The following is a 124,726-nucleotide window of genomic DNA, read 5'->3' on the forward strand; positions in this document are numbered from 1 at the left end:
TAATTTGAATCATTTATTTTATGCTCAATGATCCTATTTTATCCCTGCTATTTTAAAAAACCCCAAATTACCTTCATTAGGGAAAAGTGTCATACATTAAGCTAAGATTTACAATGGGAATTGATAGGCAACGGAGAGGCCAGATGCAGTGACCCACACTTGTAATTCCAGCAGTAAGGGTGCTGAGGCAGGAGAGTAATGAACATGAAGCAGGTGTCGAGAGCATGAGGAACTGGTTAACAATCCTAGACAACTCTAGGTAAGAATTTTAAAAAACATAGCAATGCTAGGAAGTGTAGTGGCTGCTATCAATGTCACCACAGGTCTACTTCAGCAATTCTTTAGAGAGGCATGACAGTCTGGCAACCACATGTAGAAAACTGTACTAGGAGATTATTAGAAATACAAGAAAAACTAAAGTATAAAGAAAAATAAAACAAATAAAAAACGAGGCTATTAACTTGAACACTCTCCCCCAATAAATGGCAGGAAACAAAAATAATCAATCTAAAAACCAAATATAATCGAATAATTGAGAGCACTGTTTGTTACCAAGCAGCAAAAGGAAATACAGTAGGCGCCTACATGTTTGGGGTGAGAGGTGGGCTGACACAAAACACTGGACTGCTTCAGAGCAGGGGAAGAGGGAGCACCTAACTGCTTCAGAGCAGGGGAAGAGGGAGCACCTAACTGCTTCAGAGCAGGGGAAGAGGGAGCACCTACCTGCTTCAGAGCAGGGGAGCATGGGATCAGTTCTCCTATTCTGTTTATCCCAGCATTGATTTTCTTCTTTCTGTGCCTCTCCACTAGAAACAGGAAAAACACATTATCAACTCTTATACTACTTGGCCAAACTTTACCTGGGCAAAGCAACTGTCAGTAAAGAAATCACATGTGGAAGCTGCTGGGGAGCTATAGCTCAGTGGCAGAGCACCTGCCTAGTATGGACACTGGAAAAGAAACTGAATTCTAAGCCAATAATCATTATTTACCAATGACTGTAACTAAGGTTGTAGTAAGTTTTACAATGCAGTATTTTAAGTCAAATGTTATGAAAATAAATGTATTTATCACTTTTATAAGCATTGTAAAGAAAATCAGAAATAATAACTACATTAAAATGATAAAAAGGGGGACTGGAAAGATAGCTTAGTGGCTCAGAACACTGGCTGCTCTTCCAGAGGACCAGGTTTGCTTCCCAGCACCCATGGCAGCTCACAACCACCTGTCACTTCAGCCCAAAGGGATTCAACCAACTCTTCTAGCTTCCCAGGATACTAGGCACACACAGTACACATTAAAAAAATGATAAAAAGAAACTGTTAACAATACATTATTATTAGTCAATCTTTTCATTATAATTCAAATAAGCAGTAAAGATTTATTGATAAACAAATTTATTTTTTAAATTCATTGTTTACATGTATTTGAGTGTGTGTGTGTGTGTGTGTGTGTGTGTGTGTGTGTACACAGCATACACATGGAGGTCAGATGATGACTTGCTAAAATCAGTTCTTTCTTTCCAACATTTCTGCTCTAGTTATCAAATTCAGGTTACCCTGTGTGGTGGCAAACCACTTCACCTGTTGAGCCATCACAACATCACAATGACCAAATTAAAAAAAAAAAAAAAAACAAACCACTAAATTACCAAAGAGCTGCCTCTGTTTTAGCAATGCCTACTGTTCGGTGACTAGACCTTTATGGAATATCAGCAGCTACTGGTTACTTCTTAGATAAGAAAATGCACTGGCTTTGTTCTCTCATTTCTGGGATATCCACTCTGACCATCTTTTCTAACAGGGAGTAGCAGCTAGCTTTTTTAACAATCAACTTAACACAGCCTATGATTGTAGCTGGTCTTTGCTATTTTGTGGGCTCTTCTTTTACACACCCTCTATTCTCCCTCTGCCCCCAGCTTCATACACTAACACTATACACGAGAGAAACAAGGATAGAGGGGAGAGGTGAATTAGGAAGATCTTTCTTTTGTTTCCTCTTTGGGCATGACTACTAACAAACTGCAACCAGCCTCCTTAAATGACCAAGAGCCACTATCGCCTATGGGGCTTTAACAGTTACACACCCTCTGAAAAGCTCTCAAAATTCCAAATGTTACACAACTGCAAAAACTATCTGCAGCTGGCAAAACCATGCTTCTGCTAGAACACGAGGCAAGTCATAGTCAGCTGCTGTGGACAGTCTCAAGCTGCCCCACATCCCTACACCTGGGATTAAATTGAAAATACATTCTTACAATATTTCTGTATTTTTAAAGAAACCGAAATTCCAAAATTGTCACTACATAAAATCGCTTAGGAAGAGAGAATTTTAATGAGGAATTATCTAGGTCAGGTTGTCCTGTGGTCATATTTGTGGGGAATTGTCTTAGCTGCAAATCAATGTAGTAAGACCTAGTCCATTGTGGGCGACTCCATTCCCTAGGCAGAGAGCCCGAATGGTATAAGAATAGAGAAAGGTAGCTGAAAACAAGCAAGAATGTATTTATTGTTTCTCGCTTTGGCTATGAATATGATGTGACTAGCTGCTTGAGTCCCTGCCTTGAGTTTCCTTCAATGATGAACAGCAAGTTGGAACTGTAAGCCAAATAAATCTGTTCCTTCCTATGTTGCTTTTGGTCAGGATATTTTATCATGGCAACAAAAATGAAAACTAGAGTACGGGGCAACCGACAACTTGTTAATTAACTGCCAGAATGTTCCAGACTGACACACTAAAACTCTAAAACAAGTAAGAATACAAAAGAGTTCATTTAAATAATTTCTGTAAGATGCTGAAATTAAAAACATGCCTCTTGGGCTGGAGAGAAGACTGAGTGGTCGGGAGCATGCTTTGCTCTCCCAGAGAACCTGATTCAATCCCTAGCACACACATTAGGTGACTTATAACCAACTGTAACTCCAACTCCTAGGGGTATAAATCTCTGTGAGCATCTACATACACCAAAAAACACACATAATTAAAAATAATAAAAATTTAACATATACATATAGTAATAAATTACTCTTGGCTATCTTTTAAAGGCTTCCTTTCTATTAATTGATTGCCAGTCTTAATTCTCTAACAATGTTGCTCATTATTATCTGAGTGGATTTCTATGGTGATAAGCTCATCTCACCAGCATTCAATGTACCTTTGTAGATAAACTCTCCCCAGAGATCCTCTCTGTTTGCATAGCTATAGCCACAGGTGTAGAGTAATAGAAAGTAAAATTTTTTTGAGTGCAGAAAGTAATGTCTGACTCAAAATGTTATATAATATGCCAAAGTGAAAATGGATACACAGCTGGAACCCTGGTGCACTGAAGCTCCCGGAAGGGGCGGCACAGGTCTTCCTGGTTGCTGCCGCTGCAGAGAGCCCCTGGGCAGCACCCCACGAGCGAACCTGAGCCTCGGGACCACAGGTAAGACCAAATTTTCTGCTGCAAGAAAGCTGCCTGGTGAGCTTGGGACACGGAAGCAGAATTTCTCTAGGAGGCACGGTCTGTGTTTACCGGAAGTCCCACACCCGCGGATCCCGGCCCGCAGCAGCTCTCTGCTCCCAGACCCGGTGAGAGAGAGACCCAACGGCCTGGTCAGGTGGGCACTCCTGAGGCTGCAGAGCGGAAGAGACCACCAACACTGCTCACCCCTGCCCACATCCCTGGCCCAAGAGGAAACTGTATAAGGCCTCTGGGCTCCCGTGGGGAAGGGCCCAGGAGCGGCAGGACCCCTGTGCCTGAGACACCACCGGACCCTGAAGGAAACAGACCGGATAAACAGTTCTCTGCACCCAAATCCCGTGGGAGGGAGAGCTAAACCTTCAGAGAGGCAGACAAGCCTGGGAAACCAGAAGAGACTGCTCCCTGCACACACATCTCGGATGCCAGAGGAAAAAGCCAAAGACCATCTGGAACCCTGGTGCACTGAAGCTCCCGGAAGGGGCGGCACAGGTCTTCCTGGTTGCTGCCGCTGCAGAGAGCCCCTGGGCAGCACCCCACGAGCGAACCTGAGCCTCGGGACCACAGGTAAGACCAAATTTTCTGCTGCAAGAAAGCTGCCTGGTGAACTCAAGACACAGGCCCACAGGAACAGCTGAAGACCTGTAGAGAGGAAAAACTACACGCCGGAAAGCAGAACACACTGTCCCCATAACTGACTGAAAGAGAGGAAAACAGGTCTACAGCACTCCTGACACACAGGCTTATAGGTCAGTCTAGCCACTGTCAGAAATAGCAGAACAAAGTAACACTAGAGATAATCTGATGGCGAGAGGCAAGCGCAGGAACCCAAGCAACAGAAACCAAGACTACATGCCATCATCGGAGCCCAATTCTCCCGCCAAAACAAACATGGAATATCCAAACACACCAGAAAAGCAAGATCTAGTTTCAAAATCATATTTGATCATGATGCTGGAGGACTTCAAGAAAGACATGAACACACTTAGGGAAACACAGGAAATCATTAATAAACAAGTAGAGGCCTACAGAGAGGAATGGCAAAAATCCCTGAAAGAATTCCAGGAAAACACAATCAAACAGATGAAGGAATTAAAAATGGAAATAGAAGCAATCAAGAAAGAACACATGGAAACAACCCTGGATATAGAAAACCAAAAGAAGAGACAAGGAGCTGTAGATACAAGCTTCACCAACAGAATACAAGAGATGGAAGAGAGAATCTCAGGAGCAGAAGATTCCATAGAAATCATTGACTCAACTGTCAAAGATAATGTAAAGCGGAAAAAGCTACTGGTCCAAAACATACAGGAAATCCAGGACTCAATGAGAAGATCAAACCTAAGGATAATAGGTATAGAAGAGAGTGAAGACTCCCAGCTCAAAGGACCAGTAAATATCTTCAACAAAATCATAGAAGAAAACTTCCCTAACCTAAAAAAAGAGATACCCATAGGCATACAAGAAGCCTACAGAACTCCAAATAGATTGGACCAGAAAAGAAACACCTCCCGTCACATAATTGTCAAAACACCAAACGCACAAAATAAAGAAAGAATATTAAAAGCAGTAAGGGAAAAAGGTCAAGTAACATATAAAGGGAGACCTATCAGAATCACACCAGACTTCTCGCCAGAAACTATGAAGGCCAGAAGATCCTGGACTGATGTCATACAGACCCTAAGAGAACACAAATGCCAGCCCAGGTTACTGTATCCAGCAAAACTCTCAATTAACATTGATGGAGAAACCAAGATATTCCATGACAAAACCAAATTTACACAATATCTTTCTACAAATCCAGCACTACAAAGGATAATAAATGGTAAAGCCCAACATAAGGAGGCAAGCTATACCCTAGAAGAAGCAAGAAACTAATCGTCTTGGCAATAAAACAAAGAGAATGAAAGCACACAAACATAACCTCACATCCAAATATGAATATAAAGGGAAACAATAATCACTATTCCTTAATATCTCTCAATATCAATGGCCTCAACTCCCCAATAAAAAGACATAGATTAACAAACTGGATACGCAACGAGGACCCTGCATTCTGCTGCCTACAGGAAACACACCTCAGAGACAAAGACAGACACTACCTCAGAGTGAAAGGCTGGAAAACAACTTTCCAAGCAAATGGTCAGAAGAAGCAAGCTGGAGTAGCCATTCTAATATCAAATAAAATCAATTTCCAACTAAAAGTCATCAAAAAAGATAAGGAAGGACACTTCATATTCATCAAAGGAAAAATCCACCAAGATGAACTCTCAATCCTAAATATCTATGCCCCAAATACAAGGGCACCTACATACGTAAAAGAAACCTTACTAAAGCTCAAAACACACATTGCACCTCACACAATAATAGTGGGAGATTTCAACACCCCACTCTCATCAATGGACAGATCATGGAAACAGAAATTAAACAGTGATGTCGACAGACTAAGAGAAGTCATGAGCCAAATGGACTTAACGGATATTTATAGAACATTCTATCCTAAAGCAAAAGGATATACCTTCTTCTCAGCTCCTCATGGTACTTTCTCCAAAATTGACCATATAATTGGTCAAAAAACGGGCCTCAACAGGTACAGAAAGATAGAAATAATCCCATGCGTGCTATCGGACCACCACGGCCTAAAACTGGTCTTCAATAACAATAAGGGAAGAATGCCCACATATACGTGGAAATTGAACAATGCTCTACTCAATGATAACCTGGTCAAGGAAGAAATAAAGAAAGAAATTAAAAACTTTTTAGAATTTAATGAAAATGAAGATACAACATACTCAAACTTATGGGACACAATGAAAGCTGTGCTAAGAGGAAAACTCATAGCGCTGAGTGCCTGCAGAAAGAAACAGGAAAGAGCATATGTCAGCAGCTTGACAGCACACCTAAAAGCTCTAGAACAAAAAGAAGCAAATACACCCAGGAGGAGTAGAAGGCAGGAAATAATCAAACTCAGAGCTGAAATCAACCAAGTAGAAACAAAAAGGACCATAGAAAGAATCAACAGGACCAAAAGTTGGTTCTTTGAGAAAATCAACAAGATAGATAAACCCTTAGCCAGACTAACGAGAGGACACAGAGAGTGCGTCCAAATTAACAAAATCAGAAATGAAAAGGGAGACATAAATACAGATTCAGAGGAAATTCAAAAAATCATCAGATCTTACTATAAAAACCTATATTCAACAAAATTTGAAAATCTTCAGGAAATGGACAATTTCCTAGACAGATACCAGGTATCAAAGTTAAATCAGGAACAGATAAACCAGTTAAACAACCCCATAACTCCTAAGGAAATAGAAGCGGTCATTAAAGGTCTCCCAACCAAAAAGAGCCCAGGTCCAGATGGGTTTAGTGCAGAATTCTATCAAACCTTCATAGAAGACCTCATACCAATATTATCCAAACTATTCCACAAAATTGAAACAGATGGAGCCCTACCGAATTCCTTCTACGAATCTACAATTACTCTTATACCTAAACCACACAAAGACACAACAAAGAAAGAGAACTTCAGACCAATTTCCCTTATGAATATCGACGCAAAAATACTCAATAAAACTCTGGCAAACCGAATTCAAGAGCACATCAAAACAATCATCCACCATGATCAAGTAGGCTTCATCCCAGGCATGCAGGGATGGTTTAATATACGGAAAACCATCAACGTGATCCATTATATAAACAAACTGAAAGAACAGAACCACATGATCATTTCATTAGATGCTGAGAAAGCATTTGACAAAATTCAACACCCCTTCATGATAAAAGTCCTGGAAAGAATAGGAATTCAAGGCCCATACCTAAACATAGTAAAAGCCATATACAGCAAACCAGTTGCTAACATTAAACTAAATGGAGAGAAACTTGAAGCAATCCCACTAAAATCAGGGACTAGACAAGGCTGCCCACTCTCTCCCTACTTATTCAATATAGTTCTTGAAGTTCTAGCCAGAGCAATCAGACAACAAAAGGAGATCAAAGGGATACAGATCGGAAAAGAAGAGGTCAAAATATCACTATTTGCAGATGATATGATAGTATATTTAAGTGATCCCAAAAGTTCCACCAGAGAACTACTAAAGCTGATAAACAACTTCAGCAAAGTGGCTGGGTATAAAATTAACTCAAATAAATCAGTTGCCTTCCTCTATACAAAAGAGAAACAAGCCAAGATAGAAATTAGGGAAACGACACCCTTCATAATAGACCCAAATAATATAAAGTACCTCGGTGTGACTTTAACCAAGCAAGTAAAAGATCTGTACAATAAGAACTTCAAGACACTGAAGAAAGAAATTGAAGAAGACCTCAGAAGATGGAAAGATCTCCCATGCTCATGGATTGGCAGGATTAATATAGTAAAAATGGCCATTTTACCAAAAGCAATCTACAGATTCAATGCAATCCCCATCAAAATACCAATCCAATTCTTCAAAGAGTTAGACAGAACAATTTGCAAATTCATCTGGAATAACAAAAAACCCAGGATAGCTAAAGCTATCCTCAACAATAAAAGGACTTCAGGGGGAATCACTATCCCTGAACTCAAGCAGTATTACAGAGCAATAGTGATAAAAACTGCATGGTATTGGTACAGAGACAGACAGATAGACCAATGGAATAGAATTGAAGACCCAGAAATGAACCCACACACCTATGGTCACTTGATTTTTGACAAAGGAGCCAAAACCATCCAATGGAAAAAAGATAGCATTTTCAGCAAATGGTGCTGGTTCAACTGGAGGGCAACATGTAGAAGAATGCAGATCGATCCATGCTTATCACCCTGTACAAAGCTTAAGTCGAAGTGGATCAAGGACCTCCACATCAAACCAGACACACTCAAACTAATAGAAGAAAAACTAGGGAAGCATCTGGAACACATGGGCACTGGAAAAAATTTCCTGAACAAAACACCAATGGCTTATGCTCTAAGATCAAGAATTGACAAATGGGATCTCATAAAACTGCAAAGCTTCTGTAAGGCAAAGGACACTGTGGTTAGGACAAAACGGCAACCAACAGATTGGGAAAAGATCTTTACCAACCCTACAACAGATAGAGGCCTTATATCCAAAATATACAAAGAACTCAAGAAGTTAGACCGCAGGGAAACAAATAACCCTATTAAAAAATGGGGTTCAGAGCTAAACAAAGAATTCACAGCTGAGGAATGCCGAATGGCTGAGAAACACCTAAAGAAATGTTCAACATCTTTAGTCATAAGGGAAATGCAAATCAAAACAACCCTGAGATTTCACCTCACACCAGTGCGATTGGCTAAGATCAAAAACTCAGGTGACAGCAGATGCTGGCGAGGTTGTGGAGAAAGAGGAACACTCCTCCATTGTTGGTGGGATTGCAGACTGGTAAAACCATTCTGGAAATCAGTCTGGAGGTTCCTCAGAAAATTGGACATTGAACTGCCTGAGGATCCAGCTATACCTCTCTTGGGCATATACCCAAAAGATGCCTCAACATATAAAAGAGACACGTGCTCCACTATGTTCATCGCAGCCTTATTTATAATAGCCAGAAAATGGAAAGAACCCAGATGCCCTTCAACAGAGGAATGGATACAGAAAATGTGGTACATCTACACAATGGAATACTACTCAGCTATCAAAAACAACGAGTTTATGAAATTCGTAGGCAAATGGTTGGAACTGGAAAATATCATCCTGAGTGAACTAACCCAATCACAGAAAGACATACATGGTATGCACTCATTGATAAGTGGCTATTAGCCCAAATGCTTGAATTACCCTAGATCCCTAGAACAAACGAAACTCAAGACGGATGATCAAAATGTGAATGCTTCACTCCTTCTTTAAATGAGGAAAAAGAATACCCTTGGCAGGGAAGGGAGAGGCAAAGATTAAAACAGAGACTGAAGGAACACCCATTCAGAGCCTGTCCCACATTTGGCCCATACATATACAGCCACCCAATTGGACTAGATGGATGAAGCAAAGAAGTGCAGACCGACAGGAGCCGGATGTAGATCGCTCCTGAGAGACACAGCCAGAATACAGCAAATACAGAGGCGAATGCCAGCAGCAAACCACTGAACTGAGAATAGGTCCCCTATTGAAGGAATCAGAGAAAGAACTGGAAGAGCTTGAAGGGGCTCGAGACCCCAAAAGTACAACAATGCCAAGCAACCAGAGCTTCCAGGGACTAAGCCACTACCTAAAGACTATACATGGACTGACCCTGGACTCTGACCCCATAGGTAGCAATGAATATCCTAGTAAGAGCACCAGTGGAAGGGGAAGCCCTGGGTCCTGCTAAGACTGAACCCCCAGTGAACTAGTCTATGGGGGGAGGGCGGCAATGGTGGGAGGGTTGGGAGGGGAACACCCATAAGGAAGGGGAGGGGGGAGGGGGATGTTTGCCCGGAAACCGGGAAAGGGAATAACACTCGAAATGTATATAAGAAATACTCAAGTTAATAAAAAAAAAAAAAAAAAAAAAAAAAAAAAAGAAAATGGATACACAATTAACACTGTATACTTGGCTGGCTATGGGCTATAATCTAACATTAGAGATACGGCCTACATTTGTTTCTATGACAGAAGTCTCTATAACTTAATATTGTCCACATGCACTAGGCATAGTGGCACAAGCCTGCAATGTCAGCAGTCAGGAGGCAGAGGCAGGTGGATCTCTCTGAGTTTCCAGACCAGCCAGGGCCACACAGACTTTGTCTCAGAAGGAAGACTGACACATGCAAACAAAACAGCCCACTGCTTTTGCCTGCCTTCCTACAGGAGCTGCCCATCTGGAACCTGTGCAGACATAACCTTCATTCTCCCACTGTCCTGGGTGAAACCCCTTCCAACACTAGCTTCCAAAATATTTTAATTTCATAACAAATCTAAAATAGCTACAAATCGGATGTTATGCAGTCAGTTCCATGAGGCTCTGGGAATATTTTATGAATAAAAATAATAAAATTGCCCTTTCCGAAATATAACAAATAATTCCATGTTTACAACATAAGAACTTGTTGTAATCAACCGTGGCATAACTGATCCAGCAGAGTTCGAGTCACTGCACGCACCTGCATTGTGTGTCTCTCGGTTCTTCTTTCTGAAACAGAAAGTACAGAGACAGGTAATAGGAAGATAACAGAAAGGCATTTTTTTTTATCTTCATAACCATAAAAACAAATTTTATAAAATTGTATTTATTCCATCAATAAGGAATTACTTAGTGGATATTATGGCATGAATACCTTAATGCCAATACTTTCAAATACATTTAATAGATATAATTTTGAAAAGTAAGAACAATTCTCTACTGATACCCAGAAATCATGTTTAGAATAGAATCGATCACTGAAAACCTTCACTATTTGAAATGTGATTTCACTGCAGACTGCTGGGAGGAGCTGCTGGGAGGAGCTGCAAGCAGAGTGAGTGCAGGCAGAGTGGGGCTCCGCAATTCCTGCCAAGGCAAACGTTGTGGGAGGAGCACTTCCGGTGCTGACTGCACCCAAGCCATCTTCCCATCTGTGTACTCAGGTTATCCAACGCTTACAGTTTCTTAACATTTCTACTAAAGACACTGACTTTCCCTTTCTGCATAATTATCAAATGCATTAGCTTTCACTAATAGCTATGTGGTAAGAAAAGGGAATATAGTATTTTTAACATTATTAAAAGCAGTGGCCACACAATTCTAGATGGACATTGCCTAAATACTCAGAAGAAAGGCTATAAGAAAATAAACATAATGTTATGTATATTAGTGTTTCAGGAGCTACAAAAGGAATACAGTGTGCCAGTGAAAATGTCCTTAGAGAGCAAACATGTGACATAGGTCTGATACAATGTTTTAACTACTGATGACCATTTTTGTCAGGCTTCTGAGAAAATAAAGACAGGTGAATTTTAGCCATGTGATCCTCTTTTAGTAAATCTATTTCTGTCCATCCACACACGCTGGGAACTAATTCTGCTTCTTACCTGCCTACAGGATAGAATCTGGGGCTGTGGATACACACCTGTGCTGCTTTTTCGTAGGCGTCTCATGCTCTGTCATCTCTGGCATGGTGAGAGTGACGGGAATCTACAAAGGGATAAAAAGACACATGTACTCCAAGATGTTTAGCTGTTCTAGAGTTTAGAGAAATCAAATCACAATTCTATTTCAATACCAAACAAAACCAAACAACCAAAAACCCCACAGAAACATTCTTTACTGGGTGTCGTAGATGAAAAGAGGACTAAGGTAATAGAACTCGAGCTGGAAATCCCAACACTAGGAAGGTTGAGACAGGAGGATCGTGAGCTAGGGTTAGCCTGGTGGCACGTGCAAACCAGCTTCAGGGTACGATGCTGCTGGTACAGCTGGTAAAGTGCTTGACCAGGGTGAATGACAACACACTGCCCAATCCCGCTCCAGAAACAACAAAGGACAAACACTATTCTAAGTAGCTCATGCAACCATAGTTAGGCTTCCTTCAACCCCCAAGTACACGAGTCTCATGTTATCCATGAAGACTCTAAAATGTGAGTGTGAAAACCATAGGAAGACAATGGATTTTCTTCTTTCTTCCTTCATTTCTTTTCCTCTTAGCCCTCTTTCTTTTGAGACAGTCTCATTATGTAGTCCAGGATGGCCTCAAACTTGTAATCCCCCTGCTTCAGCTTCCTGAATGTTGGAATTATGGGCATACACCACTACTTGGCTAGAAACCAGTGTCCTATAGGGAAATCAACACATGAATGGGAAAAGCCTAGGGGCAGAAACATTAATCATGACGTACAACTGTGCATGGTTAGGAATCCCTTCTCCTCTCTGACTTTCCAGTTTGAAAGTGAAAATGTTCTCAGGAAACAGTGAGCCTTCCAAAGAGGCCACCAAGCTAGGGTACCTGTTGGGCTACAAGGGAAAAGATATAAATGCTTTCCCTTCTGGGATGGGTTGGCGTAGTAAGTATAGAGGTAAATAAACTCAGAAAGCATGAGTTTAAAACCGGGTTGTACCACTTCCTAGCCGTTTGGTCGTGGGCAGACTCTAGGAACTTCAGTTCTACATAACTGGGCTGCTTTGAGAGGGAGTGAAATAACTCCAGGAAGGCACCACACCTTGGTGCCTGGAAGCAGTAAGGACCCAAGAAATGTTCTATTTCATAATAAGCCCCAGCCCTAGAAAGGAGGAGGGAAGGCAGACAAGAAGCTGACAGGAAATACTGACTGATACAGCCTTGGAGAATATGTAATCACAACTCGTCTCCAGGGCTAACAAGATGGCTTAGTGGGCAGATGTGTCTGCTGCCAAGCCTGACGTCCTGAGGTCCATGCTGAGACCTACACAGAAGAGGAACTGACTCTTGCAAGTGTTTTTCTGACCTCCACACAGGCCATGGGGCGTGCACAAAAAAAAAAAAAAAAAAGAAAAAGAAAAAGAAAAAGAAAAGAAAAAGGGCTTACAGTGTTTTCAACTACAACTCACTTCAGCAGCCTGTTTCTGTTCCCTCTCCTTCCAACTGGTGAAGCTGCCTAGGCCTAGAGACGCCTGCAGTGGACAAGCAGAGAGCTGTAATGTGGAGCGAGCCAGCAGCTCACAAACACCCGTCTCCTTTCTCACCCAGGCGCTTGCAGTTTCTTCACTTTAGATTCCTGGCTTCCAACGCCTCCTCTTTCTGATTCAAATCTATCATCTTCTGCCAGAAGATGGTCTCTATAGGTTATGTTTTCTTCTTACTACAAAAAAGAAAAACCAATGAGTGTTTGCGGCCACCGAGTATCCGTGAGATGAAGCTGGCAACTGATAGTATGCTAGCTTTAGAGGGAGAAGGGTGACCCTGACCACTCCCTACCACTGCAGAGCCAAGTAGTAAGTTACTTGCAAAATGCCTTTCTTTCTGCAATGGGTAAGCCATAACGGGGTCCTACAGGCAAGGGACGGCATGCCCACATGCTCTCTGCAATTCTGTATGCTCAAGGTCTCTTGGGTCCTCTCTGCCCCTGGATCTCCAAAGACCTCCATGTTATGTCTAATATTATGGCCCACCTTCAATTCTAAAATTATCTTTCCCTCCATTTCCCTTATTTGAACTTTTATTTCTTCTTCCCATGTCTATATATGGGTGTTGTGTGGTGTGTGTTCACAGTGTGTAGGCACATGTGAGTGTGTGAATGTGCATGCATGAGGAGATCCAAGATGATACAGTTATGTCTTTTCGCGCCAGTGACTCTCAGTGAGACTCAAGAGTTTCCTGTCAATATGGCTAGTCTTGTTCCAATAAAGCTGGCCTATTCTAGGGACCCGACCTGCACAGTGAGAGGCTGGAATTACAGGTGAGCCACCGTGCCCACCAGCTATGTGTAGGTTTTGGGATTCTAACGCTGGTCCTCTTGCTCATACAAACACTTTGGGTGCTCCCCAGCTCTCTGCCCACTTTTTTTTTGTAGAAGTGACTGAAACTTACTCAGCGCTAAGAAGGAAGGCTAAAGACCTATGAACAGTGAACGCAAAAGACACACTTCACAGCTCTGTGCCAGACCTACAAGTGAGGAGAGGCATCCCTTTCTCCTTTCTTCTCCTTTCTTTATGCTCAGAAAGTCTGAGAACCTTAGTTCTATTTTAGGTAATGTCTCCCAAGCATAGATAGTAAGAATTACCTCATTGCGCTGTCTGTGGGTCTCATGTCTATGGGCCCACAGAGAAGACATATGGGATGTGTTTCTGAGTCTAGGTTATCTTACTGAAAACAATGCTTTTCAGTTCCATTCATTTCCTGAACATTCCCTAACTTAATTTTTCTTTACAACTGAATAAAATTCTGTGGTGTGTGTATATGACATTATCATTTATCTGTTGATGGACATCCAGGCTGGTTTTATTCCCTTGCTATTGTGAAGAGAGCAACAACAAACATGGAGGCAACTGTCTCTACAACAGCAGATACAGCCCTTTGGGTATATGCCCAAGAGTGGTCATACATATATGGAAATTCTATTCTAGTTAGATTTTTGTCTTGTGTGTTTCTGTGTGCGCACATGCACGTTTGCACTCCTGTGTGTGTAGTTTATCTGCGTGTGTGGTGCACACACGTGAGTGTGGAGGCCACAGAACTTTCTCCACTGCTCTCCCTTTTATTGCCCACTTTCAAAGCCTTCCATCTTGTCATCTTACGCTAGCTAAGACTGTGTTAAGTGAAAGTGAAGAAAGTAGACATTCTTTGCTGTTCCTTTTTTAATAAAAATGCTATTCAAGAGAGTGTAAACTACTGTAGCCTCGAGGAAGCTTCTCAAAAAACAAAAACAAAAACAAAACAAAAAACCTTAAAACTAGAGCCTGGGGAAGTGGCTCAGTGGGCAAAGGCCCTGCTGTATAAATGTAAGGACCCCAGCTCAGATCCCCAGCCCATGGCCGGTAACCACGGCTTGATGGAGATGGGTAGATTCCAGAGGCTCACAGGTCAGCAAGCTCAGGGGAGATAACAAGCTCCACGTTCCAGGAGAGACCTTATCTTAAAAATATAAGGGTGATGGAGGAAGGCACTCAAAGCCAACCTCTCATCTTCATATGTACATGTACAGTAAGTAAACATGCTCCCACACATGCACATATACAAATCCATAATACACACACACACACATACACACACACACACACACACACACACACACACACACACACATCTGGACCTGACAAATAACTTCAGAAAAATAGGAAAATACACTATCTGTTGTGGTGGCACATGAATGTAATCCCAGCACTGAGGAAGTTGAGGCAGGAGGATTATGGATTCAAGGTAAGCTAGGGTTACATAGTGAGGTCCTGTCTGAGAGACAGAAGTGAGGACTAGGGGTTAATGGACAGACACTGAAACTTAAGGCCACTGATTTGGCTAGCTGGCTGAGTAGCAGGCCCCAGAGGTACCACTGCCTCTTCCCCTCACCACTGGAATTTCAGGTATGTGCCCCAGACCTGGCTTTTACCTGGGTGCTGGGGATGTGAACTCCAGTCCTCATGTTTGTACAGCAGGCCTCTCTCCACCCTCCAAAATCTACACTCCTTAGGTTAAAAAAATAACCAGAATAAAGACTAATTATCATAAATCCTTGTCTATTTATCAATGAAGACATGGCTTTCCTACTCCTCACTGGGGTTAAATAACTCAGGGTCTTAGACCCCAAAGTCATACATCCAGCTCACATGGCATTTTAAATACAATATTTACATGACTAAATAAACATACTTCTTAAAATAGTTAGAGTGCCATAAATTTTTAGACAGTTGTATTAAGATGTTGTATTAAAAATCTACTAGACATTATATCTGCATGGAAAGAAAAACCATGGGGAACTGAGTCAAGGCCAGGCTTGGCTCTTACACGGTCTTCAGATCTCCCGCATCAAATCACACTTTCTATGACCTTTTCTTCCTTGAGGTAAGACACACACAGACTGCAGGCATCTTAAGTACACCATTCAGTGAGCTTTGACAGTTGCATACATTTCTATGATTCAAACCTCATCAAACTATGACATCACCACCAACTATTTTTTTCTTGACTTTCCCTAGTCAATCCCTTCCTGGTTTCAGAGGTAATTACCTTCCTGTTTCTTCCACTGGACTTTATATAGATGTATTAGCTGAATTCTCTTGTGACAAGCTTACACTCGGTTTAATATAAATGTATACTTTCTTCAGGAGTCAGCTCCTCTTTATAAACACAGGTATATGAACCAAACACTGGCTGCTTATCTATTTTCCTGTTGATGACTTGCCATTTTGTCCACTAAGTGCTACTGGCACAAATTACAGACAGCACAGGATACACAGTCACTAGACGGTCAGCTGAGGATTCTGTTTCCTAAACAGCGAGTGGCATATTAATTGCATTAGGGCATTTTTTTTTTTCCTAAAGGCCCAGGTACACTCTGGTAGGTGGAAGGCTACGTTTGCACAGCTTAGTGTAGCTTAGCAGTCGAACCCATTCCTCCTGCCTGACCAGTACTGCCCAAGGCAGGTTCCTCTCTCTACATCACTAAAACATTGTACTTTGTGAAATCCTGGATCTGTTTGTGGTTTTCTTTGGTCTGTCGGCCTCAGTACCTGCTGTCTTTGGTGGCCAGTTCTCACACACCAGGTCTCCTGAAGCAAGTAATGGCTGGTGTTCCTTTTCTGGGTGATAAAAATGTTCTAAAGTTGATTGTGACGATGACTATACAACTGTGTGAACTTAAACCACTGGACTGGACACAAGGTATACAAATGCTTCTCCTTCATCTTTTTCTTTCTTCTCTCTTTCTCTCTTTTTCCCCCTCATCTAACACAAACTGGCATCAAACTTCTTATAGAGCCCAGGCTGGTAACAAAGAAAAGCTGGGGCACCTGGACATTCACACGTAAAATGAGGGCTGGAGAGTGACTCAACAGTTAGGACACTTACTGCTCTAGCAGAGGACCCTAGTTCAGTTCCTAGCACCTATCACAGGCAGTGCATGACTGTAACTCAAACTCCACCACATGATCTTCTGACTTTACTGGGTACTGCACACATACATACATGATTACACGCAAATACATACACATGTGTGTAAATAAAAAGTATTTTTAAAATGTTTAATTCATGTCATGTCTAATACCACAAGACTGTTAGAAATAACAGTGAAAACACAAGTTATAAAAAAAAAAAAGCTGAACTTCATTAAAAGTAAGAGCTTTTGTGCCTCCAATGATACCATAAAGAAAGGGAAATGGGCTGGTGAGATGGCTTAGTGGGCAAAGGCGCTTGCTTCCAAACTCGAGCATGAGTCCTATCCCAGGATCCACATGGCGGAAGAGAAAGGACTCCTGCAAGTTATTCTCAGACCTCCACATGCGTGGACTAAAAAAAATGTAACTAAGACAGACAGACAGACAAACTTCTAGGTATGCTGGTGCATACCTGTCACTGCAACATCAGGGAGGTAGAAGTAGGGGGATCAAGAGTTAGAGGCCAAATGGGTAGGTCTAGCTTGTCCACAACTGAAAAGAGAAAGAGAGGAGAGGGAGAGACAGCTTAGCAGGTGAAAGTGCACAGCACTAAGTTGACCACTTGTGTTCTCTGAGTTTGATCTCCAGGATCAAACAGTGGACTGAGGGACCCGTCTTCCACAAGTTGTCCTTTGACCCAATGGCAGTAGGATATGCCTCCCCAAAGGAAAAAATGTAAATAAATAAATAATAGAGGGAAAGGAAAGGGGAGGGGGAGAAGAGGGAGAATGAGCCTAATGTGGTCACAGGTGCTTGTTAGCCAACATGAGAGGGTGTGAGACAAGAGGAGTGCTACGTCTGAGGCCAGCCTGGCTAGCAAACTAAGGTTGAGTTAAGATAAGCAGTCTCAGCAGAACAAAAACAACAGCTCTAGGGCATCCAATGCCCTTCTCTGGTCTCTATGAATAACATACACACACTCTTACACACGCACACACACACACACCACACACACACTCTCACACACACTCACACATGCACACACACTCTTACACAGGCACACACACTCTCACACACCACACACACACACCACACACACACTCTCACACACACACACATACACACATACACGCTCTCACACAGCACACACACTGTCACACACACAGCACACACACACTCTTACACATACACACACATACACAAACACTCTCACACACCACACACACACACTCTCACACACCACACACACACACTCTTACACACCACACACACACTCTCACACACCACACACACACACACTCTCACATACCACACACACACACTCACACACCACACACATACACACACACACACACACACACATACACACACATAAACACGGTACATATTTAGGCAAAACATTCATACACAGAGAATAAAAATAAATCTTTAGAATAAATTAATAAGCTGGGTGTGGTAGTACACACCTTTAATCCCAGCACTTGGAAGGCAAAGGTAAATGGATCTCTGTGAGTTCGATGTCAGCCTGGTCTACATGGCAAGTTCTAGAACAGCCAGGACTACATAGAGAGACCATGACTCGAAAGAAAGAAAGAAAGAAAGAAAGAAAGAAAGAAAGAAAGAAAGAAAGAAAGAAAGAAAGAAAGAAAGAAAGAAAGAGAGAGAGAGAGAAAGAGAAAGAAAGAAAGAAAGAAAGAGAGAAAGAAGGAAGTTAAGAAAGAAGTTATGATATCTTACTTAAAGACAATATTTTCAGCCTTTAATTCTGGCATGCTATTACTTATGCATAAGTTTTACATTTACTTTAAATGTTTTATGGAATGATTACACAGATAGATATACATTCTATTATCTCTTTAGGATTTTATTAGTATATCTTGACCGTATGAAGTAATAGATTTCATTATGACATTTCGCACATGCACATAATTTACTTTAGTCATATTAATTCCCCAGTACCCTCTCCTGTGCCTTCTTAAACCTCCTTAGTCAAAATGACTACCCTACTAGACAAGAGTGTGACTCATGGAGATCATGCCACAACTAAACTTAAACCTCTGGTTTGGATCAGGTTTTCCGCTCAACACCAACATGAGCTATACTTACTTTGATCACCTTGATCTACTAGTTTTTTCATATGTATATATGCCTAGGAAACAAAGAAATTCATAAACATTCAACTATTCTCTACTGCATCTCTCAACAACAGTCACTGTGGATTCTCCTGGAAGCTTTCTTCTTCATGTATCTACCTTTTCCAAAATGGTGGTCTCTAAGCAACTCTGCATCCTCATTATAGTGACCACAAGCATGTCTCCTTCATTTCAGCACACACTCAAAGCTGTGAGAGCACAGCGGCAGCACTTCAGACACACACACTCTCACTCACCATCCTGCTTTGCCCTCTGTGCTCATTTGCAGCCGTCTAGCATTTTGGGTTAGAAAACTCTTTCCCCGGAATGTGCTCTTACTATGTCCACATGGTTTAACGTCTTCAACCTAGAAATCTCTAGACATAGACTCTTGTATTGCTTAATGGGACACACTCTGGCCCTAAAATGCTTAAATGACTGTCATGGGGCAAACACCATCTCAAGTATTTGTGGAAACTAATGGCTCTACCTTCACTGGGTAATAGCTCTGGCCAAATTCTGTTATGTAGAGCACAGCCTTTATGTCCTGCAGGTACAGAACAATAGAAGAATCCTTGTCTGTATGGGTTCCAGCAGCTGCTGTCCACATCCCAGAGGGAATAAACGGACCTGGAGATGTGTCGGTTGTTTTCTTCTTCATGTAACTGCTGTCTGTTGGCTCCTTTCTGTCAATCCCATCACCATCCTGTTTGGTGCTAATGTCAGGGTTGAGCTGCTATGTCACTTGTTAAAGGAATGTGAAATAATGAACTCCTGCCCTCAGACTAAACTGCCTTTCATGGTAAATCTCAGCTAACCTGTATTTGGGAAGGGGGAGGGGGATAAGCCAAAAGCATAATTTCCTCAATACAATTTTGAATTTTATTTTTAAACCACACAAGCAAGCCCTGAGCATGAAACATCAACAACAACAATAACAACAACAACAACAACAACATCAACAACAACAACGACGAAACCACCCTACTTTAAAAGCATAAAGAAATATATGGAGTTAAAGAGAAAATTTGTTACACTCTTCACGGATAACCACGGTAAATAGTATGACATACTATAGCCTGTCCTCATCACTGTGAACTACAGATACTCTTCTTCAGGTCTGGATGCAATTCCCTTGATGTGGTACTAGTCAGTTCCTCGCACTTTCTCCCACTCCACCTCTGGTCTCATAGTACAGGTCCGTTCTGCTGACACAGCCTTGTCCATGCCAGGAAAGCTTGCAGACCAAGCCCCAGGTCAGCTCCCTCTTGACCAGCTCACACATTCTCTCCCCTTCGCTGCAGTAACCCCAAGAATTTTACCCTACAGGTATACTCATATATGTACAAAACCACATTTCTTCAAGGATATTTACTACAGTGTCATTTGAATTGTTTTGAGAAGAAAAAACATGAAAGACTCATCAAAAGGACATTAATTAAATGCCATAGTATTATGTTGAACCATCTGAAACTTTTTTCTAGCGTGCTGGTAATCAAACCCAGGGCCTTCCACATGCGAGGTAAGGGATCTACCACTGAACTACATCACTAAGCCCTGTTTCTGCTTTTTCACTGTAGCTTCAGATAGTTCATCCTAGTATTTCCACCGTATGACACAGAGACTCTATGCAATAGAGCCCATTATAAAATCTCCTCCTGGAACTGTCAGCTAAAATAAACTGTCTTCTTTAAGTTGCTTTTGGCCATGATATCATATCATATAAACAAAAAAGTAACTAATACACGCCTTTAAAATGTTTATCAATCAAACTGCAATAAAATGTATTTTAGATTGTGTTTAGTGACTAGTAAGACTGAAAATACATTTCCTGGGGCCAACAAGATCTCTCAGTAGGTTAAAGCGTTTCCCAACAAACCTCATACCTGAGTTCAATGCCTGGGTATGGTAGGAAAAAATTAATCCCCAAAAGTTGTCCTTTGACTCAGATGTGTGTGCATGCAGGGTCGTGGGGTCGCAGGGTCGTGGAGGCATGGGGTGTGCATGCATGCGCATACATATACACACAGAGAGACAAAATAATTTAAAAAATATATTCAAATGGTTTTTTTTTAAGATTTATTTTATTCATATGAGTACACTATAGTTGTCTTCAAATACACTAACTAGAAGAGGGCATCAAATCCCATTACAGATGGTGTGAGCCACCATGTGGATGCTGGGAATTGATCTCAGGCCTCAAGAAGAGCAGTCAGTGCTCTTAACCACTGAGCCATCTCTCCAGCCCTACATTCAAATGTTATGAATCATTTATATTTATAGGGCTGGGTGTGATGGCATAAGCCTTTAATTGACGTATGCTGGAGGCAGAAGCAGGAAAATCTCTGTGAGTTCAAGGCCAGCCAGAGCTATACAACAGAGCAATGCTGTTTCAATAAACAAACAACAAATGAAGAAAAACAAATAAAACATTTATATTTCTTCTGTAATTTTTCTTTATGACTTCAGTGTTTTCTTTCTTTTAAAAGATTTACTTATGCTGGGTTGTGTGCAAGTCTTTAATCCCAGCACTACAGAGACATGGGCAGGTCTATCTCTGTAATTTAAGGTCAGCCTATCCCACAGAGTTCCAAGACAGTCAGGGCTACAAGGAAAAACCCTGTCTTGAAAAAACAAAAACGTCTTACTATTTTTATTTTATTTTATTTTATTTTATTTTATTTTATTTTATTTTATTTTATTTATATGAGTGTTTTACCTTCGTGCACCACACATATGCAGTGCCTGTAGAGGCCAGAAGAGAGTACCAGATTTCTGAAACCGGTTACAGATGATTGTGAGCAGTCATGGATATGCTGGGAACTGACCAAATCTTTTACAAGAGCAACTAGTGCCCTAACCATCTGGTAATCTCTCTGCACTCCCTACAACAGGAGCTAAAATAAAACACTTTCTGTGTGAAAACACTTTACATACTTCATTTTTGGTTCCTTTTTGTTACTTTTGTTAACCTTTTGAACTATGAGGGGGAAATATGTCTTTTGGAATTTGTCATTTCTTGTAGCCACCGTAAATATTTTTGTTACATATGCAATGAGTATCTATTATTAGCCCCCTAGGAACGAAGTCACAGTAAATGCTTTAGATATAAAACGTCTGTAGTCTGCCTGGCATGTGTATACGTGTATTTCATTTCTCACCTTCCAGCATAGCTTTCTGTCTAACCAAGCTAGAGATGTGTTTCTCTACAATGGAAACAAGAATCTACCAGTCACACTTACTGTACCTGCTGTTCCCTCACAGACCGTTCCCTCTCCCATCCCACCCCATTTTAATGGTATGTATCTAATAAAGTTTTCCTCTTTATTTTTCTCCACATAGCTTTCTTTTTTATTACAAAAAAAAAAAGTCCTTAATGCTAGGTGTGGTAGCACACACCTTTAATCCCAGCACTCAGGAGACAGAGGCAGGGAGAGCAGAGTGCCCAGGGCTCTATTGCACAGAAAAACCCTGTCTCTAAATAAATAAATAATAAAAGCCAACCCAATAAAAAGTCCTTAATAATGAAAAGACATATCAATTTGAGACCCACTAGCTCTTTCTTTTCCTCTCTATTTCATAAAATCCTCCAATTCTCACTTGGGCATGTATATAGCCTGGTATTTGAGTTCTTTGTAGTAGGCTTGGGAGACACAGATAGAGCAATAGGGTCTCAGAACTAGAAGTGCTGTATCAATACATAACTGTCTTGTGATGTTGGAGACTAATGCCAAAGGTAAGAATCATATTTAATACAGATGAAAACTGTTTTTCAGAGTATTTTCAATCAGTGGGTGGTCAAATGTGCAGATGCAGAATACACAGACATGGAGACCAATTCTGAAATCTAAACACATTTTCCTCCTATTAAAAACTATCACCCAGGGGCTGGAGAGATGGCTCAGCGGTTAAGAACACTGACTGCTCTTCCAGAAGTTCTCAGTTCAATTCTCAGCAACCCCATGGTGGCTCACAACCATCTGTACTGGGATCCGATGCCCTCTTTGGATGTGTCCAAAGAGAGTGACAGTGTACTCACAGACACAAAGTAAATAACTCTTTAAAATAAGCCCATCAGCCACTCATAGTAGTGTACCCCTTAAATCTCAGAACGCAGTAAGCTGAGACAGAAGGACTGTGAGCCAAAGTATAGCCTGAGTTACAAAAAACTTCCAAGGTAACCCATAACAGACAACAGGAACCTGTCTCAAGAGGCTGGAGGCTGGCTTGGGAGTAAGCGAACTGCTGCTCTTCCAGAGGACTTTTAATCCCCAGCACCCATATGGTGGCTCACACACAACCTTAAAACTCTAGTTCCAGAGGATCTGAAACTCTCTTCTGGGCTCTCTGGGCACTAGGACACATACATACATGATTGATATATATATGTCACACACACAAACAAAACACCCATGCACACAAAATAAATAAAATCTTAATAAAAAAAAAAACTTGTCTCAAAAACAAATTGGTATAAAGAAGACTTATCCATTAAGGGCATGCACTACTCTTGCAGTACAATTTGGTTCCCAGAACCATAGAACTGCAGCTCCAGATCTGACACCTCAGGCCTTTGTAGGCACCGGAACTCACACGCATATACCCACACAAGAAACACACATATAAATCACATAATTAAAATGAGTCTTAAATAAGTAAACATATATGCAATCAAAACCTACCAAACAAACAAACTGTATCTGTGATCTCCTCCCCTCCCATAATTAAGGTTTTAACACTCTGTACTGCCCTTCAGGTAACTGTCCAATGACTTCGGCTAGAGGCTCACTAAAATTATCTGGCATTGTAGCAGTAAATGTGACATCTCTCCTAGGTCTGTAGTCCATGCCTTAACATCACATAATTTTTCTTTGTCGTATGAATGGGATTTTGGAAGAATCCCCTGCCCTGGTGAGTTAATGTTTAAGCCAGCTGCTGTGTGTACTACCGCTAAAGTTTATTTCAGAAATTGTGTTTTAAAGTCCTAAAAATTTTCTTGTTCTTATAGCAATCCATTGTTAATTTATAGCAATAGCAGTTTCTCAAATATTTGAGGGTATTTTGGGACAAAAAAAACCCCACATATTTTTATGTTATACTCAACTTAATTTCTCTAAGATTAATTTATCTCTTTGGCTAGGTCTTTCTTATCTATACGGTTGCTGCTCCTTAAATATACAATAATTCTTGGTTAAGCAAACCAGTGTCTGGTGCTTCCCAGCACAGCTGTTGTCAATGGCAGCTGTGCTGTAAAAAGCATACTTCCCCTGGATACGGTGGAATAGACCTGTAATCTCTAGACTTGGGAGACGGAGCCAAGAAAACAATTTCCAAGCCGCCTGGAGCACATAGTGAAACCGTATCTTTAAAAGCTCCCTAGCCAGTGCACCTTGGCTAAGAACCACTTTTTCAAAGATTTTGTATTGTGTATGTATGCTTGTGTATACAGGTGCCACAAGTGTGAAAGGGCCCGCAGAGCTAGGAGACGGGGTTGAATCCCCTGGATCTGCAGTTACAGGCAGCTATGAGCTCTCTGGTGTGGGTGATGGGAACCAGACGCAGGTCCTCTGGAAGAACAGCAAGCACTCTTACCCACTAAGCCGTCTCTCTAACCCCACGAACCAGTTTTAATATATGTGAAAATCACTCCTCCTTGCCATGGATGTGCTTGCTGAATACAGACATTTGAGCTATTAAAAGTATCTGTGAGCAGAAGTCAGTAGCCGGGTGTGCCTCTGCAGGAAAGAGGCCTAGAGTCACAGTGGAATTATAATTCCCTACATGAGAATGATGGGCTGCAGAGCCCAAGCTGGAAAATGCCTCTAATTTATGCAGGTTTGCTACAGTAGGTGCTCCATTTCTGTTGTGATAAAACACCCTGACAATAGGAAACAAAGCTTTAATGGGCTTCCAGTTCTTACCGTCTACCACTGAGGGTAACAAGGCAGAAACTTGAAGCAGGTCACATCATCTCTATGACCAAACAACTATAGCCTTGCTTGGATGCTTGCTCTCTTAGCTAGCTTCCCCTCTGACTATTCAGGACCCTCTGCCTGGAGGATGATGTAGCCCACAATGGCCTCAATCTCTCTTTGTCAATTAAGAAGGAGATAGTCTTCCACAGACAGGCCCACAGTACAGCATGATCTAAATAATTTATATATTGGGTCTCTTCCTGGGAATTCTAGTTTGTGTCAAGTTGACAAAACCAACCAGCATAGTATCCTACCAGGGACCAGGACTGCTGTTTTCATGTCTGGTAACCCATGGTACCTAGGTACTTTCTTACCACTCTGAATTCACTCTGAATTTTAATCCGGGTTTTTCCAGAACTGATTGAGAAAACTTAGCATGAAGCAAGCATGAATGAGATTTACAAATCTCTCTGCAGGATTCGGCATTAATTTGAATCCACAGCTGTCATAATGTTCAGAAATTCCAAACGTTTCCTTCCTTCCTTCCTTCCTTCCTTCCTTCCTTCCTTCCTTCCTTCCTTCCTTCCTTCCCTCCCTCCCTCCCTCCCTCCCTCCCTCCTTCCTTCTTTCCTTCCTTCCTTCCTTCCTTCCTTCCTCCCTTCCTTCCAGATTTATTTTTATTTATATAAGCACACTGCAGCCGTCTTCAGACACACCGGAAGAGCGCACCAGATCTCATTACAGATGGTTGTGAGCCACCATGGTGTTGCTGGGACTTGAACTCAGGACCTCTGGAAGAGCAGTCAGTGCTCTTAACCGCTGAGCCATCTCTCCAGCCCCTTCGAACATTTTCAGTCTCGAAAAATCACCTTCCCAGGCTCTTCCCAGGTTTGAGCTCTAAGTTGTATCCCTATTGCCTCATTTTCTGTTTGTTATCTAACTACCACTTTTTTCATTATACAAATAAAATATATAATAAACTATTAATACCATCTTCATTGATTTTCCCCTCAAAATTCCAAAAACACTTAAAATAATGCTGTATTTTTGCTCTCTATGTCCTGCTTAAACAGTGACTGCCAGGCCAGTCCATGCCAGAGGAATTAATTTTTTTTCTCAGAGAAAAAGATTATCTGTCTTAGTTATAATTTTATTGCTATGAAGAGACACCATGACCAAAGCAAGTCTTATAAATAAGGCAAATCTTTAATTGGGGCTGGCTTACAGTTTCAGAGGTTTGGTCCATTATCAGCATGGTGGGAAACATGGTAGCAATCAGGCAGACATGGTGCTGGAGGAGCCAAGAATTCAACATCGAGATCCAAAAGGCAGCAAGGAGGAGACTGGGATTCCGTGCTGGGTGGAGCTTAAGAACTTGATGCTTCCTCCAACAAAGTCACACTTACCCAAACAAGGCTACACCCCCTAATAGTGCCACTCACATGGGCCAAGCTTTCACACATGAGTACAGGGGGAAAACCTATTCGACCACCACACTAGCTAAATACCTTTTCTATAATTCTGTAAGAAATGTATTCAACCATTAGTTTATATCAATATTGACTCGCAGGTACCTTATTTGCTGAGTCACAATTCGATGCTAAATTATTTTATTGTATGGCTCAAACTGTTCAAGCCTTAGCTATCCCACTCTACACACAGAGACTCACAGACATACACAGGGTTGGGAGGAGAGAGACACACATAGACACACAAACACACATAAATACACACATGCACAACTTCCATTTGGACACTATAAGATGCTTGAGGTGCATCTTGATTTCTCTGCTCCTGCTGTAAGGAAAGTTTATTTTTTTAAATAAAGAATGCAATTTAGAAAGCATAATCTTGGTGCCAGGTGTGCTCATTTCTACTGATGATATTTTCTAGAATTCTATAAGAAATGTAGTCAATTATTAATTTATATCAATATGGGCTTCTGGAACCTGTCAGCTCACCAGCCCATGTAGACACACATACCAACATTTACTTCTATTAATATTTATAATAATTTCAATTAATAATATATCATTATTTATATTACAATAACTTATACATTATAATATAATAAATGATTAATGTATCAATATTTATGTTGAGACAAACAAGATTCTACCTATATTGTTAATTCTTACCTAGCGTTACAGGGCTCAGTGCAATCTTCCTTCCTTGCTCATTCACAACGCCTTTCTCTGATGAGAACCTGGCTCCCAATATCTACTTATTTCAGATCTGTTCAATACACTGTGAAGTAACTCTAGAGCAGCTAATTTACACCACTCACGTGGTTTTTTTTTTTTTGTTGTTGTTGTTGTTGTTTTTGTTCCTTTTTTTTTTTTTTTTTAGAGCTGGGGACCGAACCCAGGGCCTTGCGCTCGATAGGCAAGCGCTCTACCACTGAGCTAAATCCCCAACCCCTTGTGGTTTTATTAGGGATCAACTGTTACCATACACGTCCAAGGCACTTTAGAATAGGAACAACTTCTTTGCATCTTCAGAGCCCCAAATGACAGGCAGTATATTACTCAACTATTTGTTGAACATAGCTAAATCTATACAAATAACAAATTATATTGTGATCATTAATAAGCATTCTTTGTGATAGACCCGACTCCAACTTATTCAAGCACAACTCAATCTCATGCAGACCTATTCAACTGCCTTGATGCAGCTTCCGTCCAGTGAAGTTCTGCTGGTGTTAGTGAGTGCCTGTGAGTGCAAGAGGAGGGAGCCCAGTGAGGAAGTCATGTTCACCAACCTACATCTGTCATCACTACTTGAGCAATGACGCTAAGGCTGGAAGAATCATCAAAATCATCAAGATCCACATCCAGAGATCAGCTACGGAGTTCCAGTACAGCGGATGGATGTGACAGGCTAGACTAGTGGGTGTTCAAAAGTACTTACTGGATGAAGGCTGGCTCAAGAGTGAAGGCTTGCTGCCAAGCCTGATGACCTGAGTTCAATCCCCAGAATCCACATGAAAGAAGGAAAGCATTGATTTCTGTAAGCTGTCCTGACTTCCCATATGTGCACCATGGTTTGCACATGTACACATACACTAACTAACATACTTGCCTGTAACTCTAGCTTCGGCAAATTTAACACCCTCTTCTGGCCTCCACAGGTAATACCTTCAAGTACACAATTATACACATAACTAAAAAAATGGTTGGGGAGATAGCTCAGCCAATAAAGTCAATGAGGACCTGAGTTCAGTTTCTAGCACCCCACCACCACCACACACACATATAACATAGCACATGTGACTTGAACCCTGGAGAGAGAGCAGCAAGAAGCTTCAGGTTTGGAGAGAGACCCTGTCTCAAAAACAAACAAACAACACTGGAGCACAACCAAGGGATGTCATTCTTGACCTTTTGGATGCACACACATATGTATGTTCATGTGTGTGCATACAAACACACACAGGAAAAAGAGGAAAAAGGTTCTGAGCCACAAGGGTTGTATACACTAATACAACTGCAACCATGTATCCTCAATGTATCTTTGACCCACATCAGTGAGTGATCCTAACAGTGATGTGAAAACAGCCTCTGATGTCAGAGAAAGTACTCATCAGACTCTCAGCATCCTCAGGCTTGAAGTCAGAGTATAGCAGCCCCCGAGAAGACTTTAGTGATCACAGTGTTTACAGCAAAGCACCCATTTCACAGCAGGAGCTCAGTAAGTTAGCTACCTTTCTCCTCCTCCCACGGGCAAGAGAAGCAGTGAGCTGGTGCCCTGGACAGTCTCCATGCCCATATATCCTTTACCCCTCTGGAACTTCCCAGAGCTAACTCTCCCCATTATCAGCTCTTCCCTCAACAGCAATTTATTGCTTCCTCCACATTTGACCTTTTGCTTCCAAAATATAAAGGGATTCTTCACAGTAACAAGAAATCTGCTTTTTCTGTGTACCTTTTCACTTCACCACTCCTTCACTGGCTAATCCTTCCTGGCCCAAACCAGTGAAAAGCCTTCCTTGGGGGTCAGGGACTAATTTTATCAAATCAAAGATGGTCCTGAAATTCCACCCCTTGTGTTGATCTTATTCTTTTCTTACTTTTTCTCCCCAATTAGGAATTCTTGCTTCTTTCTCACTTGAGGTCCCGTTTTTATTACTCATTTTCCTTTTATGTTTTTTTTTCTGGTTATCTCTCTCTCTCTCTCTCTTTCACACACACACACACACACACACACACACACACACACACACACAGCTTCCTTTTAATTTTCATGTTGCTTTACATCTGGGGATAGGCAAAGTTCTCATTAGAACATTCAGAACAAATAAAAGTTTATTTGGAACATGCTAAACTACCTCACCTTGTAAAAGATCTACTTCATCCCAAGTCTCCACTTTATCAATTAATCTGGCTCTAATCTCAAAACAAATAAACTCAGATCTCCTTACCAAATGCTATTATTTTTATCCCATTATGTTTCCCTGTTCATTACCATGTTAGCTTGGGCCCTTTTTACATGTTTGGCTCTGGACGGTTTTGCTCTCAATCCTCTTCCTGTTCTTTATGTGTTTTATACCCATCCCAACATTCCACTGATCTTTTCCTCTAATTCACCAAATCCTGTTATGTTCCTCCCGCTTTGGAGCTTACAGCAGCATTAGCCCTCTGTATACAGAGTTCCATACCCATGAATTCAGCATTTTTTTTTTTTTTTTTTTTTTTTGGTTTTGGTTTTTGGTTTTCTTGAGACAGAATTTCTTTGTGTAGCCCTGGTTGTCCTGGAACTTGCTTTATAGACCAGGCTGTCCTTGAACAGAGTCCTTGTTACAGAGTCCTGCCTGTCTCTGCCTCCCTAGTGATGGGGTTAAAGGCATGTCACTACACTGCAAATTCAACCACAAATATTGGGAGAAATGTTTAGCTATACTGACTACAGATGCTTTCCCTTGTTAGCCATACTGCGTATCTATAGCTGCTTTCCCCTTGTGACTGTTTTCTGAAGTACAACACAGTATGGGCCTCTGTGGTAATGTGCATAATTTCAGCACTTGAGACACTGAGTAGTCTAAGCTATACAGTATGGACCTGTTTACAAAATAGAACCTCAAAAGAAATACAGCATTAATAGACATATTCAATGCACTGCATAATGATATTTACTTACTCACAGCCCACGACTCCAATAGTGCTCCCTTAACACCATAACAGAGTTGAAGATTCCTATTATCTCATATTTTACTGTATCCTTTTCTATGCCTGTATATGTTTATACATATGTGTATACCTATAGCCAATGCCATATTATAACTGTCTATACAATAGCAGTAACATAGCAGATAAGTTTGTAGTCTGGAAGAACAGACTGTGGCATAAGACTTATATACATCTAGGCCTACAAGCATTCACTATATGGTAATGAAATTATGCTTTCACACTTCTCAGGCTGTATCTCATCTTTATAACATATAACTGAATTCATACAGCATTTAAACTGTATGATGTATTACAAGTAACCCATAAGCAATTTAAAGTATATAAGAGAATGTGTATAGGTTACGTAAATAATGCAAGCATTATGCCATTGTGCATTATGACATTTTGAAGAGTTAATTTTTTAAAAGTATGTGTATGTGTGGCATAGGGTATGTATACCTGACTGCAGTTGCTTCAGAAGGAATGAGGTAACAGATTTCCTAGAAGATTAGAGTTCCAAGTGGTTGTGATCCATTGCACATGGGTGCTAAGACCCAAACTTGGGTCCTCTGCAAGAACAGTGTATACTCTTAATCATGGAGTCATCTATCCAGCCCCCTGAAAGATACTTTTATATTTTAAAGTTTTTATACCTGTGGAGGGAATCTTAGAAAATAAAATCTACATACATACCAAAGGACAGTGTACCCTTGCCCAACAACTATTACATCATGTCTAAACTCTGAGACTTGGCTTTCAGTCTCACCCACCCACATCTACCTGGCACAACACACAAGAGCATGGGTAACTAGCTGGTTTGCTCTCCCTCCTATCCAACTCAGACACCCAAGCTTCTCCTGTTCTCTCAGTATAATCACTTCTCTTAAGTTCTTGCGTTCCCACTGCAATGACCTTTTACCTTTCTCTGCTTGTCCAACTCCTACCTACCCTTCAAAGTCCAAGGCAAGTCTCCAAGCTTCCCTTACAAGCTTCCTAGCATTTCTGGCTAACACAAACTCTCTTCCTATACTCTGGGCCCCACCACTCCCACTACTTGGTAACTTGTTATATCACACTCTTTCTTTCCTTGATAATTTACTCTCCCCTACCCTACTGGTGTTTTTCCATTAAAATACATCCTTATTCATCTTTCTCCATTTGAAAGACTTTAGTGATTTCTTTTCTGGGTCTATTAACTTCTCTTTCTTTGACCATAAGGCTTCCTTCTTGAAGAACTAATTTATATTTACTATTCCCTCTTCCTTATTTTCCAGTCACTCTTCAGACAGCTAATGCTGACTTTCATTCCAAAAACTGCTTACACCAAGCTCACCAAAGGCTTCCCCACTGCCAAATACAGGCCATCTGTAGAAAAGACCTGCAGCTCTGGCAGTGTGGCAGCATGAGTTTCCTTTGAAGAGCTCCTCCACCCCACTCTTAAATTCAAACAGGACTTCAAACGTGGGCTGACCTCAGAGGTGTGGCACAGAGCTAACAGCTAAGACGCCCAGCACAAGAAGGAAAGCTGTCTGGGGCTTTCCTCACCTTCTTCAGGCTTTACTGTGAACACTCTTAGTTCAGTGGTCTTGCCCAGTATACATCCATGACTCTCCATTTTCTGCTTACACTATCCCAAGTCAAATTCTGTTGCTAATAACTAATGAGAATCTGTTCCTGCATGTGGTGCAGAAATCGTAGAACTGGTACCTGTCTTGGGATGCCATCTTTTGTTTTTCTTCTCTATGGCTTCTGCTGTTTAAGAAATTACAGCAGCCAATGTGAGAATTCCTTCACCAGAGATCCCAGGATGGCTTCAGTAATTGGGAGGTAAAGATATCAGGGGTTCCTCAACCAGCCACATAATAGGCAAATGAAAATAAGGGGTCTTTCCTAGTTTTTCGTCCTCCTCTTCCTCCTCTTCTTCCTCCTCATCGCATAGGTTAATCTGGCAGCCAGTGAATGGTGTAGGGAGTCCCTTAATTACCTGCTGTGGGTGCTCCCCAGTCTTCCCCACGTTTTCTTACGAGCCGAGCTCACTATTTACTCTTTCTATATTCTCTTTAGCACCTATGGTGTTGGGCAAACGTAAGACTCAATAAATACTTGATGAACTGAATTAAAAACACAGTATTAGCACATTAATAGGGGCAACTTATCAAGCCCTACTGATCTAATTAAAAGATCTGGCCTTCTGAAGTAGCACAATTGTACCCACATGGAAAATTTAATGAGAAAAAGAAAAATTATCCAATTGAACAGTTAACAGTTTTCCTATTAGTAAGAGTTTCACAAATATTTTCTGGATAACAAGCTCAGAGAAGAAATGCCTAAGATGCACATGTACATATGGAAGATTACACATTTAAGGGATCTAACTCCGTAACTAAAGTTAAGATAATATGTAGAAGCAAAGCCAATTAATGTCAAATCAACTTTTGTTAAAGATATGTTCAATACCCTTGATATAATAAAGTACGGTGGTCACGTTTAACACGTTTTTCAGTGTACGTTAGTGACAAATTCAGTTTTAGAGGACGCAGTTCCTATGGTTGGAGTGTTCTAGCTCTGAAACACTGCAACACTATCTAGAAATACAATGAAGATCATGCCCTTGAACACAGAGGTCCTGAAGGCTAGCAGTCAGATAAACACACATACCTGTGGCTTTGTGATAAGTGCAAACATATAAGTCTAGGGACTACAAAAAAGAAAATAGTTACCCTGCTGAAAAAAAAAAAAACCAGGTAAACATATGAAAAAAGTTTGAAAGCAAGGCATGGTGGACAACTGTAAGTCCAGCACTTGGAAAAAGACACAAGTGGATCTCAAGAACTTGAGACTAGCCTGGTCTACATATGGAGTTCCGAGATATACTATCTCACACAACAATATCAACAACAACACTTTCACAAAGTAACTCAATACTAGTTCAGGGATGAGGAAAGTTCATGGTTGTAATGAGCTCAAGAGAATTCTAAACTACAAGGACAAAACACTCTTTGCCACTGACTTGAAAAAGAAAAAAAAAAGTGTATGTGTTGAATTAACTCACACTATCAATACAAAGACCCTTTTAAACAGCATGTAGTTTGAAACTTCGAAGAGAGCTTATCACAAAAACATGTCAAGGTGTAGGAGCCACTTTTCCTGGATTAGCTACCACACCTCATAAGACACCCCCCCTTTAAAGCCATGGTGGCCATTACAAAAACAAACAACAAACAAACAAAACACTATCACAATGGGACGCAACAGTTTGTGGGGAGCCTGGTACATCTACATCACAGTTCTCCCTTGTGTTTCTAGAAACATCATGGAAGAGGGGGAGGAAAGATTGAAAGTGCCAGAATACCAGTAAGTCAGCTGTGAAAGGGTCTCTCTTAGAAATGGCTCCAAACCAAGATAAGAATGGTGGCAATCTCAATGGACATGCTAATGTGGAAGGAAGAAAATGTGCCCAGTTCCTGTCCCTATACAAAAAACTTACAGTAATTCATGACTGTTGGGGGGGGGGGGGAGTCGGCCTCACCCAAGAATGAACCCTCCCCACTTACAGGTTGTCCAATTGGGAATGGTCAAACTTGAAACTAGATTAAAAACTACTAACAAAAATAGCCTCCGATTCTAGGCGGTGAGGCACCTTTAATCTCAGCACTTGGGAAGCAGAGGCAGATCCTGGATCTTTGAGATCAAGGCCAGCCTGGTCTACACATCGAGCTCCAGGACAGCCAAGGATATACAGAGAAACTCTGTCTCGAAAAACAAAACAACCCAAAGTTTGTTGTTGGCTTGGTAAGATGGCCCAGGAAGTACTTGCTGCCCTGCCTGACAAGTTGGGTCCAATCCTACAGCAAAAATTTGTCTCTCAAGTTGTCCTCTAACTCCCATATATACACTGCAAATGCAACCCCCAACTCTCTCTCAATAACAAACGTAATTGAAAAATCTAAAACTATTGGTGTGAGGTATGAGGGCACACATCTGCCATCCCAGCACTTGGGAGATAAAAGCCTGAGGATTGCTACATATTTGAGGTCAGTGCAGGAGCAGAAACCCTATATTAAAAACACACACATACACACATGCACACATGCTCAAGGTATATGTCCATTTACATACCAAAGATATCTTATTTAAGGAGTCTGTTACTACTATTACTTGATACGGAGGGGAATTACAAGGAGTGGATAACCATCTCTTGAGAACCACCCAGGTTAGCAACAGCAGGGATCTGAATTGCATTATCTGAGTGAGGGGGTTCAAAGGTTCACATGGAAGGTTGTGGGGCAAAAGTTGAATATGCAACTTAAGGCTTGCCTAGGGAAACCCTGGAATACAAGCAGAACAGTCTGGACATTGTACCAAGCTTAAGGTAATTTTCAGCCCTGTGTGCTGAGCAGAATAACCTGGAGAGTTTTACGAGATATACCAAGAGCCTACCTCCCTCCAGATCACAGGTAATATCTGGGAAGTGAAACAGGGTGAGTATAACAAACAGCCCAGTTAGGAACCACTGAGCTTGACCACCGGAAGGAACGACGTGAGATAGCGTTAAGACCTGGGTTTACTGAAATGGTTCCCAGCATGCTATCTGTGGAAGCTTCTAGCTGGTGTTAAACACACACTCACTCTCTCTCTCTCTCTCTCTCTCTCTCTCTCTCTCTCTCTCTCTCTCTGTGTGTATGTATGTATGTATGTATGTATGTGATGTAAAACTAGGTCACTGTAAAATCTTTTTAAAACTTCTGTGATGTTCTATAGACAACTAAGCTAGAAAATAACTATTCTAAGTGGCCCTTACTACACTGAATGGAAATGCTTTTGTATCAAAAATGTTCTACGTTTCACCAATGCACAGACGCCACAAATCTACTAATGTTAATCTATACAAAAGTCATACTGTTTAGACTAAGTGCCCAATCTTTTGACGTTGTGACACAATCTTATCGTTTACAAGGTTCACTCTCTAGCGCCACACAATGAAATTAAGGAAAAAAACCCTCAAGGTATGGAATAAGTTTTCAGTTTTGGGTTGTACCACTTTTTTTTTTTTTTTTTTTTTTTTTGCGATTGCTAGGCAAGCACTCTACCACTGAGCTAAATCCCCAATCCCCTTTGGGTTGGACCACTTTTATGGTCATTCTGGGTCACAAGTAGCTGGGGGGGCCTTAGGCATGCTTCTTGTTACAGCTTTCGTTTACAACTCTTGGCTTCAGAAAGTGGAATGATTACAATGAAACTTCCTTAGTTTGCAACAAATACTTTGTGTACTTCCCAAACAAGTGGAAACATAGTATCTGTACAGCAAATCAAGCTTTCTGGGGGAAAGGCAAAGATCATCAAGGAAACTGTTGGACCAGCAAAAAGCAAGTCTGACTGGTCATGGGGAAAAGCTACTAAAGGGTCCACTTACTCGTCAAAGTTTCCTTTAGAGCTCTGTCACAGTTACGTATAACGTGGGCCAGAACTATCATGTATGTTATTTCACTCTTCAGTGGTAAATTGTTATTTGAACATTAGTTGAATATGGCAGTTTGTTTTGGTCTCTTATCTATAGGTGAGGTCAATAAAAGCAAAAAAAAAAAAAAAAAAAAAAAAAAACTCTATCCCCAAAATGCCCAACCTTAACAAAAGTCCAGAAACCTCACGCTTGTTCAGGAAATTTGAAATCCGGTGAGAGTGCCATTCGCTTGGATCAGTACTATTCAGAAGCAAAAAGATGGGCTTCTTAAAAGAAAACGCCTGCCTAACTCTCCGACACAGGGGTGAAAGTTACAAAAGCAAGCAGCACGAGTTTGACGAGTAGGTCAGAAGGAAAGTCAGAAGACACGTAAATTGATGGGAGAGATGGCAAAAGGTGAAGAAGGCTAGCAAAGGCCACCCGGCAGGGACCTGGCTGCCCAGCTCTTTATGCACCCAGGACAGCATGGGGCCTCTGTCCGCCGGCGCGCACCGGGAGCAGGGAGAGCTCCCCCAGGCCTGGCACCGAGGATGCGAGCATGCCGGGGTGAAGAGACCGATCGTCCCGAGCCAGGTGGGAGCTCTGGGGACCCCAGGAACCAGGGAAACTCAGCCTACCCCTCACCTCCTGCTGCTAGGAGGGGGTGGGTGGAGCTGAGCCCGGGGCCGCCCCCCGGAGCCGCCCCCGCAGCCGCGGTCCCGGCTGTCAGCGCCCCCTCCCGCGGCCACTCACCCGCCGGTGACGCGCTCCGGGCCACGGCGGCGGCGACCCCCGCCTGGGTCATGGTCCCAGGAGCGGAAGGCAGCGGTGTCTAGCCGTCTAGGCGAGCCTCTGGGTCCGCAGCCGCCGCCTGCTTCTGCGGGGCTGGGGGAGCGCGGGCCCGGGCCCTCCTCTCCCCCCGCCCCCGCCGCCTCTCCTCGCGGCCACCGCCGCCGCAGCGAGCCCGAGCCCTCGAGGCCGGAGACCCGGCGGCAGCACGGCCTCAACTTTCCCAGCCCCCCTCCCCCCGCCCCTCCCGCCCCTCCCGCGGCCGCGGCTCTGCACGCGCACAGCCTAGCCTGGATGCGCCTCGCGTCCGCCCCAACCAATCGGCCTGCCAATCCGGTGCTGGGGAGGATGCCGCGGTAGCCAATCAGAAGCCGGAGTTTCGCTGCGCTAGGCTGGAGGGCGGGAGGAGGTGGAGGTAAAAGCTAGGAGGGAACAGGCCTCAGGCGGCCCAATGACCAAGGCCGGGGGGCGGAGGTGTGCAAGTTGGGTTGAAAGAACAGGAAATATTCTTAAAGGTAGAGTGACAGGCAGAAAGGCAAGCCAGTAGGTGGATGAGAAAGAGGTGGGCCTGGTTCCTTAAAGGGAACGCTTTGAGAATCTAGAAAAGATGTTTGAAGAAACTTCCTTGCATCCTGCTCTGTGTTATGCTTCTGGCAGCTTTCAGTGTAAGATTGGAAGAAAAAAAAATTGAAGAGGAGGAGGGCTGCAAAGGTTTTCAGAGATAGACAAGACCCTTAGCCTGGAGGATTAGAAGGTGGTAAACGGAGGTGGAGAATCCAGTCCTGTGTGACTTCCCTCAGTCCAAGATCTTTGCAGACCCGAGGCTGCTGGAATTCGTATACTGTGGACTTTCCAAGTCCTTTACTCTCACGAAGACTATTTTCAGAAGTGTTCTGCAGCCCCCAGCCAAGGGAATGAGTGCGTGGCTTTGGGGAATGGAATTAGAACACTAAATTTAGGCTACTAGACACCCTTATTTAGGACCGGGGACCTCAAGAGTCCTCTAAGGTGCGTTTGGAGCTCTTGAACCGTGGTCCCAGCTACCTTTTTCTAGTTTTCATTTCACAAGCCTACCTCCCTGAGACAGGTGTCTGATTCTCCTCCACCTAGTGGTGGTGAAAATTTTATGAGCTTTTCACAACCAGATATAGCCAATTGGACTGGAACCCAGGGCATAATGGGAACTACTTGAACATATGTACAGTGGAAACAGACCTAGCATTGAGAAAAAGGTAAACAATAACTCCATTTTATGTTTCCTCCACACTTTGAAAAACCTGTGATAAAATAGGCCGTTGCTGTTGCTTCAAACTTAGTGCTAATAAGCAGTTTGATTTCCTTTTCACTTCCTTGTCCCGTCTGAGTCAGGCCAATGAGTTTTAATTAGCTTTTGGATAGATTTGTCATTCCCTAGTCCAAGCAGCAGAGACCTTATGATCAGAGCTGTAATAGTAATACTAATAACACATCCATGAAACTATGTTATATGCCCAGCTACACGAAATCATTTCCATGTTAGTAAAAATATAAGGTTTTATGGGTAGCAAATATTAAATCCTGGCTACACATAACTTCCTGAACTATAATAAATTAATTATAATTTAAAAACCAAACATTTTGAGGTTTTGTTGTTTGAGACAGAATCTAAATGTGTAGACTAGGCTGGCTTTGAACTCGCAGAGATCCAGCTGCCTCTGTATCCTGAGTATGAGTGATGGAATTAATAGTGTGCATATCAAATCCACATGCAAAGAAAAGTTTTGATGATTCAGAAAACAGAACTTGAGAGGTTTTTGAACCATTGTTAATGTTTTGGACATAATTTAAAAATAGACGAGGTAAAAAAACAAGCCAGATAGTGATGACAAGAACTTTATTCCCAGCACTCAGCAGAGACAGAAAGATCTCTGTGGGTTTCAGATATCCAGGGCTACACAGAGGAACTGTGTCTTAAAAACAAATAATCAAACAAAACAAAACAAAAACCCAATTATTTCTTATTGATGAAGGCCAGAATATTAACTTTTAATTTTAATCTTCATTTCCTGATGGAAGTCTAAATCTCAAACTAGTGAGACAGTTGGATGGCTCAGAGTAAAGGTGTTATCTGCCAACAAGCCTGGGGACTTGAGTTTGAGCTTCAGAACCTACATGGTAGAAGGAAAGAAGAAACTCCAAGTTGTCCTCTCACCTCCATACATGGGCTGTGCATGTTAGCATGAACATATATATACACATATAAATGAAACATGAAAAAATAAAGTTCAAGTCTCAACTAGGAGTCTTGCTAGCTTTATTCAACATCACTTATTAGATTGAGATGACACTTAAGTGTAGCTGGTGTATGCTTAGTGTCTCTATTGGTAATAACATACAGTATCCACCTGAAACTAGTCATTCTACAGGTCAAGTCCCTCAGAATCTGATTTTCACCCACTTACTTGAGGCCCCTGGATGTTGCAGAAAGATTTGCATGATGCTTATTTGCACCCTTGGATTCATTTCCTGAAAGGAAACTTCTGACAAGGGTTGAAGACAATGTCAGTAGCTGCTCTGGGCAGAAGCTCCAGGCTCAGGTCCACCTATTCCCTCCTTGCTCTGACAGGCAATCATTGAAACAAAGAAATGTGTCTCTTTCCAGAGTTAGCCCTCTCTTCCACCCACCCACATCCTCTGCTACCAGGACCACTGAATGTTCACTTGTGACCATGTGTCCAACTGCTACACTGAATTGCATAGTTAGGTTTATAGATCATGGCTTTTGCCCGCAACCACACTCTCAAACTTGCCTTTGTAACCTTCACAGTTAGGCCTTCCATCTTGTTTTAGAAGCGTATCTTTGGCTTTATGAATAGGATTGGTACAAGTGTTTATTTCTATGATTCAAGAAGAAATATCTCAGTTTTTTCCAGAGCCTGTAATTTTTATTTTAGATTCTTAACAGTCTGTTAGGGGTCCAGATAAGTCCACACCATCACCAACACTAAACTGTTCAGTCTCACTATGTAGTTCAAGACATTAAACTAGTGACCTTCCTACTTAAACCTCCCTAGTGTGCTGGGATTACAGATGTTAACAGTGTATACTTTTTCTAACTAGATGCTGGGCATATTCCTACATACACTTTTAAAAGCATCTCTCACTGATGTGTAAAAGTTCTTTGTATGTTGTACTAGCGTTTTCAGCCATTGTGTGATTTGGGTTTTGCTTTTTATAAGAATCACTTATATTTACTCACCTGTTTCATCCCCATAACCACCCTGCTATATAGCTGTTGTCATCACTTAACGAAGTTGGAGACAGAGAGCAATCAGCAGCAAAGGTCACAATGGAGATGGCATGTCCCCATATCTTCATAGTCCATCTTCTCATTGATTTATTATGACCCTATCAGTCTAATTATGCAATTGCTCTATCTGTTCTCCAAAAATGGAGAGGCGAGATCTGAATCTTAGTCAGGTAAGTCCTTGATGCAACTAAAACACATCTTTTCATTTAGAAATCCACTCTTAGAATGTCAATATAAAGCTTTATTGTTCTAGAAGCCCTTTGAGCTATCTTCGAATTTGTTCATGAAATACCTGTTTGGCCAGATTGTGAGTCAAGATTTTCTGAAAAGTCCTACAATGTGAATTTCCAGCTGAAAACAAATCCACTACCCCAACCTCCTCTTTCCTCAGTCCCAAGGGTATTGAGGCTTGTTACCTTAAATGCCATTTTTATATCAGAAAAGGTCCATAGTCTTGTTTCTTAATGTCTTTAAAAGCACTGCCAGGTCCTGCACGGTGATGGTACATGGCTTCAATCTTAATACTCGGTAGAAGGCAGGGCAATCTCTGTGAGTTCAAGGCCAGCCTGGTCTACATAGTCAGTTCCAGGTCAGAAAATAATAACATTTAAGTCTATCTGATTACCTCTGGAACACACCTGTGATACTTTATCTAAAAGCATACTTTATTGTGCAAGATCACACAGACTTTTGACTTCCAGTTGTTTTTCTTTAGGTGCACAGGACATTTTAACAATTGTTTTGGAGACAGGTTCTTTCTATGTAGCTCTGGCTGTCCTGGAGTTCTACCACACCTTCTATAACACCTGTCTTTCATTCCTTCTTTAATGACTTATTCTGTTGTCCAGGTTGGTGCTGCTCAGTTTCGAGTACCTAGGTCTACAGAGGGCTGAGTCATTATGCTTTTAGTTTGTTTTTGTAAAGTGTGAAGATACTTGGATGTTGACAGATTTTCCCTACACTGTTGAAATACTTTGTGTTTTTGATGAAGTATCGTGAAGAGGTAGGTATATTTCTACACTACATTCTGTAGCAGTAGTTGGGTTGTTGACATTGACACCACTTTATCTTTATTCAACTTTGTAACTAAAACTACCAGCAGCATCTGTTTAGTCGTCTGCAAATAAAACTGTTCTACTTCTTTCCCTTTTGTCAATGGACTACGGCAGTGTATGGTAACATACAAGTGCTCAAAGCAGCTTTCATCTTCTTCCCAATCTTAGATTTAAAAAAAAAAAAAGTCTCAGGCCTAGAGATGGCAGCTCAGTGGTAACAGCACTGGCTGTTCTTCTAGAGGACCTGGTCTCAATTCACAGAACCCATGTGGCAGTGACAACTGTAACTCTAGTTCCAGGGAATCAATAGGATCCAACACCCTCCCCACACAGACACACATGCATGCAAAACTAAAGTGAGTGAATAAAAATAAATCTTTAAAAAGGACAGACCTCACCAGTAAGTATGGCAGCTGAAGGCTTTTATAGCTTTCAGGTTCTTTAATTCTGTAGCCTTCAAATTTTCTGACTAATTTGGTTAACTTTCATTGTCAACGTCATACCCTGAATGTACGTGTGAGGAGTCCCTTGAAACTTTTAACCAAAGAAGGAAGACTCACTCTGAATATGACACTACGGGGGTCCACAACAGGCTGAAGGGGGGGGGGAGAGGAAAGAAGAGAAGAGGGAGAGCTGAGTACCAGTATTCATTCCTCTCCTTCCTGACTGGAGGCATTGTGATCAGATGCCTCACTCCTGCTGCTATGCCTTCCCCATCAAACAAAATTCCAAAACAAAACCACACTATTCCAACAAATAACTTAATAGAGAAAGCTGGCAATGGTATAGAGCGGTATGTGGTACTTAGGCTTTTCATGTGTTGGAGGAACATGAATTTAGAGCCAAGGTCTAGAACTCTAGAATTAGGCACAAGTTTAAACTGGGCATTCAAGTGGGCTTTCAGATGATCATGCCTAGAGAAACACAGTGGAGACCAAACTCATTTTGAGGAACTAGGACTCTTCCCAGATTATGTTAGAGACCATTCATGATACATTCTAGAAGAGAACTTGTTACATTCAGATCAAGCCCAGAAAACTTCATGAAGCACAATTCAAAGCAGCTGAGTATTTGTTTGATGGAGAAAATTTCAAGGAGGAACAGAATTCAGGCTGTGATCTAAGTACTGCTCACTGCTCTTATTGAAATGTACAATAGGGGAGCAAAAGATATGAAAAATTATAAGCAAGTTCAAAAAGGAAAGTGGATATAATCTATAATCAAGAGATTAGTGCCATTAAGTGAAACCAGACTTCTCACTGGATCAGTAAGAAAAGTGTGCAAGAACTAACCCAGCACACGTTCCATTTTACAAAAATGCAAACTCATCCGAAGAAAACCTGAGAATGTCATTAGAGCTCCCTGCTTAAAATTGTCTAGAGGTTTTCTCAAGGTCAATAGAGGCCACCGCAACTGCGCACCAAGGAGATAACCCATGTCTTGAACCGCATTTTAGTGGGGCTAGTTTAAGTGGCAAGAAAGACTTGTCAGGGCTCATGGCAGTTCTGCAAGACCACTGAACCTAAATAATGTGTGGCAGGGTTGGGTAAAGATTCTAACTTGCAAGGAGGTCAACAAAGGTCACTGCAGGAAACTGGGAAAGTGAATCCTCCAGGGTGATGGAGATGCCAGGAAATATGAAGTACATGACTGTAAAAGCCGATAAGTGGAAATAGGCCAAGAAGCTATGTGTGCTCCAGGCAGATCTTTTCATTTATTAGGGGTGGAATATAAATTAGAAATTCTACATCACATATCTCCTGTATATTACTCAAATTAAGCTTCTAATGTTTTAAGGATTTTTCTGCCTTTATTCATGAGACAATCTATTGTCAGCATAATGCTCTCCTCATAAAATTGGTCAGGCAATACTTCTAAATATGTAAAATTGGTTCCATCTTCAAAACATTCATTTATGTGTGTGGGTGGAGGGGTAGAGGTATGGGGAAGCTAGACATGGGAGTAATCAGTTCTATCTCCAGCATGTGGCTCCAGGTATAGAATAAAGGTTGTCAGACTTGGTAACAAAAACCATTATCCATTGATCTTGTGCCTGGCCTTGTGTAAAATTACAAATAAGCCACAACCCAAATGACCACTTTCTAACCACACTGTTGGTCGTTCTGTTATTTCCTAACTCGGCTTCACTCCCATGCCGACTTCTGCTGTAATTTCCCAACTTCCTTTAGGTTTAACATTCCACCTCACACCCACTTCTCAAGATATATGCTTGATTTGAACTTCATATACAATCACCACCACATATTATACTTTTCACAATTTCTATAGCTGTATCCTGTAGTCTTTCTGATCAATACATTTCACATTTTGCTATTTATTAAGAAATGAATTTCCTACACATGCACTGAATTTCCAGGCATGTAAACTTCAAAACTATGGTATCTAGGATCATGTAAAGATTTCTCAGACAAAACGACAAAAAATTAAATAAAGCTAGAGGCTAGAGATATAGCTCAGCACTTCAGAGCATTTGCTGCTCTTGGAGGGGATCAAGGAGGTTCAGTTCCTAGAATTCACATCCAACAGTTCATAATTTCCTAAAATCTGTTTAGGTGGTGCTGAATAGGTGGAGGCAGAACTAGCAAACTTGAGGTTAGCCTGGGGGTGCTGATTATAAATCAGTCTTTGCCTAACAACGGAAGGCACCAAGTTCAACATCAGGTACTGCAAAAGTAATGCTTCGTTCCTAGGACACATCTTTTCACAATCACTTCAGTCACTGCCAGATCCCTTTTGGGTATACCACGACCAAATTTCAAGATTGAAATTTCAAATTTCAAGTCAGTGTGCTAACTTGTAAATTATAAAAGAATCATCAAGAGCTGGTGATACTACAGTAATCAAGCTCTAAATTTGGCCCTGGATACACATCATGAGACACATACAGAAACATCTAGAATTATTAAGTAGTTATGAAGTTATATTTGTAGAACTAGTCAGTGTTTAAGAGTAAATGAAACACATCACTTGACTAGGTAATACTTAATGGAAGATATGTAAAAGAAAAACACAAGTTGTCATTTCTGGGATCAACTGTCTTCCACCAATGGAAGATATTTGTAATTAAGCAGCAAAATAAAGGAGTACTGGAAAGACAGCTCAGCAGCTAAAAGCACTTACCACTCTTGTACAAAATCTGGGTTTGGTTCCCAGCATCCATGGGGCAGCCCACAACCCCCTCTAACTCCGAAGTTCCAGAAGCTCTTCTGATTTCAAGCATGAGGTGCCTGAGGAAACTTACATACAAGCTTACTTTCAAGAGTATGAAGCATTACATTTGGCCTTACATTCAAGCTTTTAATGCTTCATACTCTTCTCCCAATCCAAATGGTGAAATGCTTAAAGTCACTCCTGCTACATAATCTAGTCCCTAACTAGACAAAACCCCAAGACAAAAACAAAAACCCACCAGATTTGAGGGAATCTCTAACTTTTAAATTGTAGCTTGATTAAAGACCACAATGGGATTAAGGTACACCAGTCTAAGTAAACAGATTTGATGTAATCATAACTATAATGCATAGCTTTCTATGCAAAAATTGACTTTTCAAATTACCAGCCTTTTAAACCTCATTAATGCTTGTTTATATTTGAGGCAATGCTACTAAAGAATATTCCTCTCCATATTGCTTTATGTTAAAGCAAACTCAAGATTGATGGGAGAAACTTTTGTTTGCTTCTGTAAAGTAAACCATCAGCCAGCCAGCCAGCCGGCCAGCCATGGTGGTGGTGTGTATATATATCTCATACCAAAATAGGAGAGCCAAGACTTCAAGTCCAGCCTCAAGTACATAGCAAGTTCAAGGTGACCTTGTCAATCAACCAGCTGTGTCCCTAAAGGGTCCTTCACTTAAGACTTTCTACTTAGAATGTTACAGGCCTAGAGAGATGGCTCAGAGGTTAAGGATACCTGTTGCAATTCCAGATGACTTTTTAGTTTGATTCCCAACACCCAAGTTGGGCAAGTTCACAACTGTCCAGAACCCCGCCTCCAAGGGATCCAGCAGAAGCAGGTAATTAAAGGTCAGCTTGGCCAGGCTGGCCAGGACTACATACAAAGACCCTGTCTTATTTTTAACTTTAGAGGCCATAGACCTTCCCTCACTTGATCATCACTGTATTTGCAGAACTTAAAAAGACAAGGCTTAGTAAACTCAGAAACCATTTAGATGAGACACAAATAAAACCTGATAGTTTTCTTTAGTATGGGAGATTTCTAATGACAAGCAAAAATTCAATACTGCTCAAATCTTTAAAAATGACTTTTGATGTTGCCAATATGATTTCTCAAAGAACTAAATAAATAGGTTCCAGAAGTTTGGTTAAAAGAAACGAATACTTTGAATCAGTACCAAAGTTATAGCTATTAACATGTTTTAATCCATACTTAATTCATGTGTCTTGAATTTTGAGTTAACTGAAGGTTCATAAAATTACAAAATATCCAATACTACCTTTCCAATTGTTAGATTTAAGCTTTCATCAAAACAGAGAGACCATAACTTACTAAGACTAGGCTTTGTTAAGCAGTAGTTTATATGAATGCTTTGTTCCAAATGGTTTCTACAACAGATTCAGGATTATTGGGTTAGGCCACCCAATGGATATACTTACATACTGAGAAACTGGGACCTAAGTGAAATGAAGTAGCTGTTGTCAAACCCTCAAGAAAATGCAGTCTTGGCTGACACTTAATGTAAGATCTTTTGTCAGACTTAACAGGCTATGTCCCACATTGCTTGATTGGAAAACTATACGATACAACAAATCTGTTATTCTAAACTGCTAAATTTTGGGAGTGATATGGTAAATAAGACCATCCATTGTTTCTTGTGGAATAAACAAAATGCTAATTCAGACCATCTTGACCAGATATATTAAACACTGTTAATCCTGCTAAGACAAATATTTCAAAGTATATATTTGACATAAAAAACCCCCACTCGCTCAATTACTAAAATCCTCGCTACAAAAGGAATAGATCAGAATATGCACATTTACAGTTCATACTCACTAGAACAAAGCCTAAAGTTCTATTTATAATAATTTTATTCAAAATATGGCATAAATCATCCCTGGGGATATTTTTCTTTCACTGAGAATAAAATACGGATATATTGACCAGTGTCTTTTTCCAATTCCAAGAGGTCTGAATTAGCATACCTTGATTATTCATGAGCTTTAAACTAGGCCTTAGAAGAAATATAAAACAGTATGGATCACAGTACACAACAATGACACAGCTGCAGACTGTAAAACTCAGCACAATAATGATTTCATGACATTTACAGACAGATCACTACCAGAACATCACATAAGTTTATTTTAGATGTAACAGCAACATTAAAATTGACAAGTTTAATTCCTAACTGCACCAAGTAAACGTAGCCACTTAAGTATCTTTTAAGTTATTCCCTCCAAAAACTGAGGGAGTTTCTTTTCCACCACCACACACCATGCTTCCCATAGCTCTCTTTCTGGAGGACTCTCAGTGAATGGGTGACCTGCTGTGGAGATACTTAGTAACTTCTTTCCCCAGATGAAAATCAATCTTGACAAATTACATATTGCATAGATTTCTCTACGGACTCTTTACTTTAGAACCTAAATTCAAATAGCATACAGAATAGTTTTAACCTATTTACCCCACAAAAAAAAAAAAAAAAAAAAAAAGATCTGTCCTGAAAAATGATGAAGACAGCCCATTATCTTCCAGTTAACAGAATTAGTTTTACCTCAAAGATTATTTTTATGTTTAAAAACAAAGAAAAAACCCAAACAAATCAAAACTCAACCCACCAAGTCAACATGGGGCATTACTGTAGTACTTCCTGACTCACAGGCACATGGACCAGTCCGTTTCCACCTCTTTCCCATCTTCCCCATATGTAAGTGGATGGAATTATTTAATGTAACTTTGATACAGGACAACTGACCCTTTTACATACACTTAAATTTTAGGTTAAATCACTGACTAGTATGGAAAAGAAGCTATAGTAATTGGGAGCCTACACATTCAAATCAATCTTTATTATTTGCTCCTCCTCTTTAAATAACATGTACTTAGTTGTTGTGAGGCAGCTGTTCGGTTTTTCAATAACCACATTTAGGGATACATTCATAGGACTACTCAGATAGTCCAAGTGAAATGGTTATAGAAATAGAGGCAGTGTCATCTCAGAAAACTTTTATATATCAAAATCTATTTTGCTATCAGGAAGTTTACAAAATTGCTGACTTTGTCAAACTAAATTATGCTGTCATCTATGCCCTCTTCTCTTGGCAAGAGCATGCTGAAGCTTATCCATGAAAGTAAAGGTGCTGAACACTAAACCTCTGAGCTTAGATCTGGACTGTTTAGGAAACTGTACCCAAGAAACAAGCATGGTATTTCTACAGTTTCTACCCCATCCATCCATCCATCCATCCATCCATCCATCCATCCATCCATCCATCCATCCCACCCCTTATCTATTTTCTTGGCACTCAAGACAACTGAAGTCCACCTTACGTACTTTCACATTCTCAAATAAAAATGTAAGAGTTATAAGGTATGCATAACCATCTTGTGAGATAATTTTATCATTTAACCTATTTGGAAATGAGACTTTCATACCACAATTTACTAATATGATGTATCAAACTTCCTTTTAAAGTCAAATGAAAGATAACACACAATCTGTACTGTTTTAAAGTCTAATGAGAACATTTCTTGAGCCACTGATGACTACTAACAATTTAAGAAATTCTGTATTTGAGCCAGCACAATGTGAGGAAAATGTATCTCACATGTTTCCATATTACAGCTCTCAATCCATCAGAGCCACTCCTAGTGTGCCTGAAGATGATCTGGTCTCAACCAAACCTGTCAACTGAAGGTCACAGTGATATTTGTATTAATACTTTATACTTCTATTGTTCCAAGGATAGAAGGAATTTTTCTACTGATTCCTCTTATTCCAAATCCTCAAACTCAACATTGTAGGCACAGAGTGTAAGCAAATCTGGGATGTTCTCCAACAGATAAGCAATAACATAACAATGTGATTTTCAAAAATACTGTCTAGAAATTCTTTCATATATTATCAAATGCTCAATGGCCACACTTTTAACAATCTGTATTAGTTGACATTAAATACACTTTATGTGTTTGTTACATGTCCACCTAAGCTTTTTATGTAATGCAATTCTGTATGTCCAAGAGAAAACACTTGCTTCAGGTTTATTTAGGGGTATTGACTTATAAGGGCATAACTCCATTTATAAGGTTACACTATTATTGGGCTTACTGAAAAACAAGAGAAAACAAAATCTATTATAACAATCTTCTTTAGGTCAGTTAAAGGCCATATCTCTAGCTGGGATATTAAAACAGCTAATTTCACCAGCCCACACTCTACCAGTTAATTCCTCTAGTAACAAGATTAACAGCAGGAAAGAAGGAAAAAAAAAAAAAAAAACAAAGCAAAAAAAAAAAAAAAAAACAAAGCAAAAAAAAAAAAAAAACCCTGCTAACAAGAAACCCATTCCTCAGCCTGAGGGGGGGGGGGCGGGTGCAGGGGGTGCGGGGGGAGCAGTTTAATTGAAATTCTTTGACCAAAGTATAATACTACCTATACAAACTGTCCCACCAATCAGCAAATAGAAAAAATTGCTTTAAAAACCTAAATAAGCATGGTATCTTCTCACAAGGATAACAATGGTCCAACTCCTGAGAGTGCTCAAAGGACTAAAGGTAGAGTGAAGGCAATGCTGGGGATAGGACCCCACAGACGGTCTTGAAAACTCAAAGTACCACAAATCCACTAAGCTTGTCTATGAATTAGAGCACAAGATATTGCTGCTGCTTTGTCTTTTGAAATAAACAGTATAGTAGGCTCTGCCCTTCAATGTGAAAGCAGGATGTTGGTTTAAAAAAAAAAAAACACTTTTTTTTCAGTTAAAAATTTAAAATCATCTGACACCCAATTTTGGGGACATCTTAACTGTGAAATTATAGAGATCTATCTTCTTCTTCCTTCAACCACCTCACAAAAGTAAGAGAACTAAAACAATCCAAACATGATCATTTTTAAGAGTCCATGAAAGTATTAAAAACTGTAAGAGGAAAGAAAAAAGGAGTAACAAAGGAGGAAAGCTGAAGAAAGGGGGAAGGGAACCAGTGGGTCTGTCTTTCTTTTATTTGGCGACAAGCAAGTGCAAGAGAGTTCATTTGAGATGTGTTCAGTTGTCTGTCTTTTGTGTCTCTGCACTCTGACCGGATGGGACTCTGAGGCTTTTCTGAAGCACATGCGCGTCTGCGGGTTCTATCCTCTTATAGTAGTTCTTCTTAGTCTCGATAATCTCAAAGCCAAACTTCCTGTAGAAGTCAATCGCTGACTCATTGCTGATCTGGACATGCCTGAGACACAGGGTAACATACACACAGACACATGTGTAAGACAATTTCCATCAACTTGCAAGTCTTAACCACAGGTAGTTAAACTGGTCAGGGGTACACGATCACAGGCATTTTGCACAATTTTTTTTTTTTACAATGATCAATATTTAACAAAGGTTAGTCAATTCCTGTCAGTAAATCTTAAATTTTACACTTTTAACCCTAAGTCCTCCATTTGGAGGCAAGTGATTGAGATCAGGAGGATCAGGGTTTATTCTTACAGTTAACAAGATCATGAAGCTCAGGGGTTTAAAGAAAGCACCTATTGGTTTCCCATGGACTGGAGTTCTGCTCACCACACTGCTGTAAGGTGGCTCACAACTGCATAGAACTTCAGCTCCTTGGATATCTACTCATGTGTGCGTGCCTCTCTCCCTACACACACTAAAGCCACAACAGTCTCAAATGTCCAAATCTATCTTCCTGAGATTCCTTCATTTCTCTTTGCAATACCAATGTGAAAACCATCAGTTGTGAACTTTGTCTTGGCTTTATGTTTGTTAGTTGGTTGTTTTTTTGGAGACAGGAGTGGTTTATTTCTGTCTCTGTCCTGAAACCCATTATATGCAGACCATGCTGGCCTCAAACTCATGAGAAAATACCTGTTTCTGCTTCCTGAGTGCAGAGTCCTAGGATGAAAAACATGATCCACCACACCCAGTTGTCTTTGCTCTTAATACTGTTGCCTTCCTCATCTCAAGTACAATCTCAAGTACAAACTAAGTTACTTCTGACTTTATTAAACTCTATTATAAATGAGCATGTTGCCAATAACCTTGAATAAAATATATTAATTATCAATGGCATTAATGGTCTCAAAATTCTGACTACCTGGACTGTGATCTTGGTTTCACCTCAGGTTCCTTATATATATAATTATAACCAAATTATAACAAAAATAGTTCACCTACATTATCAGTTTCTTACACATAATTCACCAGCTCAGAATTAAAAAGTCATCCTGAATGGAACATATATGCTATTCTTCACCATTTCCTAAACAATACAGCAAAATAAAAACTTCTATAGCATGTTGTTTATTGTAGACATGCTAAGTAAATTAGGGCAGTTTAAACTGGGAGGATAGGTCATTTGTAAATAGCACGCCCTTTTCTACGGATTTGTAACATTTTAAGTGAATGAACTTATTCTTTTCTAAAATTTCTTTTATGGGTATAGGTATTTTTGTCTGCATATATGCCTGTGCACCACTTATAAATCAAAGGAAGGGGCCAGATCCCCAGGAACTGGAGATACAAATGGTTTTAAGACACTGTGTGGACGCTGGTAATGGATCTGAGGACCTCTGGACTCTCCAGCCTGCCTTTTATAGCCCTATTGTCAAGAGAAAAGCATACTTTCAAGGGGCTTTCAATCAATTAACAATGAGTGAGTAGATCCCAGTTCCTGTCAGATAGGGACTTATGCTGATAATCTATCAGACACTTGATACACACTAGGTACTTACAGATAGATGTTGTCAAAAGTGCCATCTTTCTCACAGATGTTTAGGACATGATTTAACATTTTAGTTCCTATTAATGAGACAAAGAATAAGTAATCTTACAAATCAATCTTGAAATCTGACATCTACTTGCTATCTTTACTAAGTCCCAACACAGAATGTCACTATTTCCCCAAATTTATCCTTACTGTGCAACTTACACGTTTATAACTACTAGAAAAGGGCCCATTTTAGTACAAACAATTCCACACTGATAAACAAGATGTGAACGAATCTATAGGCTTTCACATGAATACTAAGCTATAGCTGTATTTTTCACAATTCAGTACCCCCCTTCCCAGTTTGTGCTCTCCTTTTTGTTTTTTTTTTTTTTCTTTTTCAACACAGGGTTTCTCTGTGTAGCCTTGTCTGATCTTGAACCCAGAGATCCACCTGCCTCTGCCTCCTGAGTGCTGAGATTAAAGGGCTGTGGAATTGCCCGCCTGGCTTCCCAATTTCCTTAAAACAAAACAATAGAACAAAACACCCCATATTTACCTATTCCTAGTCTTCGGTAAGGTGCAAGGCATCCTAGTGTCATGATGTAAAGTCTCTTTTGATTCTGTGAATGATCCACCCTGCAGCACACTGCACCTACAGCTATATCATTGAAATACGCTGCCACAGAAAATACAAAGATGTAAATTTCAACATTTTAGTCCAGCTCCTTTTAAAAACAATTTAAAAAGTTGTTAATAAGCATCCAATTTTAACTAGTTACTCTTATATCAATGGCTTCAACACACTGTCTGAAGAAGGCTAAACTTTCTCTGTAATAGTTATTAAATTAGTGATAAACACACAGGTTCACAGTAAATAACCAAAAACACTTAGGAGCCAGAGATGGCCCAGCAGTTAAAGATGCTTGTCACCAAGCCTAGCAACCTAAGTTCAATTGTTGGAACATACCATGTGCAAGGCTAGAATCAACTCCCTTAAGCTGTTCTCTCGATGTACATGTGTGGTCACACTTTTTCAAAAAAAAATTTGCTTTTAAAAAGTATTTGACATTTAGTATTTTTTTGAAAAGTCAAATATTCAAAATTGATTTCTCAAATCTGTAACATTCAAACTTCCTATGCTTATAAAATAAGAAGCCTGTATTAGTTGCTCTAATATTAACAGATATAATTTACAAGTACAAATTTTTTTACAAATTTTTTAAAAAGAGAAAATACATACCAAGTTTTGCTAGCTCACCAACCTCTAGTACATCCTTGTAGAATTTATCATTATAGCTGACTGGAAAGATGACCTGGTTCAATCTCTTCAACTGTTTAATATTGTGGGGTGTCACATCTCCCAGCTCGATCCGGCTACTGGAACAAACCAAAATGTACTCAATAAAAGATAAATAACTTCATTTGTTAAGATAATATATTAAAAGGGTATCAGTCATTTTTTGCACATGACTGACAAATTCAATCCTTTTGTTATAGCTTACTATTCCTAAAACACCATCACTTAGAAGCAAAGTTTGCCAAACATTCAACCAAAATTCTACTCATAGCTTATTTATATAACTATATATATTTAGGGACAAATACAGCATACAATAACCAGAAAAAAAAAGTGTTTATCACTTTTAACTTGTTTAATAACAAGAAGGCCAGAAATATTATCCTTTAATAAATGCTAAAATTGTCCTTATAGCTTACAGTTTAAAACTGCAGATACAAACAGACCAACAATGTCTAATCTTAACATAAAGATAGCAAACGGTATCTTATATTCTGCAGATGAGAAATTGGTACATTACTTCTTGAAGGCAATCTAGCACTAAGTATTGAGAAACCTGCCCATCTCCTTTGTCTATGTAAGTAGGAAATAATTATAAAAAAAACCTTTCACTTATTTGTTGAGAAGAGCTACCAGTAACATCACATTTACCAAATGATATTAAGAATTAATATTCCGGGACACCCTACTCTTTCAGAATAAGAATTCTGACAACAAAATGAGAATCTGGGAAGTTTGAAAATTTACCTATGAATAATGCCAACAGTATCATTTTTAAGAGACCACTATATTCAAAGCAAATCATTTTGTGGGTGCAAAGAATTAAAAGAGAGCTTAAGATTCATTGGTAATAAAAGTGTTTTGCCTTGAAAAGTTGTCCATAATATCAACTTTTAATAGCTCAAATAAGACTTAGTACATACTGAAATGAACCTAAGGCAAACCCTCCTGGAAACCCACACAACAGTTAATTACTAGTTCACCAGAACAATTAGCAGACATTTAAAGACATCTTTCCTTGTGCTGGAGATCAAGCTCAGGGCCTCCTGAATGCCATGTAAACACTTTTTCAGGAACTACAACCACATCCTTAACTGTCCTTTTTTTTAAAAGAGTAAATTTTATTTATGTTTATAAGTATTTAGCCTACGTGTGTGTGTGTGTGTGTGTGTGTGTGTGTGTGTGTGTGTGTATAATATATTTGTGTTTAGCACCCACAGAGACCAGAAAACCGTGTCAAATTACTGGAACTAGACAGCTACCATGTGGGTGCTGGGAACCAAAAGCAGTTAGGTGTCCTTAACTACTAAGCCATCTCTTCAGGACCCTCATTTGCCTTCATAGAAACTGTTTACAGTGGATAGCAAAAACACAAAAAAAGTAAATACTAAGACAAAATAAAAACTAAGACAACCAAGAGATCAGCAAAATAAATGTAGTTCCTACACTTTCGTGGTAGTTGGAGACCACAGAGCATTATAATAAATAGTGGAGAAAGGCAATGAATGCATGCATGGATATTTGTAGCATGAAGCATTTACTGATGGAGCTGGTTAAATAAAGCACATTTCACCTGTATTAGTAAAAACATATGATGACACAGTTCATTTTATGAAGGAAAGAATGAATATAACTTTATATGTAGCAATCCAACTGCAGTAAAAATAGAAATGTTTGAAAGGATTACTTTTAAATGTATAATAAAATTGTAGACGAGTTTTAAAATCATCTCTGAAATGTTGAATAAAACTAGCAACTGAAAATTATAATCAGACCAAGGAAACATCATTTGTAAAGCTGATATACTCAGACATGAGTAAATATGATACATTACCTTATCTTAGGTTCAAATCCTTTAAGTAATTTTACTCTATAATATCAAATTTGGACATTTTGCTCACTAATGTAAAGAAACTTGTTCTACTTAAGCAATTCTCTTTTTAGTTATTTGTGTGAGTTTTGAAAAGCTTAGATTTACTTTAGCCATTTTGTTTCATTTTCTATTATGCCAGTTGTGTTTACTGCATATTATATATATATGTGTGTATATATATATATATAAATAAATATAAAATCTGAACACATGATTTATTGAGCAGCCACACTGGTATGTTTACATTTTTTCCCACTGTTAGCCACTTAAGTGAATGATCTGTTCCCAAGTGTTTAACAGCTTATAATGAATCCCCTGTGTAAGCTGTCGTGTCTTCTCTAAATAGGTCACAGTGGTCTAAGTTTTCCCTTCTTTAAGGCTGAAGTTTACTTGAAACTTTAGCTGTTGTTTTTCAGTGCTAGAGCTTGAACCTAGGTCCTCCCTCACCATACCAGGTAAATATCCTGTATCACTAGCTTTTAAAACCCATTATTAATATCTACGTTTCACTTCCAGTTTATATTCTTCACATTAAAACTAAACCAAACAATACAGGTGTTCTATCCTGTAAAACACAGAAGCACACATGTAGCTTACACCCTGCCTGTATTGCTGCTCTTTTATTCTAATGCCATAATTGGGTGCAGTAACTGTCTCAGCTTATATTAACTACACTGATTAAATCACTTAACAATAAGAGTTACCCAAGTAACAAGCATGTCACACTACTAAAATGCATGAAAGATAAATGAAAGAGGTTAAGATTTAAAAAAACAAACAAACAAACAAACAAAAAAACCAACCAACTTCTGAAGCAGGAGAAATGGCAGTGGTTAAGAACACTTAACTGCTCTTGGAAAGGATCAGAGCTTAGTTCACAGTGCCCATGTCACATAGCTAGTTCACAAGGCTTGTACTCCTGTAATTCTATTCCATGTAGCTCCAGGGAATATAATGCCCTCTTCTGGCCTCTACAGACATCCCTGCAACACGTGGCCTACATTCACACATAAAATTCATTCTTAAAAGATTATACAACAGATGATTTCATGGTAAATGCCACTCAATAGCTGTTACACTGCATGACATACCTTTCACCATTTAAAACAACAAAGACAAACCCCACACAAAACCTTAGCTTCTCTCTATCTTTAAAGTGCAGTTGGGTGTGTCTATCATACATGGCTGTTATGCTGGCTACTTGGGAAGCTGAAGCAGGAGGATTGCTTGAGCCCAGGATGCAGAGACCACCCTGAGCCACACAGGAATCTTATCTCTTGACCACAACATGTTTCTTGCAAGCAGCATGTACTCAAGTCATATTTTAAGATCGTAAATGGGATGCTGTTTCACTCAGTTTTAATGAAATCATTAACTTAAGTCAAATTCAAGTCCACCAGCTTCTAAGTTTTGGTTTGTATTATTAGTTCTTTATCTTTCCAGTTATTTAAGAGGTCAATTTTTTTTCTTGAATTTTTATTTTTATTAAAATTAACCTCATGTTTTGGGGAATAAATTTTTTGACAAGTATGTTTAACCATGTAACCAACCACCATTATTTAAAAACATCTCACCAGGAATCTATTATCACAATGAATCTCTGTAACTTGTTGTAGTTAAACTCTACCATCCTCAGGCAAGCAACCATCTCTCCTGTTTTTAATTTTGCTCATTCAATGTCACATTAATTAAAACGCACAGGACTTGTTTCACTTTGTTTTTATTTCTTGGTGACATTCTCAGTATGTAACCTTGGGTTTCCTGGCACTCTTCTATACTACCATGGCTGACCCTTAACTCCAGAGATAAACCTGCCTCCACCTCAGAGTGCAAAAGCATGTATACCAGACCGGGCTAGTTGTTCCTTTATTTATCCAAATGCAGTTGTGACTTAACATGCCGTTCTTTCAGCACATAATTCATCTCAACCTTGCTTAGTACTGAGTAGTACCATGGTTGAAGCCAGGCCTGAATAGCACAGAGCTACACTTTTATCTTTTAAAGGGCATTTGGGTTGTTTACTGGGTTTTGAAGATTTTGAAAAGAAGAGGTACAAACATTTGACACAGGTTTTTATGACAATGCATGCTTCAATTTTTTTACTAAATACCTATGAATGACAAGTGTGAATTTTAAATGAATTTTAAAGTATGTCAGAATCCCAGTTCTGTATTTCACTAATATTTGCAGTTTTAAAACTTAAGCTGTTCTAAGTGTGCTATTTATATGTAGTGATGTCTTATTGTGATGAAAGACAGTGATGACCCATCTCATTCTTTCTCTCTGTAACTTTCCAAAGATGTACTCACAGAATTCAGCTTTTAAAAGTATAAAATTTGGGGTAGAGAGATAGATTGCTTAGCAGTTGAGAACACTTGTTGCTCTTATAGAGGATCTGGGGTTTGACTCCCAGAAATCAAATGGTGGCTTATAACCAACCATAACATTAGTTCAAAAAAAACAAACAAAAAACAAAAACAAAGAACAAAAGAACAGATGCCCTCCTATCTGACCTCCACAGACACATGCATAATACTTTAAATAATAGAGAATCAATGATATTTTCAGCTATTTGCAAAGACAAACAACTATCACATAGATTCACCTTCGGAACAGTCCCATCACATTCAAAGATGTTTATAGTGTTTTTTTCCTATTTCCAGCTGTCAATACATCTATATTCTCTTTGCCTTTTCTGAACAAAAGACCATAGATTCAAAGGCTTAAAGCAAAAATATGCCCACTCATAGTTCAGGTGGTTATAAATCTGAGAATGCTTCCCACAAGCTCGTTACCTCTTTAGGAAAGAATTCTTCCTTATCTATTTTAGCTTGTGACAGACAATAGAGGCATTTCTTGGCTTGAGGCAATATAAACTTTATAATCTTTTTTTTTTATCTTTATTAACGTGAGTATTTCTTATTTACATTTCGATTGTTATTCCCCTTCCCAGTTTCCGGGCCAACATCTCCCTAACCCCTCCCCCTTAAACTTTATAATCTTAACTTTATAATCTTTCCCTCCTAATCACAGGTTTCCTGTTGCACCTGTTCTCTCGAACACCAGTCATGACTTAGGATCAACTCTAATCCAAATGACCTCTTCTTAATTTCATCTTCCAAGCCCCTATTTCTAAATAAGGAGACATGCTAAAATTCTATGTAAGCATGACTCTTTGGTGGGTACTATGTAAATTACCGTTTCTACCAAAATCTTGATTTTACTTCAATGAGAAGCATTTTTGAGTATTTGAACCTAAGAGCTATAATTGTGTTATGCTATAAAGTCTGACATCACTGTTAAATTGGTAATACAAAATTAATACTAGTTGTCTCCCAAGGTGGCCACACTATTTATACTCCCACCAATAATGCATTATGGGACTACTCCATGGTTTTCTATACCCCTGAGAACAATTTTTATTGGTTTAGGATTGATCTAACTCATTAGAGTAAGATGATTATTCAGTTGCACTGTTTTTACTGTTTAAAACATAAAGTAAAAAGAAGCAATACTATCGTGATTAGGTATACCCTGCTCTAACTATATTGTGTGAAACAGTGCTTTTCCAGGCTGCCTTGCCTGAGGAGCTCCATCAAAAGGATGACTGTAGCTCCTAGGGGAACCCACAAACTATACTACTTCCTGTCAGTCACTACCTACCTAGCACAAACTGATGAGTTGCTCCTGGGAGTAGAAAGGGAGTTTCCCTATAAATTACTGAGATTATAGGGAAATATGGATGCATGACTTAGGACCATTAGAAACACCAAAAAAGGGGTTGGGGATTTAGCTCAGTGCAAGGCCCTGGGTTCGGTCCCCAGCTCCAGGGGGAAAAAAAAAAAGAAACACCAAAAAGGGGGCTGGGGGGTAATAATTTCCTCCTCTTAGCCCCATAAAGTGATGGCCCCTCAACACTGTGATGTCACAGCCCCAATTTAACCTATCACCTTATATACCCCCCCCGTCTGTCTGTCTGTCTGTCTGTCTGTCTGTCTCTCTCTCTCTGTGTGTGTGTGTGTGTGTGTGTGTGTGTGTGTGTGTGTGTGTGAAGGACCAACAGGCAAAAGACTTCAGACTGTCACTGGAGCTTTGGCTTCCTATCCACTTTTTCACATTTCCTGTGCTCAGATCATATTCAGCTTTCCATCTTGAAGCTGAGCTCTCAAAGCTGGATCACAGAAGCAATTCTCTGGTTTGGTTTGCTCTTACCAATACAGATGCTTAGCTCCTTTCTGAACCCTGAACATTTGCTGTAGCTCCTCTAACTTGTGCTCACTGTACAAACCACATTATGTAGATATGTAAACATATTTGCTGTAGGCTATGTGGTAAGTCTATACTAATAATTTAGATGGGAATTACAGAACTTAACAGCTGTCAGATATGGTGGCACACACCTTTAATTCAAGCACTTGGGAGGCAGAGGCAAAGGGGAACTCTGTGAGGTACAGTTCAATTCCAAGACTGCCTAAGCTATATAGAAAAACCATCTCAAAATCAAACAACCAACAACAAACCTTTTGTATTCACTTCAACCACACTACTTGGAAAACTGCTGCCACTGAAATCATTAAACCATGTGAATTTAATGTTACTCAATAAATTCTGACATTGTAGAAAGACAGAAATGTGCTCACATATACATATCTCACTTTTGTAAACAAAAACCTTCAAATCTTAAAGTTCCAACTTCCAACTGTATCAATCCCTCCAATTATTAAGTCTGTTCTTGGTGTAAATCTGTACAAATACATATTACATGTTTGTATACCTGGTGTGGATATTTGTGAGAGAAATTAAGTCCAAGGTGATTCCACTGAACCTTCATCCTCTGTAACTTTCTTTGGTGGGGGGTGTACGTAGGTGGGAGGTAGGTGTGTGATGTTGCTGAGGACTAAACCTGCATCCTTAAGCAGGCCAGGCAAGTGCTCCACTACTTAGCTACATACTTCAAGCCCTGCATGCATTTAAAGCAGAAAAAAAATGAACACAGAAATTTTGCTACCAAAGACAAACATGAGAATATGAGATTCCATAATGTTTTCTTTTATTAGTGTCACTTTAAAGGAATTAATGGCCTTAAAAAAATCTTATGCACTTAAGTTCAAATATTACCAAATGTGACTTAAAGCAATGCTGATGTTTAATGAATCAAAAGAAGTTAACAGTGGTACGGAGAATGAACTTCAAGACTTTTTACATAAACTAAGCTCCTGTAACAGACTACTTTTGAGAACTGTTACTTCCAACACACTATAGAAATACTACAAGAGCCTGGCAGTGTTTCTCTCTGAGTTCCAAGGCCAGCCTGATCACAGAGCAAATTTATGAATAAAAGTTTATGTAGCTCACAGTGCTAGAGAGAATGCAAGACTAAAACCCTATCTGGATGGTAGTGCTGTTATATTAACAGTCACCACATGATTTAAGAATAGGGAGGAAAAGGCCCTGGCTCTGTGGACTCTGTAACCTTAACAAAGACTTTAATTTATTCAGAAGCACAGAGCCCCATAACCTAACCCCCTTACCATTCACATTTCTCAATACTATAAGATCGGAATTTAGTTTTTTTTTTAGGGTGAATTTTAGAACAATCAAACTGCAGAAAACACCCAAATATAATCAAGTTTTAAGATAATGTAGTTATGCTAAAAATTGTAAAACAAAGTTAGTGGCAATATTCTGAAAGACCACAAGATGGAGATATGACTCCATTAAAAAAAAAAAGAAGACCCCCCCCCCCTTTTCCCCCAAGGTCTCACTTACAACTGCAAAAAAAAAAAAAAAAAAAAAAAAAAAAAAAAGCAAAGAAACTCCCTATACCTGCTGCTTATTCGTTCAATGGCTACAACCCATCTTGGAACAAAATTGTAACTAATTAGTCAGATTTTGTTTAGTATCTTTTGTTGAAGATGCCATAGAAACCACTGAGCCCACACTACTTATCTTTACAGAGATTAAATTAAATCCAACAGAGAATGTGCTTGTAGAAAACATTTATAAATAAAGGTGGAATCAGGCATTTCTAGGAATTTTCATTATAGTGAGAGATCCATTCTATCATATCCCCTCAGAGCAATCACCTGCATTCCTTAAGGTTAAAGAGAGGGATATATGCTCCATAAGGGTGCATCGACATCAAACTTAGAGCATATTTTAGCAGAGGTCAAAGTATGACTAAGGTCAGTAAAAAATTTCAAGACATTAAAACAGATTTCCCCCCCCCTTCTGATTAGTAGGACTTAATCTAAACCCTGGCTTTCAGTAAATGACATGAAAGGTCAAAAACATGGCTTAAATACACTAACAACTCAAAAGGCTTTCTTTTTCTATTACTGAAATTTCTCCTACTATGTTTATCTGTCCTCCTCTTTCCCAATTCCTCTAAAGACAGTGTCTCCTGCAGCCCCGGCTGGCCTAGAACTTGTTTTTTTGTAGCTGAGCATGACCTTGAACCACCAAACCTCTTCCCAAGTACACCAACAAGCCTTGTCTGGCCATTAACTTTTATACTTATCTTTTCTACCAAACTCCAAAATGTAAGACAGGATCCTTAGTAAATCCAAGAATCAGTTGCTAGGTTTGGGCTTCTCATTTAGATTTTAAAGTAAGGCCTCTCACTCTTCTAACTACTGACAATTTGGACTGGATACTCCTTGGGGCTGCACATCTTAGGTTGTTTAATCGGATCCCTAGCTTTTACCCACTGGGGGCTATTTCTTTTCTCTACCTTCATGAATCGCCTCATTTATCCAATTATAGTTCAATTCATCCAATATAGAAAATTAGTTTTGAGGCATCCTTTATGTGTCCTAATTGAACATGTTCAAGAGTTTCCCCCAAGTAGTAGGTTTACTGAAAGGTAACTGGACCACAGGGAGTCTAACTTCATTAATGGATTCACAGTGACTGGGTGACTAGGAGATAGGCCTCAGTAGAAGTAGGCACTTGGAAGCCATGCCTATGAAGGGCTGATCTTGTCCCTGACTCTTTCTGTCTGGTTCCTGGTAATATGATCATAGAGATGAGTACCTCTTCTGCTAGATAGAAACCAACACTTTATGTCATATTTGAATACCTATTAAATCCATTTCTTTAATGTTATAAATGATTTTCATACTTTTCCGTTTGCAGGATAGTTCAAGTCATTGTTTCAGCTTGAATGCTGAAAGTATAATGGAAGGAGATAATATAAGCCAAGGATATAATGCCATCACACAAAAAAAAAAAAATCAGGATTTAAAATAAAGTTTGATTTCTGTTCTGTTTAAAACTCCTTCAGCAGGTTTAGAGTATAGTAGGCACATCAGTAATTCAAGCACTTAGAGGTAGAGGTACTGAAGAAGATCAAGTCCAGCCTAGGCTACAGAAATCCGAAACAACAACAAAAATCCCAGTTGTACTCAGTCTTACAAATCAAACTAAACACCTTAGCATTGCATAATATATAACAAAGCCACTCCTATTGGTGGACACTGGTCTAGCCTTAGTTCCCAACTTCTTGCTCTATAAAACTGATCTGAATGTTTCAACTTCATTTTCTCAAGAACATTATTTTTATTTTTAAAGTTTTGGCAGTTGATAAATACCACCATCTTTAAAAAAATTAAACACGTTACATGAAATATAAACGACTATTAAAAGTAGAAAATGTCCAACTTCACTAAATAAGAATTTGGTATCAAAAGAAAATGCTAATTATATAATCAGAAAAGTAAAACTAGACTGAATATGTACTCAAAATCAACTTAATAAAACTAGTATTTCTATTTTACATATAGCCATGTGTAGTCACAGCACATGCAGAAAAAAAATTTGTGTTTTCAAGACAGGATTTCTCTGTGGCCCTGGCTATACTGAAACACCACCTATAGACTAGACTGGAGCTGTATTCAGAGATCCACCTACCTCTGGCTCTGGAGGAATTAAAGGCAGGCGTTCACAACCCAAAATTTCTACCATTCTTGGCTGAAATGGTGGCCAGTGTTTTTTCAAGTTTCTTAAGGTTTTACCAAGTTTTTCTTCCTTGCAGGTTTTGCCTTTAAAGAGATCTTGAACATTGCTAACAGTAAAAACTACTTTAGGAGATTAAACAACAAGTATCTATTGGGCAGGCATGGAAGCAGGCCTTAATTCAAATACTAAATAGGCAGAATTAAGTGGATCTCTCTGAATTTGAGAACAGCTGGGCCCACCCAGCAAATTCTAGGCCATCTGATGCTATAAGAGTCCCTGTCCCTAAACAAAAACAAACAAAACCCAGAAAACTCACTGATAGGAAAATACTCCCCAAAAGATTAAGGATATATTATTAAGGATACAAACATTAAATATAATATTAACATTATATATATTAATATTTAATTACACATTTAAGAACTATGTATATAATTTATTCCTTTTGGAATATGAATACATGCACACACACTCTAACTCAAGAAGATGGATCTTAGTGAGCTCAAGGCCATCAACATATTGATCTACACATTGAATTTCAGAACAATTTCAGAGAGAAACCCTGTCTGAAAACAAAAACAAAAACAAAACAACACCATGAGGAATAATGGAAGCAAACACTGGTTGAACTAGCTCAGGAAATGCAAATACATACATTTCCCGTTATGTTTTTCAACCATAGTAGAAGTAGTAATTGGAAACGAGTTTATCATCAAAGCCCAGGCGCAGTCTCAGAATCTTCTAATACAGAGGTATAAACTGAGAAGTTAAATTCGGTCCACAAGCTGAAACATTTAGGAATACCTACCATCTGGGAATTACATTCTAAAACATTTTTTTACACAACTTTGGTCTTTAAGGCCCTGGCATAGTAATGGCCAAAGGGAATATAATAAAATTACATATATAACTCTCATCTCCTTAGTAATGGGATTACAGGCATATACTACCATGCTAGACGCACACTAAATCTTTAAAACTCCCTCACTTTACTCACAGCATACTTCAATTCAGATGCTAATATTCCTGGGAAAGTTTATATATACTAACTTTTAATAAAATTTACTGATCTATATATCCATCCAATTGGTGTAAAAAAAATGCTTTAAAATGTAAAAAAAAAAAAGTGACATTTAAATTTTAATTTAAATGATGGCTCAGCAGTTAAGACCACTCTTCCAGAGGACCTGGGTTAGATTCTTGGCAGCAACATGGTGGTTCGGAGGGGATCATCATGCTCTTCTGGCCTCTATAAACCAGGCACACATGATACAGAAATAAATGCAGGCAAAACATCCATATACATAAAAATCTTTTTATAAAAAGTCTAAACTAAACTTTAAAATTTACTTAGATGTATGTACAAGAGTACTTCATGTACAGCTCATGGCCAAATGTGGCTATCCACTACTGCACCAGAGACGACTAACACTCTGCTAGTAAGTTAGACACTGGAGGTTTATCTGGGGTTTGTTTATGGAGACAGGACTTCTCTGTGCAGCCCTGGCTGTCCTTGAATTCAGAGATCCTCCTGTCTCTGTCTCCCAAGTGCTGGTATGAACCACTGATGGCCCCAAGCACTGAGTTTTCATTAGCAGAGGGGCTGGGGGAAGGCAGGGTGATAGCGCTATTGTGTTACAATTCTGCAGCTTTAACTACAATCCAGCTTTAAAGTGAAGTCTTCTACAGGCTACTAGTAGTAGTATACTGGTTACTGCAGGGTAGGTTTAAAATAAAGATAAAGAACACTTGTGTAACTGAAAAGACATGCCTCCTCAAACCCCATGACATCGAAAGCTAAAGTTAACACCTGGAGGACAAAAATCAAGATTTCTACAAGATGAAGCAGCAAAGTAAAAGTTAAGACAGGTAATAATTAGTTTGTTCTCAAAGAGGCACTGACTTTGGAAAACAATGCTTCATAAAATATGACTTTAACTGACAAAAATTAGCATGTAATAATTGAAACTTTGGCTACAAATTTTAACAAGAACTATAAAAATATTATAAAACAGGAAAAACATGTAAGCACTTAACCTCCTGGATGATTCTTACAGGAATTTTTTTTTTCTTGAACAGTGTTGGATGTATCCCAGGCTGGCATTAAATGTACTATGTAACCTTGAACTTGATACTTTGGCCTCTGTCTACCCAGTGCTGGGAAACAGTGTGCACCACCAGTGCTGGGGTTTCATGCAAGCATATCACCAACTGAACTTAATCCTGAAACTCACAGAAACCCTTATTGATTGATTGACTACAGCTTTATTAAAAGTTATTCACCATTTTGAGAAAGAAGAAATCACAAAAGCAACACCACTCATCAATGTGCTTATCTCTTCAAGAAGATAAATCATGATTGTATTTCAGATAACATTTCAAAACTCTCAGCACAGCAAAGGCATCACAAAGTTTTGTTAAATTTTAGTATCTCAATCAACAGACCACATATTTCTGGTTTTACACAAAAAGCAAAATATGACCTATTTCTAGTCAGGTCCTACAAAAAGTTCTATTGGTATACAAAATACATTTTTATGTAGGCTTTGTAGCATAAAAACTAAGAAAACTGATGGATCTGAAAGTTAGGGGCACCTATCCGGATTGAGAAGACAGGAGACACAGATACAAATGTTTTCTATTTACTATGTAATCACACCTAGATAAAGACAGAAGACTTTCTGGGCCTGACCCCAACATATATAATAATGGTATAACCACTATTTTGTATTTGTCGACAAAGCTTCACTTATAACTATAGAATCTTATGTTCCACATTTGGCCAAGTTTCAATAGGTAACCATTTTGCTCAGTGTTTATATTATTCCTACCTACCTTTTTAGCTTTACTTTGGTCCACTTAGCATTCATATCTTATTTAAAGGCATTTTTATTAGAACTAATTTACACCTCTTTATTAATAGTTGAAAGGTAAGTGGATTTAATTTTATTTTCTATAACCCTTGACAACTAATTACACTGCCAGTCATTGTGTCTATGGCATACTGAATATCATCTTCTCAACCACAAATTCAAGCCATGATGTCCTTGGTTCATAAAAACAAGAAGCCTCATTTGAAAGAGCAAATAGTCTAATAATGTACTACTTCTCATTTTTCTCCATATGTATATAAAAATATATAGTAATTATTAATTGCAAATTTATCTATTATGGAGATAAGGATGATTTACAACATGATAACCTACTGCTGTTACTAATAAGAATACTAAAGTAAGAAATACGAAGTAAAGTATTTTTAAAAGTAAGCTTAAAAAGTTTCAATGCTCAAAATTTAAATCATAGATTAAATCAGTGTGTATTGGTGGTGGGGGTGTGTTCAATTTTCAAAACTTCAGAGTCCTCTATAAAACTGTTTGGTAAGCTCAATATACAATAGAAATTTAGCAAATAAAATTTCAAACAAAATCCATGGAATAGAGCCTTTCCAATAAAGTCAGCAGACTGAACACATAGTATTCAGTTATACAGGTTCTGTATCTCAAGGACATCAACATCTTAAAAAACAAACAAACAAACAAAACCAATACTGCCCTATACCCCGATTTCATTTCTTAAAAGGAAGAAAAATTAATAGTCCCATGCTTATTGGGAGTTAGGAAAAAATAAAAATAAAAAATCTATACCTGTAAAATCATCTTGAAATGTTTAGTCCAGAACCCAATTCTAAGCCCTCAATCCTGGGAAATAAAAAAAACTGACTTAAGGAGTCTTAATTTTGAGCCTAATTATTGGTCTAAAATATGGATTCAACAATTCCGAGTTTTCTCCAAATCTGCCCACTAATGCATTTCTAGGCCTCCATTATGTTATATATACTTAAATATCTACTCAAATAAAAAGAACCAGCTGGTAAAGGTGGTTCAAGCTCATAATACCAGCAACTCAAAAGGTTAAGGGAGGCAAGAAGATTGTTGCCAAGCTCAGTGTCAGCCTGAGTAACTTAGTGAGACTCTACCTCAAAATAAAGTGCTGAGGATATAGCTCAGTGGCAGGGTACTTGCAGAGCACTGAGTACTTTCCTTTAATTCCAAGAACTCCAGTTAGTTAATAAGGTAGAACTGCTTCAATAGTACCCTAAATAAAAGTTCAAATAAACAGCCAACACCACCACTGTGTGGCATCATTTCTATTGTCAAGTATCCTATACCTAACGAAACTGAACTAGACCCAAGATTTTTTAACCTAAACTTCCAGCATAATTTCTTAGTCTTGTTATCTTCATTGTTTTTACTATAACGGAACATGTCAAGTATGTTCTAAATGTGTAGCAATGAGTAGAAAAAAAATAAGAGTATCAAAGTGGTACTCTACTAGTAAAATAAAATTCCGAAAGATAACTGAGTCATATTTCTAAAAATTTCTAAAAGCATCCCGAATAGTGGCTCAGATGGAGCAAACATTCCCCCACCACCACCCAAAAAACAAAAAACAAAAAAACAAAAAAACCACTGAAATTAATAACTTAAAGCAAACCAGAGTTTAGAAAAAATGTCTTACATGCAGACTTAAAGTCAAAACTTTCTCAGAATCATTTCAGATATGAGGTCCCTCATTTTACAGAGAATGAGACGATTTATTTCGCTCTCCAAAAAACGATGCTGAACAATTTAACTGAAAATATTAGTAATAATTTTCAGCTGACTTAGAAAAACCCTTACGCTATCTCAAAAAGTTTAAGCTTTCTTTTTCCTCTAAAGATTGTAAAGGCAACCTCCAAAACTGGCGGTGCTAAATACTGAACAGTAATATAAATCAGTGGAAAGGAAATACTTTCAACCAAACGGGAACAGTTAAGCCAAAATAACTTCTAGCGTTACCGAAGATTTGAAAGATTAAACCTCAACTTTGCTAACGAAGAGTAAAAAAGCAGCTCCTCCTTGCACTGGGGGGCAACACACACCACTGAAGCAATAGCTCCACCTACTGATCCATGATACTTCCTTAAACATTTTGGCACCCCAAAGTCTACACCGCTGGAGTTCATTCCCCCTCCCTCCCTCCTCCACTCGCTCTGACCCAACCCAAGTCCGTTGAGTCACTAGCTCCTAGCACTCATCCTCCGTGCTCTTTATTCCAATTCCTTTTCCCTCCAGAAGGTTCTGCACGGCCCACAAGTATGAAGAAAACCGCAACGTGTCAAAGCCCGCGGCCACAGCATGGATCCCGGATTTGGATGAGCACCTGAGGCGGCTCAGTCGTGCGCTCCCGGGAAGAGGCCCCGGGCGCGTCCTAACACCTTCTCCCCGGGGTCTCATTCGGTGCACACTCGTTCTCCGGGTTGAAATCGTGGCCTCGCGCCCTTGCCTCCGCCGGCCCTTCAGCCCGCCAACAGCCGGCCTAGCCTCCGCCCCCCTCCGGGAGCCAAGGGACCGGGGAAGCCTCGCAATGTCCCTCCGCCAGGTCTTCGCGCGAGTCTCTTCCCCGCAGCGCTCCCCAAGTCCACCGACCCACGCCCCTCTCCGGTGCCCGCCGGACCCTCGCCCGCTGCCCTTCCTCACCCTTTCATCTTCTCCGTCTGCTGAGGCCGTCGTTACAGCCGCCACCAACGCCGTCGTCCTCGTCGCCCCGAGCTCTCCGCGCCCTAAGCTCAGGCCACTCAACCTCACACGCCGGCCTCTTGGCTGAGGGGACGACGAGGCCTCGAAAGCCAAGCCAGGCCCTGAAGCTCTAGAAGACGCGGGGAGATCTGCCGCCGCCGCGCTGCTGCCGCCGTCGCTTCTCCACACGTGCACTCCGGACACTCAGCTCCCGCCCGCAGCTGCCGCCAGCCAGACCCGCCGCCGCGCTGTGACCTTTCACCCCGCCCCCTCAGCGCGCCGGCGCGTCCGCCGCGTCGCGCGCAACCGCAGTGCTCGGCGCCGCCAGGACTCCACCCCCTCCTCTTTCTCCAGGGCTGGGCCTACGGTCGGCTAGCTCCACCCACCCTTTGCGACACTCCAGTGGAGCTTGCTTGGTAGGCTCCGGCGGTAAAATCCGGATTTTTCCACCCTTCCCTCTCTTTCAAACCAACAAGATCAGCCTGTCCCGCCCCCACCCACTTTCTAGACCTCCAGTGACCTTCAAATCCTCTTGTCCCCTAATAGGGTTTTACAAAATGGATTCTTCTCAATGTAAGAAAGCCTGTGGAGGCTTGCAGTAAATGTGTTTTAAATTCAAAAGGTAACGATGGGTCTGGATAATTTGGCCATCCTCCAGCAGGCAAACCTCACAGGTTTTTTTTTTTTTTGAAATCACGTGATAGGCTTATGCCTTCCAGCCAGGATTTTACTGGGGCCTTTAGAGGCGGGACTCATCGCCATTTCCGGTCCCTAGAGCGTGACTCAGCGTCACTTCCTTAGCAATGCACTTTAACCCTTGCCATCCTCGTTTTCTGTACTGTAGTTTATATAACCCAGTCATTGTGAAAAAGAAAATAACGCTTTTCCTAAATCGCGGAACCATTCACATCCAAGCAATCCGCAAAGGTTCAAGCCTGCGAGACGCAGCGTGCCTGGGGAGGGGAAGCGGGGTGGGGCTTGAGGTCACATGACTAGCTAGGGCTGACCCGCCTCCTGCAGCTGAAGACTTCCCCTCTCTCAGTGACAGAGCCTCTGGGTCCGGTCTAGGTACAGATTCTGCATTGCGAGCCCGGGCAGGTGAGGTGCGACAGGTAACTGGTGGCTGGTGGGAACGATTGACGGGGTGGGGTGAGAGTATATAGACACTGGGATGTGTGAACCGCGGCGTGCGGTGCTTGGGGCTCCTTTCGCGTTGTCCTCCTGCATGAGCGAGGAGCTCATTTTTCTAGATCTGCTGGACCCCTGACCCTTCACCTTAGTCCACGACGAGGGATTATGATGCCCACCTTTCCCTGTGTTGAGAGCGAGTGCGGCCATTATGGTTCCTTCTTTAGAGCATTTGGGGCTGATTCAGGTGGTAGAATTGTTTTAGCCATTTCTTGGGGGTCTGCAGCAAACGACGGGTCCCATTCCCCAAAGCTCCTTCCTTGGCAAAGGCCTTGGCCTGGTTGATCAGAATGGAGGAAAACCCCTGTAGGCAGAGGCGTCTCCGGTGAGACAGGCTTAGTAGGGAATGTCACTGATATGGCCCTCACTGCAGTCACACTGAAGGGCTTCCCCACAAATGTGCGTTCTCAGTGATTCTAAGGGTTTTGTCCGACATCCTTGCAGGAGAGGTTTAGTGAGTGTTTGGATGAGACTGGAAGGGTAAGAACGGGCCTTATTTCTTCGGAGAGAAGAAGGTTGTACAATCCTCAGAACAGGGTGTTGGTAATGCGACAGTCTCAGTTGAATGGGAAGGCGATGAAAGATGGTGTTACCTTTTTGGGCTGGAGACCCAGACTAGTTTACAGGAAAGTGACGAGGTTTTCCCGAAGGGGAAGTAATTCTTTGGAAACTGATCAAGCTGAAAACATAATTAATCCAAATCTATTTGCCTATAATTTAAAGGCAAGGAGAGTCTAGACATTACTGACTGTGGGTCATTCCTTTTTGACATTTCTTTTAAATCCTACAAGTTATGCCCTTCCCAATCAGTTTAAATCTGTGAAGAAATGCTTATGTTCCTAATTCACTTCTGCATTTGTTAAAGAGATTCAAGTGACCCTTCTCAGACTTGAGTGCATAATATTTTGTGAAAAGTACAGAAATTGTTTTGCTTAGGGTTGCCCAACCCTTTGTACTCCATTTTATATGCACCATAGTAGCCAATGTTTTCACCTCAAACAATGCACTTGACCAAAGGAATGTTCTTCAGTTTGGGGCTAAACTCTTTTATTTGTGCTACAAGCTTAGAAAGTTCATTGCTTTGAATCCAAAGGCCTTACAAAATCAGAGATTTGACTTTTATAACCTAAAGAATGCATTTTCTTATGTGAAATAAGATTTTTAGTTAAATCTCAGTTCTATGCAATGTAATTGAGGAATCTATTTTTTAATATCTGCTGAGGACTTGGGGATATGGTTCTTGCTTCCACTGCATGCTCGAGGCTCTTCACCCAGTCCTCATACTAGAAAGAAAAAAAAAAATAGGAAAAGGATGGAATGATTATCTTACAGTGATTGGTGCTCTTTTTTATCCCCTTCCAAATTTTCTTATCAGATTTTGTTTAAAAAGCTAAAAGCCAAAACCTTAAACTGATAACAATTTAACAAGATAGAAAGACTGGCCTATTTGCTACTTCTTACTAAAATATTGCCTTAATGATTTTGCATTGCCCAAATTACCATTGTGTGCTTGTGATCCAGACTAGACAATAGGTATGTTTCTATAACAAGCTTAAATATAGATTCTTAAATAGTTTGTTCCTTTGCATTGCTAATCATTCTGTGGTATGGATGGCACCACAGTTGGTTGAACCATTCACTTGTTGACATTTTTATTTGTGTCTGTTCCTGCACGTAGAGGCCAGAGGTGCCTTCCTTTGTTGCTCTCCCCACCTCAACCCCCCTTTTTTGAGCTAGGTTCTCTCACTGAACCTGACTCACTGATTCAGGAGCCTAGCTGGCCATTCAGCCCCAAGGATTCTTCTGTCTTTTGCCCTGAGCACCGAGGTTAAAGGCACAGTACCACACTTTACTTTTACATGGCCACCTGGGAGGCTGAACTCAGATTTTCATATGTGCAAAGCATGTGCTTTCACGACTGAGTCATCTCCTCAGCCTGAAATATAATTTTACCCATCATTTTTCCTCCAAAGTGAGAGAGAAAAAAAATTGGCACTGCTTCATGCCCATGTGACATTCCACCAAATAAACAGAATTCCTTCGTGTTTTAAAAGTCCAAACCAGTTCTGTGCAGGTGTACTGGGCTGGAGGAACCCAGTTTGAAAGCACTGAGTCCTGGTGGAGGAGAAGTTCATAAGAAAGGCTGGATGAGTCTGCAGTTTTATTTCACAGTTAATTGCTCCAGTTTTAGGGAACTCAAGAAAGCAGTACCTTAGACTTCTAATGAAATCGGGAGGATTAGCAAATCTGGAATTGGCAACCAAACAGCTAAGGAGAGTAAATATTAAAGAAGAATTTGATGCTGTATACACACAGATGGTTTGAGCGCTGGAAGGCATTTCTGATATTAATGAGATTTCTGTGTGGGTCTGGGTATAATGGCTCCCTCCTTTAATCTCTGCACTGGGTCTGGCAGAGTTCTTTGAGTTGAAGGCCAGCCTGGTCTACAAAGTGGGTTCTAGGCCAGCCAGGGCAACAAAGTAAGACCTTGTTTCATAGGTGAGAAGGCCTATGGGGGAAGGGAGAGACAGGGAAGGAGGGGGAAAGAGAGAATTTAAGGGTTGGGGCCCCAACGCCCTTTATTTCTTACTCTGAAATCTCCCTTAATTACCCTGTCTTTGCAGGGTGTCACCAGTGAACGTGTGTCCTTTCCTTTGGGCCACGGTAGCCAATTAGTCCTTTAGGCTGATATACCCAATATTCTGTATTTCTTTACTTCTCCATATAGGCTACTTTTGGTAGCTGGGGTATTCCTCAGTAAACCTCCCTGCAGTTAAAGAACAATCTGTCTCTGTTATATCTTCTGCACAAGGATGCTGAAGTGGATAGAAGAGGCCCTGTTAAAGCAAACAGAATACTGAGGGCCCTGATGGGTCGTTTATTGAATAAGCGTTGAATGATTAAAAAGGAAATTAAACTGCCTTAATTGTTACGAATTATAGTTCCCTAAAGGCTGTGCACTAAGTATTAACTTCTCAGTCCAAGTTTCCAAATCCTAAATAGAGTAGATATGAGCCTGTGTGGACTTTATTAATTCAGTAAGCACCTTGTTTCCACAGCGTGTCGCGCTTACTGATAATGGTAAGACCTATGGTTCAGCCCTAATGTTAGAGGATCTTCATTCAGTGCCTCCATTTTGGTCATGTGCCTTCTTAAGTGCAGCCGATGCTGGAAACCTCAGGCTTCCATACTAAGAAACTTTCCTCCCAAGGGTATTGTGAATGAGATAAGCCTAGATAATCAATTTGAGAGTAGTTTGAAAGCTAGATGGCAGTGAGCGTAACTTAGTATACTCAAACTTTTCCTGAATAGATTTCCCAATCACAGAGGCCTGGGATTAGGTTTTAGCCTTCCCTATCATTAACTGTCTGACCTTGGGCACTTAAAATGAAGTCTCTTTCTGTTTAAATCTAGCCCGTAGGTATTATCAAGGTAGATCATAAGTCTACAGTGGTTAGTACATACTTTATAAGTTTTTTTTAAACGGAGGTCAAGCCTAGCTTTCATCATGGTCTTCTTCCTGTCTGTTTCCTAAGTGCTGGATTACCGATATGTGCCACTCCACCAACAGAAGTTCTCACTAATTGAACGACATGCTTCAGTCATACACCCTGAACTTCTAGGAGAGATATACAGTGCCCTACAAGAGTGACAAAAAACAAAACGTTTTTGCACAAAAGGTTTCTGTTGCAGGGAATGGACTAAAATTTGAAATGAGTCTATCGTGGAAAAATAGAGCCAAAAGAACTTTTCTGGGCATGTTCTTTGAAGCTAGCCATGCTGTAACTCATATTGTTCTCAAACCACCAGACTAAGGCTAGTCAGTGTGCCTCAGCCTCCCAAGTGGCTGGACTGCAGACTCTAGTGCCAGAATATCTGGCTTTGACAGACTCCAAACTTGCTTAGTAATTAGTAGGAGCTGAGGAATAGCAGCATAATTCCCTTATTTTGGTTTTAGCTATAGTTCACTGGGTTTTTTATGTTAATTTTTTCAATGTTTATGATCATTAATGCATGGAATCGTTTTTAGGAAACTATTTCTCCACTCTTAAAGTTTGTTCAATATAAGAAACAGTATGGACATGAACTAGAGTAAGAATTTTTTCCTTCTTTAGTGATTCACAAGGATTAGTGGTTTTGCATGGGAAGTATGAGTAAATAAAATAATAATTGAAATAGAGCTTTTCAAGTTTATATTTTTTGTTAATCATGACAAAAATACTATAAGGAAAATAGTTTAAGAAATAATTGAATATTTGTATTAAAGTCAGTTCCCTATAGAGTAACTGGGATATAGTAAGTGTATTTTCATTCATTTTTATGTGTATTGGTAAATAATCTGTGATCAGTAATGCTTTTTATTTTCCTTTTTCTTATTGAGAAGGGAAAGCCTAATTACAGCATTATATATAATAGATATGGAATATGGTGAATAAATATATGGAGTTATATCTTTAGATTAGCACTTCTTTATCTTTACCTGCTCACTAAAAACTTAGTTGCTGTGGTGACAGCCATTTACATTAACATTTAGCTATTCGTGGTATATTGTAGCTATTTTCAGGTTAATTTTTGTTTCTTCAGACAGGGTCTCCATATTTAGCTATGGCTGTCCAAGAATTAGCTACATAGACCAGGTTGGTCTTGAACTCTCAGAGGTCCACCTGCTTCGGCTGTGGAATTAGAGGCATACACCGCCACATCTGACATCTGGTCTCTTTCATATCTTGAGACAAGGTTCCCCTAAGTTGTCCAGACTCACTTTGAACATGCTCCATACCTAGCGAAACCTCGTCTTTGCTAGTTTCTTACCTCATCCTCCCAAGTAGTGATATCATGGGCCTTTGCCACCAGGTCCAGCTAAAGTTTATTAAGTCTAATCTAAATGTAAACATTGAAATAATTCTTTCATTTTAAAATTGCATTAACACCTTATGAAAATGCTTTGGCTTACTCATATAACAGTAGTTTATTTATTTGTATATATACTGTTAGGCTTAAATACATAAGTATGAAATTTTCTAAGAAATAGAAGTACAGTGCTGAGTGCTTGCATAACATGCCCTAAGCTCTAGTTTGTCCTCAGCACCACTTAAAGCATGTATGGTGGCACATGCCTGTATTGTCCTCAACCCACTTAAAGCATGTATGGTGGCACATGCCTGTCATCCCCAGATGATGTCAGGGTCAACCTGGGCTACATAAGATCCTATTTCAAATATATATGTAAATATGTGTGTATGTGAATGTATAAGGAAATTCCAATTATGACAAAGTGAGACTAAGTGTGGAGGGGAGGCACATTTATGTGGTAAACATAACTGAATCAATTTGTCTACAACTTAAATGTAAATAGATATTTAAAATATTAGTCAAATTTTATATATACATAGAACCTAAACCACAGAGGAATACCTCTGAATTAGGAAAGAGAAGGGAAGGGAAGGAAAAAGTAGTCTTTGAAACTCTATAGATAGAATTTTGTAGCAGAAATGGAAACAAATGCTTAAAAGAAAACACTTGCAATATATCTAACAGGTTAGTATTTGTAAAAAATCTTATAAAGTGTAAAAAGTCCACCAGTTAGGACCATACATAGAGAAGGATGTGGCCTGAAGTTCACAGAAGAAAAAGCTTAAACATTTAACATTTAGCTTAACAAATGTGAAAACTATAACCTTACTACCAATTGATACAGTGACAGTGAAATGCTATGTCTCTGGCTAGTAAAAATTAAATGCTAAACCATGCTAGCAGGGATATGTGGGGAAAGATTTCCCCGTGAATGCTAGTAGAGAAATGACTTTCCTTGTTGGTTTGGTTTGGTTTGGTTTGGTTTGGTTTGGTTTGGTTTGGTAAGCAAACAGTAGTAGTTAGTATTAGAAATGTATGTATTCTTTCATCAGTCTCCATGAACTAAAATCATCAGTAAGCAAGCAAGAACATGTCGACATGGACGTTGACTGCCACAATGTTGGCAGTGCCAAAATCCTGGGAATAGGGGAACACCGACTAGTAGAAGTATTATGCGTATTATGGCAGTCATATTCTGAAGCATTCAGTAGTAGGAGTTGAATCTCTCTGGTAACTTGGAAGTATTTCTAAATATATTTTGAGAGGATTTCCAATATGTTCCTTATGCGAAAAGGTAAAATACAAGAAAATGTATATAAGATTGTTTTCATAAAGCCATATGTAAGACATGAGTTTTGTGTATCTTGTTAACACTGGAAAAGAGGAGAGGTAGAAAAAAAAGAGAGGACAAAGAGGTAGAGAGTATCCACAGTAAGATATGCGTACATGTTTGCACATGTCTGTATGTACAGTGAATCACAGGAAAGGACCGTACTCAGATGCTCAGTGGTTGCTTCAGAATGGCCGGGTAAGCATTCCGTGTGACGTGGTTCCCATTTGACAATGAACACTTTCTGAAAGTAGTGGAAAACAAAACAATTTACATTTTTAAAAAGAAACAGAAGGCCAGCTTGGCTAAAGAAGAATTAACAAGATGAAAAATAGTATTTGAAGTGACTAGGCATGAAGATACTTGACATATATTTAGTCTTAGTTATTGGAGGAGGAAGTAAATAAAGTATCCTGGTAACTGCATGCATTCTTAATTTTATGTGTGACACCTAGAAGGAGTCGTTGTAAAAACATACCCAAAAAATGATAAATATCACCAAATAAGGCTCAAATTGGCATATTCTTTTCGGTGTTAGTATTTAATGCTGCAAAATGTTTTATGCCTTGGAAGTGTAAAGCATATTACACAAGTACAGTTTCTGTCACCTGACTTAATCATATGACATAATCACTGTGAGAAAAGTCCCTTGTAGTTCACTAGATTAAAAGATTAACTTTCTCTTTAAGAAAACTTCAAATAGGGCTGGAGAGATAGCTCAGCGGTTAAGAGCACTGACTGCTCTTCCAGAGGTCCTAAGTTCAATTTCCAACAACCACATGGTGGCTCACAACCATCTGTCATGGGATGTGATGCCCTCTTCTGGTGTGTCTGAAGACAGCTACAGTGTACTCATATACATGAAATAAATAAATTAAAAAAAAAAGAAAACTTTAAATAAAGCGAAGTTTGGGGGATTTGATCAGAGACATATATCAGGGTTACGAGTGTGTACTGCTTCTGTAGAGAGTCTGTATTCTGTTCCTAGCACCTATGTTAGGTGGCTTATGACTACCTATACCTCCCGGTCAGGAAATCTAACACTCTCTGGTCTTCACCAGCTCTGCCAAACACATGCGCTACTCCCACACAGGAACACAGACACATAATAAAAGTGAAAAAACTTAACATTTTAAAAAAGCAAATAAACTCTTTGCAATTAATTCATTTTTGATTATTTATTTATCTTGAAATGGAGTCTAGATGTATAACCCAAGCTCATCTCAAATGTGAGCCCCTATTGCATCAGCCTCCCAATTGCTGGGCTTGCAAATGCATGCCACTGCACACATCTTGATTTCAGTTATTTTCTGGTAATTAGAAGTGGAGGCATTGCTCAAACCCATGGTAGGAAATGGCAGATGGTTTGGAGTTCAGTTTGTCACATACTTAAAATGCCAGTTTTTATATCTCATGCTGCTGCTTGTACTTTTTCCTCTATTACCATTTTATTTTGATTGTATATTTATATGTCAGTCTCTCTGTGTGTGCATGTGCGTGTATGCAGGTGCTATATTAAAAGCTGTACAAAAATTTACAATTCTTTTGTTAAGTGGGTAATACATGTATAAGCACGGTGAAAATTACTATTCAGACGTTTCTCTTGCCTGTTCCTAGCCCCCACCTATGATTCGTCCATAAACGGTAGTCCATGTGAGTAGTATCCCAGCCTCCCTCTTTTTTTTGGGGGGGGGATTCTTTTTTTCGGAGCTGGGGACCGAACCCAGGGCCTTGCGCTTCCTAGGTAAGCGCTCTACCACTGAGCTAAATCCCCAGCCCCCCCAGCCTCCCTCTTTCACTGAACAGACATCCCACACTGATGCACTTAAAGCTTCCTCTCAAATGCTAGTTGAGTCATTGCACTGGTGAATCGTCATCGTCATATGGACAGTGCCAGGAGCTTCCTCCTTGTCCAGACCCTTGTTCGATCCTTCTACCACACCTACCTCTTCAGCAGATCCCAAGCATGTGCCACCACAAGTGCCAAGGCCTTTTTCACTTTGGCTATAATTACTCATTGTAGCCTCTCAGCACCTTTCTAAGATGGCACTTATTTTTATCTCCATTCATCAAATGAGGAAAATTGCATGTGATGGTTAAATGTTCAGTACTATAACTCACAACTTGTAAATTGAACTCAGGGAGTACTATTACTGTTTTAATGCCATTAAGCAAACAGATTCCATCATAAGTTATTTAGTCTTTATATTGTTGATTCTCCTTCTATGTTTATATAGGATATGGGAATCAAACCCAGGTTACTAGGCTTACAAGGCCTTAGTCATTTCACTCTCCCTAGTCTCCATATTAAGGAATATTCCAACCTTTGCATAAGAAAGTACTATAATGAATATTAATAAAATTTGTTGTGCACAGAGTAAATTCCTAGGAATGGACTAGCTGCATGAAAAAAGAATGACACTTTTTTTTTTTTATTAACTTGAGTATTTCTTATATACATTTCGAGTGTTATTCCCTTTCCCGGTTTCCGGGCAAACATCCCCCTAATCCCTCCCCCTCCCCTTCTTTATGGGTGTTCCCCTCCCCATCCTCCCCCCATTGCCACTCTCCCCCCAACAATCTAGTTCACTGGGGGTTCAGTCTTAGCAGGACACAGGGCTTCCCCTTCAACTGGTGCTCTTACTAGGATATTCATTGCTTCCTATGAGGTTGGAGCCCAGGGTCAGTCCATGTATAGTCTTTAGGTAGTGGCTTAGTCCCTGGAAGCTCTGGTTCCTTGGCATTGTTGTACATATGGGGTCTCGAGCCCCTTCAAGCTCTTCCAGTTCTTTCTCTGATTCCTTCAACGGGGGACCTATTCTCAGCTCAGTGGTTTGCTGCTGGCATTCGCCTCTGTATTTGCTGTATTCTGGCTGTGTCTCTCAGGAGCGATCTACATCCGGCTCCTGTCGGTCTGCACTTCTTTGCTTCATCCATCTTGTCCAATTGGGTGGCTGTATATGTATGGGCCACCTGTGGGGCAGGCTCTGAATGGGTGTTCCTTCAGTCTCTGTTTTAATCTTTGCCTCTCCCTTCCCAGCCAAGGGTATTCTTTTTCCTCATTTAAAGAAGGAGTGAAGCATTCACATTTTGATCATCCGTCTTGAGTTTCGTTTGTTCTAGGGATCTAGGGTAATTCAAGCATTTGGGCTAATAGCCACTTATCAATGAGTGCATACCATGTATGTCTTTCTGTGATTGGGTTAGCTCACTCAGGATGATATTTTCCAGTTCCAACCATTTGCCTACGAATTTCATAGACTCGTTGTTTTTGATAGCTGAGTAATATTCCATTGTGTAGATGTACCACATTTTCTGTATCCATTCCTCTGTTGAAGGGCATCTGGGTTCTTTCCAGCTTCTGGCTATTATAAATAAGGCTGCGATGAACATAGTGGAGCACGTGTCTTTTTTTATATGTTGGGGCATCTTTTGGGTATATGCCCAAGAAAGGTATAGCTGGATCCTCAGGCAGTTCAATGTCCAATTTTCTGAGGAACCTCCAGACTGATTTCCAGAATGGTAAGAGTGACACTTTTAATTTTTGGTAGATATCACCATGTTGCTCTTTAATTTAGCGATGCACAGAAGTTTCTTTGTCCTCAGTAATTTGCTTGAATCTGTCATTTAGGTTTACTATTTAGAAGACTGAATTGTTGGATGACTTTGGCTTTCCTGGATTGTGTATGATCTACCATTGTGATAGTACACATTTATTCATACAGAAGCAATATAATTTGAGAATAAGACAGGTTTATGACTTTTATTCTGGTTACAACTTAAAGTGCTACTTGTCTGATTCATATTGGCGTTTCATTATTTGAAATTGGAATTTTTTATTGCCCAAAGAGTAAAAAGTAACTCTTAGTAAACAACTGTGAAAGGCCCTGATTTTATGTATGGAAGGATTGCGTCAGGTATTTCAGTTACCTACTGTAGAGAACCGAGCATGGCAGCTTGTTTTCAGCAGCCCTTGAACCCCAGCTTTAGGTGATACAGTGAGCTAGTGAGAGACGTCGGTCACAGTATTTACAAGCTCCATAAATTATTTGAAATGTAACACATTTTAGAGTCTAAGTGGCAGGTAGGCTGATTGACACCAAAGTCTTTGATGTGATCCAAAGCAGAAACTTAAATCTACTCAGGTCTCAGGGAAAATACCTAAGGGATTGAATGGAATGTACATTGACAGAACCTGCTATTGTTCATTGATATGCATCTGTGTTTGTTTTAAACATGATCTCATCCTTCCCAGGACATTGTCCTGGGAAGATGAACGATTGAGGAAACAGCCAAAAATAGAGATAATTAGGCTGTGGGTAAAAATTACAATTAATACTACCTTAAGTAAGAGCAGCACAAAACAAGAAGTCCTTCTTACTCTGTCTCTGTCTTTTACAACCACTCTACTATACCAAGTTTGTAACCAAAGTCTTAGCACATAGCCTGTGTTGTAAGACAAAATCTTATGCCTGAGAATACAGTAGGATCTTCCTAAGTCCTTATCCAAGATATTTTTATTATTCTGATTTTTTTCAAATAGGGGTTTCTCTGTAGCCCTGGCTGTCCTAGAACTTGCTCTGTAGACCAGGCTGGCTTTGAACTCACCAAGATCCACCTGCCTCTGCCTTCCAAGTGTTGGGGTTAAAGTTATGCCTGACTTCTTACCAGCATTATATGCCAAATTCCTTATTCTAACCCTTACTAATACTATCTTAAAATCTTAGCCTGAGCATCCTGGTTTTAACTCGTGCTTTCCTAGTGGTCAGTGATAGAAAGCACCTTTTAAAGTCATTATTTGTCGTGTGTGTGTGTGTGTGTGTGTGTGTGTGTGTGTGTGTGTGTGTGTGTGTGTGTGTGTGTGTGTTTAAGGCTTAGGATGACTTTGGAAAGTTAGTTCTCCCCTTCCATCACATTTGTCCAGGGATTGAACTCAGGTCAGCAGACTTGGTGGCAAGTGCCTTTCTCTGCTGTGCTGTCTCACTAGCCTACATTATCTTCTTGTTCATGAGTACTGAGAGTCACTTTCCTAAGGGGGTGCTTTTGAGTAGGTGAGGGAGAGGAAAGGAAGTCTATTTTAATAAAATACTAAAGAAAAATTGGAAAATAAGTTTATACAGAAAAAAAACCTTGCTTTTCTACAACTATATTAAGATATTTCTGCTTTATAAACATTTCCTCACAATTGCTAACTTCCTTTATTCTAACAATAGCTTTTGAAAAGTAAAGTACTTTACTCTTCTAAAGTCCCAATTTGTCAGTTTGCTATTTGTTTGTTATATAAATTAAATCTATCTAATTCAGGCTCTCAAGGAACATTTTATAGTTATAGGTTTGACATCTAGGCTTACCATCCACTTTCAGTTGATTTTTATATAATGCCGAGATGGGTTGAAGTATTTGGTTTTGGTTTCTGCGTGTGCACAACTGTTTATTCTACTGTTACCTCTTGAAGAGACAGTAGTTCACTACTAAACTTACATTTTTGTCAAAAGTCACTTGTTCATTTTTCTATGTATACATTTTACATTTTTTGAGTCGAGTGTAAATTTTTAAGTAATGCTAATCCAAATAATAGATTTTAGACTCTGCACTTACTGTAGTTATTTCTGTTCTAGCTAATATTTTAAACCACTAGAATTATTAATAAAAATATAACATTTAAATTTTAATAGGTTAATATAGTTAATAAATATATTAACATAACTAATATTTTGGGATGTTTAATAATACCTTTTATTTCAGAAGTTTCTTCTGTGGTAATACTTGGCTTCAGTTTGGTCTCAGGGAAGTGCTGATTTTAAAAATCTCGGTCATTGGGCATTAGGCCAAGCTGTATTCCATGCATTTTTAAGGGCTATCAGTTTTCACTCAGTGAATAGGAGTTCCTGTTTCACTCATGCTTCAGCCAAGACTGTGACTAACTAATGTATGGTGTCTGTGTCCTGTGTGCACAGTTGGTCTGCTTTATGACACAAGCAGGTGTCGTCCTGCTCTCCTGGCAGTTACAGTCCAGCAGTAAAGACGGGCACTGGTTGAGCAGCTTCGCTTTTTTTTTTTTTTTTTTTTTTTTTTTGAGCTGGGGACCGAACCCAGGACCTTGCGCTTCCTAGGCCAGCGCTCTAACCACTGAGCTAAATCCCCAACCCCTGAGCAGCTTCGCTTTTGCTTTCTAGTTTCTTTTTAATATTATTCATCCACCTCTTTATTGGTTTTTCGAGACAGGGTTTCTCTGTGTAACTTTGGCTGTCCTAGAACTCACTCTGTAGACTCACAGAGATCCACCTGCCTCTGCCTCCCAAGTGCTGGGATTCAAGGCGTGCAGCACCACTGCCAGCTCTTTTTAAATTACTCTGTGTGTGTGTGTGTGTGTGTGTGTGTGTGTGTGTGTGTGTGTGTGTGTGTGTGTCTGTGTGTGTGTGTGTGTGTGTGCCTGTAGGAGTGCACACACTTGTTTGTCATCGTATTCCCTGATTCCATTAGACCAGCCGTTCCTCCTGGAATTTTGTTGTGCTTCTCTCTTCTCTTTGACTCCCAGCTTTGTCTACACATTTCCTTAGAATGTTTAGTTTTCATAAATGATTTCACTAATGACCTTGAGTTTACCTCCTAATCTATTCATTCTTTTTTAATGATACTATGAAATGTGTATAAATAAAATATTTATTCCTGAGATTCTCTTTTTTTATTGCTATCTTGACCAATTAAGTGATCAGTAATGGAACAAGGACCCAGAACTTTTTGTTCTTCTATGTTGTCATCTGTAGCAAGGTAGCCTGCCTTCCCAAATTATCTCCTTTCTACGTCCCACACTATTGCTACAGCTCAGCATCCCGTGCAGATGACCAGCTGCCAAAGGTGTTCTTTCCTGTCGCCGTCTAAGAAGAGAAGTTACTCAGAATTTCCTAAAAGATTTTTCTTGCCTTTTATTAGTCAGACCATTCCCAAATGCTCTATTCCCAAGCAAGCCATTGCTAATGGAACTGAAATTACCTTAGTAGACTTACCAAATTTAAATAAAGTTCAGGTTTTATTGGCAAGAGAAGCAGAGGGTTCTGGGTATGCATAGTGAAGTAAATCTGCATTTCTGATGAAGCTGCTAAATAGATAAAAAGAGGTGAATAAGAAAGGCCTTCACGAAGTGATAGCTTGCAGTAGTGTTTTACAGTACAAATGACCAAAGTAAACTTTTTTTTTTTTTTTTTGGTTCTTTTTTTTCGGAGCTGGGGACCGAACCCAGGGCCTTGCGCTTCCTAGGCAAGCGCTCTACCACTGAGCTAAATCCCCAACCCCAAAGTAAACTTTTTAACTGGAAATTTTGAGCAAGCATAAAAATCAAAAGCAGGTTTAGGATGCTTTTCTCTGTGCGGAAAATTGCAGATGAAATGTAGATCAGGCTTGGTGGCTCATGCCTATAACCCCAGCATCAGGAGGCTGAGACATTGGGATTAGGAGTTTGAAACCAGTCTGGGCTGTTGGCACGAGTCCCTCTCTTTAAAGTAAATCAAATAAATGAGAAATGGAGCAGTGGAAACCTACCTACCTATTCTGATTTGATGGTTGCATCCAGCATATATTTAATGACATCACACTGTATGTCTTTTGATGCATACAATTTAAATAATGCTAAAAGAGATTGTTGAGGGGCTGGAGAGGTGGCTCAGTGGTTAAGAGCACTGACTGCTCTTCCAGAGGTCCTGAATTCAATTCCCAGAAACCACATGGTGGCTCACAACCATCTGTAATGGAATCTGACGCCCTCTTCTTATGTGTCTGAAGTCAGCTACAGTGTACCCATATAAATAAAATAAATAAATCTTTTTTAAAAAAAGAAACTTTTGAAATCTACTGATTTTTTTTCCTTTTTAAAAAAACTAACAACCCCCTGTGCTTTCCTAAGCCAGTCTTTTAGTGAGTTAGTGTGTTCTTTTTCAAATGTTACATTAAATAACACCAAGTGCCAGTGGAGTGGGTCAGACTGCATGAGAATTGCCTTGGAAGCCTAGTGTTGGCTGTTGTGTGGCCTTCTCCTCGTTTCCAGCCAAGACTCTGATACTAAAAGGAATTGTTTTAGAATAAAAGGCATTGCTAGGTGTAGCACGATAACCAGTTGCAATTTAGACTCTGTTATAAAATGGTGGGGCAGCCGGCTCTGGCGGCACTTCAGTGCTCTGCAGTGGGGAGAGTTTGATGACTCACCAGTCAGATGGCTGCCTTTGCTGCCGTCTGGATTTTCCCTTCTCTATAGCACAGATTTTTTCTTTTTCATTTTTTTCAAACGTGGGGGTCTATAATGTATAATTAAGGGAATCTTCGTTATAAACCATTTGGGTTTTGTCCTTAGGAAAAGAGTCCAGTAGCCAAGGATAAAGCTTATGTAGTCCCTGAGTTGTTTTCTTGTGACTGTAGCTCTCTGTGCCACATTTTCTTCACGATTCCTGGTGGGGGGGGCTGGAGTTCTGCTAGTTCCTGCGCAGCTAGTGCTTTACCTCGAGTTCCGTCCCTCACACTGCTGTTCCTTGGCTGCTTTTTTTATCCTGGAGAACAGCAGGGATAACTGTAAGGAAGGAGTTTCATGCAACATTAGATCATAGTATACTTGGACCTTCTACTGTGAAGTTTTAGAATAAAAGTAACTCTTAATTTACTATGACTTAACTTTCCTATTGAAAATGCTTTTGAAGTTTTTTAATACTTTAAAATTATTTTTTATTTTTAGTTATGTTTGTGTGCATGTGGCCTTGTGCACATATATTCAGGAGGCCAGAGGCGTTGGATCCCTTTGGATTGGAATTACAGGGGTTATGAGTCACCTAACATGGGTGCTGGACACAAAAATAAACTACTACAAGAACAGACTGCTCTACTAACTGCTCAGACATCGCTCCAGCCCATGTTTAATATTTTTAAAAAGTCCGCTGTTTGCTGAGTAGTGGTGGTACACATCTTTAATCTCAGCTCTCAGGAGGAAGAGGCAGTGAGATCTCTTGAGTTCAAGGTCAGCCCCTTCTACAGAGTGAGATTTTTCCTCTTGCACAGTAGAGAGCTAAATTGCTCACAATCTTATTTTCTCTTTATATTGGCCTTAAAATGTTTCTATTTTTGTGTATGAATATTTTGTTTGCTTATATGTATGTGTACCACATGCATGCCTGGTGCCCGCAGACATCAGAAGAGAGCATTGGAGGCCCAGGAACTGAAGTTACAATGGATGTGAGCCAGCGTGTGGGTCCTGAACTGAACATGGGTCCCATGTGAGAGCCACAGGTGTTTAAACACTGAACCATCTCTTCAACCCCTGTATCGTCCTTCCAGAGAATGGGATTGTCCCCAACATTTCCCCTCCTCCTCCCAAGAAGAAAAGGAAAACAAAACAAAACAAGACCTTGACTTGCTGGTTCGAGTGTTTGTCAGCTGAAAGCAAAGGTGTATGTCTGCTCGTCTGGATGTAGACTTGCAGCGCTACCCTTAGGCTGTTGATCCTCTTACTGTCTTAATGTCATTGTTTCTAATGCCTAATATGTGCCTCAAACGTTTAAAAAAAGTTTAAAAGAATAGTGACATTTTTAGGAATTCTGGAATTTGCATTTCTCTTAAAAACACAGAAATACGGCAAGAATGTACTTTCATTTTAATCCCAGGTATAGAGATGTGGGGCTGCTTCGGACTGTCCACAGCCGCTGACTGTTATTTGTCTCATGTTCCGGCAGAGGCGTGGTTTTCCCGCTGCAGATGGTTTCTACAGTTGCATGATGTTTGGAATCCTGAGAGGCGGGGTTGATGGTGGTGGTCACTTGGGGAGGTTGTTAGTAGCTGGAGTCAGAGAAGAAACAAAAGGAAAGAAGTTAGATCAGGGATCTTCCTAATTCCTCTCTCTCCTCTGTTCTTGTTTCTTCCTGCCTAGTGTTAGGAGGTGAAACTGGGCGGATAAAGTATAGGAAAAGAACCCCAAAAGTGCCAAAGACCAGCTACAATAGACACCAAAATCCCCATAATGGCTATACTTCTCCAGACACTGCTAAACCCACAAGAAAGCTGGTTGATGAACAAACCCTTGTGATTCCCTTCCAATAATCATTGTCCATATATTAGGAGGACTCAGACCATAATTTAAAAAAAAAAATTACAAAAGAGGACTGGAGACATGACTCAGTGGTTAAGAGCACGAGCACTGACTGCTCTTCCAAAGGTCCTCAGTTCAAATCCCAGCAACCACATGGTGGCTCACAACCATCTGTATTGTGATCAATGACCTCTTCTGGTGTGTCTGAAGACAGCTACAGTATACTCACATTAATAGAAATAAATACTTTTTTTTTTAAATTACAAAAGCTACTGCTTGACTCCCTAGAGCCTTTATGACCTTTCTGTAGCTCAGGAGAACTGAACCATCTCTAGGAAAACATTATGTGTAGTCTGATCATTCTTGCCCATCCCTCTAGTTTTTGCTTCACCTCCTGTAAGCCGCTCTTCCCTTGTCTTCTCCATGCATTCCTGTAAAGTCAGCCTGTGCTACTTCTGAGAATACACCATCTCCTAATTTTAGCTGGCTGGTTAAAGGGAAGTATTTCACCATATTTCTGCCTGAAATATAGCACTTGCTGATCTTTCAGAGGACCATCTAGGACAACAGCTCTAGGAGGACCTCACCTCATACCCCACCCCATCCCTCCCCTCCTTCACACACAGACATGTATGCACACATGCATGCACTCACACACAACACTGAAAATGATAAAAATTAATCTTGTTTTAAAAGCAGTAGCAGCTGCTGCTGTTACATTAGTCATACTTTTTAGAAATCAGGCAATCTTGGCTTGGATTAATTAAATTAGTTACTCTATTACCCCTTTTCTCCCAGGCAGACCAATGACATGTTTGTCTTACCACAGCTCTATTGGACTCTAGGTGAAATAGACTGGTCAAAAGAATTTGACTTTTCCAATGCTATAGTTTACAAATTTAAACTCAATCTTTTTGACTTAAAGCCTTGGTCTCTGTCTTCTAAAAGAAGTAATATTCCTTTGTACTGACATAATATTTAAAGCATTTTTTATTTATGTAGCTCCATTTTTAAAGCAGTCAATACAAATATGATAAAATACTTTCTGAAAGGATAGCTCAAGGAGTGAGGGACCATAAAAAGACTGCCTTTGAGCAAGGAGCACTCAGGACTCATGCAGACCCGTCGTGAAAGAAGGCATTTCTGGAAGCAAATGGTTTTTTCAAATGATGCTATTCACATAGCATCACTAAGGGAATGTTTGTGAGCATTTCACGAGGAACGTTTGACCAAGTCTGTAATTAAATCACAATTCTTGCATAAGCAGTAGCATAATTCTTGTTTTTCAGTTAAAGAGATTTTGATTTGTCTAAGTTTTCCTGCAGCATATCATTAGAGGAACCTAAATGTGATCCCAAGTCAGCTGACTCAAGCACTGGGCTGTTCCCACTTTACTGGGCAGATGATCATGTGTCACAGATACTATACAGGGGACACCCACCCTGGAGAGGAACTTAGCCTGGATGTTGACTTCAGTACCGTGTTTAGGTGTACCGTCTTTGAAGGTGTGTGTTGTACGTCACATGCTGGCAGGACCTCAGGTCCGAAAAGACATTGGAGTCCATGGAATTGGATTGTAGACAATTGTGAGCTGCCATGCAGGTGCTAGGAACAGAACAACTTGGCTCCACCGTAAGAACTAAATTCTAACCTCTAAGCCATCTCTCCAGCCCCTGAAGGATTTTTTTTTTTTTTTTTTATGTGTGTATCTGTTTGTGTGATGGGTACCTGTGGGGACCAAAAGAGTACATCAGATTTTTTTTTTTTCATTGTCTTTCATTATCTGGTGGTTCCTAGAAAATCTTGTTCTGAGGGATGGGAAGATAGCTCAATTGGTAAAATGTTTGTGGTGCAAGGGTGAGGACATACTTGTTCAGTTCTCACCCACTAGAACGTCAGGTACAGTGGTGTGTGCTTTTGGAGGCCGAGATGGGTTGACAGCTATGACCCAATGGCTAACCACCCTGAGCACACCTGCAAGGCCGAGGTCTCGGTGGAAGACAAGACCCTTTCTCAAAGAAGCAAGGTGGTCAGCTCCTGAGAAACAACACTCGAGATTTATCAGTGTCTATACACAGCTTTTTGATACTTCAGCCAAAGGATTACAAATTGTGTATCTGTGGTATGTGATCCTCTGACATCTCCAGAAATACTGGGGATCACTCCTCAGTGTTGGCGTAGGACGACTCCTCAGCAGGGCCCAGGGGTTGGCTCTGACCCGTGTTCTTCTATCTGGACTCAGGTGTCCTCAAAGCTTGCTTTCCAATGATGTTTCTGTATATATGCTTTATCCATACTGATCTACACTTACCCACATTCTCTACAGTAGAAGAGTCAGTTTCTCTTTGTTCCCAGTACGGTGTTTATACCTTAATTGAGCACTTAAACCATTTTTCTGTGTAGTCCATTTGGGTAAACCAGCAAAAAGCTCCTTGAAAATTGTTGCATGTTTCGTTACAGCTTTTATTGTCTTGCTTTAACACGGGGCCTTTCCCTTGGGAAGAACAGAACAAACATTCAATAGATAGAAGTCCATCAACATTCAAGCCTTAGCTAGAGTTTTCAATCTCTCAGCCTACGTGCAGTCTTTCCCAGATTTAATATGTTAGAGCAACAGAACACCATCTTTCCTTCAGTCACCACGTTGTTCCTATTGTTCACAGAGCTAGGTGTGTTTGTTTTTCTTAGGTTCAGGTAGAGACCCATAGTCAGTATCACCCATCTTTTCATGCTCTGTCCCTATTGTTGCCTGAACATAAGCTTTATACCAGCCAGGCCGGTCGGTTTGCTCTTCCTGAGTATTTTATTTCCATTCTCCTATTCTTGACCCATCTGGGTTGCCTTTGCCACTCATTCTTTCCTTGTTTGTACAAATACTAGCTGACCTTCAAGATGGCTTCACTAAACTTTGTAGTCTTTGAATGTTTACTAAATGCATATGACTTAGCACTTTATTGTTGAATGCTCTAAGACTAATTTTTGTGTACTGTATCCCAGATTTTCCTTTTTGGTGTTATTGTTGATATTGTTGTTGTTGTTGTTGGTGGTGTGTGTGTGTGTGTGTGTGTGTGTGTGTGTGTGTGTGTGTGTGTGTGTGTGTGTGTTGTTGTGTGTGTATTGTTGTGTGTGTTGTGTGTGTGTTGTTGTGTGTGTGTGTTGTTGTGTGTTGTTGTGTGTGTATTGTTGTGTGTGTTGTGTGTGTGTGTTGTTGTCTGTGTGTGTTGTTGTGTGTGTGTTATGTGTGTTGTTGTGTGTGTTGTTGTGTGTGTTGTTGTTGTGTGTGTTGTGTGTGTTGTTGTGTGTGTGTTGTTGTTGTTGTTGTGTGTGTGTTGTTGTTGTTGTTGTTGTTGCTGCTGCTTGCTTGCTTTTAGGTAGCATCTCTCGTAGTACAGGCTGGTCTGGAGCCTATTTTGTAGCCCAGGCTGGCTTCAGACATCGTGACAGACCTGAGTCTGCTTCCCATGTGCTGAGAGAACACATGTGTCAGTCACCAGGCCAGGCCTCTGTTTTCTGTTTGGATATGGGCAGTTGTCCATTGGAGTTTCGGATTGTACTTCTCTGAAGCAGACGTTGAACTAAATTTCCTTTTTTTTTAAGATTTATTTTTACTTTATGTGTATGAGTATTTGCTTGCATGTATGTGCATCGCATGCGTACTTGGTACCTTAGGAAACCAAGAAGGCAGTGTCAGCCCCTAGAAGTGGAATTACTAACAGTTGTAAGGCACCATGTGGGTTCTGGGAATTGATCCTGAGTCTTCTGCAGGAGCAAGTGCTCCTACAACTCAGCCTTACGATTCTGGTCAATTAAAAGAAGAGGAAAAATGCCCTGAGACAAATTTTAAAGAGATTTTAATATAAAATACATAGTTTGTTCCACTATGAAAAGTGATTAAAAAAAAAAAAAAGCAAGAGTGGAGCTGGAGATTGGCTCAGTGGTTATAAGCACTTGGTCTTTCTGAAGAGCATCTACAAAGTGACTCACAATTATCTGTAACTTAAGTTTTAGGGGATCCAATACCCTCTTCTGGTCTCTGGGGGCACCAGTTACACATGTAGTGCACATACAGAAATTGAGGCAAAACACTTGTAACATTAAAAAATTAATAAAGCATTGAAAAACTAAAGGCGGGAGTAATATATTTAAATCGGGGCTTACAGCGGCTCATGAAGAAAGTGACATTTGACCAGAATCCTAAAGGAGGTACTGGGCTGGGTAACCTAGCAAAAAAGTTCTCAGACAAAGGCTCTTAGGCTTTATGAATGATTCAGAGTAACTGGAGAGGAAGTTGGAAATATTGGATGAGGATATGAATAGTAAAGGGGTAGATAAATCATTGGCAATATGCAATATGAAATGTAAACACGCAATTTAGTTATAACAGATATACTGGTAGCTTATTCAAGAATGAGTTATTTTAACTTAAGGATTTTGTGTTAAGCTGGGTGGTGATGGTACATACCTTTAATCCCTTCAGCACTCAGGAGGCAGAGGCAGCCAGATCCCTGGGTTTGAGGACAGCCTGGTCTACAGAGCAAGTTCCAGGACAGTCACGGCTACAGAGAGAAACCCTGTCTTGAAACACACACACACACACACACACACACACACACACACACACACACACACACCTGCGTGTAGTGTCACGTTTTATTCTGAAATGGTTTTATGACTTGAGAATATACCACACACACACACACACACACACACACACACACACACCTACGTGTAGTGTCACGTTTTATTCTGAAATGGTTTTATGACTTGAGAATATACCACCTATGCTAATTCTTTTGTCTTGGAGTTTCTAATTGTGATTTACTTTCCTCTTTTGCCTTAGGTAAATTTAGCACAATGGATTTCTCCAAGCTACCCAAAATCCGTGATGAAGACAAAGAAAGCACATTTGGTTATGTGCATGGAGTCTCAGGGCCTGGTACGTAATGTGCAGCAGCTAAGAGCAAGGGCACCTCACTGATCGGCCTCTTCTCAAGGGGCTGTGGGGAGAAACCCAGGTCCTGCTGGTCCACATAAGTGGTTTGCTTTTTTAAGAGCTCATAGTTGCTATGAGAGTAAAATACTATAGCCCCCGGAATGGTTCGCCGAGCACTAATCATGTCCATTTGACGGTTTGTCAGTGATAAGCTACTTTGTGATACCATGCTTGTTAGGCAAATAAAGCTTAATTGTTTTTGTTAAATTTGAAATTAAAAAAGCTTTAAGGTTTATAGCTTTTAGTATGCAGTGCTGTATGTGTAATAAATATTCAGTTACTCTCTACTGGTTTGATTTGAACGTAAATAAATAAGGTCTTCAGAGCCTTTCCTAGTAATGCTAACTTAACCGGCCCTCTGCGTTTATACATGTGTCTGGGTAAGTATTCCAGGTATCTCACAGCTGACTACTTCAGAGAAGCCCGGTGACCTGATACTGAGAGTAGAAAGTAGTTTTATAGTCTGTATCCATTTTTGTCAAACCTTGGAACTCTGCTTTTAAAATAACCGTCTCATTTCAGTATTTATTGATTTTGTTGAATATCCCACTAACAAATATGAACTACAGTAGCCTAGGTACAACCTGCTCATTGATATTAAAATGTATTTTTCCTTTAAGTTTCATGCTACAGTTTGTGCCCTGTTCTAATGACAGGGAAGGCGACAGTGCCTCTTTGGCAGACTTTTCATCCACGAGTGAGCTCGACCTTCTTCTCTTCAAGTACTCAGGGAGCTTGCGTTCACTGGCAGGTAGAGAGGAGCACTCACTCTTCTCCATCTCTCTTAGGATCACAGGAGCTGATAGGACACATAGTAAACATGAGGAATCTTAGGGAAAAGCAAAGGAATACCACCATCCAGCTTAAGTAAAGTGGATGTGAGGAAATGTGCAACAGGCCGGCTCCAGGGCTGCCGTTTAGTTCCTAAGTACTTTATAATAGACAAGTGGTACCCTTTGGGGTTTATGAAGTAGGATTTTTAAATTCATTATATGATATTTCAGGTCATCTTAACTTTTTGTTCAAATTAATTTAACATGTTTTTCCACTGCAGTAATTACTATCACAGCTGTAATCACAGACTATGTAGTAAGAGTGGGTTTATTCTTACGCATCTCTACAAATGTAGCACCCTTCTTTCCCTTCCAGAAAAATAGCTTGCTTGCTAGACAGCATGGTCTATTCTAACACAGCAAGTTCTAATTCTGACTCCTGCTTGTGAAAAAATATTAAAAATAGAGGTCCTTTCTTACTGAAGGTTGAAACGGTGGTGGCGGCTGGTTAGGAACATGCCGCGGTTTGAGAAGAGGAATTATATATGCATGTGTGAGCTGCTGCTGGTGGTATTTTGTAACAGGGTTTCAAGGAGCCTCGGCTGGCGTGGAACCCTGAGCCTCCTGCCTCTGCTTCCCACCGCTGAGGTTACAGATGGTACCATCTGGCTGTGGATACCATTCTGACTTTTTTTTTAATTCTAGAGTGAGAGTTTATTGAAGGTCCACAGCCAAGGAAACTTTAGAATCACTAGCTCAAAGTAGTGAAAATCTTGCTTTATTGTTATCTTTCAAGGAGTAATAGCACAATAAACTGATAATTACTGTATGATGTTCTAAAGCTCTTAATTCCAGTGTAGGCTATTTGGTTGTTTACGGTTACAAAACCCTTCATTGCATGTATGAAAGGAGCTTGGGTTGTTCAGAATGAACTTCAATAGTACAAGATGAGAGTTTTCATATAGGACTTCATGTGTTAAAATAGGTTGCTTTTATGTTACATTAATCAGTACCTATAGCCTAACAAGTCTGTTTTGTTTCCTTCTGTGTATCATTTACTAAAAATATGTCTGTATGTGAAACTGTGAAGGGTATTGCATGCTGGGAGTTTGTCCGTCCTTAGGAATAAATGAGAAGGCATGCTACTGGATGTATTAGATGCTGACACTAGCTGTACTTATTCATGGACTTTGGGCCAATGGTCTTCTGTTCTTTCAGTGGTCACCGCCTGTGACATGGCGGGCGCTGCCATGTACGAGCTGGTGAGAGTGGGGCACAGCGAGCTGGTCGGAGAGATTATCCGACTGGAAGGTGACATGGCCACCATTCAGGTGTACGAGGAAACTTGTATCCTTTTCCGGTCGATTTCCTGCCACCTTCTGTGTGTCGGGGTTTAAGGGTTTAACCCACAGCAGGTGCATGCCATGCGCATGTCATATAGGAACATAGTGAAGGGAGAACTATTGGGAATTACTGCTCTCGGTTAAGAAATTAGAAATACGCTCTGAGTTTTCATTGCTCTTAACACTTGGTGCCACAGACCTCAGGGAATCCAATTGGAAATTTATTTAGGTTTCATATTGCAGAAGAAAGAAAGCATGAGTGGAATAATAATATTGGCTTATGTGGTTAAAATTACCCAGCCATGATTTTATTTAAAAAATAAATATAGATCCTTCACCATTCTCTTTAATGAGTAATATAGCTTTAGCCCTAAGAAATGCTTAATATTGCTACAATGTTGATTTTTAAGCATAATATCTATTTCCAATTTCCTATGGACAACTGAGGGGGGCTTACAGGATAGCTCAGCATGCAGAGCTCTGTTGGCGCCAAGCCCAGAAGGGTAAGTCTGACCCCTGGAAGTCATGCAAAGGGGGAAAGAGAAAACTGATGAACACAGTTGTCCTCTCTTCCCCATGTCTGTACTCAGGCACACATAGTAAACAAACACTAAATATTGGTTTTCAATACAAATAAACGTAAAGAAATGCAGGCCTCACAAACAATCAGTCTTTTGGAAACTCATGTCTGTAACTCTGTTCTCAAGGTCAGCATTAATTCTTGGGGTTTTAAGCATATTTTGTTCTATTGATGCTCTAACAAGAATGCTTGGAGGTAACTGGCTCTCATAACATAACATAAAAACAAAGTCATCTAAAAAGGAAATTAGAAGTCTCTGTGTTCATATGTATGCAGACGCACACATATGTGAGGACACATGGGTGAAAGCCAGAGGCCTCATGTGCCATTCAACATGATGCTTGAGACAGGAGCTCTCATGTTGCATGGAGTGTGGAAAACAGACTACACTTGCTGACTGGCCAGCCCCAAGAATCATCCACGGTACCCAAGGCTGAGGTTGGAAGAATATGCCTTTTAACGTGGTTTCTGGAGGCTGAATTGTTATGTTCATGCTTGCAAGACAAGCTGAGCTATTGCCCCAGCCCCAAATTTGAAGCCTCTCTAGGCATGAAATCATAGCTAAAAACAAGTTTGGGGGGATTTATTGATATACCTTTACCTACCATCTAGTCACTTGATGAATAGGTGGAACTCAAGCACAGAACCTCATACATGACAAGCATACATCCTAACACTGACAAGCATACATCCTAACACTGACAAGCTACATCCTAACACTGATCTGTGTCTCACCCCACAGTTGTTCTCTTTTTCTCATGGTTTGCAGACTTAAAGTTAGTGAAAATGTATGCAGTGATAAAACTCCCTACATTTTTTGGCCTCTGTCTAGCTGACTTCAAGACACAATAACCACTTTGATTAGTTATAGCTATTGTGTATTCTTCTGTACTTCTAGGTTTGCCTTAGTATATAAAAAAGTGGGTTTCATTAAGGCATTTTTATTCACATATACTTTGTTCTAATTTAAATCAGGTATCTTAGGAAATACAAGTAAGTATTTGTTGTTTCTTCCCATAAGATAGCATATTTATATAAACTACTCTGTACCTGTTTACCACTTTAAGATATGTGGATTGCAGATGAAGATAATATGATAAATACAGTAAAATGATAATGATGTAATCTAGAGCTATAAAAGTAGTTTTTGAGAAATTCTTTGAACTTTGTTGTAGGTTTAAAAAAATTCCTGTTAGGACTGGAGAGATGGCTCAGTGGTTAGAAGCACTGACTGCTCTTCCAGAGGTCCTGAGTTCAGTTCCCAGCAACCATATGGTGGCTCACAACCATCTGTAATGGGATCCAATTCCTCTTTTGGTGTGTCTGAAGACAGCTACAGTGAACTTATATACATTAAATAAATAAATCTTTTAAATATTTTTTCCGTTAGATACTGATAATGAAAATGCTCGTTTTGGAGACCTTTCTACAAGAATTCATAGATGTTCTTCTCCTTTTTTATAGCTACATGTAATTCCAGCATACAATATTAACATGACTGAGTAATCAATTAATAGTATAAATTTTGATGATTTAAAGTCTTTCTTTTAACCGGTGCTACAGTGTAACCATTTTTACTTTAGAAAGATATCCCTAAATTAATCTCAGTGAATGTTTATTAATTGTACTGTCAACAAATATGAAACAAGGCATTTCACTGTCTACTCACCTTTAGGCTTTCTTTTCTTTCTAAAGAATTTCCTTAGTTTTCAATGTTTAAAATCTTTTGTCTAGGTACCACTATTCTGTATGAAGACTGCTATTCAGTAATATGGTCAAACTTACGAATTAGTGAGAGACTTTTGCTTCTGTTCTTAAACCTGTGACTCCCAAACTGGGCAGAAGCATTCGGGCAGCTGCAGTAGATTCAGGCGGCACCCACGCCACTCAAAAATGTTATTTTCCACATACCAGAATGTTAGACACTTCATCAGCCATGATGAGCCACTGAAAGTGTTTGTCGCATTACATTCTTGTCAGTGGCATCATGAATGTTTGTGAAGCTGAGCTAAAAATCCAAGGAGGCAGAAATAAATAGGTGGTAGGTTTCCAATCTTCCTCAAAGTTATACAGTATCTAAAAGCCACATGCACCCTTCTGTTCATTAGACCTGTGGTTGTTTAGGACTGAAACTGATTCTTTGTCTTTTTGGTTTACAAACCATTTTTTTCACGGACACTCAGTTGTTAGGATATACATATTGATTAAACTCTTTGGATATGATTATTTAATAACCAGAAGTGTTAGGTATTTATTTGTCCTTAGAGACTACAAAATATTGCTGAAATGTCAAAGATCTGGGAAACCTTGGGACTTACTATTTCTTCTTCTTAAATGTCATTTCCTTTTTAAACTTGTATTTCCTATTCATAGTATCTTCAAACTTTGGTTTTAAGTTTGCCTTAGGGCTGGAGAGATGGCTCAGCGGCTAAGAGCACTGACCGCTCTTCCAGAGGTCCTGAGTTCAATTTCCAGCAACCACATGGTGGCTCATAACCATCTGTAATAAGATCTGATGTCCTCTTCTTTGCTTAGTAGTGTGTTAATATATATAAATAAATAAATATTAAAAAAAAAAGTTTGCCTTAACTGCTGTTCCTAGCTGGTGTCTCTGTTGGAGACCCTGTACTCCGCACTGGTAAACCTCTCTCGGTAGAACTTGGTCCTGGCATTATGGGAGCCATTTTTGATGGTATTCAGAGACCTCTATCGGATATCAGCAGTCAGACCCAAAGTATCTACATCCCCAGAGGAGTAAATGTGTCTGCTCTTAGCAGAGATATCAAATGGGAGTTTATACCCAGCAAAAACCTACGGGTATGTCTGTGTAACCAGAAATTCCTAAAGTTGGTGAAAGAATATGAAATGAAATGTGTATTTAGTGAACTATTTTATAGTCTTAGTTCAAATAAACATAAAGCATGGATATACTGTCTAATATTTAATGCACTTATTGGACTGTAGAACTAATGCTTTATTTATAAGTTAGGCAAGTGATTTTAAATTATGAAAGTAAGGGTATGTCTGCTTGGGGGTGTGGGGTGTTTTGTTTTGGTTTTGAGCATTAAGTGGCGGGTGCCTTTGTTCCTTAGGTTGGTAGTCATATCACTGGTGGAGATATTTATGGGATTGTCAATGAGAACTCGCTCATCAAACACAAAATCATGCTACCCCCACGCAGCCGAGGAAGTGTGACTTACATCGCACCGCCTGGGAACTACGATGCCTCTGTAAGTACTGCCTGGCCTTTGTTCTCCACAGCACCTGCTCATCCATGGCAGTTACCATTTTAGTGCCCTGCAGCAGCTAAAGCATTTCTAGAACGGAAGTTCCGAGTGACTCCTGTGCTGTTTACTTATTCATTGTTTTACTTATTTTCATGATGATAGGGAACAGATCCAGAGGCTCATATGCTAGGCACTCACTCCCACTGAGCTATGCCATTTTTAAGGGTAATTTTGTTTAGACCTGGACTTGAGCATACAAGAACAAGAATATACCTTTTTAAAAAGAAATATGACATTTCCTAGCTTCTTAACTGATGGGTTTGCCTATATCTCATTCAGCAGGCTTAGAATAAACATGATTTTTTAACTGTCAATCAGGATTCACATAATTAATTATATAGTAGATTATATGAGTTCTTACTTGAGTGTATCATTTGTAACTTAGTTTATTTTACCTATAGTCGCAGAGTGTCAGACAATAGAGTTGTAGCAGTTTCTAAATAGGCATATAATTTTATTGAGAAATCCATGATAACATGTAATGTCCCCATAGTAAAATGCAATAAGCAGTTTTTCAAAAGTATTTACAAAAATGTGTGCTTTATAACATGTAGAGAACACTTGTCAGTTTGAGATTCTACAACAGCTGTCTAGACTTGTTCACTAGCTTAGAGACTTGCTCATTCTAAATGGAGGACTTGCCCTGGAACAGACCATTCATATTAACCAGACTACAGATTTCTTCTGGAATTTGGAGTTACTTGTGAGTGGTTTAAACAGTTCATAGATGTTGTTATATTATCACTTCCTTTTAAAAATATTAACAAAAAATAAAAATAATAATATTTTGGGACTCTTAGAATGTATTTCTAAATTAGAGCAATATGATTGTGATAATGAAAAAGGGAGAAAGGTAAGTTCACACTTCCTTCCACTTTTCCCTAATCCAGGGAACATGTATAGCCTTTAAGACTTACCTGTCGTGCTTGTTCAATTTATGTAGCTCTTTATTACTTGATGTGCTCCTTCCAAAGACTTCCTACCATACTTTATATTAGTCAGTGAGATGGTGATGCACCCAGTATAAAGAAGTATGACTATATGTAAAGACACATAACAAGAACTATACACCTCCCTTCTTATAAAATCAGCCTTCTATCCACGAGAGTAACCTGAGCTTACTTACTTGGGTTTTGGAAGAAGAGTGACTCACAGACTTAGCCACCCTTAAAGTTTTACTGCCTTACATTTGTGTGTTTTAACAGGATGTCGTCCTGGAGCTTGAATTTGAAGGTGTGAAGGAGAAGTTGAGCATGGTCCAAGTGTGGCCTGTGCGTCAGGTGCGGCCTGTCACTGAAAAGCTGCCAGCCAACCACCCCTTGCTTACTGGCCAGAGAGTGCTCGATGCCCTTTTCCCGTAAGTTTGCTGTCTCCCACTGTCTGCCCCCAAGGTATCATGTGCACCAGCCTTTTCGTAATCCTTGCAGATATGAGTTCTCTGTATTAAATACAGCGATAGGTTTTATCTAGGGCAAGTATGATGAATTAGTTACATCTGTTGCCAATAATTAAGAGGCAAAGGTTTTTCCTCTATAGTCCCGAACAACATTGTATTTAAAAAAAACTTCCTGAAAAATAAAATTTCCAAAAGACTATCTGTGACAAAGCATATAAGTAACTTTAAGTTGTCCTAGAATTAATAAATTGGCATTGCTGTAAATCGTTAATTTCTAAAGTCAAATGGACTCCGTATGCTGTCACGGGTAGTAATTTATAGTGTGCTCTTTTCTGTTTTCTTGGCTTAGAAAATTTTACTGTCTTTTGTTAGACACGTGGCTTTACTGTATGCCGCTGTATTTTCTACAATGACCTCATCGTTTAATGCCTGGTTTCTGTTCAACCTTGAATCACTATAAATTTATCATTAAAGTCAGTGCCTCCCACTGGCCAAGCAGGCCCCTGCCACCTAGCTGAGCTGAGCAGCCTCCCCTGCACTCTCACTGAAGCTGGCTCTTTGGGGAGCTCTCCCTGTTTCTTTCCCGAAGAGACCTCTGTGCTTTGACTTCTTCTGTGCTCATTGCCTCCTGTCTGTGTCCATTATTCAGAATATACTCCACAGACTGAAACTTAGGAGTAGTTCCTAGTGGTATAATAAAACTTTGTTTTTTGCCAGAACTCACCTGGCGAAATTCCAACTGTGGAGCCGTCCAGCTGTTCCCTTCTGCTTTGCACACGCCACTGAGAGCAACCAGATGATCCGAGAAATTGATTTCTGACCACACTGCCATGGCAGCCCTTCCCCCACTATAATTGTCTGCTGGCCTTGCGGCTGCTTCATGCTTCTCTGTGTAGTTCAGATGCTCAACTCCACGTCTCCTCCTTCTCGTTTCTTCTTCACTGAGAAATCAGGCACTATGAAGCTCCACCTCCCTCCTCTCTCTTTCCCCTTTTGGGGTTCATTACATATCTGGGTTCCTCAAGTGTGTCTCCCTCTTCTGCCTCTTTTCATAAGTCTCCTGTCTAGTGAGAGAGAAAGGAAGGGAAGAGGAGAGGAGCGGCCAGTGTTAGAGTTTATCCTTTCTACGTGTCCCTGCAGTCTTGTCATGGTAAACTCCTGAGGAATACACATGACACCGGTGCTTCTCCTCTAACCCATGGGAGCTCTGTCCTGCCCTTAGCATTGCTGGTCTCTTGAACCGAACAATACATTTTTAATTTGTCACAGCTTTGAGTATTGCCTTGACATGGACACCCTGTTCTCCCCTGTTCCCTACTCCTATAAGCTTGAGTATTTCTTAGGTCTCCCTCCTGTAAGTATACTCTGCCCTCCTTCAGACCTGGGCTCTTTCAGGGTGGCCTTATTACTCTTCCTGACTAAACTGAACTTTATGACAAGATGTAAGTTTCCTAGGCCCTTCTCTACCCCTTATGAAGGAGATGCACTTGTGTTCTTCAGTGAACAGACTTGTGCAAGCAGGAATGTCATTCAGGCTATTTTATTACCTGCCTGCGTTCATATGGCTTCTGAAGACCCTTCCTCGGTGTCTTATGGAGCACACTTCCACTTTCCACCCACTGTACGTGATAACGATGGCTAATCAGAAGAAAACACGTGCTAAGTTGTCTTTTGTTACTTCAGGATACTATGTCACTCTGTACCTCAGACTTGCCTGGGATGCTATGTAATTTAAGCTAGCCTTCAATTCATGGGTAATCCTACTGCCTCAGCCTCCCAAATGCTGGGAATATAGGCATAACTGCCACGTCCATCTTTCTTTTGTTAAAGACTTGCTTAATCCATGTAACGCTGGCTGTCCTGGAACTCACCATGTAGAGCAAGCTGGCCTCAAACTCACAGAGATCCACCTGCCTCTGCGTCCTGAGTGCCGAGATAAAAGGCATGCCGCGTCACACCTGGTTTACATCCACCTTAAAACATGCTGTTAGGCACAAAGGAGTTGCCAATAATTATGACAGTATGTTCTGCGTGTATAGAAATGTTTCAGAGTAATTACCTTACAGGTATTTTTCTATCAGTTACCTACTTTGTTTAGCAGCATACATTAGCAAGCCAACAGCATAATAAACATTTCTTCTGATTTTTGTTCTGTTGCCCTTCAGGTGTGTTCAGGGAGGAACTACTGCTATTCCAGGTGCTTTTGGCTGTGGGAAGACTGTGATTTCCCAGTCTCTATCCAAGTACTCCAACAGCGATGTGATTATCTATGTCGGCTGCGGTGAAAGAGGGAATGAGATGTCAGAAGTTCTCCGGGACTTCCCTGAGGTCTGTCTACAGAAGACTCCACATAACCGTCTGGAGGAGATCTGCATGTCAGCTGTCACTGACAATAGTTTATGCTCCATGGGCCAAGAATGGTGCTTTCGGTTGTCAAGATGCTTTCAAAGAATTTTAAATTATATTTTTGATTAATCTGTATATTTTAAAAAAGGAAAATGAATTCTTTGAAGTTTCTCTTCTTTATGCTCACTTAAGAGAAAAATAAGGCGGATAAAAGAAAAAAAATTATATTTTGACTGGGTATGGTGGCATGTGCCTCTAATTCCTGTACTTGGGAGGCTGAGCCAGAGGGTCAATAGGTCAGGGCTAGCCTGGACTACATGAGACACTGTCTGAAAAACAAAGTGTGAGAAACTGAACATTTAAATGTGAGACTTCACATGGGCTCTGTGGTCTAGGTTACTGTAGTAGCATGTCCTTTTTCGTAAAAGAATGGATTTCCTTTGTTCATTTGAAATGTCCAAATGAAATTGCCCATTTGTCAGAGAGTCCTGTGGAGCAGGAAAGAGAGGTTGGCATGATGGGGGTGGTCCTAAACAGAAACAAGTTACAATGTTTAAGTGGGAGAAACTAAATTGTTAGCGTGTTGGACTTAAACTGGAGCTCACTGATGGATTTTACACCCTTAGCTCACTATGGAAGTTGATGGTAAAGTAGAGTCCATCATGAAGAGGACAGCGCTGGTAGCCAATACCTCCAATATGCCTGTGGCTGCAAGAGAGGCCTCCATTTACACTGGTGAGTTAGGAGTTGGACGAAAAGACTTTAACACCTGTTCTCAACTTTTAACACTAGCACCCAAATTTTCTTTCCCAAAGAACTTCATCTTTAAAAGACTCCCATATAATCACTTTCCTATCTTAAGAAATATCTGATTTATTATGTGTATCTACGAATAAATAAGCATAAAATTGTTTAAAAGAGTGTGTATGCCTGTGGGTGTGTGGTGTATCTTTTTTTTTTGGTTCTTTTTTTTCGGAGCTGGGGACCGAACCCAGGGCCTTGCGCTTCCTAGGTAAGCGCTCTACCACTAAGCTAAATCCCCAGCCCCGTGTGTGGTGTATCTTATCCACATGCCACACGTCTGTGTGCCCTTGGAGGACAGAGAGCATGTCAGATCCTCTGGAGCTAGAATTACAGGCAGTTGTGAGCTGTCCGGCTCGGTTCTGTGGACAGAACTCAAGTGCTCTGCAGAAGCTCTTAACCTCTGAGCCATCCCTCCAGCCCCAAACGTAAGATGTTTGGTGAGCTGCCCCAGATGGTCGTCTTCACCTCCTCCTCTCTCTCACTGACCCCCTGCTCACCCTCCCCACCCCCCCCACACACACCCTCACCACCCCTGCTCACCCTCACCTCCCCTGCACACACTCACCCACCCTGCACACCCACCCCTGCCCTTTTGCTACTGTTGTTGAACACATCCAGGGCCTTCCTTGCACATACGAGGCAAGCACTCCTGAGCTACAGTCACACTTCCACGTCTCTTAACACTCATAAAGCAATATGTTTACCTTCTTAATTTTATTATCCATCTGTATTTTAGCATCGTACTATATGAATACTATATGAATATGAAAGATAAGAAATTTGCTATACTGTGTCTTTTCTCTTTCAGCCTCAGTGTTTAGGGCCTTTGTTTCTCCATTTTTAGGAATTATTAACTCTTTATTTTGTTCTAGAACTAGAGAGCCAATATTATTTAGACTTTGGCCTTCCCTAAATGGAGCCAGTGTTCCCTGTGGCTAGTTTAGTTTCTCTCGTTATTTCTTGTTTTATTAAATGTGTCTTTTGGAAGTTTCTGCAAGAAAGACTCACAGAAATCTTCATTTTCCTTGAACTCTTGCTTTCTTCATAACTTTCCAGGGTTTTTTTTTTCCCTGTTGCCTTTAAACTTTAACAGTTGTATTTCTGAACTAAAATGATTAGACCAAAATTTTTTGTAACCTGGTAGTTTTTATATGTTGACTTTCATAGACTTCATGGGTTACTATAGTAATACTTACTTTGTTCATGAAAAAACAGGTTTAATTTTTGAGGTAAAAGGACTGTCTATTCAAACCTTAACGGTGGTTTGGCTGGGTACAAACTTCTTAGATCAATATTATTTTGCCTGAGAACATTTATTTAAGCAGTAAATATTGGGAGCAAAATCTGAGAATGATTTTCCCCCTTTTAGAAGTGACTTTTCTTGGTCCAAGGAATTTCTCTTTAAATTTGAAGTCTCATAGCTTTCATAGGATCTGTGGCAGCGTTGATAGCTTGAATACTCCTTCCTAAGCCATGAACCCTGTCAGTCTGTGAATTTGTTTTTTTATTTTGAGAGATTTGAGGTTGTATCTGCAACCTTTTCCTCCATAGACATACTGGAGCCCTTCTGTTTTCCAGGTCTGCCATCTCCTGTCCTGTCTTTTATGTAGACTCTCATGTGTACACACAATGTGTAGTGTCTGTTCCTAGTGTTGCCTCTAATGAAGCCTACATTTCCATACTGGTTTTGGTTTTCTTCCAGGTAGTTCACTGGGCCACACTTTTCGTCTGGTCCTTGGCAGGCACTTTTGCCATCACCGTACTTCCTTCTACATTGTTTTTATTTAAGTATCTCGGACCATTACTCAGCTTTGTGAGAGATGGGTGGAACTGGCTGTGGCCGGTGCAGTGGAACAGGAATTCTTCACGGTTACTTGTGGAATTTGTTATGGCCCGCAGTTGTGTAATTATTTTACTGTTTCTCTTCAGCAAGCCATTGGTAGCGAATCCTTTCCTCTACCTGCCGCACCCATGCTGTGTCATGGAGACAGGGAGCACCTGCTCGTACTGTGTTTCTCCTCCATCTTTCTGCACCTCCTCCATGCCCCCTAGGCCCAGGGAGCTCCTACTCCGGCCATTCTGCTCTGTAGCATGTGGGGCCCATTCACAGAGCTCAATTCGAGTTGTGTCACCTCAGTGAGTCCTTGAAGCTTCCCTGTTCCTGGATCAGTTTTCACGCATTTGGATCTTTTCCCTGTTGTTTTAGCTTAGGGCTAAGTGTATCTTCGCCTTAGACACTGGATCTATAGTGCTGTCTTTTACTCTTCTTGTTTGGTTATAACTTATGAAAAGGAGAAGAAAGTGGCATATTCATGTACTATTTAAGATGGGAAGTCTACCTCATCTCTCATATGGCTGCAGTGTTCCTTCATTGGATAGAGCAGAAACATTTTTTTATAAAGATGCTTGTATTTTAAATTCTGGGGTGGCATTGCATGAGTGCAGTGCCTGCAGAGGCCAGAAGAGGGCATTAGACCTTGGAGCTGGAGTTAGGGGCCACCGGCTGGCACTGGAGTCTGAACGGGCTGTGAGAGCCATCTTAACTGCTGCACTGTCTCTCCAGCCTCAGTAATCATCTAACCAGCACACGCTGGTTATGCTTTAACTCTGACGGCCATTCAAGCGGTGTGGTAACTGTGAGAGAGTTTGTCTCTCATCTTCACCAGTGCTAATCCGGTTAGCAAACAGAAAACATGAAGCAACTGAACGAAGCACCTAGCACCTGGAATGGATGATTGACTTTTAACAGTTGTTGCTGAATTACATACTAGTCAGTCTATATGTAAAATGGACTGGCCTCTTTCCCATGACATCAGCCATTTAAAAACTGCCTGCTGTCAGTTTTCCTTTAGGATAGTAATCATCTTTCGTATTGATTTATCCGAGTTCTTTGATCAATGAAGATAATTACTCTTTTTGAGTCTATGAGTGCAACTTAGTTTGTCTTTTGACTCCTCACCCCGTGCTGGGATCAAACTCCAGATACATCACCCCTCATCTTTTTGTTTTGGTGTTTCTGTCTTTGGTCTGAGTTATTCATTGTTTTTATTTATTTATTTATTGTAGGCAGTGAAAAGTGTTTGTAGGGCATTAGTGAGTCCTTGATTACTCGTGTCTATTTGTGTTTCCTACAGAGTATCTAGTATGAACGTGCAAGTGTTGGTAGCATTTCATCATAGACCTAAAACACATCTGGGCTTATATTAAAAAGTCTGTTTTAGAGGCTGGAGAGATGGCTCAGCGGTTAAGAGCACTGACTGCCCTTCCAGAGGTCCTGAGTTCAATTCCCAGTAACTACATGGTGGTTCACAACCATCTGTAATGGGATCTGATGCCCTCTTCTGGTGTGTCTGAAGACAGCAGCAGTGTTCTCATATTAAATAAATAAATCTCAAATTTAAAAAAAAAGTCTGTTCTAAACATTAGGTTAGAGTATCTGGTGTATTTTTACTGTGTTTTTAAGCCTAAATATTAAGTTTTTTAAAGGTTTGTTTTTAAAACCACTTATACTTAGTATCTTTTATTCTGAGTCATGGTGTGGTACAAAATAAAGTGCTGGTTTACAGTGACTTTTTCTCTTTGCTTCTGAGCTTGTTTTGTTCTTGCTAAAACAAAAGTCGGGGCATTGGGCGACTCTGACAATACAGACATAACTGTATGTTTCTATTGTCTTAGAGTTGTGTATAGTACTTGTTTTTGGAAGATACTTATATGTATTTTATTTCCTTTAATATATTACAAATATATAGGTTAGAAGTTATTCCACTTTAATAGGTTAGAACCTTGTATTGGAAAAGTTTGGCTGAGACAGATAACAAGACCCAGTCACTTTGTTTCTTGGTGTTTTACTTTGTAGGACAGGACCGGGTCTGCATGTCAGAGACTTGAGGCTGTCTCAAGTTTAGTTACGTATGCATGCTTGATGTATAGGATAGACAAGTGGTGCTCGGAAATGTCTTTCCGGATTAATTATCTGAGCAGAGAGCGGGCATAAAACCTCTTCCTGTGTGGAGTGGGCTTGGCCATGGCACATTTAGTCCCAGCGATTGGAGATGCACAGGCAGGTGGATCTCTGAGCTTGAGTTTGCTCCCAAACACACAAACATCCCCCACTCACAGTTGCCATAGCCGTGGCTGGGGTACTCTTTTTTTTTTTTTTTTTTTTTTTTCAGCCTGTGATGAACCCAGGCCAGAGTGGCTCTTCAGACTTCAGCACATGTTTTGAGGGCTTTAGGAAGGCTAGAAAAGTGTATAACATGCCTGGCCATGCAACATAGCATTTTTAATCACATTCTTTTCATCGAGGTCAGTTACATGTCTTATCTAAATGGAAAAGATGCTTGGAAGTATGACTCAGCTCTGTGCCTAGAGAAATAAACCTGGGGAAATGGCTAACAAGATACTTAATGTGCCTGTTTTAAAGTTTCTTAGGGAACTTTGTAAAGTAAAATTCCAGGAAAAGCCAGTAGTTTGTTTTCTGACAGTATAACTTAACAGTGTTCCTCTCTATTTAGGAATTACACTATCAGAATACTTCCGTGACATGGGGTACCACGTCAGTATGATGGCTGACTCTACCTCTAGATGGGCTGAGGCCCTCAGAGAAATCTCTGGTCGCTTAGCTGAAATGCCTGCAGGTGAGTCTAGTGGTTGGTTGTCTCTAATAAAAATTAAGAGCTGCCTTCAAGCTTCCTTTTGAACTTTTCTTCTTGTCTTTCAGATAGTGGATACCCTGCATACCTTGGTGCCCGACTGGCTTCTTTCTATGAGCGAGCAGGCAGAGTGAAATGTCTTGGAAACCCTGAGAGAGAAGGGAGTGTCAGCATTGTAGGAGCGTAAGCAACCAAGCCGTTTGTTTTCCTTTATGTATTTGTTTATTTAGAGCGGACACGGGCTTACCATGTAGTGCATGCTGGCCTGGGACTAGCTGTCTTGCCTTTCCCAACAGACAGGTCCCACCATGCCCAGCTTGTGCTGTTGGTTTCTAAAAGAAAAAGGACGTCACTTACTTTAAAGAAAGGCTAGAAAGATTGCTCAGTCAGTAAAGTGTTTGCCACACAAGCTTGAGGATCTGAGATTGCAGAACCTACATTTAAAAAAAAAGCTATGCATGTTGATGCATGCCTCTAAGCCCAGAGCCAGGCATAGGGAGTGGAAACAGGTGAGGGACTTCTAGGCAGCCAGCCCACTTTGGAAGCAGCACACACACACACACACACACACACACACACACACACACACACACACACACACACACACCCCTGCAGGAGCAGGGAGGAGGGAGGGAGGGAGGATATATACCTTGAGCAGGGAGGAGGGAGGGAGGGAGGATATATACCTTGCTCTGGGAGTGGAGGTTCTTAGGCAGAGTTGCATTCAGAGAGCTTCAAAGGCACTGTGTGAAGTGATTCAGGCTGTCTCTGTGTCTTTGGATTTCATGGGTGTGATTTCCACGACTTTGTAAATTCATTGTGTCTTAGGACTAACTTTAAAAACTGAAGGCATGTTAGGAGGAGGTTACCTCATGCTAAGGACAAAGGACAGATTTATGACTACTACATAAAGCCTTACGGTTCTCAGAACTTTCCCATTTCATCCTTTTTATTAGAATATGAAACTAATTACAATAAATAACGGTTTTCATTTCTCAGACTAGGTGACATTCAATAAATTGTCATTTTTATTTTCAACAAGATTTGTCCTTCCAGGGGTCACTTCCTTTTAAAGTTATACATATGCAGACATTAAGGCTGGGAGCTAGGGAACGGGTTCCGAGATTAAACGTTTGCCACATTGAATTCCCAGACTCCACTGAAAACAGGATATCCTAGGGCATCTTTAAAATCCCAGCGCCCCCTACAGCAGTATGCAAAGTAGAGATAGGAGAGTCCCCAGAAACTTCCAAGACAGACACAGCATATGCAAGGGCAAACAAGAAACCGTTTCAAACAAGGCAGACCCCACGGGTGTCCTTTGATCTCTACGTGTTCTCCATGATACAGATGCACCACCTCTGCAGATGCACACACAGCGATGGGTTTGGATTTGGTTTTCTGTTTGTAATAGGGTCGGGGTATAGTGTGATGCTAGCTCGTGTGCTTAGCAAGCAGAAAGCTTTGGATTCCATTTCTAGCAATAAAAACAAACAAAATTAACTTTTATAAAAATTGATGTTTATATATTATTTTATAAGTGTTTTGGTGTCTTTGTGTTTTTTTACATAACATTCCTAATGGTTATATTTTGTTTCTAATCTAGAGTTTCTCCACCTGGTGGTGATTTTTCTGATCCAGTCACATCTGCTACTCTGGGTATTGTTCAGGTATGCTTCCCCTCTGCCACACCCCAGCTGATTTAGCTAAGTGATCCTCAGATATTTAATTTAATAACTAAAGAACTGGCAGAAATTTAAAAACTGTTTTAATAGAGTCCTTAACACTGTGACAGTTTAGTACATTCTGTTTTTTCTTAGTTCTTCACAGTTTCTACTAAACGTAACAGAAGTCTGAAATACATGCTTGTAGCAAAGTTTTCTTTAGTTAGAGTTATCCTACCCAATAAACTAACTCTTAGGTATAGAACTAAATAGGCCCCAAACTGCATAGTGCCAGGATGTCCAAGGTGCCGTCAGAGAGTGGGCATCTCTGGCCATGCAGGAGTGCCTGGCTCCTCTCGCTGCTCTCCCAGTGCTTGGCCTGGTAGTCTGCACCTAGCTGCTGCCAGGGGACAACGGGAGAAAAGGGACATCACATCGTGAACTGTGGACTCCCAAGCGATACAGTCATTACCCTCTGTGGTTAAATAGGCCAGCTGAGAGCAAGGTTGGGGAACGTGGTTTCTGCCTAGACAGCTGTTTACCTGTGTCAAGGCATCAATTTTAGTGGATAGCTAATGATTAAAGAAGCCTAAATTTAAAAAGTGTGTGAATCAGACCTGTAGTTTCAAATCACGTTAAATTTTAATTGACGTGATAGTTACTTGAGGTCCTCAGATCATTTCAAGGACTTTAATCAAGGTAAATGTCTGTTCCATCTCAGTAAACCCACTGGTCCTTCTGTTCTTCTTACACCGTGATCATCTCCACTGCACCCATTTTCCTTTTTACTATCACATTTGATACACTTGTCACCCACCGTGAAAATGGAGACGTGATTTTATTTTTTAGTTAAGATTGGGTTTTACACATTTTAATATTGCAGCTATATTCATGTATGCTAATATGATACATACTTGGCCCTAGAAGTTAGAGAGCACTTGTTAGGGACAGATGCACTCACTACCTTGAAGAAGAACCTAACTCGCGTTTTTAAACCAGGTGTTCTGGGGCTTGGATAAGAAGCTAGCTCAGCGCAAGCACTTCCCGTCCGTCAACTGGCTCATTAGCTACAGCAAGTACATGCGCGCCCTGGACGAGTACTATGACAAACACTTCACAGAGTTCGTGCCTCTGAGGACCAAAGCTAAGGAGATTCTGCAGGAAGAGGAGGATCTGGCGGAAATCGTGCAGCTCGTGGGAAAGGTGCGTGGGGCTGCACTGGGGTGCCATACAGGTTGGTGAAACTTTGCTGTGCCGGTGCCTGGCTGGCTGGTGAATGGCTCCTGACTAATGTTAGCACTCAGGAGCCTAAGGCAGGAGAGGGCCACAAGTCTGAGGCCCATCTGTGCTACACAGTAAATTCCAGAAGAGTGTGGGCTGTGGCTATAAGATCGTGTCTCAAAATAAAGACCTTAAATGTGAAATATTTTTTAAACTAACTGGGCCTTTAAAATTTCATATAGCATTTAACGTTGTCCTGGGTTCATGACAGGTGAAAACAAGACACCCATCACCAATCAAATTAGATATGAAATTAAGGCCCATTAACTTAGTCTTTGCAGGAGCTCTACAGTTGGACATCAAAGGGTCAGATTCCACTTGCTGTGATAATTGATATGGGACCAGTAAGTGACTTACATACTGTTCCCTAGATCTGGGTAGTCCAGAGGAAGGCGGTGTAAGTAAGTGAGTCACTGTAAATCTCATAATTGATTGGTTCCTCAGGTCGTATAGAGAACTAGCCAGGACTGAGTACTTCTCTCCCACCCCTCCCTCCTTTGGACTCTGTAGTCCAAGCTTCACAGTCCTGTCTGTCCCTCCCAAGTGCAGGATGACAGGGCTGTGCCCCCACGCCACAGCCTGTTATGTTATTACATCTGATAAAGCAACCTCCTAGTGTTTTCTAACTAGGATAATGTTATTAGATAGCTAACATATTAAATATTAAATATTCACTTATGAGACACAGTACGGCATACACATACAATTCATCATGAACAGGCAGAGTGTAGCAAGTGTGACCCAGGAATGTGTCATGAGGAGCGGGGGAGCTGACTCAGTGAGGTGCATGCTGCACGGCCGCAGGCACCTGAGTCCAGATCAGAACCCCTGTATGAAAAGCCACATGCGCTGGTGAGTATATATAATTCCAGCAGTGTGGAGGGAGGCAGGGGGATCCCTGGGGCTTGTTGGGCCACCCTCTGCTGGGAAATCCCAAGCGAGTTCAGTAGAGAACAATTGAGCAAGACATCTAACATCAGCCTCTGGCTTCCACATGCATACACACAGGCACCACCTGCACACATGCACACTTTTACACATAGATGCACATGTGTGCATCCATATGGAAAACATAATAAAAATAAATGTAGGAAAATGACACCTCAACCAGTATGTAAACAATATTTGAAGTTTGCTGTTCTAATTTTAGAAATCTCTTACAAAGCAAGGAATAGAAGACCTTTGTAACTCTGTAAAAAATAAGATGCTAACCTCATGGAAACGCGTGCCTGTATTGTACAGCTTCTGGGGACATGGAATGGAAAGCTGTAATCCTGAGCCCAAGTAACATAACAAGGCACTGTCCTAAATAAAACATGGGAGCAAGAAGGCTGGACGGCTGCTTAAGACACTCACTGCTCTCACAGTGGACTTGGACACAGTTCCCAGCACCCATGTTTTGCTACTCACCCTTAACTACAGTTCTCAGAAATCTGACGCCATTTTCTGACCTGCATATCCCCATATACACATAGCAGACATAGAAGCATACACATGAATAAAAATTGAAATAAATACTAAAAAAACATTAGCAGAGGAGATAGCTCAGTGGATAAAACACTTGCTGTGCAACTGAAGCACTTACTTAAGTTCAGTTCCCCAACACCCATGCAGAGAGCCAAGGACGGCTGCACACCTATAACTGATATTGAGGGACAAAAGCAGGTTCTGCAGGGTCACTGGCTACTAACCTAGCCAAAGGGCAAGCTTCTAATTCAATGAGAACTGGTTCTCAAGGGAATATGGGAACGTGATAGAGGAAGAAACACAATGTCCTCCTCTGCCCCACATGGGCGTGTACATTTCCACAGTCACATGCACGCTACATACAGTAAAGGAAACATCACTAATATACTGAAATGGGAATCTTTTCCCTAAAACAGGGCAGAGACATTTCACCCAGATTGCAACTAGAATGCTTACTATCACTGTTCAGTTTAATATGGAAGTCCTAAATAATGAAATTTTTTCATTCAATTAAGAAATATTCTTAGAGTTTCTATTGCTGTGATAAAGCCCATGAACAAAAGCAACTTGGAGAGCAATGGTTTATTTCGTCTCATATTTCTAGGTAACAGTCCATCAATGAGAGAAGTCAGGGCAGGAACTAAATCAGGGCAGGAATGTAGAGGCAGGAGCTAAGCAGAAGCCATGCTTAAGGACCATCACCCAGAGTTGCACCATCCCTGTGGGATGGGCCCACGCACACCAATCATTTATCAAGAAAATGTCCCACGATTATGTTTTTCAACTGAGGTTCCCAGGTGACTCTAACTTGTTTGAAGTTGACATTAAGAAGTAACTAGTACTTTGTAAAAACTAATGACATGTAGTTACAATGTCATTATTTGTAAATGTCCTCATCTTGAATAGAAGAATAACAGAGAAGCAGAATTAGTAAGAGTTGGATGAGTGGTCTTGATTCAAGATAAACAGAAGCCAAGAGAAATTTTATACTAACATGCAGTGTTCACAATAGCATCGAAAACTAGAGGTCATAGCTAGCATAGTGGCATGCTGTTAGTCCTAGCATTTGAGAGACAGAGGCTGGTGGAGGTATGGTGGTTGGAGGCCAGCTTGGTCTACATAGCTCCAGGCCAGCCAGAGGCTACAGAGTAAAACCTGCTTATGTTTTTAGACTCAGGTCTCAAAAAATTAAAAAAAAAAAAAAGGAGGCTATGAACGAAGTAAAAATGTAATTTTTCTATCAAAAACATTTTTAAATTAATGTAGGAAAAGACTATCTGAAAACAGTCCGTCCACACTTTGGAGTGGATTAACAGGTGTTCCATGAATCAGAAAGAAGCCCAGCTGTGTAATCCACTTGCTGTGTAAGCCTGGTGACCTGAAGTTCAGTCCCCAGAATCTTCAGAGTTGTTGTTTGGCCTCCACAATCCTCTGTAGCGTGTACACATGTACATGAGCACTCACACACACATATACATGCACTAAAATACATGTTTGATAATAAACCACTTCTGTTTGAACTATAAAGTCAGTGCACTACCGAGCACATTTCTAGCTGATTTCATATTTCAACACTAGAGATTGTACCCCATGCATACGAAACACTCTATTACTGAGCTGCATCTCAGCCCACTGTAGCTGAATCTTCTGAGTAAATCAGTAGTCATTTGCTGTCCTAGACATTCACTCTTAGGAAAATAAAACAACAGTAAATAAGAAAGGGATGTTCTCTTATTAGGTATTAACAGAAAACTATAGTATTAAAAACAGTGTAGCACTGGCAAGATAACTGACAAGCATACCAGTAGACAGAGCAGGGGTAGACTTCATATCTGGATCCTTGATACTTTACAATGTGTCACAGAGCAAGTGAGAAAAGTATGGTTGATTTGGGCCAGCACTGGAAAACTATTAAGTGTCTGAAGCAAATAAAATTGGGTTGCTTCTCATTTCCACATACAAAGGTAAACTACAAATAGGTTAAAATTTTAGGTATGAAAGGAAACAATCACCATCCCTAACCCCCAGCTGTATTACAGAGTAATAGTGATAAAAAAAAATACTGCATGGTATTGGTACAGGGACAGGTAGGTAGATCAATGGAATAGAATTGAAGACCCAGAAATGAACCTACACACCTATGGTCACTTGATCTTTGACAAAAGAGCTAAAACCATCCAATGGAAAAAAGACAGAATGGTGCTGGTTCAACTGGCGGTCATCAGGTAGAAGAATGCAAATTGATCCATTCTTATCACCTCATACAAAGATCAAGTCCAAGTGGATCTTGAACCTCTACATAAAACCAGATACACTGAAACTAATAGAAAAGAAAGTGGAGAAGAGCAATGAACACATGGGCACAGGAAAATATTTCTTGAACAGAACACCAATGACTTATGATCTAAGATCAAGAATCGACAAATGGGACCTCATAAAATTGCAAAGCTTCCAACCAACCAACAGATTGGGAAAAGATCTTTACCAATCCTAAATCCGATAGAGGGATAATATCCAATATATACAAAGAACTCAAGAAGTTAGACTCCAGAGAGTTAAATAACCTCTTTTAAAAATGGGGTACAGAGCTAAACAAAGAATTCACAGCTGAGGAATATCGAATGGCTGAGAAGCACCTAAAGAAATGTTCAACATCCTTAGTCATCAGGGAAATGTAAATCAAAACAACCCTGAGATTCCACCTCACACCAGTGAGAATGGCTAAGATCAAAAACTCAGATGACAGCAAATGCTGGCGAGGATGTGGAGAAAGAGGAACACTTCTCCATTGTTGGTGGGATTGCATTCTGGAAATCAGTCTGGAGGTTCCTCAGAAAATTGGACATAGTACTACCTGAGGACCCAGCTATACCATTCCTGGGCATATACCCAAAAGATGCTCTAACATATAACAAGGACACGTGCTCCACTATGTTCATAGCAGCCTTATTTATAATAGCCAGAAGCTGGAAAGAACCCAGATGCACTTCAACAGAGGAATGGATACAGAAAATGTGGTACATCTACACAATGGATTACTACTCAGCTGTCAAAAACAATGTCTTCATGAAATTCAGAGGCAGATGGAATGAACTGCAAAATCTCATCCTGAGTGAGATAACACAATCACAGAAAAACACACATGGTATGCACTCATTGATAAATGGAAAATGAAAAAAAAAAAAACCAAAAAGCTCAGAATACCTAAGATACAATTCACAAAGCACATGAAGCTCAAGAAGGTAGACCAAAATGTGGATGCTTCAGACCTTAGAAGAGGGAACAAAATACTACAGAAGGAAATACAGAGACAAAATGTGGAGCAGAGATTGAAGGAAAGGCCATCCAGAGACTGTCCCACCTAGGGGGATCCATCTCATATACAGACACCAAACCCAGACAGTATTGGGGATGCCAAGAGGTGCATGCTGACAAAGGATCCACATTTGGTTCCCAGCACTCCATGGCAGCTCATCACTGCCTGTATGTGGATGTGTACATGAGAGTGCACGTGTTGGGAGCTAGAGGTTCAAACAGTTGCAGTCAGTTATGAGGTGGTGTGGGAATCAAATCCCCATCTTGTGAAATAACAGTGTATGTTCTTAATTTCTGAACCATCTCTGCAGCCTTAGAAAAGGCAAATCTATGATAGAGACACCTCCTGCCAAGGCCAATGACCTGAGTTCAATTCCTGGGACCCACGTGGTAGCAAAAGAAACTGCAGAAGATTGTCCTCTAGCTTCCACGTGCATGTTATGGCATGCACACATGCACACACCCATAGAAATAAATAAATGTGTGAGTGTGTGTGTATGCACAGATACATAATATATAAATGTTAAAGAAAACCAATCTTCTAAGACTCTCTTTGTTGTGTAGGATTAGAAAAGGACTTCTGCAGTTTTCCTTAAATATAACAAGAGAAAGCAGTGGTGGTGCTGGAGGACGGCTCAGTGGTCCAGAGCGCTTGCTGTTCTTTCAAAGGATCCACATTTGGTTCCCAGCACTCACATGGCTGTCTGTAATTCCAGTTCCAGGGGATCAATTATCCTTTTCTGACCTCTGTGGCACTGGGTACACATGAGCATACTGAAATATATGCAGGCAAAATACTCATACACACAACATAAATATAATGAAGTTTTTAGTAAAATTGATGGTCTGCTGTCTAAAATATAACCAAAGGATAGAGTGGACAGATGTAAAAAGGAAACCAGAAATATTACAGAGCTATAGTGAATCTTTCAAACAGCAATGATACAACAATCTATACTAGTTTGAATGGCAAAAATTGTACATCTGGGTATTGCCAAGCACTATGGGATCTGGGACTGGCGTACAATTGATGGGTGTGTCATCTGGAGTGGCCTTAGTAGACACAGTCTACTAAGCCTTGAGTCTTCAGCAGAGAGATACAGAGGTAGAAAATGAGATGAAATTGGAGAGCCCTCTACTGAGGGCAAAGACAGAATATAAAAAAGATGGAGGGTTCAGCCAGGCAGTGGTGGTACCTGCCTGTAATCACTCAGGAGGCAGAGACAGGTAGATCTCTGAGAGTTCACAGCTAACTTGCACTACAGAAGGAGTTCTAGGATACCTAAGACTACAGAGAAACTACAAAGTTTCCAGAGAAACTATTGTCTGGAAAAAAATGGAGAATGTGCATACAGAATGAAATTGCCAAGGTTGAAAGGAATGAATTATGTAGCAAAGAATAGCATGGTGGATCTTAAAATCAGCATGTCAAAGCACCAGAGAATGCTTTAAATAATGAAAATTCTTTCACAAAATAAAATATACATTTTTGTATCATTTAAAACAAAACATGATTAAAGGATTTACCTGTGGTTGAAGAAAGAGAGATGAAAGAAATTTTTTGAAAAGAAAGCTATGAAAGTCTTGCTTCTTCCCTAACTCTAGGACTGGCACCTTTCTCCTCTTGTTAGTGAACCCAGCGACAATGGTATTATCTCATGTTTGCCCAGGTGATTGCTAACAGCATTTGAGGCAGTGATACTTAGTGATTGAGGCTCTATAACTTAGCTTACCAATAAAACAGCACTGCATAAGTGAATACTTAGTATCCACCATAGTTCTAAACAGCCTGTAATGTGAAAAACAAAGTAACTTTGCAAACTGTTTAGATTTCTGTCAAGCAGACTTAAAAACTGGATTCGAGTAATAGACAGTGTAGGATATTGAGAAATACTTTAAAAACAGGTAGGGTGGTGGGGGAGGACCAGGGAGTGGTGGAGGAAAGGGAGAAATAGAATCAATCATTGAATATGATTCTAAGAAAATACATGTTAAAAGCATGTAGAGCTTAGATACTGGAGAGTTGGCTCAGCAGTTAAGAGTACTGACTGCTGTTCCAGAGGACCTGGATTCAATTCCCAACGTCCACATGGGACCTCACAGCTGCCTTTAACTCCAGTTCCAGAAGATCTGATGCCCCTTTTTCTGTCCTCTGCCAAGTACTGCACACACACTGGACACAGACATCCCCGAAGGCAAAACACCATACACATACAATAAAGATAACTAAATTTAAAGGGGGCGTTGGAGAAGTAGTTCAGAAATTAAGAGTACTTACTGCTCTTGTAGAGAACCCAGGTTCTGTTTACGGCACCCACGTCCAGCAGTTCCAGAGCATCTGGCACCCTCTTCTGCTTCTGGGACCATGTGCACACATGGTGCACCTGAACACACCCCGCTGTACACACATACACATTAGATGCTTTCCTAAAGTAATCAGGGCCAGTGAGATGGCTCAGTGGTTCAGAGCACTCACGTGGTGGTTTACAGCCATCCCTAAGTCCAGTTCCAAGTTATCCAGTGCTTTCTCCTGACCTCTGTGAGTCAGGCACACACAGTGCATACATACATGCAGGCAGATACACATAAAATAATTTCAAAAATTAAAAGCATACTTGTGTTGATAGCAGTATTGTCCACAGTAACAAGAGTGAAAGTGACTTGAATGTCTACTTATTAGTGAATGAACAGACCGTCATTAGTAAGTTCAGTGTGGTGGTATCATATGCTGCAACACTGAAAATGTGGAGGGCATTCTAAAGGAAATAAGCTAGTCATAGAACAAACAGTGTGTGATCTTACTGGTCAGCTGTCTAAACTAGGAAGGAGAGCAGTGCAGTTTGTGGGCCTAGGGTTTCGGGGTGCAAGAGGGACAAGTTTAAAAAGAGCTCACAGCAATGCGATTGTGCTTTATACTGCGGAACTTGGAGAGGTTCAATTCAGACCTGCCTGAAACTCACTTTGCTATCCAGGCTAGCCTCAAACTCACAGCAATCCTTCAGCTTCAGCTGACTAAATACTGAGATCATAGGCGTGAGCCACTATGCCTATCTGCTAAATGCTAGATTTCATATTTATGTGACGTTTTACCACTATTAAAAAGCATAAAGGTATTTATTAGTAATAAGTGATTGCATGTTGATGTATACTTGCTAATTGATTGTTACCATGGATCCCATGCGATGGAGTAAATTTCTTAAGGTATCCTTTTCTTTCCTAGGCGTCTTTAGCAGAGACAGATAAAATCACCCTGGAGGTAGCAAAACTTATCAAAGATGACTTCCTACAACAAAATGGGTACACTCCTTATGACAGGTATGCTCGCCGCCCTGATTCCCTTCTTTGAGGAGTTTCTGTTGTGTTTTAGCAAAGAGCCACCTGCACAGTGAAGCTTCCTCATATGTGTGCGTTCTGGTTCAGTATATTGCTTACTTTATATGTTCATAGCAGACATCTAATATGCCCCTTGCCTCAGTCTGCTTGGTAGTCAGATTCTGACAGTATTTTCATCACACCCATCTATAATTAGAGTGAATTGTGGCTTTGTGTGCAGACCTGGGGGAGCATCACCTGCCTCAGCTTTCTTCCCTGCTGCTTTCTACCAGCCTCGCCTAAGGATTTGTTTTGTGCTTCCTCTGCCTTACTTCATATGAGTACTAAATTTCTTGCTACAAAGAAATCTTGCTGAGTGTCCCCGCCACCTTCTTCCACCCCTTCCCCATGCTTTTCTGTTTGCATATTCTCTACTAGTGCTGGGGCATTTTCAAGAGAACCTGTTTTAAACATTAAGAATTTGAGTCCTTTGTCTTAAGCTACCCTTCTCTCTTTAATCGTATTTGACTCCATAAAAAAAAAGAGAGAGACAGAGAGACAGAGAAGGGGAGAAAGAGGGAGGAAGGGATGGAGGGAGGTGGAGAGGGAGAGAAGGAGAGAGAGAGAGAGAGAGAGAGAGAGAGAGAGAGCGCACTAGGGAAATGGCTCAATGTACCTAGGTGTTTTTTTTTTGGTTTTTTTTTTTTTTTTTTTTGTTCTTTTTTTCGGAGCTGGGGACCGAACCCAGGGCCTTGCGCTTCCTAGGTAAGCGCTCTACCACTGAGCTAAATCCCCAGCCCCTATGTACCTAGTTTTAAGTCCCCCAAATCCACACAAAACGAAGCACAGTAGCACATATTTGTGTCCCTTCCTCCTATGGTTTAAGGTGGATGCTAGAGACAGAATCCTAGGAAGCTCATGGACCAACTAGAAGCTAGTGTGGCATTCAGAGCTTCACAGCAGTGGACGGCAGAGGCTCTCAGAAGATGAAAGGCAAGGGCTGACACCCAAGATGAAAGCTGAGCAAATAGAAGGATTGATCAGAATGTAGGGCAAGTAAAAAATAGGCCAGTGTGTCAGCCTCAGAACCCTGTTCTGTCCTGAATGGAACCACTACAGGAAGAAAACAGGCAGAAATCTTTAGAAAAATTATAATAAGGTACATGGAATTGAGTATTTGTGTGTATATCTGTGTGTCTCTGTCTGTCTGTCTGTCTGTCTGTCTGTCTGTCTGTCTCTGTATGCTTTTAAAAGGTATGGGTACATAAAAATGAGTATACTTAAAGGAAACAGAGGACTGTGGGTATGGAGGGAAATGACAGCTTCCCTGCCAGTGAGAAAAAGTGAGGGAGGGAGATACGGGGGTGCGGGATTGGGGGAGATTGGGGTGACTTTAGCAACTTTTCAGTTCTCTGCTTCCCTAGTTATTATTCCTTAAACCTTATCTCTGGTCACAAGGGGTCTCCATTACTCAGTTGTTTTACTATTTGAGCTACGTACTGAATTGCGTGTACAAACCGACTGCTGACTAGTCACTAGAGTGGGGCAGTCCTGCCCCAGCCTTCTGACAGTCTCAGCAGAACAGTCAGCATCCTCTCAGTACATGCATATCCATGTCCCTGTGCGCCATCTAACTGTCTTTACCCCACTGTTTCAGTCCTTATGTATCGTCTAGTGACCGGCAGCGGAATGTATACTACAGAAACAAATGGCTAGGGATCCGTAGCTAGATTCCATGTAGTGAAGATGTGAATTTGCTAACTCCCTGTTGTTCGTTTCCCTAGGTTCTGTCCATTCTATAAGACGGTGGGGATGCTGTCCAACATGATTTCATTCTATGATATGGCCCGCCGGGCTGTGGAGACCACCGCCCAGAGTGACAATAAGATCACATGGTCCATTATCCGTGAGCACATGGGGGAGATTCTCTATAAACTTTCCTCCATGAAATTCAAGGTATATTTGCTTTCTACTCTAGCTTTTGTTAGTAAGAAACCAACTGTTCTTTCCCACACCGTCTGCCTCACTCCTTCCCTCCCGTCTTCCTTCCTCCCTACTTCCTTCCTTTTTTCCCTTCCTCTCTTTCTCCCTTCCTCCCTTTTTCTTCCTTTCTATCCTATTTGAGTTCCAAACTGGAGGTATGAAATTTGCATTTTTCTTTTCTGTTGAAGATTTATTCTCAATTTACTTATGTATCTATGTGCATTTGTCATACATATATGTGCCACAGGTGTGTAGAGACTGTGGAGACCAGAAGTAGGTGTTGGACACCTGCAGCTGGTACGTGCATGCAGTGAGGGTACTGAGTGCTCAGCTTGGGTCCTCTGAAAAGGCAGCAAGGCTTTATCTCTGAGCCCCTCATGCACACTTCTCATCTTACGCTGCTTAGGTTGCATAAAACCAAAACAGCCTTCCAGGCTCTGTTCACTCAGGAACTCCATAGGTAAAGATTGTAGTGTCATTTCTGTGGGGCTGAGAGACGGTCGTCTGTAAGAGCACTTACTGCTCTTACAGAGGGCCTATGTGCAATCCCAGCACCCCACCCACATGGTAGATTCCTGAAATTCCAAGGATCTAGCACCTTTTCTGACTCCCAAGGGCTCTTGCACACAAATGATATACAGATATACACTCAGACACACACATGTGCGTTTTTAAAAAAAGATTATAGTATATCATATCCAAAATAAACCCTAATTTTTGTCTCTGTCTTAGCTACTGGCAGTTTAAAGTGTTTGATGAATTAGATTACATTTCATTATTTCTCATGTCATGATTTACAAGCACATATAATAATCATCCATTAAAAATGATGCTTTGGGTATATTTATGCTACAGAAACAGAGGTCCAAGTCTAGAAGCCACAAGGTGACTTAGTGGATAATGGCCCTTGCTGCTAACCTCAGTGGCCTGGATCCAGTTAATGAGCTGTACTAGATTACTGATCATGCTTCACTTCATCTGAATTCTAACTTCCACGTGTTGTATACACACATCTAATGTGTGATGCTACAAGATTCCCACTAATTTACACATCGCTAAGGTTTGATCATTGTGGGTCAATAGCAGGCAAAATTCAGAAATGAAGTGTTGGTTTGGTTTTAGTCCAGCTGCACATTCCCACTGTAAAGAAAGTTGGGTTTACCTGTGACTTACCAGTGTCCTCAAGGTAAGTTGGCACTCCATATTAATAAATCACCTATCACACATCTAGAAAGTCCTTTGCCATAGGTAAATTTGTACTGTTTTCTTTTTCAGGATCCAGTGAAGGATGGCGAGGCAAAGATCAAGGCCGACTACGCACAGCTTCTTGAAGATATGCAGAACGCATTCCGTAGCCTGGAAGATTAGAACTGTGACTTCTCTCCTCCTCTTCCGCAGCTCATATGTGTATATTTTCCTGAATTTCTCATCTCCAACCCTTTGCTTCCATATTGTGCAGCTTTGAGACTAGTGCCTCGTGCGTTCTCGTTCATTTTGCTGTTTCTTTGGTAGGTCTTATAAAACACACATTCCTGTGCTCCGCTGTCTGAAGGAGCTCCTGACCTTTGTCTGAAGTGGTGAATGTAGTGCATATGATACACAGTGTAACATACACATTGTAACATATACGTTCTGTAAACTTGTATGTAAGGTGACTACCCCTTCCCTCCTCTCCAGTAAACTGTAAACAGGACTACTGCATGTGCTCTATTGGGGATGGAAGGCCAGATCTCCATACCGTGGACAGGTACATAAGGAAACTAGACCACTTGCAACTTAGTGTTTGTTGAGTAACCATTTTGCAGGAAGTATTTCCATTTAAAAAACAAAAGATTAATGTTCCAATTATTTGTAGCTTCCCCAGTATCAATCAGGACTGTTTGTGGCGCACTTGGGAACTATTTTGTTTTCCTAACAGACGTTTGCAAGGCTGAACGTAATAGATAAATCAGTTCCCTCTGAAAGTGTGAAAGTAAAAAGAGAGCTAGGTGGTCAGACTTAAATTGACATCGTCTTGTTTAAGCATATTTTATTTCACTGAGAGATTTAATATCAAGGACTTTTATATACTCAATTACTAGGAAATCTTTTTTTAAGTACAATTTAAAAATCATTGAAAATGTGATCCACATCATAGCCATTTTCCTTATATTTAGTCAGATGAGCTCAGAGTGGGGAGGGTGTGGGTTAGAATACCACAAGGACACGCAGCAGTGCCTGCAGGCAGTGTGGCCGGGGGCCAGAGCGGCATTGTTTTCACGAGGTACGTGTGTGGCGTGTGTGTTTGCTTGTTGACACTCTGAAAACAGCAAGCTTACCAGTTCCAGGAAATATTTTGTTTTCTTTCACTGGCTCAGAAAGCTCCTCAAAGTACCTGGTCCCTGAAGCTTCCTATCTGTTAATAGAGACGAGAGAGGTTCTTAAATTTAACTGGTGACAAAACAAAAAGAAAAAAAAGATCGATTTTTGTCTTGCTGTTTTGGTGTGTTTAAATAATAATTCCATATTTGCATAACGAGGCTCGCTTCTGAGAGCTTGGAGATCGTGCTCCCTCTTCACTCTCCGGGGTGATAATGCTGGCGCCATGCTACCTCTTCAGGAGGGGAAGGGGATTGAACATGGCTAACACTCTCAAGTACACAAGCGTAACGACAAAGTATTTATTTTAAGCCTTGGTATGTTGTTTAAATTATTAGGTGGTGCATTTCTTATGGTCTTTTGGGTAGACATAGTATACACTTCAGATGTAATGTGTAAATCCTTGCTAGTGCATGTCTACACGATAGACTGCTATTCAAGAAGGATATTCTTCCACATAACAATTTAAAAACTATTAAATCAGATATGGATTATGCAATGACTTGTTGAGAGGTGGATTAACGGTGCTGCTTAATCAGTTTGCTTCCAATATGGCTTCGTATCCAGAAGCCCTGACTAGTGGAGATGAGAAAGATTTCAAAACCTGTCTGCCTACACCTACCAGCAACCTAGGCTTGTGATCAGAATGAATGATCCCAAGAAACTACTTGACCAAGTGTGTTTTGTTGTCCTGGATTTGAGATGTGCGTTCTTCCTCCCTCTGAGACTGTTGATGTATGAGTGTGAAGAAGTTACAGAAACAACGCTCAGATTTTCACGGTAACTTTCCCTCTGCCCACACTGTAGAGTTTCAGATTGTTCACTGATAGTGCTTCTTTCGTAAGGATGTGTTAAAATATAGCAGTCTTTTTAAAAGATTATGCAGTTCTCTATTTATTGTGCTGTGCCTGGTCCTAAGTGCAGCCGGTTAAACAAGTTTCATATGTATTTTTCCAGTGTTAAATCTCATACCTATGCCCTTTGGAAAGCTCCATCCTGAACAATGAATAGAAGAGGCTATATAAATTGCCTCCTTATCCTTAAGATTTCACTATCTTTATGTTAAGAGTAATGTATAATTATTAAAATCTATGAAAAATAAAAAGTGGATTTAAATTAACTTTTCTTTCCCTTTTTATTCTTTTTGCGGGGGAGTAGGGCCAAGAGCTCTGAGAAAACACTGCACCTTGTGTTGTGATTTACTGTCACAGTATATCCTGAAAGTGTTTCCCTGTGTACCTGTACTTGCATCTTGCAGTTGGGTTGTGGCACATACACAACAGCCTGTACCGCATCCTACAGTCACAGCACAGGGCGGTTGGGAGATACAGTTTGCAGAATGATTTCCCATTATCAGGGAGCTAGAGACAATCTGTAATGCCCATTCCAGTTTTTGTCAATTTAACTAAGTGTTGTAATGCAAACAATTTTAGATCTAATGTAGCAATTTACTCACATCCATTGTAGCTTTCTGATGTGGTATCTAGATGCACATATATATGGGGGTTATCAGATTGGCTGGCATGGCTGGAACTGCACAGTCCAACAGTGGCCGTCTACATGCTCAACAGTCAGTGCCCAGTCCAAGAGAGACTGAGGAGAACTCCAGAGTTCATGTGGAAAGGCCGGAGCAGCTGGAGTCTGGCATCTATGAGTAACAGCAACAGGCATTCAGGAAGACAGGCTTTTGCATTAATTGTCTCTTCCTCCTGCCTTTGTTCCACCAGGACCCCAGCCTGTTGGATGATGTCAACCACGTTTAGGTTTGGCCTTTCTTAGTTGACATACTATCTCTAGAAATGGCTGCACAGACACATCAAGAAATACGCTTTACTAATATAGGTGTCTCAACCTGTTAGTCGGGGCTCTCTTGGGGAACAGAACACAACTAGAGGGAGAGTATTGGATCAGCGTATACAATATGCACTGAGTAGTCCAAAACTGGCTGTCTTACACTGGATATGTCTAGAATCTGATGACTTTAACATCACAGTCTGGTGCTGAAGGTCCAGACTAAAGAGCCACTAGGCTTCAGTCGCGTGGGGAACCAATGAGACTGAGTTGTAATGTCCCTGAAGAATGGCAGCATTAGTGACAAGCTGCAGCACAGAGTCACTGAATTTAATTTGCGTGCACAGCGTGAGAGCAAGCAGGAAGACCAAAGTCTTTTCTCTTGGGCCTCCCTATACCTGTCTCACCACTGGAAGGTTCTGCCCGGATCCGTTAATGAATCAAGAAAATCCCTCATGGGCGTGTTCAGATACTTGACTCTTAGTTGGTTCTAGATCCAGTCAAATCGGCAACCAAGGTTATTGGTTGGAGTTCCTCGAGAGAAACAGAACTGTCTTAGGGGTTTATCATTGTGAAGAGACATTGTGACCAAGGCAACTCTTATAAATTCATTAATTTCATTGAGGCTGGCTTACCATTAAGAGGTTTAGTCTGTTATCATCATGATGGCAGACATGGTACTGGAGAAGGAGCTGAGAGTTCTACCTCTGGATTCGCGGGTCGCAAGAAGAGAATGCCATTAGACCTGGTTTGAGTTTCTATGGCCTCAAGGTCTGCCCCCCCCCCCCCCCCGTGATACACTTTCACAATAAAGCCACACCTACTCTAGCAAGACCACACCTCCTAATAGTGCTACTCCCTATAAGCCTATGGAGCCATTTTTATTTCAACCACCACAATAACTGATAGAACATGTATGTGCGACTGACTGACTGGCTGGCTTACAGAGTACTTTAACAATGACCGTCTCCCTTGAGAAGTCCAAGAAATATTCAGTCCACGAGAAATTCACAAGGACGCTTATACATTACAGCGTGGGTTTTTGGTGGGCTAGGTGACATCTCAGTGTGTACGGCATTATTGTAACTCTGAGGACACAAGGGAACACTCAAGTGAGTGTTAAAATGGCACAGAAGTCAGCCCAAGAGTCAAAGTTGGTTCTGAAACAAGGATTTGACTTCAGCTTCTCCAGGAAACATCAGTTGGGGGAAGGGAGGAGCACAAAATGGACAGAGGGAGGGAACAGAATGGAAAGGAACCAATAAGTCATTGTCACCAGGCATGGTGGAACATGCCTTTAATCCCAGCACTCAGGAGACAGAAGCAGATGGAGCTTTGAGAGTTCCAGGCTGGCTTTGTCTAAAGACTCTTAAGTTCAAGGATAGCCAGAGCTACAAGGAGAAGCCTATCTTGACCCCCTCCCCACTCAAAAAAAAAAAAAAAAGTCATTGTAAATCCAAGCTGACAGCCTGTGGGACACAGTGCTGCTGAGGAATTCTGGGAACTAGAGAAGATACACATCTCAGGTGTCCACCGGGAGGCAGCACATGAGTCATCCGGTGACAGCCAGCCTCTGCCAACCTTCCACTGAAACTCGTTCTCACAAAGACATGAGGAATCACTGCCTAGATCGCGTGGTTGTGTATAGTCACACAGGATTACAGAAATGAGACTGAGCATGCCCGGCATGACTCACAACCATAACATTAAAAGAAGCCAAGCAGGGGCTGGAGAGATGGCTCAGTGGTTAACCACCTGGTGGCTCACAACCATCTGTAATGAGATCATATGCCCTCCTCTGGTGTGTCTGAAGACAGCTACAGTGTACTCATACATAAATAAGTCTTTTTAAAAAATCCAAGCAAAAACACCCAACTTATATAAAATTCAAAACCAAAATTTGAAGTCAGGATAGCAGCTGCATGCACTGAGAAAAGAGGGAAACAGCAGAAACATCTGGAAGAGGGATTCAGGTGTTAGTGATGCGCTGGGTCCTGCAGGCTTCTGTGTGTTACCTTAGTAACAATTCATAGGCGCTGTGTGTGCTAAAACTTTATAAAATACACAATTATATATAGGTTTGTGGTTATCAATCAACAAACATATAAGTAATGTTATATAAAACGTTGTATACTTATATGTATGGAATAATTAATGAAAAAAGGAGCCATGGATTTGAAAGAACAAGAAGGGGTGTTTGGAGGGATGAAAGGGAAGGAGGAAATAATATCATCTCATAAAAGAAAGAATTTTAAAAACCGATTTAAAAAAAATGGCATGACAAGTCTTTATGGAAGTTACACTTCATGTATGAATATACTGCAGAAAGTTTGCTTTGAGAAAGTCATAATTATGACTAAGGAATTTCAAGTATTTGAATTCATTTCACCCTATGAAGCATCATGGCTTAACAATACTATTGGACAGCTTTGCCAATAAGAGCACTTTTGCTCTTGAGGCTGGCCTGGGTTTGATTCCCAGCATCCACTTGTGGGATTTAAAACCATCCGAAACTCCAGTTCTAGGGGATCCAATGCATTCTTCTGATTTTCTGGAACATCATTCACACACGTGTTACATATTCATACATGTTCACACACACACATGTTACATATTCATGCATGCAGGTAAAATCACATACAGAAA

At 40.5% G+C, this 124,726-nt stretch overlaps 3 protein-coding genes and 1 long non-coding RNA gene across 13 annotated transcripts in view; 1 reads left to right on the plus strand and 3 right to left on the minus strand.

Moving 5' to 3' along the window:
- The window catches only part of Usf3 (upstream transcription factor family member 3), a 59,152-nt gene extending 22,537 nt beyond the window's left edge, over window positions 1–36,615 (minus strand). Inside the window, exons 1-6 of one of the 4 annotated variants that reach the window (XM_039088895.2) lie at window positions 36,327–36,615; window positions 13,079–13,194; window positions 12,944–13,006; window positions 11,490–11,554; window positions 10,545–10,573; window positions 724–806 (exon numbers count right to left, since the gene is read on the minus strand). In XM_039088895.2, coding sequence (XP_038944823.1) covers window positions 724–806; window positions 10,545–10,573; window positions 11,490–11,536 — 159 coding nt within the window. In that variant the 5' untranslated portion in view covers window positions 11,537–11,554; window positions 12,944–13,006; window positions 13,079–13,194; window positions 36,327–36,615. Of the gene's footprint in view, window positions 1–723; window positions 807–10,544; window positions 10,574–11,489; window positions 11,555–12,943; window positions 13,195–36,326 lie in introns of all 4 variants that reach the window. The other 3 variants (XM_006248356.4, XM_221454.10, XM_006248357.4) reach the window with 3 other exon arrangements.
- An 8,471-nt stretch (window positions 36,616–45,086) lies between these two features.
- Naa50 (N(alpha)-acetyltransferase 50, NatE catalytic subunit) lies at window positions 45,087–67,560 on the minus strand. Of its 2 annotated transcripts, none has more exon segments than NM_001105881.3 (5): window positions 45,087–49,128; window positions 50,636–50,702; window positions 51,170–51,289; window positions 51,854–51,987; window positions 67,262–67,560. In NM_001105881.3, coding segments are annotated over 5 exon segments (507 nt in total). In that variant the 5' UTR covers window positions 67,270–67,560; the 3' UTR covers window positions 45,087–48,950.
- A 45-nt stretch (window positions 67,561–67,605) lies between these two features.
- On the plus strand, window positions 67,606–121,409 carry Atp6v1a (ATPase H+ transporting V1 subunit A). 4 transcript variants are annotated; one of them, XM_063270767.1, is made up of 15 exons: window positions 67,606–67,716; window positions 89,576–89,671; window positions 91,720–91,848; window positions 95,027–95,241; window positions 95,517–95,654; window positions 96,917–97,068; window positions 99,273–99,435; window positions 100,080–100,188; window positions 104,772–104,894; window positions 104,978–105,092; window positions 106,516–106,579; window positions 107,573–107,776; window positions 115,857–115,951; window positions 117,733–117,904; window positions 119,207–121,409. In XM_063270767.1, exons 2-15 carry the CDS (start codon window positions 89,590–89,592, stop codon window positions 119,297–119,299), a joined length of 1,854 nt encoding a protein of 617 aa, XP_063126837.1. In that variant the 5' UTR covers window positions 67,606–67,716; window positions 89,576–89,589; the 3' UTR covers window positions 119,300–121,409. The 4 variants fall into 4 exon arrangements, with proteins under 4 accessions (XP_063126837.1, XP_006248410.1, XP_006248411.1 ...); XM_006248348.5 differs by lacking the exon at window positions 67,606–67,716 and adding an exon at window positions 68,113–68,412; XM_006248349.5 differs by lacking the exon at window positions 67,606–67,716 and adding an exon at window positions 68,151–68,403.
- Window positions 69,680–80,591, minus strand: LOC120095658 (uncharacterized). Of its 3 annotated transcripts, none has more exons than XR_005491340.2 (3): window positions 80,406–80,591; window positions 74,838–74,916; window positions 69,680–69,771 (listed from the first exon to the last, which is right to left on the minus strand). It is a non-coding gene; the product is annotated as an uncharacterized LOC120095658 (long non-coding RNA). The 3 variants fall into 3 exon arrangements; XR_005491339.2 differs by having other exon boundaries at window positions 74,789–74,916; XR_010056280.1 differs by having other exon boundaries at window positions 69,680–74,916.
- Window positions 121,410–124,726: the final 3,317 nt, after the last annotated feature.

This window comes from Rattus norvegicus, chromosome 11 (genome assembly GCF_036323735.1).
Source record: "Rattus norvegicus strain BN/NHsdMcwi chromosome 11, GRCr8, whole genome shotgun sequence".
NCBI lineage: Eukaryota > Metazoa > Chordata > Mammalia > Rodentia > Muridae > Rattus > Rattus norvegicus.

Bases quoted from the DNA above. Each gene is read 5' to 3' on its own strand.
- Atp6v1a (XM_063270767.1), top strand. From the start codon at position 89,590: ATGGATTTCTCCAAGCTACCCAAAATCCGTGATGAAGACAAAGAAAGC. The intron at 95,242-95,516 runs GTATGTCTGTGT...TTTGTTCCTTAG, and splicing joins TACCCAGCAAAAACCTACGG to GTTGGTAGTCATATCACTGG. The intron at 106,580-107,572 runs GTATGCTTCCCC...TTTTTAAACCAG, and splicing joins CTACTCTGGGTATTGTTCAG to GTGTTCTGGGGCTTGGATAA.
- Naa50 (NM_001309804.1), bottom strand. The intron at 51,290-51,853 runs GTATGTATTTTC...TTTCTGTGGCAG, and splicing joins TGGTGAGCTAGCAAAACTTG to CGTATTTCAATGATATAGCT. The intron at 49,129-50,635 runs GTAAGTACCTAG...CCTGTGTCTCAG, and splicing joins ACTTTTGACAACATCTATCT to GCATGTCCAGATCAGCAATG.